The following is a 142,914-nucleotide window of genomic DNA, read 5'->3' as shown; positions in this document are numbered from 1 at the left end:
GTTTTAAACCTGCCTGGGCATGGATGGGCTGAGCCAGCACTTTATTTAGAAATATAAATAAAATTATAAAGAGAAATGATATAAATATAATTATAAAGAGAAAGAGAAAAATATAAATATAAATATCATGGCTAGGCTTTGCAAACGAAGATTTAGGAAGGCTCTATCCACATTTGTTACAAATATAAATATAAATATAAATACAAAGAGAAAGAGAAGAAACAGAAATAGAAAAAGAAATAGAAAAAGAAATAGAAATAATACAGATAAAATAGAGATAGAGATAGAGATATATGGAGATATATAGATATAAATATAAATATAAACAGAAATAGAAATAGAAATAATATGGATAAAATAGAGATATAGATATAGGCATATAGGGATTGATATATATGGAGAGATAGATATAGATATAAATATAGATATAGATATAAATATAGATATAGATATAAGTATAAACATAAATATATAAATATAAATAATATAAATATAAATGTAAATATAAATATAAATATAAATATAAATATAAATATAAATATAAATATAAATATAAATATAAATATAAATATAAATATAAATATAAATATAAATATAAATATGAGATGTACACACACCTCCTCATGTTTTCTTCCTTAGCTTGTCAATATTGAGGAGAGTCAATCAAAGCCAATAAACCAACCACTGGGAAAAATGCCTGAAATATTGTCAGGATAAGGATGGAGCCCTTGGATTCCTCCTGCCTTAACTTGCAACAGCCTCCTCTTGCCATCCAGCTCCCACACAGGGACTGGAGCCTGACTCAATCTTTTCAAGAGGTTGAGCTCCTCTTATGAAAAAAAGGCTTGTAAAAAGAATTATCTTTATTTTCCCAGGCCCAATCCTGCCCTCGGTGTCATTTCCCACCCAGGGAAGAAAATTCTCTTGGCTTCCAGGTGGCTTTGCCTCGTTAAAAGCTGAGCAAAAACGGAGTGAGGACTTCAGGGTGCGCCCAGAGGTGATTTATCCTTAGGACAGACACCTCATAATTATGAATTTCACCCCGAAATAACTCGGGTTCAGGTTATTTTTCTGCCACTTCACAGAATCCTGGAATGGTTTGGGTTGGAAGGGACCTCAAAGCCCATCCAGTGCCACCCCCTGCCATGGGCAGGGACACCTTCCACCAGCCCAGGTTGCTCCAAGTGTCCAGCCTGGCCTTGGACACTTCCAGGGATCCAGGGGCAGCCACAGCTTCTCTGGGAATTCTATCCCAGCCCCTCCCTACCCTCCCAGGGAAGAATTCCATCCCAGCATCCCATCCAAACCTCCTCTCTTTCAGTTTAAAACCGTTGCCCCCTGTCCTGTCCCTCCAGATCCTCAGAAAAAGTCTCTCTAGGCCTGACCTGCAGCTACTGCTGCTTCTCCTCTTAAAAATTTCCCTGGGCTATGGATGATCTCAGGATCATCCCAGGAACTCTTCCCAGCTGGCTCTTGACCGACTCTCCCCATTTTCCAGCAGGGCAAAGGACATTTTCCGTCTTCAGGTCCGAAATATCTCTGTCCTAAGAGAGAGTCATTCCATCCCTGGAACGAGCTCCAGCAGTGAACACCATCCCACTGCTTTGTCAGCAGCGGCTTTTCATGGAAAAGTGTCCATTCCCAGACCGATTGCTCCGCTCCTGGTGGTTGTGGTTCAGTGCTTGGCACGTGGAGTCCTAAATTCCAGTCGCCCAGATCGAAAGACAGCAAAGGTCTGGCAGGAAAACCATCAAAGCTGCTCTGGGCAAAGGGCAGGAACCCGAAGCCAAATTCCCCGTGTGCCAAGGCGGGATCAACCATCGGGATTTGGATCACAGGCAGGATCAACCACCGGGATTTGGATCACAGGCAGGATCAACCATCAGGATTTGGATCACAGGAGGATCAACCATCGGGATTTGGATCACAGGCAGGATCAACCATCGGGATTTGGATCACAGGAGGATCAACCATTGGGATTTGGATCACAGGAGGATCAACCATTGGGATTTGGATCACAGGAGGATCAACCATTTGGATTTGGATCACAGGCAGGATCAACCATTGGGATTTGGATCACAGGCAGGATCAACCTTTGGGATTTGGATCACAGGCAGGATCAACCTTTGGGATTTGGATCACAGGCAGGATCAGCCATCGGGATTTGGATCACAGGAGGATCAACCATTGGGATTTGGATCACAGGAGGATCAACCATTGGGATTTGGATCACAGGAGGATCAGCCATTGGGATTTGGATCACAGGCAGGATCAGCCATTGGGATTTGGATCACAGGAGGATCAACCATCGGGATTTGGATCACAGGCAGGATCAGCCATTGGGATTTGGATCACATGTAGGATCAGCCATTGGGATTTGGATCACAGGCAGGATCAGCCATTGGGATTTGGATCACAGGAGGATCAACCATTGGGATTTGGATCACAGGCAGGATCAACCATTGGGATTTGGATCACAGGCAGGATCAGCCATCGGGATTTGGATCACAGGAGGATCAACCATTGGGATTTGGATCACAGGCAGGATAAACCATCAGGATTTGGATCACAGGCAGGATAAACCATCAGGATTTGGATCACAGACAGGATCAGCCATTGGGATTTGGATCACAGGCAGGATCAACCATTGGGATTTGGATCACAGGCAGGATCAGCCATTGGGATTTGGATCACAAGAAGGATCAACCATCAGGATTTGGATCACAGGCGGGATCAACCATTGGGATTTGGATCACAGACAGGATCAACCATCGGGATTTGGATCACAGGCAGGATCAGCCATCGGGATTTGGATCACAGGCAGGATAAACCGTCGGGATTTGGATCACAGGCAGGATCAACCTTCGGGATCACGTGGATCCTCGGTGTGTGGCTTTTCTCCAGGAATCTTCCAGGCTGGATCTAAGCCAATGGACATTTAGTTTCCTGATCCCTGACTCTCCAAGCCTGGTTCTTCCAGGTTTTTTAAGAGCTGTCGCTTCATCACTTGGGGGCCTGGGTCACTCCCGTGCTTCCTCCTCTCCCATCCTGACTTCCGTGGGAGGTATCCAAGGGAATTCTTGCCTCACAACATGTTCCCTGCATGATTTCCATCGGATTAACCAGGTGGAACCAAGGCTTTTTTTTTTGGTTGTTATTAAAGCTGGGTGCCCAACTTGAATTCCAGTAACACAAGAACTGCTTCAATATATTGGAAATTTTACTTTTCACACCCGAAATAATCACTGGGCCGATTCCAGCAATACTGGAATAAACCCCAGCCCTTGGAACTGGCAAAAATTGCTTCTTGCAGACGCAGATCTCTGGTTTCCACGGGTGTGTTTTGTGGCAGAACTCAGTTCCTCCTGCAAAGGGGGAGCAGAGAAATCAGCCCTGGCTCTGGTGACTCCCGGGGGAAAAATGCTCCATCCACATCTCCTCGTGCTCCTGGCTCAAGGATTAGTCAGAGTGACTCACAAATCTGTCACCTCCACCTCCACTGCAACAGTGCAGGGCATCTATTCCTGGAATGGGAGCTCAGGGAAGTCACCCAGCTCTGACATTTCCAGGTACCAATCCTCCCAAAGCCCTTGGGAGAACAATTTAAGCCGCTTTTCCTGGATTTTTTTCCCTGTTTGTCACCTCATGCCTTTGTTTGCACACAAGGTCCTTGCAGGGATGGGCTTTAAAAGCACCAGAGACCCACATTTTCGTGCTGAGTCAGCAGAAATCGAGCCCATTGACACTGAAATCAAACATATTGACAGTGAAATCAAACATATAAACACAAATCAAACATATTAGCAGTGAAATCAGACATATTGACACTGAATTAAAATATATTAACATTGAAATCAAACGTGTTAACAGTGAAATCAAACATGTTAACACTGAAATCAAACATTAACACAAATCAAACATATTAACATCAAACATATTGACACTGAAATTGAATATATTAACACTGAAATGGAACATATTAACAATGAAATCAAACACTTTAACAGTGAAATCAAACATATTAGCAGTGAAATCAAACATATTAACACTGAAATCGAATCTATTAACAATGAAATCAAGCACATTAACAGTGAAATCAAACATGTTAACAGTGAAATCAAACATATTAACACTAAAATCAAATGTATTAACAGTGAAATCAAATATATTAATGCTGAAATCCAACATATTAACACAAATCAAACATATTGACACCGAAATCAAACATTAACACTGAAATAAAACATATTGACACTGAAATGGAACATATTAACAATGAAATCAAGCACATTAAAAGTGAAATCAAACATATTAACACTGAAATTGAACATATTAACATTGAAATCAAATATATTCACACTGAAATTGAACATATTAACACTGAAATCGAATATATTAACACAAATCAAATATACTGACACTGAAATCAAATATATTAACACTGAAATCAAACATGTTAACAGTGAGATCAAACATATTGACACTGAAATCAAACATATTGACACTGAAATCAAACATATTAACACTGAAATTGAACATATTAACGATGAAATCAAGCACATTAACAGTGAAATCAAACATATTAACACTAAAATCAAATGTATTAACAGTGAAATCAAATATGTTAACGTTGAAATCAAACATATTAACACAGATCAAACATGTTGACACTGAAATCAAACATTAACACTGAAATGGAACATATTAACAATGAAATCAAGCACATTAACAGTGAAATCAAACATCCTGACACTGAAATAAAACATATTAACACTGAAATTGAACATATTAACAATGAAATCAAATATATTAACAGTGAAATTATACATATTAACACTGAAATAAAATATATTAACATTGAAATCAAACGTTAGCTGTGAAATCAAATATATTAACACTGAAATCGAACATATTAACACTGAAATCCAACATATTGACACTGAAATCGAATATATTAACAATGAAATCAAGCACATTAACAGTGAAATCAAACATTGACACTGAAATCAAACATACTGACACTGAAATCGAATATATTAACAGTGAAATTATACATATTAACACTGAAATAAAATATATTAACATTGAAATCAAACATGTTAACACTGAAATCCAACATATTGACACTGAAATCAAATATATTAACACTGAAATCAAACATATTAACATTGAAATCAAATATATTAACATTGAAATCCAACATATTGCCACTGAAATCAAGCATATTTAACCCCCTGCCATTCTCAGTGTGGATCTCATTAAGAGAGGCCTAAACTCAGCCCAGGAATCCAAGCACAGGCATAAAAGCTGAGCTTATTGCAGGTAATATTAATTTTTATATTGATTTTCCACAGTAAATCCAGCTGATGAGACCAAACATTTATCTCCTGAGAGAGATTTTGATTTTTGAGGCAGAGGTGGACAAACCCTTTGGGCACAAGGTATTTCCTTCTTATCTGCCAGACCAGCTTTAGTATATAATTATTATACAATAATAATTTTATTAATTATTATATTCATTATATAAATATACATACCATGAAATAATTTAATATATAATTGTATAACTTACACAATACATAATTATTAATAAGCATAATAATATTTATTCATTATATAACTATCCTTAATAAATAATATAATTAATATACTATATATAATTAATATATTTTTAATTATTATACCTATCCTATAAAAATAAAAATAAATATTATGTAAATATAAATTATTATTTATTACCTATTATATAATACCTTTTATATAGGTATTATGATATTATTATATTATATTGATATCATTATACCTATTATATAGGTATTATTATAGAAATATCATACCTTTAAATACGTATTTAAATTATAGTCTTATTGTAAATATTTTATATTTACAGAGATTATACAGGAATATTATGTAATTATTAAAGAAATATTTTATATTTAAAATGACATGTTTTGATTATGGAAATATTTAAAATATTTTATATTTATATGGATTATGTAGAAATAGTCTATAATTATTGCATAAATATATTGTGCTTTAAGTTACATGTTTATTGTATAAATAGTATATAAATAAATTCATATAGTATAGTATAACTTAAAATAAATATAAAGTTATATATTATAGACAAATATATAAATTATTAATATTTGGTATTTAATAAGATTATATAGAAATATTCTATAATGTATATAAATATTTTGTATTTTAAATTATATATTTTAATTATATAAATATTATATAAATAGATTTTATATTATAAAAATAAAATAAATATATATAATATATAACTATATAAATTATTAATATTTTTCATTTATTTAGATTATATAGAACTATGTAATTATTATAGAACTATTATATATTTCAAATAATATAGAATTATTATAAATATTTTATATTTATCAAGATAGTGTAGAAATGTTATATAACTATTATATAAATATTTTGTATTTAAAAGTCTATATTTTAATTATAAAAATACCACATAAATAAATTTATATGCTATTATAAAATAAGTATAAATATGTAATTTATTTCAATATAGACATTATAAATATGTTGTATTTATCTAGATTATAATTTCTATTGCTTTGGGTGCTGAGGACTCATCACAAGGATGCAAAGGAGGTTTGAAGACACCTGGAAGAGCAAGAACATTCTCCTAATTATTTAAAAATAGAAGACAGACCTCTACTATTTGCCCCATAATTCCAACCCATCCTCAGCCAGCCCTTGGAATGGGAATCCTCAAAAACCAGGGCACTGCGAGGGCAACGTGGAAAACACGGACTTGAGGAGGAAAACTTTCCCCAAAGATCTGCTCCAAACCCCTGGAGGCAAAACGTGGTTTATATAAAAAAATTCGGGATAAAAAAGAACATCTGTCCTCCCTCTATCCGTTAATAATTCGATTTCTGGCAGTTTCTAAAAATAATGGAAGCACCTCAACATATGACTGACCCTTTGTGCCTCGTATGGAGGCTCAAAAACATCTCTTTATTTATCCTTTAGGATGTGAAATTCCTGGAATTGTTGACAAACTGATGTCGAGAATTCCCAGGCAGGAGAATTATTTGCTTTTTTTTACCAAACTGAGACGGGCAAAGATGAAAAACCCAACTAGAAGGTCACTTAATAGTTACGTTAAAAATCAAATATAAACTGTGTAAACCTCGGGAGATAAGAATTGGATGGCTGGGAATGTCAGGCTGGAATAAAGGGGATTTTTTTTTTTCCAGTTCCTTGGGACTCTGAAGTGCCTCATCCCCTGGGAAAACAGGCAGGAATGGCAGCTTAGCCCTGACACTTCACTTAATTAGCAGGTCGTAATTAAACCCTCCCATCGCTTCAGATCAACCAGAAATAGCAACTTTTCCCTTTATTTATTTCCAGGGAACCAAAATACCGAGGGTGGAAAACACTGGAGGCCAAGAGGGAGGGTTTCATTTCATCCAAAAGGGAAACAACTCAAACAACTCCATTTTATTTAAAATCAAATTCAGGCCCACTCAGAACCGAGTTTGTTGCTGGGAATTTCCAAAATGGGACAGTCAAAAATATTCCTTTTATTAAGTGAAACTCAGACAGTTTCACTTTGGGACAGTCAAAATATTCCTTTTTTTTTTTTTTTTCCTTCCACCTCTTTTTTATTATTATTTTTTTTTTTTTTTGTGTCCCTATTTGGGGCTCGTTTGTGTTTTTGGCCGAAGGAATTGGGTGTTTTTGATGTGACACTCCACGAAGGCTGTGGGAATGCTCAGGAAAAAAGGAAAACAAGGCCTGGGAATGAGCCAGGGGTCGGCAAAGAGCTCTTGGAATGCCAGGTTTGGGAGCTCAAATTGTCCAGCCCATGGACTGATTGACAGGCAATAGGAAACAATCCAGATTTCCCAGGTCTGGGAATAAGTTTAAGCATCTCCTGATTCCCAGTGCTGGGTTATTCCCATTATTTTTTGGTCCAAGAGGATCCTCCATCACATCCTGAATAAATTCACCTTCCCGGCATCGAGTGGTGGACTTGGATATTATAAAATCTGTGTCTTGCTGAGTGAAACTGGGGAGAAATAAAAAGCCAGCTGGGGAAAAAAATGTGAAAAAAAAATAGGTTAGAACAAAAATATGGTTATTAAATATAGGTTATAAAATATACGGTTATAAAATATATGGCTATAAATATAGGTTATAAAAAAAATATAACAAAACAGGCATTAAAAAATCAATACCCACAGAACAGGAAGGAAAAGAGGAGGGGACAAGAGGAAGGATTTGTCACCAAAAGACACCTCGATTTTGTCATCACCTGGTGTGTGCAGGGCACGAATTTGTGCCAGTGCAGCTTTAGGAAGAGTTTTCCCCCTCATCCTCGAGTCTTGCTTTAACCACGGGGTTTTTAGTCCACCAGTTCCTTACAGAAATAAGCAGGGAATGATCCCAGAATCCCAGAACATTCTGAATTCCGAGGGACCCACAAAGATCGTCGAGTCCAGCTCGTAAGTGAATGAGGATCAAACCCACAACTTTGGTGTTACCAGCACCCACTGAGGTGGTTTTGAGATGGTTTTCCCCCTCCCAAATCCCAGATTTTGTGATTTAAAGAGCTCAAGCTCCCCGAGGTTCATCTCTTACCGCCCAGGGACTCTCGCTTGGGAGGTCTGGGCATAATAAAATCTGAATTTAGCCCTTGTAGCCCTTAGTCGAAGCCAAACCATTTTGCCAAGTCACTCTTAATGCTTTTAAAGTGAAAACATGTTAAGAAAAAACCCCAAAGAGAAGCAGAGGAAGGGTCAGAACAGCGTCGGGGAGCAGAGCAAGGCCTGGGCATGGGAAGGGGGTTTTGGGACCTCACTGATGCTGAGAACTCAGACCCTGCACTAACCCTGGGTACAAACTTGTCACTTTGTCACCTGTCACACACTTTGGGGGAGTTCCCTGTCTGATCTCATCAGGAAGGGCTCCTAAATCCCCCAAAAAATATGTGTATACCCCCCAAAAATATGTGTATACCCCCAATTGCTCGGGAATCACCCCAAGACACCTTTTCCCCTCCACACTCCGGCCCTGCCCGTGTCTGAGGGGGCTGAACCCTCATTTCCCACGTGAGGGACATGGAAACCTTTCCCAGAAAATGCCAGTCCTTCCCTTTGGAAGCGCCCTGGCTCCTGCTGGAGCTCTGGGATGGAGCTCAGAGCTCCTCTGGATTTTCAGGGCACTGCAGCTGGACCACCTGGAATGCTGGGGGTGTTCTGTTGGTTTGTTTGCCAGAAGAATTCCAGGTGTTTCTTTTTATCTCCCTAAAAAATTCTCTGTTTTTCGGGGAATTCAGGTCCAGTTCAAAGCTTTCCCGGGTCTCTTTTTCTCTCACCGTTACGACACCGCGAAGAACAAATCAGGGACAGAAGGAGGCAGATTTCTCTCCACCCCAGAAATCCCTGGCACAGGGGATGGAATAACTCCATTCCAAGTGTCTCCATGGATAAAAGGTTTAATTGGCACGGATGGTTTGGGTTTCCCAGGAAGATTTCCCAGCCCAAACCGGGTCAAAATTCAAAGCACGACCACCAGAAATGGGTGTTCACGGGAACCAAACACTTCTTCTGAAGTCTGGCCTTCACCAAAGGCAGAAAACCATGGAATCATGGAATGGGTTGGGTTGGAAGGGAATTTAAGACCAGCTAGTCCCAACCCCTGTCAAAGGCAGGGAATCCTCTGTGTCACCCTCCCTTTCCCAGCAGAAGGACTGATCAGCAAGTAAGGAAAGGACTTGAAAATAAACTTTAGAGCTGGAAATCTCTTTTTTCCCTTTATTCATCACGGAATAGAGGCACCAAAAGTGATGCCTGGATGTCCCTGAAGCCAAGCCCCACTGGCAGAGAGTTTGCAGGAGCGTTTCTGTGCAAACACAAGAGCCCAATACTCGGCACCAAACGTCCAAATCTCACTTTTCCGTTTCTTTCATTTGCTGCAAAGGAGCCTGAGGTGATCAACCAGATGGGAAATCAGTCCAGGGCTGGCACTAAAACTGCTCTGGTCTCCTCACAGACCATTTGTCATGGTCACATGTTGTATCAGGTTCTAATTTATAATGAACTTATGCCCACGTGTGAGGCCAAAGCCTGTTCTGAGTTACACAAGAGTGACCCCATAAAGGCCCAGGAAGGAGCAGGATCTAACCCTGGTTCACCCACACCCCAAAAATCCTTTAGAAATACCTAGAAACTAAGCCTAGATGCACTTGCTTGGAGTTTAGATGCTCTGGATGAAACAGAGATGAAATATGGATGAAAAGTCTCGGTTGGAAAGATGGAAACTGTCTTAATTTGCACAGTAAAATTAAAAAAAAAAAAAAAATTAATTTCATTTCCCAAGAAGGAGTTTTGTCAGCAATGATGCTCATTAACTATATATGGGAAGTCCATCTTCCAACACAATAAAATCCAAAGGAAATCTGCAATTGTAGGATTTTGCCTTTTTTTCTGCATGAAAAAAAAAAACCCAAACCAGGGATAAACTGATCCCTGCCAGAGAGACCAAAGCAAGAGGAAGGGCAGAGCACCAGCACTGAGGGCACTTTGCTGTCCTGGTGGTTTAATTTCTGCACGTGAAGACATGGATAATGCCAGGTCACTGGAGATGAAAATGTTTTGGAAGCAACAAAAATTCCCTCCGGGAAGGTGATGTTTCCGCTCAGGGAAGCGCTGCAGGCTCCTCGTGCTCTCAAAGGAAAGCAAAGGAAGGCAAAATCTGTGCTCAGATTCCTCTTCCAGAACTTTCCTCGAGGGTGGTGGGCACTGACCAAGCTCCCCAGGGCAGTGGGCACGGCCCCAAGGCTGCCAGAGCTCCAGGAGGGTTTGGACAACGCTCTCAGGGATTGTTGGGGTGTCCTGGGCAGGGCCAGAGTTGGACTGGATGAGCCTTGGGGATCCCTCCCAGCTCAGGGTGTTCTGTGATGCCACAAGAATGAGGGAGAGGCCTCTTCCCATCAGCACAGCGTGGACAAGGAGCTGGCATGGAACAGGGAATAAGCCCCAGTGTGGGGGTTCAACAGAGGGTTGGCACAGGGAGCACAACATTCCCTGGAGCACAGTCTGGAAGGGAAGTTCCCGGGTGGGGTGAGGGGGAGAATAAGTCCAGAAAAAGGGACTTTGTGGGGTGGGAGAGCAGGAACTGGGCAAGAAGATTTTGGCCTCGTTTCCTAAGGAAAGGATCATGGAAGCCCAGAATGGTTTGGGTTGGGATGGATCTTAGGGATCATCCAGTGCCATCCCCTGCCATGGGCAGGGACACCTTCCATTATCCCAGGTTGCTCCAAGCCCCATCCAATGAAAAAAAGAGGGAAAAAAGCCAAACCAGATGAACATTTGTGTTGGGGTTTTTAGGGGGTTTGTTTGGTTTCATTTTCAGGTGGGAAAGGTGTGGGGATGCTGAGGAAGCACTCTGGCACTGACCAGGCTCCCCAGGGCAGTGGGCACGACCCCAAGGCTGCCAGAGCTCCAGGAGGGTTTGGACAATGCTCTCAGGGACAGGGGGGAGTGTTGGGGTGTCCTGGGCAGGGCCAGGGCTTGGACTGGGTGATCCTTGGGGGTCCCTCCCAGCTCAGGATTGTGTCAGTTTGGACAAACCACTACAAGGATGTTCTGTGATTCCACGATAATTCCTTTGAGGGCAGACTTACACCCTGGATTTTCCTCAATAAAGGGCATTTTTTGTTCCAGGCAAGTGGGTGTTCCCACACCAAGGCTTTGGTAGTTCCAACTCCACCTCCTGGAGCGCAGGGATTTCACCTCAGGGTCTGAGATAATCTGATTTATACAAAGGAATGATCCAAAAAACTGCTTTAGGCTTTGGAGGCGGCTGAGCCTTGATCCTTGTTGAGGTGTGGGAAGGAGCACTGACCACACAAGGCCCAGAAAGTTTCCAAACCTTCTCCTAGACTTATCATGGAATCACAGAAGATCCTGAGCTGGGAGGGACCCCCAAGGGTCATCCAAATCCATCTTGCCCAGGACATCTCAACAATCCCCCCTGGCCCTGACTGTGGCCTTCCAGGACCTGATGGACCCGACAGGAAAGATGGAGAGACTATTTCCAAAAGCCCCAAAGAGGCCCCTCCAGGCCCTTCCCCACCCTCACAGCCCCCCAGTAACTCCTTTAAGAATTAAAGGAATTAATTCTACAAAAGGGAACGCTGAGGGACAAAGGGCCCAAAATTCAGGTGATACCAACAATTACTTCATTCATTATTATCTTTTGAAATAACTCTGGAAAGCACTGGAAGAACTGAAAGCCAACACTGAAGGCCAACAGAGCACTGAAATTATTTTGCATCAGAGTTCTGGTTTGTTTGCTTTTATCTAATTTGCTTTTGTACCCGATTGTGCTATGGATCAGCTGCTCCTGAGCTCTGAAACAAACTATTTCTCAAGACCAATTTCGCATTTTTATTGCTATAATAACCAGCTCTCTGTTCCCAGCACTTGTACAATGGGTTCAACCTGTACTTCAGGTGCCAACGAAATTATTCTGTGTGCAGACAGGTCTATCTCAGGTGAAGTTAAGGGGAAGAAGTTCTGCAGACAAGTTGAGAAAAATTGGGAAAAAAACCTCTGTGGTGCAGACTGAGATCCTTAAATTGCCTGTAGACAATTCATAGGGAAAGAGAGACCACCCCAAAAGGCAGCTGGACAAAGCCAAGGAAGAATTATCTCCTTGCAGAGATAATCAAGTAGCTCAGGAAGCATTTCAATGATGATGTAGAGAGATGATAAATCCCACCTGAAGCCCTGAGCCATTTTTTTTTCCCTTTGAAACTACTCTGGAGTTTTGCAAAGCAAGCAAAATGCTGCCCTAAATTTATCAGGGTTCAGGCTGCCAATCCTACATGGAATAAGAAACAGGAGCAAACTGTTCCCTGCTCGATTTTCTTCCTCTGGAACACAGGGCAGAACCCAGCAAATCACATTTATCTGGGAGGTGGCTGAACACATCTCAGGGAAGGAGAATTTCCTTGATGTTTCTAAGGAATTTGAAAAGGTGACTTCTCAGGAAGAGTGAGCAAAGAATTCTGGAAGAGGAAGGACCTCCATGGAAACTTTTATCAGCTGAAAGTCTGCCTTCAGATGACACGAAATCATGGAGAGACCAAGCCTAGGAAAAAAAGAAAGAATAAAGATAGAGGTAGAAATGGAATAAAAATGAAGGAAAATCAGAAATTGAGAGGGAACATGGAGCAAAATATAAAAAGAGAAAGGAGTGTAAGAGGAAAAGGAAAGAACAGGGAACCATCAGGCAGATGAAGGACGAGCAGATGTGACGAATGAATTGCTGGACAACGACCAGAAACACGTCTGAGAATTGGGAAAAGAGGCAGAAAAAGGAAGGGAAAGAAGCCAAAAATCACAAGACCACTGTTTTTATCTTCTTAAGATTTGTTTGGGACGGTTCTGCACGAACCTGGTCAGGTTTTTTCGGGGTTGGTCCGAAGTCTTGCTGAGAAGCTGCAGCCGAGCGTGACCAAACCGTGTGTCTCCAGAGGTTCTACAGGGGTCCATCCCACCCCAGCACGTCCTGCCAGTGGTATCCCCCCTTTCTCACAGCTCTGCTGCCTATAGATTTTCTCTCTGCTGTGGCAGAGTCACCACGAGAGGCAGGAGAAATCCAATACAGCTCTAACAGAAAGAATCCAACGTGTGCAGCAGCTCCGAAACGATCCCTCCTCGTGTTCAGGTTGAAGGGGCTGAAGTCCTGTGTCCTCTTTAGCAGGACAAGGGACATCTCCTGTGACTCTGCAGCTGCAGAAACATCTTTACACACAAAGCAACCCATTATTTCTGTCAGTTTTAATTCTGTCCCTCTGTGTCCCCGTTGTTTGTACAATAACACCCCTCTCAGCATTGGTTCGTGTTCATTCCCTGCGAGGATTTTCCTCAGGCTGGGAGGTTGTTTGTCCTCTGGATTTAAAAAAACCTCCCACAAACACCCACACAGAGCAGGATTTGGGACTTAGCCATCATAAGAATCAGAATCACAGACTGGTGTGGGTTGGAAGGGACCTTAAAAATCATCTCGTGGGCAGGGACACCTCCCACCAGCCCATGTTGCTCCGAGCCCCGTCCAACCTGGCCTTGGACACTTCCAGGGATGGGGAATCCACAGTTTTTCTGGGAAACCTCTCCTTAAATCCACACTAAACAGATCCACCTTCCCTTTTTGACCAGTTTTTAGGCCTTTTGAGGCCTCAGCTCCTTCTTGGTGATGAAACACCGCTTCGAAAGCTGTAACTGGTCCTTCAGATCTCGCAGCTTCAGCTCCTGTGGCTTCATTTCTTTTTTCCCTTTTGTCACAAGTGTTTGTAGGAGAAAACTGATGAGAATAAAAACAAAGTAGAGCCTGCAAATCTGGGCAAGACGCACCAGGGAGCCCTGCCCTCAGAGCTGCAGCCCCAGGGCTGAAGATGTTCCTGTGACAGCGTGTTCCTCGTGTCCCTCACACAATGGTTGTCTCCAAGCGTCTGTCCCTGGACAGTTGTGCAATCCAAGGCAAGGAGGGGTCTGCAGGATCCATGTCTTTTCCAAGGAGAACTGGGATCCCTCAGCTTGAAGCCTCTCTGGGCTTCATCACGACCAGTTTTTGTTCAAGGTACAATTATCTCAGCAACAGGTTAAACTGAGCCCGTTATTCCATGGAAAAACAGGAGCCTGGCCTGCTTCCTCGTGGATTTTCCCTCTCAGCAGATACAAAAATCTTTCTTCTCTTCCAAGGATTTCTCTGACCCTCTGGAAGAGATTATATAAATCAATTTTTCATGGGATCATGGTTTGGGTTGGAAGGGATCTTGAAGATAATCCAGTGCCAGCCCCTGCCATGGGCAGGGACACCTTGCACCAGACCAGGTTGCTCCAAACCCCATCCAACCTGGCCTTGGACACTTCCAGGGATCCAGGGGCAGCCACAGCTTCTCTGGGAATTCCATCCCAGCCCCTCCCCACCCTCCCAGGGAAGAATTCCTTCCCAATATCCCATCCAAACCTCCTCTCTTTCAGTTTAAAACCGTTGTCCCCTGTCCTGCCCCTCCAGATCCTCAGAAAAAGTCTCTCTAGGCCTGACCTGCAGCTGCTGCTGCTTCTCCTCTTAAAAACTTTCCTGGGCTATGGATGATCTCAGGATCGTCCCAGGAACTCTTCCCAGCTGGCTCTTGACCAACTCTCCCCATTTTCCAGCAGGGCAAAGGACATTTTCCATCTTCGGGTCCGAAATATCCTTCCACCAGCCCAGGTTGCTCCAAGCCCCATCCAGCCTGGCCTTGGACACTTCCAGGGATCCAGGGCCAGCCACAGCTTCTCTGGGAATTCTATCCCAGCCCCTCACCACCCTCACAGCCAGGAATTCCTTCCCAATATTCCATCTCTCCCTGCCCTCTGGCACTGGGAACCCATTCCCTGTGTCCTGTCCCTCCATCCCTTGTCCCCAGTCCCTCTCCAGCTCTCCTGGAGCCCCTTTAGGCCCTGCAAGGGGCTCCAAGGTCTCCCAAAACCTTCTCTTCTCCAGGCTGAACATCCCTGTGGTTGAAACAATCCTACTTCAGATGACAGGTCCTATTTCTGTCCTAGAAAACACAGAAACCCATGAACTCCTGCACGGCCGTGATGAAATAAAGATGATTAAGATCATGTGGGCCCAAATTATACTTAATTATCGCTTAATTAGCCTGTTAATTGACTAACCCCTTTTATCCCATGACTGCCACGAAGAACATCACAGTTCTATCAATTTCATGTGGTTTAGTTTCGTGATTATGAAGATCCTGTTTCAAAATAAAGACAAATTGAGCTGATTTTTCAGCTGATTTTTCGTGACTTCACGAAAAACTGTTGTGTTCAGAGGCAGATGTGAGTTTGATCCTGCTGAGCTGGTGGTCAGAAGGGTTATTTGCTGTCTATAATGCAAAATAAAGCAGATATTTCTTATCTATGACAGGTATTAATTAAAAGAAATCCGCTGATTCAATTTAAAAAATCATATTTTTAAACCTGCTCTTTTTCCACCTCCAAAAAATGTTTTAAAAGACTCATCTGTAATTATTATCCATATTACTTATTACACACATAATTATTACCAATATAAAAAGTTCCCAAGCAGAGTATATAATCATTAATCCTCAAAATTGAGGCATTTTGCAAGGACTTTTACATTTTACCAACTCCGGGATTTTACAGATTTCTCGGGCTACACCTTTTTTTCCTCTCCGAGGGGAGGAAATTCAAGATATATCTCAAATTTAGGAAGCCTCCTGTAAATGTCACATTAGTTTATAAATCACTGAGTTTTCTTAAAATGATTCCAGATATCAATTTACAGCCTGGAAAATTCTGTTCATAACTGAGGACAGGGGAAACACCTTGGAAAGGTCCGTGGTTAGTACATCAACCTGTGAAAAAATATATAAAAACATATAAAATATATAAAAAATATAAACCACTGTGTTTATACAGGTTCTAAACTGGTAAAGCACCTTGGCTGCAATAGTAAATATATAATAAATTCACTTTTAATGGTGTTTTTAGCCTGGTTTTCTAAGGAAGCCAGTCAACTCTCACTGAAGCCTTTTGAAATAGAACTTGAGGGAGGATTCCAAGATATTAAATTCCCCCAGAATTCCGTGGCAATGCCAAGGAGACACTTAAATTAGTGCAAATTACTCCAAGGTGTTATCAGACACCAGAGAAACCACACACAAAATAAAAGATGACTCGGGGAGAACAATTCCTTCTGTGTTTAGTAGGTCAAATAACCACTTGTTTGTGCCTTTCCACAATTCCCTTTTCTTTTTAGGGAGAGCACAGACACTCCCAAATGTCCCTGGACGTGCCTGTCTTTGAAAAGCACATTAAATGTGCTCCACCAGCCACATATCAAAGTTTTTCATTGTTTCTCTGAGAGTGAGAGGGAAATTCAATTATTCCCATTAGGCTCTGGGAGTTGGGGAAATGATGGGATGGCACAAGATCTTCCCCCCTCCTGCTTTCCATCCTTTTCCTTGGGCTTCCCGAGGCCTCCCGGGCTCAGCAGTGGAATGGCCTGGCTTGGATTGGTGAAATCCTTGTTTAAAAAAATAAAGAGAAAATAAATACACTCGGGCGTAATTCCAGGGTCTTTTTTTGGTGGGATCACCATCAACCTGTCACAGCCAGCCTTTAGTATTCCCTCAGCGTATTCCACGGAAATTCCCTTCCCTGAGATCCTTACAGAGGTTATTCCAGTTGCCAACTGGAATTTTAAGGATTGCTTTGAGTTGTTGACTCTTTTCTTTGGGAGGTGTTTCTGGACTGGGATGTTGGTCCCTGACTGGGAGAGAGGGGGATCACCAGGTAATCGCTTGGGATTAGCAGATAATCACATGGAATCACCAGGTAATCACATGAGATCACCAAGTAATCCCTTGGGATCATCAGATGATAATCACTTGGGATCACCAGGTAGTCACTTGGAATCACCAGGTAATCACTTGGGATCACCAGATGATAATCCCATGGAATCACCAGGTAATCGCATGGAATCACGAGACAATCACATGGAATCACCAGAGGATAATCACATAGAATCACCAGATAATCACATGGAATCACCAGGTAATCTCTTGGGATCATGAGATGATAATCCCATGGAATCACCAGATAATCCTATGGAATCACGAGACAATCACATGGGAATCACCAGAGGATAATCCCATGGAATCACCAGATAATCACTTGGGATCACCAGATGATAATCACATGGGATCATCAGGTAATCCCATGGAATCACCAGATAATAATCACATGGGAATCACCAGATGATCACATGGGATTACCAGGTAATCACTTGGGATCATCAGGCAATCACATGGAATCACCAGATGATAATCACATGGAATTACCAGACGATCACATGGAATCACCAGGTAATCACTTGGGATCACCAGGTAATCACTTGGGATCACGAGATCATCACATGGAATCACCAGATGATAATCACATGGAATCACCAGTTAATGACATGAGATCACCAGATGATCACATGGAATCACCAGATAATCCCATGGGATCACCAGATGATAATCACATGGAATCACCAGATAATCCCGTGGGATCACCAGGTAATCACATGGAAACATCAAGGGGTATCCTGCAGAAAAAGACCCACTCTGGACTTTTCCCAGAATCCCAGGAAGCTGAGCCAGGAATGTTATTGAGGGAATGAAAACCTCTTCATCCAAAGGAGCTCTTCCCAAAAATGAAGGGCTGCACCTTTCTTTGCTCCAGGGATGCATTTAGGAAGTGCTCCTTTATCTTTAGATGGTCAACTTCCATCCCCATAAATACCATTCCCAATTCAGCTTCCAGGACTGTTCTCCTTGGATTGTCATGAGCTGGTGATGCTGAAAAGCAGTTTTATAAAATCAGATTTATTATTTTTTTAATTTATTTTTTTTTAAGTGATGTTGCAATTCCCCCCTTGGACAAATGGAACAAAGGAATCTTTCCCAGTGGGAAAGAACTGTGTCACAGGGGAAAAGTCCAGCCCAGAGTCTCCTTCAGCTGGACTCAAAAAGGAAAAAAATTTGAAGGAAAAATACATAATTTTGCCATTTTTAAGGAGCACAAGCAGTCGGAACTTAATGTATGCAAAGCATTTTGTAGGAATTCTGTCAAGGCACAAAATCAGGCTGGAAAAAAGATAAAAAGGAATAGGAAAGTCTGATATTTTCCAGATTTTTCGCATTTCAAAGGTTTACAATTAGCAAACTCACCAGGTTCCCATCCCTTTCACCTGAGTTTTTAGCTATTATGCTGTTCCTCTGGGCTATTAAATAATCAAAAAGTCATTAAAAAAACAGGAATAAAATAGTTTTCTTGATGTTTTTCTCTCTCTCTCTTAATCTGCAAAGCAGATGCAGGGAGTGCCTCAAACAACAACAAAAAAAAAAACAAACCACAAAACCATAACTTTGGCAGGTTAGTCCTGGTTAAGGGGCATCTGGTTTGTTATTCCCTGTGGAAAGAGCCATAAGTCAGCCCCGAAAAAATCCAGATTCTTCTAATTAACAACAGACAAACATTTGGCTAAAAATTCGTGAGGGTTTTTTTTTTTTTTTTTTGCTGTTTGTTTGTTTGTTTTGTTTTGTTTTTTGAGTGGCTTTCTAACCATTTATCTTTTTTTTTTTTTTTTGGAAGGGAAAAAAAAAAGAAACAAACCCACACGACCCTGTGATTGATGGAGCAAATTATGTTGCAATTACCATAACGAGGCCCTCCTTATTGTTGCAGGAAAATGTTTGTTTTCTACTACGACCCTCCCTCCGATTCAACATGGATTTAAAGATGAATTGAAATCAATTTACTTGGTTATAAATCATAATTTGGGGACCGGCTTTTTTTTTTTCTGAGGGAAGCCAAGTTGGTTTGGACTTTGCAAAGCAGAGAGGGAATGAAATCCTTGCCCAGATTGATCTGAGGTGCTGATTTTGGAGGACAGGCCATGGAGCTGGAAGAGCCTTTCCATGATCCTTCAGGGGAATCTTGTTGTTCCAACCTGGCCTGGAGAAATTCCAGGGATGGGGAGCCCACGATTTCTCTGGGAAACCTGTGCCAGTGTGGGCAGCAGGTTGAGGGAGGTGCTTCTTCCATCCACTCTGAGATCCCACCTAGATTTTGTGTCCAGCTCCGGGTTCCTCAGCACAGGAAGGTCATGGAGCTGTTGGAGCAATCCACAAAATGTGGGCTTCCCGTTTGGGAAGGCTGGAGCACCTTCCCTGTGGAAAAAAACCAGACCAAGAGAGCTGGGATTGTTCAGCCTGGAGAAGAAAAGGCTCCAAGGTGACCTGATTGTGACCTTCCAGGACCTCATGGACCTGACAGGAAAGATGGAGAGAGACTGGGGACAAGGGATGGAGGGACAGGACAAGGGGAATGGCTTCAAACTGAGAGAGGGCAGGGTGAGATGGGATATTGGGAAGGAATTCCTGTACAAAATCCTTGGCACAGGTTGCCCAGAGAAGCTGTGACTGCCTCTGGATCCTTGGAGTGTCCAAGACCAGGTGGGACAGGGATTGGAGCAACCTGGGCTGGTGGAAGGTGTCCCTGCCCATGGTAGGGGGTGGCACTGGGTGGGCTTTAAGGTCTCTTCCAGCCCAAACCATTCCATGAGTCTCTGTAGGAACAAGATCCCAAAAATCAGTGATTGCCACAGAAAGGGATCACAAAAGGCTGGGAATATGACCAGGACAAGCAGCTGGGAGGGATTTTAGTATCTCTGACCTGCTTTCCTTACCACTGGACATGGATAAATCACACATTCCCTCCTACCTGACCTCCTACACTTCCTTCAGTTCATCTCTTTCCCACAAGAGGGTGATGATCCTTCCTCTTCAGGCAGGACACAGGTGACTGCCAGGGAAAGGTAAGACCAGGAGGAGCACTTAGAAAGCTCCAGAATGTGCAGTGAGCTCTAAACCATGGCTGAGAAGATTCCTTCTCGCTCCAGTTACGTGGCAAACAAAAAACCTGCTCTATCCCAGCCTTCTGTCACTCCAAGGATGGAGCTGGATCCGTGTGAACATCTCTTCTCACCTGGAGACTTCGGACCTTGTTGTGCTTTCCCTCTTCTCCTGCCTGACCTCCTCTTCCTCCCACAGCAGCACAACCTCCCAGAGTGCCAGGACCAGCAGGAAAAAACCAAGGAATGACTCAGAAAATTGGACAGACAGCCCGGATTCCCAGTGTCTTGTTGGATGTGGAGAGGAAACGTTATTCACATTCTCAGTAGTTCATTAAAAAAAAAAAAAAAAAAAAAAAAAGAAGCCAAGTCAAGATGTTGCTGGGCTTTTTTGTTGCCCAGTTTTTCTGCTTCCAACTACTTAATAATAAAATATTACTTTCATTAGAGATGATTCAGGCTTTGAAGGGGAGAGACACACACAGTTAGTCTGGAGCAGCAAAGCCCAAGTGATTTGTTGGCTCTGGAAGGAGCAGTGGAGTCCTGAGCCCAGCCCAGGCCTCCAGGGTCTGCCTTAATACCCCTAATAAGTAATCTCAGCTCAAATTCAGGTCCCAGGAGCTCTCCCTCCACAGCAACCTGACAGTGCCCAGAATAACCTGGCAAGCTCAGCTCTCCCTGTATTTCTCCACAGTTCCCACTGCTCTGGAATCAAACCCTGGGCCTCACGCCCTAAATCCCTGTCCCTCTTCCCTCCTGCCACTTCTGCTCCTGTTCCTTTCTCCCTGAGGCCCTCCAGCCCATCCTCAGGGACCTGCTCATGTAGCACTGGGGGGACAGGGGAAGTGGGGCCTGTCTGGGGGACCTGACTGAGCACATCTGCTCCCAACCCCTTGGCTGGAGATCATGGAGCAATTCTCTTCCCAGGAAGCAGGAATTTGGGGGTTGCTCCATCCCTCTGTCCCAGCAAAGGCTGTGCCCTTCTCAGGAGGATCTGGGCACTTGTGCCATACCCAGCCCTGAGCAACCTGGGCTAGTGGAACGAGTCCCTGCCCAACAGGGGGTTGGAATGAGAGGATCTTTGGGATCCCTTCCAATCCAAATCATTCTGTGATTTTCAGATGCTTGGTAGGAATTCACAGAATCAAACTGTGATTCTTTGATTCTATGAAGTCCTACCAGGTATCTGAAAACTTCCTCCATTCCCTCCTTTTCCCTCTGCTGAGCAATCACAAAGACCCAAAGGTGTGGGAAGAGTTTCAGAGAGGAGAGAGGGAATTGCCAATGGATGCTGATTGGACCGTGAACTGAAAGTCTATGGTTGGGCTGAATGATGGGAGGTGGAGGGCAATGGACTGGTTAAACAATGATTTCACAGAATCCCAGGATCCCTGAGGTTGGAAAAGCCCTCCCAGCCCATGGATCCCCCCTGTGCCCCATCCCCACCTTGTCCCCCAGCCCAGAGCACTGAGTGCCACGGCCAGGCCTTCCTGGGACACCTCCAGGGCTGGGCACTCCAAACCTCCCTGGGCAGCCCCTGCCAAGGCCTCACCACCCTTTCCAGGGAGAAATTCCTCCTCCTGTCCCACCTGAGCCTCCCCTGGCACAGCTGGAGGTCGTTCCCTCTCCTCCTGTCCCTTGTTCCCTGGCAGCAGAGCCCGATCCCCCCCTGACTCCCCCCTCTTGTCAGGGAGTTGCAGAGGGAGAGCTGTTTAAAAATGTTGCTGCTGGAGGGGAAAAAAAAATAAATTTTAAGAAATTATTTTGTGGTCGCAACTTTTCTTTTTTGAAGCCATTTTTAAAGGCAGAAACCCCTGGAATTCTGCCACGGCTGGGCCCACACTGCATCAGCTTCACCCTGCAGAACAGGCTGCGCCTTCCAGCAGAGAATCTCAACCCTTCTGGCTGCTGGAGCCGTTTGCCAAAGTGGAGCATTTGCCAAAGGCAAAATGAGAACAAAAAGGCCTTTTCTGCCCGGCCACTCCCTGCCCCCCTCCCTCCCTCCCCAGCTGCACAAACCCAGGAATTCTGTGTGTGAATAAACCACGTTGGTTTGGGCACTTTTGGAGAACCCACCTCAGTCCATCCCCGGGCTGGGAGCAGCCAAGCACAAGTGCTCTCATTGCCCCCCCCCCGGGCATCACTTTTAACAAACTTCCCCCTCTGAGCCATCCAGTCACTGCCCTGGGGCTGCTCTGCTGCCTCAAACGTTCCAAATAAACAGGGAATAAAACCTGGGAAAACCCTGTGTCTGTCAAAGCCTGATAACTCCGACACCGTGGATTTCTGTCCCTGACCTGCCTTTGTCCATGATATCCTGACCCCGAGGAGCCTTCCCGGGGCTTTGCTGCCCTTCATTTGCTGCCCTTCATTTGCAATCCCAAATTTGAGATGCTGGGTTGCCACGGGGAATTCCCAGCATCCAAGATCCCGGGCCTCTGTTCCCACAGCAGGAGAGAACAGCATCCCTTAAAGCCAGAGCCACCAAACTCAGTTTGCTGAGCCAGCCAAGGGAAAGGCCAAAACCATGGAGATGGCTCAAGATTGTCCTTCTCCAGGACCCAAATGCAGTTTTCAGCAGGGTCCTGTCCATCCCAAAAGCAGCCAAAGGCTTCTCAGCATTGTAGGGAAAACCGAATTTGGTTGTTCCACAGCTAACGGGGAAGGAGGAGGAAAAAGGGACACAAAGGGTAGTTCCAGATGGGGAATCATGCCCAGAGAAGCTGTGGCTGCACCTGGATCCCTGCGAGTGTCCAAGGCCAGGCTGGACAGAGCTTGGAGCAACCTGGGCCAGTGGAAGGTGTCCCTGCCCATGGCACGGGGTGGGACTTAAACCCAAAGCATCCCATAAATCAGGGGATGGAGACTGGAAATCCAGGCTTTGCTGGCCCTGCACATTTCCAGGATTGTGCCAGGGATTCTTCACTATCCCAAAGGCCCAGACTTTTCCCTGAGTAGCAGCAGCTGCAGGATCCTACCAGGACTTTCCAAGGCTCCCAGAGGATCCAGGGGGGTGGTTTTGCCCTCCCATTGCTCCTCCTTCGGCTGCTGCTGGAGGTGCCTCAACAACCTGCCTGGGCCTGGTCTTCCTGCTCAGTTACAATATCTCAGCTTCCAGCCAGGCTCCTCTTTCCTAAATATTCCTAAATATTTCCTAAATATTGCCTTAACAGCTGGACCAGGCAGTGCCAGGGCACATCTGGACGTGAGCACATGTCAGTGCTGCCCAGGCCAAGGGGGAGCAAGTTGGTACCAGTTCCAGCCCTTTGCCACCACTCAGCACAGAACTGCACCTTTCTTGAACATCCAAGAGCAAAGCAGGTCCTTCCTCCAACAAAGCTTGGATCCAACACAGGGAACTGGCTCAGGAGTCGCCAGTGCAGGGCCAGCTCAGCAGAATCCCAGAATCATCAAGGCTGGGAGAGACTTCCAGGATGCTCCAGTCCCAGCACCACCAGAATAACCCCTAATCCATGTCCCCCCCATCCAGATGCCTCTGGAACACTTCCAGAGACAGGGACTCCACCACCTCCCTGGGACACTTATTCCAAGGCCTGATCACTCCTGCAGGGAAAAATTGTTTCTAATCTCCAACCTGAACCTGCCCTGGTGCAGTTTGAGGCCATTCCCTCTCCTCCTTTCCCTTGGACATGGCAGCAGAGTCCGAACCTCCTCCCTGCCCCCTCCTGTCAGGGAGTTGCAGAGAGCAATGATGTCCCCCTTGAGCCTCCTCTTCTCCAGATAAACCCCCCCAGCTCCCTCAGCCATTTTTAGAATCATAAAATGCCAGAATGGTTTGGGTTGGAAGGAACCTCAAAGCCCATCCAGTGCCACCCCCTGCCATGGGCAGGGACACCTTCCACCAGCCCAGGTTGCTACAAATCCCATCCAGCCTGGCCTGAATCTCAGCTGCTTTCTCACCAGAGAGGAAGATGAACATAGAGACAACAGAGCACTGGAGCTAATTTTGAGTCCAAACACTTCCAGTGCCATTGAGGTCACTGTGTCCCACCAGGGCTGACCAGCAGAGCTGGGCTGAGTCTGACACAAGTGGTGTCGGGTCTTTTTTATCATTTCAAGAAGGATGGGCCACATTTTCAGGAGGAATTTGTTGCTGGAAAGGGTGTTCAGGCCTTGGCAGGGGCTGCCCAGAGAGGTTTGGAGTGCCCAGCCCTGGAAGTGTCCCAGGAAGGCCTGGCCGTGGCACTCAGGTGCCCAGGGCTGGGGGACAAGGTGGGGATGGGGCACAGGGGGGATCCATGGCCTGCAAGGGCTTTTCCAACCCCAGGGATCCTGGGATTCAGCAGTCAGATACATTTCTATGCCTATACACACTCCAAGACAACGGTTGTGGTCCATGAGGAGCAAGGAAACCCATCATATCCCTGATTTCCAAGCTGAAGTTCCATAACAAAACCCCATTTCAGCCTGTCCAGAACCCGGGGGGGTGTGGGGAGATGGACGGGGGGGAACCAAAACCAACCAAGTTATTCTTGCAGATTTGATGAAAGGTTCAGGGGCCAAAGAGTTTTGCATGAAACCCAGGAATTTTTTCCTGCCCTGCTCAAGCTCCAAACCAGCCAAATGCTGTGTGGTTTGTGCTCCTGCTGTGAGCAGCTTCAATGGTTGTAGTAATTAGACTATCCCAGCTATACATTAGTTAATAAAGAACATAAATAACCATAAAAATGCCCCGCTTTGCTGCCAGGACTTGCCCAATCCAAACAAATTCATCAGTGTTTGGCACAATGGAGCATTCTAAGAATTTGTACATAATTTGCTTGCTTTTTTTTTTTGCCTTTTTTTTTTTTTTTTGCAAACCTTTCAAAAAGGAGCTATTTCCATGGTAAGCATGTTTTTCTTCAAGAGATTATACTCCTTCCAAGGCAATTAACTACATTCCAATGAAAACAGGCAGAATTTTAAATAAATGATACCAGGCTGTTGGTAACGAAAGAGAGAGGGAGAATGAGAGCACAATTGAAACTCTGAAATTGTGGTCACTTAAATAAAAACCCTTCTGTGCACAGCTGAAAACAGTTTCTCTCCTAAAATACTGACATTTTACCACGGGAGAAAGAACAAGAGCATTAATCTTCCAGGGGTTTTCACTTGGGTTTGGTTGCCACAGTGGCTTTGTTGCTGCCTCACGTTATGAATGTTCTAATAAAGACATTAACTACGCAATTCAGTGACAGAACAATCAGAGGGGGGGGGGGGGAAACAAAGCAAGAGAAGTTTTCTGTGCAATCAGAGCTGAGCAAAATGCAGAGAATTTGGGGGCAGCAGCGTTTCTGTGCTGAAGGGTTCACTGAGCTTCCCAACACCTCAGTGCCACACAAAAAATGACTTTCTACTCTAAAAATGGGGGGCTGGGACAAGGTGTTTGTTTGGCCATGACCAAGGAGCTGTGACACAAGGGGGGGTGACCAGAACAGGTCAAAAGCAATTGAGATATTGGGAAGGAATCCTTCCCTGCGAGGGTGGGGAGGGGCTGGGAGAGAATTCCCAGAGAAGCTGTGGCTGCTCCATCCCTGGAAGCGTCCAAGGCCAGCTTGGATGAGGTCCTGAGCAACCTGGGCTGGTGGAGGGTGTCCCTGCCCATGGCAGGGGGTGGAATGAGATGAGCTTTTAAGGTCCCTTCCAACCCAACCAATTCCATGATTCCATGAACTTGTAGCCCAGTGGGTCTGGTTTGCTTGGACAGCTGCTGGTGACCCCAGCAGAGCTACTCCTGGTGGCCCCTCCATGGGAAAAGCAGCTGCCTCAGGAGGGAAATTCCTCAGGGAGAAGCTTCCAGAGCAACTCGAGCCACCACCAGGAGGAAAACCCTGCAGTGCCCATCCTGCCCCTGGCACCACGGAGGGAGAGGCCTCTCCATCCAACAGGGCTGTTGGAACAAAAAGGAGGATCCTTCCAGCTGGATTCCCTCCCTCTGCACCTCAGACCCCTCAGTTTGGGGTCAGGCTGAGCTGGGAACACCGAGAGCTCAGCTCTTACTCCATCAGTGCCTTCACAGCTCAACAAACCCCCCCCCCAACCCTCCGGCACCTTCCGAAGGAGCAGCATCCGCACAAAGCCAGGGCTTCCAGAGCCTCTGGAAAAGGAGAGCTCTGTGTCTGTCACGTGGAGAAAACCACAAGGGATGAAAAAAACCAGGTTTGGGTGTCGACGACCAGCTGTGTGTGGGCACAACTTCCAGGAGGTGTTTTTGGCACTCCAAATCCCAAACCAGGCCTTCCCCTCCATGGAGGCCTCTCCGCCCGCCCGGGAAGGCAGAGCCAGCTCTCCCGTCCCTCCTCACTTGTCACACGGATAAATCCCAAGCCATATTCCTATGGCAAAGAGGGGCCACCCCCACAGAAGTTACAAAAAGCTTCCCAAGTCCTCCTCAGGCCAAAGCCCGGCCTGGTGTGTCCAACGTCCATCCCTTGAGGAGCCACGGCTGGAAAAGGGGGAAACTCCTGTTGTTGTTGTTATTTCTGTTCCCTCACACCACAGGCCGGGGCCCCTTAATTTTAGGCCCTGCCCAAACAAATGACTCCACAGTCCTTCCCCGGGGTGCTCCCCGAATAGGAGTGTCCGAAAATCCCTCATTTGTCTGCGCCTCCCACTTCCTCCGCCAACATCCACTTCCAGTAGGATTTATGAATGTGAGAAAACAGCTGAACTTAGGTTTCTGGGAGGTTCCAAAGCAGCTTTCCCTGGGTTCATACATCATCCAGTGGTGGGGTTGGTTGCTCCTCTGGAGCCCGTGTGGCTCCTGGTTCTAATCTCAGCTGTGGTGACGACCCAGCTCAGCTACTGCCTGGGAAAGTTTTGCTAATTGCCACAGTCTGGGCAAGTGTGTGACAGAGGGACAGATGGCAGGGCCAAGTCTCAATTATGTGCACAAATAAACTGCAAAACCCCGGGAGAAACCAGAGCTTTTGGGACTTCTTCACTCCCAGACCGTAGGTGTCACATCTGCCTGCCAGCAAAGAGGAGGCACAGCCAAGGTCATTCCCATCCCTGGAAGTGTCCAAGGCCAGGCTGGAGCAACCTGGGATGGTGGAGGGTGTCCCTGCCCGTGGCAGGGGGTGGCACTGGTCGATCCTTAAAATCCCTTCCAACCCAAACCATTCTATGATTTCATAAAAGACAAATAAAAAGCTCTTCCAGCCTAAAACTATTTTGGGGAATTTAAGACGCCCTTCCCTCTCTTGCTGCCCAAGATGCAGCCAGGAGCTCCAGGCCTCAAAGAACAGCTCTCTGGGACTGGGAACTGCTCAAAGAAGAGCTCCCAGATCCACCTTTGGACGTGCAAACTGCACTCGAGCAGCTTTTCATCCCAGGAACTTCCACCAGGCAACTGTGCTCCTCTCCCTTGGCCACACTGGAAGCTTAAAACGAGCCTCTCCCAGAGCCAATTTTAATTCATTACCACCCCAGCAATTAGCTGAACAGCCTCCCTGGGTTTCTGCATTATCCTCTTGTTTTCTGAGTCAAATTTAATAATGTTTCCAGGAGTTCCACAAAGCTACAGTTGCTTTTTGTCTTTGATGCCCACCAGGAGCAAGTCTGGGCTAACAGGGCTCCCAGCAGTTGAATTCCACCTTTTTTTTTTTGGTCTCCCTGCCTTCCTGGGGAGCTGCTACAAAGAAAGGGTGAGTTTTCCCTGGCAAATCCCACAGCTGGGTGAAGTGGTTTGAACCTCCTTTCACGTCTTGGGCTGTAAATTTAAAGTCCAGCTCAACATCCACTGTTAATTTATCTTGGAAAGTCTCATGTGGAGAGAGAACCTAAATTTTCTCAGCTCCTCAGCAATGACAGGCCCCTTTTTTTCCCCCCTCTCCTAAGTCTCATGTCAAGAATTTGAGCCAAATATGGAGATATCTTATCCTACATCTGCATCTAAATAAAAACTCTGTCACAAATCATATTTTCAAGATTTTTTTTCTTCAAGCAACTTTTTTTTTCCTGAGGAGCACATTCTATGGCACTATTTGAACCACAGAAGGAGGAAAAAATTAATGACAGCATCAGAGAGACCCTTTGCTGAGATCCTATTTACAAAGGATGCCCACAAAGTCCTGTTTCCCAGGAAAAAAAAAAACAAAAACAAAAAACAAGTAGAAACCAATGCTCACAGTTAATAACTCTCCCCCTTCTGTCAGTCCTACTTTTTCAATGACAGATTTAACTGCCTGTGTGGGGTTTGACTTTTCTTATGCACAGTGACTGTAGATTCTCCAATTTGCAACCACAGAGTACCTCAACCCTTATTTCTTGTCCAATCTCAATCCTTATTTCTGTTCCATCGCAAATCTTATTCTTTGTTCCATCTCAATCCTTATTTCTCTTCCGTCCCAAATCTTATTTCTTGTTCCATCCCAACCCTTATTTCTTGTCCCACCTCAACCTTTATTTCCTGTCCCATCTCAACCCTTAGTTCTTGTCCCATCCCAACCCTTACTTCTTGTCCCATCCCAACCCTTACTTCTTGTCCCATCCCAACCCTTACTTCTTGTCCCATCCCAACCCTTATTTCTTGTCCCATCCCAACCCTTCTTTCTTTTTCCATCCCAACTCTCATTTCTTCCCACTCTCAACCCATATTTCCTGTCCCACCTCAACCTCTATTTCTTGCTCCACCTCAACCCTAATTTCTTGTCCCATTTCAACCCTTATTTCTTGTTCCATCCCAACCTTTACTTCTTGTCCCATCCCAACCCTTATTTCTTGTCCCATCCCAACCCTTCTTTCTTTTTCCATCCCAACTCTCATTTCTTCCCACTCTCAACCCATATTTCCTGTCCCACCTCAACCTCTATTTCTTGCTCCACCTCAACCCTAATTTCTTGTCCCATTTCAACCCTTATTTCTTGTTCCATCCCAACCTTTATTTCTTGCCCCATCCCAACCCTTATTTCCTGTCCCACCTCAACCCTTCTTTCTTCCCCACCTCAACCCTTATTTCTCGTCCCACCTCAAACTTATTTTTTGTCCCATCTCAACCCTTATTTCATGTCCCATCGAAATCCATATTTCTTCCCCATCTCAACCCTTATTTCTTTTTCCATCCCAACTCTTATTTCTTGTCCCACCTCAACCCTTATTTCTTCCCCATCTCAACCCTTATTTCTTTTTCCATCCCAACTCTTATTTCTTGTCCCACCTCAACCCTTATTTCTTCTCCCATCTCAACCCTTATTTCTTGTCCCACCTCAGCCCTTATTTCTTGTTCCATCCCAACCTTTATTTCTTGTCCCATCTCAATCCTTATTTCTTGTTCCATCCCAAATCTTATTTCTTGTTCCATCTCAACACTTATTTCTTGTTCCATCTCAACACTTATTTCTTGTTCCATCTCAATACTTATTTCTTGTTCCATCTTAACACTTATTTCTTGTTCCATCCCAATTCTTATTTCATTTCTTGTTCCATCCCAACTCTTATTTCTTGTCCCACCTCAACCCTTATTTCCTGTCCCATCCAAACTCTTATTTCTTCCCCATCTCAACCCTTATTTCTTGTCCCACTTCAACCCTTATTTCTTGTCACATCTCAACCCCTATTTCTTGTCCCATCTCAATCCCTATTTCTTGTCCTATCTCAACCTTACTTCTTGTCCCTCCTCAACCCTTATTTCTTGTCCTATCTCAACCTTTATTTCTTTTTCCATTCCAACCATTATTTCTTGTCCCATCCTAACCCTTTTTTCTTGTCCCATCCCAATTTTTATTTCTTCCCCACCTCAACCCTTATTTCTCATTCCCATCCCAACCCTTATTTCTTCTCCATCTCAACCTTTATTTCTTTTCCCATCCCAACCCTTATTTCTTTTTCCATCCCAACTTTTATTTCTTCCCCATCTCAACCCTTGTTTCTTTTTCCATCCCAACCCTTATTTTTTGTCCCATTCCAACCCTTCTTTCCTGTCCCACCTCAACCCTTATTTCTTTGCATCTTCCTGGGCCTCACCTATTTTTTTCCTCCCATTTCACCGTGAAAGGAACTTCCTACAGAGCCAAGATTTTGCCTGGAGGTCACCAGTGAGCCCTTGCCATAAACAGCTGGGTATCACATGGTAAATCCTCCTCTGAATCTCCTGAGGCCTCTGGAAGCTCTGCCAGCTCATGTAGCAACAGGAGGCAGAGTGGGCAGAGTGGGGATGGTCACACTGGGATTTTGTGCCAGGAGTGGCCAAGGTTGCCTCCTGTTCATCTCTTCACTTTTTTCCCCCCCAAGAATCGTAGGATTTCAGCAGAGAGAGAATGTGAGACTGGGGGCTTGATGCTGCCTTTGTGCCTTCTGGTACCTTCTGGTTACCCTGGGATGCCACAGCTATCACAAATCATGACACCTTCTCCCAGGCTTTCTCAGCTGCTTCTACAGCCCTTCCATCCCTAAATACAGTTTGACTCCCCCATCCCTAAAGTATTCCCTCTCCTTTAGTTCCTTGGGCTAAGGATCCTTATTATTATCCAGTATCTTCCTGTGCATAAAGATCTGTATCATTATCCAGTATCTTCCTGCAGCTGAAGCTCCAAAAAGCTGGATTTGGACCTTTCTCAAACACAGCACTAAGGTTTTGTTGTCCTTTTTCACACAGTTTCTTCAGATCATACCTGCAGAGATGTTCTGGGTGCTCCAGGATGGCTTCGTGGCCAGGTGGACCAAGGACTGACCTCTGGGTGAAAGTCACTCTGTCCCTGCCCATGAAGACAAATCCTCTGCCAGGTTTGCTGATACTCCCAAATACAAACCTGGAAAATCAAAAAAAAAAACCAAAGGAAAAAATCAAGGAGCTGCATCAGAGACCAGAGGGGGTGTGGAGTCTCCTCCCTGGGGATATTCCAGACCCCTCTGGACACAATCCTGTGCCATGTGCTCTGGGATGGCCCTGCTGGAGCAGGGAGGTGGGACCAGATGAGCCACTGTGGGCCCTTCCAACCTCACCCATCTTTAAAGGTCCACGTACAGGAGAACAAGAGAACCTTTAAAGGTTCTTCTACAGTTTTGCTCCTGAAGGAGAGCTGGGAATTAGCTGGAATATGGCTGGAAGGACAGCAGAGAGAGACATCGTGGAAACCTCCAGGAGAGATTCTGACTGTGCCAAGGGAAGAACGAGGCCCTGAGACAAAAGGAAGAGAGTTTCAGGGAGGAATGGTGATGCCATGGGCAGGAACTGATGCCCAGGAAGTTCCAGTTGGACAGGAGGAAGAACTTCTTGACTGGGCAGTGACCCAGCATTGAACAGGCTGCCCAGGGAGGGTGTGGAGTCTCCTCCCTGGGGATATTCCAGAACATCTGGACACAATCCTGTGCCGTGTGCTCTGGGATGGCCCTGCTGGAGCAGGGAGATGGGACCAGATGGGACACTGTGGGCTCTTCCAACCCCACCCATTCTGTGATCTTTAAAGGTTCTTGTACAGAAGAACAAGAACCTTTAAAGGTCCTGAAGGAGAGCTGGGAATTAGCTGGAATATGGCTGGAAGGATAGCGGAGAAAGACATCATGGAAACCTCCAGGAGAGATTCTGATTGTGCCAAGGCCCTGAGACAAAAGGAAAAGAGTTTCAGGGAGGAATGATGATGCTGTGGGAGAAGGAGAGCAGATGTCCCACTGTGGGCGCCCTCCCAGCCTCATACATCCCGGGATTCTGCCAAACAGCTTTTTGCCTTCACAATATCCATCAGCTCCCATGTAAAATCCCCCAGGTCAGGATCAGTTTGCCCCAGATTCAGCCTTTGCCCAGTGCAGCCCCCAAGCCAGGATTCCTTTGTAGGGCTCTGCAGACCATGAGTCATCCCAGCCCCGAGGAGGTGCCTAAATTAGGGCAAGGGAGAGCTCGGGGGAGCAGCTCTGACATCCACCCCAGACTTTCAAGTCCAGTAACACAGCTCCCACCCCCAGACACTTCTCAGCTGACCCAGTTTATCAACAACTGGCATCTCCCTCAGCGAAAAGGAGGCTCTTTCATCTGTGCTTTTTATTTCGGGGCTTTTACTGCAAACCCCGGGCTTGGAGCACAGAGATTTGGGAAAAAACTCACCCTCCAGAAAGCACCAGGGGCTCCCCAAGGATGGAATGTCCTCCCAGCACAGCTGACTGCCAGTCCAAGAGCTCACCCAGAGCTTTGGCACCTGATGTCATGGAATCATGGAACATCCAGAGTTTGAAGGGACCCTCAAAAATCATCCAAGTCCAACTCCTGGCCCTGCCCAGGACATCCCAACAATCCCACCCTGGCCCTGAGAGCGCTGTCCAAATGCTCCCTGAGCTCTGGATCAGGATCTGGAATTTTTCTGGGATCCTGAGGAGGGAATTTGGGGCTGGTCCTGACCTGGAAGATGCTCCAGCCCTTTCAGCACCAGCCACATTCCTTCCCTCACACCAGGGGGTGAATCCCTTGCTGGAGAATCCCAGCAAATGCCTCACAAATCCTGTAGTTCCCAAGCTCCTGCAGGGTTTGTGCTGCACAACAGCAGGAGAATTCCAGCTGGAATAGCTGGAAAAAAACAGCAGTGAGAGGAGTGAGGGGGGAGCCAGTCGAATCCAACTCACATAGCATGGAATCAGGGAATGGTTTGGGTTGGGAGGGACCTTAAACCCCACCCAGTGCCACCCCTGCCATGGGCAGGGACACCTTCCACTAGCCCAGGTTGCTCCAAGCCCATCCAACCTGGACACCAAGACATCCAACCCCACCCAGGGATGGGGAATTCACTCCCAAATCAAATATATACTTAATCAAGTCCCTTATAGGACTCTGAAGTGTATATTTTGCAGCAATTTAGCCCAAATTACCCTCTATTTAGTTCCTATTATTGTTCAAACAACTCCCAAGACATACATGGAGCTTTATAAACACATCAAGCTGATAAAACCAAGCCCATAAAAGCTTGGAGCCTAAACAAACCAGAGCAGCAAATGAAGACAGACTATTGTGTGGGGGCTGAGGAAATGGTTACAACCAGGAAGGATAATTTGGTATGGACTTCATAGTTAACAAAAAAAAAAAATTAAAAAAAATAAAAAAGGCACATTTTTCAGTTGATATTTCTGGCCTTGGCATTTTCTGTTGAAAAGCTTCTTCCTGACCTGCCTGGTTTTATTTGCATTGAAACATTTGCCTCATCAGAGAGTCTCCCCAGGGACTACAGGGTTGTCATAAACTCCCTGCCAGTCTATTTTTAAGCAGAATATCCATGTGTTTGAGCATTCAGACTCTACCCTTGCCAGAAGTCAGGGAATGCTGCCCACAGGCCTCTCCCAGGTTGTCTCCCAAGGGACGTTGGGTGGTGGCCTTCCCTCAAGGACCCCGCTCTTGTTTTCCCATCAACCCGGTTGAGGAGGAAAGGGGATGGGAAGAGAGAGGTTCAGATGAGAGATCTGGGGAAATTTTTTACTCTCAAAGAGTGGTCAGGCCTTGGAATAAGTGTCCCAGGGAGGTGGTGGAGTCCCTGTGTCTGGGAGTGTCCCAGAGGTGTCTGGATGTGACCCTTGGGGACATGGATTAGGGGTGATCCTGGTGGTGTTGGATGAGGGCACTGGATGATCCTGAAGGTCTCTTCCAACCCTGGTAATTCTGGGATTCAGAGGACTGACAGTCCAAGTCCTGTTCCAGAAAGACACAGACCAGCAGAGAGAAAGAAGTGATCAGAAATACAAAGTTGCATCTAATTTAGTTTGTATGACCTGGTCAGCCTGGTTTGGGTTGGGAGGGACCTTAAAGCTCATCCAGTTCCACCCCCTGCTATGGGCAGGGACACCTCCCACTATCCCAGGTTGCTCCAACCTGGCCTTGGGTACTTCCAGGGATGGTGAGTCCTCAACCCCTCTGGGCAGATACTTCATGGAATCATCTTTTTGTCCATATTTTGGAAGTCCTAAAACTCCCCGAGCACCCCGGGTTGTCCAGGCCTGGGACACCTGTTCATTCTCAGGGCAGATCCCTGAGGTTTGAAGGTTTGTTTTAGGCCAAAAACACCCTTTTGAAATGAAAGCAACGTCCTCCAAAGTTCCTGGAGCTTTTCCTGCTGTTCTTTCCTCTCCCTCAGTGCCCCAGTAAAGCCCCTCACCGTGGGTTTGGCTTTAAGCCCAAGCTTAAAGTCCCGTGCTGGGTAAGCCCTTCCTTGCACAGGGAACCCTTTCCTGAGCCAGGCCCAGGGCACAGCTTGGAATTCCTGCTGCCTGGAACCAGCAGAGGCTCCTGGGGAGATCAACCTGGGCCCAAATTCCAGCCTTCCCCTCTGCTCCTGGACCTTGGGCTCCTTCCAAAGGCTGCTCTTCCCTGGGATGGGCCCGAGCAGGGGCAGGGATGGGAGTTTTCCTTGGCTGCTCCTGCCTTCAGTGCCTAAATCCTGTGGGAGAGATCCTGTTTCTTCAGCAACTTCCCTGGAAATGTCCCCCAGGTGTCTGGATGTGGCCCTAGGGGACATGGGTTAGGGGTGATCCTGGTGGTGCTGGGGAATGGTGAGACTGGAGGATCCTGGAGGGCTCTTCCAGCCTTGGGGATCCTGGGATTCTGTTGAGGGAGCCAGGATAGCCAGGGATCAGCAAAGCTGGAATGTCCCCAGCACTGGGGGTCAGCCCTGGCCTTCCCACATTTGACAAGATCAGTCTTTGCAGTAACAGATGGGAATGATTTTAATTAATTTTAATCACTACTATAAGATATCTCAGCCTACATCTGTAATTCTATCTGGTCATATGATCTTTTCCTACTAAATAAGGTTAAAAATATGTTTATTGGCACCTTACTAGCAGGGACTTTCTTCTGACAGTTGGACCCATCTCCTGATCTTCAAACCTCTGTTTAACACCCTCAATTCTCTGCTGACACACAGAGCTACTCATCCCTCCTTAATTACTGCTCTTATCACAATCCATCTGGAACAGTAATTACACATTATTCCCTGTATCACCTCGGGCTAAATCCTGACTATAGGTTTAGCAAGCCAGGATTAACTAATCCCACCCCACTTAGACATCTGGGTTGGGAGAGACCTCTGAGGTCACTGAGTGCCACCCTCACACACAGCACAGGAGGGTGACAACTCCTTCTGCTTTCCCTCTCCACCTCTCCCTGGAATTTGTGTCCAGCCCCCGGGCTTGCAGCAGCAGGAGCATCTGTTCTGGAGGGTTTAACACATCCAGTTGGAACTGGGAATCTCTGAGCATCAGCCAAACCTCAGCACAGCCTGCTCTGTCCCTCTGCTCCAGCTGTCCTGTGGGTTCTCCTCACAGCAGTCCTGGAATCCTGGAATTAGAGAATTAGAGAGCCAGGGACTGGTTTGGGTTGGGAGGGATCTTAAAGATCACCCACTTCCAACCCCCTGCCATGGGCAGGGACACCTCCCACCAGCCCAGGTTGCTCAGGGCCACATCCAACCTGGCCTGGGACACTTCCAAGGAAGAAGCATCCACAGCTTCTCCAGGCAGAAGACAATTAGTCAAAACCCAGAACTGTTTGCCCATTTGGAGAACACAGGGATGAAGCTCCCACTGTAATTCCCACCAACCTGCCTCTGGAGAGCCTTCAGGGGAAGCCTTTACCAGGGCAGGAGCTTTTCCTCTGGCTCCAGAAGGGTGGATTCCATCTCCAGGGCTCCCCAGTGGCACAAAGGAAGGCAGGGTGGAGCTGAGGGAATCAGCTGGAGAGGAGGGGATCAGCTGGAGAGGAGGGGATCAGCTGGAGAACAGCAAGTCAGGCCCGAATGCTGAGAAGGAAGCAGAACAATGAAGTGCTGCCCAGGCCATGGGCACCATCCCACTCCAGGGGCTCCCCTGGCCCAGCAAATGGGGCCACTGTGGGACTGGAACCCACATCCCACCCCACAGCCGGGGTGGGTGACACACAGCCCCTTTAATCCTCCTTCTTTGGAGCTTTGCAGCTCTTCCCATCCCAACCTTCCCCACTTTTTGTTCCCAGATTGAAGGGGGCGAGAGGTTGTGGGGCGCGGGCTCGTTAACCATTTTAATGTCTCATTAACCATTTTAATGTCTCATTAACCATTTTAATCACCTTCATCAAGCTCAGCTCTGAGAAGCAACCAGTGAACGCCCATCCTGAAGCAATGGAGGAGCCTTCCCAACAGGACACCTGGGAATGTTTCCATAGATCCAACCTCTGGGTAAGGAAGGCCAAGCAATGTTTTGCAAGACAGGCTGCACTCAGCACAGAGCTCCTTCAGCTCCAAACTCCTCCCTGGGCTGCCACAGGATCCAAAACATGGATGGATCTGCAGGAACTCATTCCACCTGCCTTGGAGGGACTCAGGGACACACGAAGAACTTGGAAGGGCTGCCAGTTGTGGAACATCAAGAATTCCAAACCTGTGTGTGACTCACCAGGCCCAACCCATCCCCCCAAGGTTACTTTTACTTAATATTCACAGAAGGTACATTGTTATTCCTTCTTCAGAAAAAGTCATGAATAACTTACCATTCATTACCATTTTTTTTTTTAGATTGGCTTCATGTAAAAGGATGAGAAAGCATTGAAATTGTTCATTTCCCAACCTCTTCAGATCTTTTTAGCTCATCATTGTTGAGCACAGAAGTGGTTTTCGACGCTTTTTAGTTAACAAAAGACAATATTTGGGGGGTTTTGTTTGACGAACTACATTTGTTTGGTAAGGAATATTCACCTCTGCTCCTAAAAAAGTGAAGAAAAGAAGGCAAAAGCCAAACTAGGTGAATATTTGGACAACTCTCTCAGGGCCATGGTGGGATTTTTGGGGTGTTCTGTACAGGGCCAGGAGTTGGAATGGATGATCTCTGGGGGCCCCTTCCAGCTCAAGATATTCCATGATTCTATGATTTCCATTTATCCATATCAGAAGTCACGCTTCAGGCTGCCAGAAAAACACGGGCTGCTGGGATCCGCCTGGCAGGAGCTGGCAAATCCTCCAGCATTCCAGATGGGATCGTTTCAAATGTCCCAAACCCCAGTGGTTTCCTCTACTCACCACGGGAAGAAGTGATCCTTCCATTCCAGGGATGAGGGGGAATCTTCCAGCTGCTGGTTTTCTGCTTGTGAATCCCATGGGAACCCGCTGGGAATGACACCTGCAGGATTGTCAGCAGTTACCATGGAAACAGGGATTTTCATGGAATTGGTCCACCTGAGGGAGGTAGAAGGTTTTACTTTGGTGTCAAGACAAGTGCTGGAGCTGGGATGGGATTAGGCCACGGTCTCACCATCCCTGTCAGCCAAAGGGGACCCCAAAAAGGGATCTTGCCCTCAGCCCAAGCTGCTCCTTGCTCCTGTTATCCTCCGTGTCCAAGATGCCGTGAGGAATGAAACTGGGATCTGAGCTGGGTTAAAACACAACTTTCCTTTCAGAGAACCTGGACCAGTTCCCAGTGCAGTTCCCTCACCTGGAAAACAACTGTCCTAATGCATCTCAGAGAGGGTGGTGTGGGAATTGACGGAAGCACTGGAGCAGGGAAAGATGTTTCACTCCCTGCTTTGTGCCAGGAGAAAATGGTCTGGAAAGTACAGCCCTGGGGTCACATTTATCCTCTTCCCAGCCTGAGTTTGCCTCTCTTCACAGGGTCCTCCCTGCCTCCACGTGTTTTTTGTTTCTGGAAATACCTAAAACTGTCAGATCTCCATCATCCCAGCTTCTTATTAACAAGGCAAATCAACTGGTGCTCATAATAACCCAGCACAGGCTTGATCCCCCCCGGGATGTTCTCCAGAGGTCCTGCACAGAAGGGAAGGGATGATCTTGGTTTGTCCTTGGCACCCCAGCACCTGTTTGGTGCAGCAGCTTCACGTGGTCCAACACAGGCCCATGTTCACAGCCCTGCCCAAAGAGGAGCCCAGAAAACGCCTCTGCACACCCACACCCCCGTGGTTGGCACTGCCAGCTCCTCAGAGGAGTCTCAGGATGGTTTGGGTTGACCTTTAAAGATTCTGTTCCAACTCCCCTGCAATGAACAGGGACAGCTTTGGCCTTAATCCAGTTGTCCAGGATCCTGGTGGACACTGGGCAGCCAAAGGGGCAGGAGAGACTCTGTGCCAAAGAAAGGGCCTGGCTGGAAATCTCCCTCTCCAAGGGCATCTCTCCTCTGGGAGAGGGATCCTAGTGCAGCCACCCCAACACCAGCAGTACCAGGAGGAGGTATCATGGAATGGTTTGGGCTGGAAGAGACCTCAAAGCTCATCCAGGGACACCTTCCACTAGCCCAGGTTGCTCCAGGTCCAGCCTGGCCTTGGACACCTCGAGGGATGGGGAGTCCACAACCTCCCTGGCACCCAACGTCTGGGTCTGGCTGAGCCGAGCAGCCCTGCAGCCCTTGGAAAGCCTGAGGAGGAGAGGGACTTTCAGCTCCTCCTTGAGGTGGAGGAAAGGCCTGGAAAGTTTGGAGTTGATCACCAAACACAAGCCCATGCACGGAGTGAGTGGCTGGCCTTGATCTCTCTGCTCCAAACCTTCTCCCTCAGCGTTGCCCGGAGGGAATTTTTCCCTCTTCAGCTCCTGCTGAGCTTTGTCAGCCCTGCACTGACACAACTCCTCCATTGGTGTCAGACTCCACCTGTGGTCCCTGAGCAAGTCAAATTTAGCAACACACCATCAACATGTGCCCCAAAATCATGGAATGGGTTGGGTTGGGAGGGACCTTAAAGCCCATCCAGTGCCACCCCCTGCCATGGGCAGGGACACCTTCCACTAGCCCAGGTTGCTCCAACCTGGCCTTGGACACTTCCAGGGATGGGGAATGCTTGGAAATTATTTTCTGGTGGTTTTAATTTGCCTCCTACCATCACTAAAACCTGGAAGCCACGTGCAATATTATCACTATAAATATGGGGTAAATCTACTTTACAACTGTAAGAGCCACGTCACTTTGAAGTTTATATATTAATATGTATTATATACACATTTATTCTCACATATAAAACCCTCTTTTTCCCTTCATTTTTACACCATGGGCCATATTTCTAAAAAATCCAAACCCAATCATCCCCCCAAGGTATAGTGAGCTCTCAGCAAAAATCAGAAGTTCAGGGTTATATCAGAGCCTACTCAGCTATGAATTTATATTTTATTATATATATTATTATATTTATTTATATTATTAATTAATTTATATTATTTTTTAAAAAATTAACTCCAGGGGGGGATGCCCAGCACCAGTTTGCTCCATGGAGATATTCCTGTTTAGCTCCCATGAAGGAAAAGTTAGACCATGACACTTGAACTATCAAATGAAGCCATTCATTACCAGCCCTTTCCCAACGACTGGAACAGCGTTTTCCAAAGAATGTGAGGAAGGAAGGAAGAGGAATAGCCAGGGATTTCCTTTCAGGTGGCAAAGGGCAGAGGTGAGGGACTCTGGGCACACATGTGGAGGTCTGTGCACACATGGCCAGTTTGGAAATCTCGTTATTCACTGGTTAAACCCCATTGTTCACTGGTCAAATCTTGTTATTCACTGGTTAAACCACATTGTTCACCAGTTAAACCTCACTGTTCACTGGTTAAACCTCCTTGTTCACTGGCTAAACCTCCTTGTTCACTGGCTAAACCTCCTTGTTCACTGGCTAAACCCTGTTAGTCACTGGTTAAACCTCATTATTCACTGGTTAAACAACATTATTCACTGGTTAAACCTCATTATTCACTGGTTAAACCTTGTTATTCACTGGTTAAACCTTGTTATTCACTGGTTAAACCTTGTTGTTCACTGGTTAAACCTCATTATTCACTGGTTAAACCTTGTTATTCACTGGTTAAACCTTGTTATTCACTGGTTAAACCTCGTTCACTGGCTAAACCCTGTTAGTCATTGGTTAAATCTTGTTGTTCACTGCTTAAATCTCATTGTTCACTGGTTAAACCTTGTTATTCACTGGTTAAAACTCATTAGTCACTGGTTAAACCCTGTTAGTCACTGTTTAAATCTCATTATTCACTGATTAAACCTTGTTATTCACTGGTTAAACCTCGTTGTTCACTGGTTAAACCCCTCGTTATTCACTGGTTAAATCTCATTTTTCACTGGTTAAATCTCATTTTTCACTGGTTACACCTCATTGTTCACTGGTTAAACCCCATTAGTCACTGGTTAAACCCTGTTAGTCACTGGTTAAATCTCATTGTTCACTGGTTAAACCTTGTTATTCACTGCTAAAAACTCGTTAGTCACTGGTTAAATCTCATTGTTCACTGGTTAAACCACATTGTTCACTGGTTACCCCTCGTTATTCACTGGTTAAACCCTGTTAGACACCGGTTAAACTCCAGTATTCACAGGTTAAATCTCATTATTTACTGGTTACACCTCATTATTCACTGGTTAAACCCCATTGTTCACTGGTTACCCCTCACTGTTCACTGATTTTCAAACCTCCTGAGCACTCTCTCCACAGCCTGGAACTCCCTGACATTCCCTGCCTGGAGTGTGAGGGCTCTGAAGGCCAAGCACAGGCAGTGCCAGGAGCAGTGGATTCACCATATTTTTTTGAAATAACACAAATAATAACACAATAACCCAAATAATAACCCAAATAATAACACAATAACCCAAATAATAACAACACAATAACACCTCCTCCTTTTGTTTGAAGGATGCCCAAGTGCTTCCTCCCTCTGCAGTGACGTGCCTGAGATGTTCTCCAGCCTGTGCTGAGCCAAGAGGGAGGGTCTGCACAGGCAATTCCCAGCAAAAAAGTACTGTTATTTCCCATTATTCCCAGTTTACCTCGAGAAATGAGACAAAACTCCTGCAAAAGCAGCTCTGGTTGTATTCCCTGGGCAAGGATTGTTTTAGGTGCAGCTCCTGTGAAGGCACAGCCCGTTGCTTTTCACATCTTTAATGCCCCCTAACCCAGTTAAATCATATTTCTGATGAGCAGAGGCTTCATCTGAGAGTTTATGTGCAACAAACCCAGAATTAGAAACCAAATTAGTTTTACAAATCATGTTATTGAGCAGTTCAGCACCTCCACACCCAGCCAGCTCTCTGCACCCGCACTTAGGGGGTGTTGAATAGGGCAAAGCTCTGAATTTTGGGGAGTCTGATGGGCTCAAACAGCTCTGGGACTGTGCAGCAGAGTGTGTCAGATTAAACAAGACTGGGCTGTAAATTTTCATTAGATGGAAGGGAAAAAAATCAGGATTTAGCCACATTAAGGAGACACCAGGCCTGTAAACAACGAGCCAAGCACAACAACCAGGCTCCTGGCAGGACGTGCCCTCAGGACACAGGGGTAGAGGCTCCTGAGATTGGAGGAAGGAACAGAAAAATCAAAATAGGGAAGGGAAATGCTCTCAGTCCCCAGGGGTGTAAAAACCAGGGAAGCAAACAAATTGGAATAACCTTGAGGTATCCAGACCTCCCTGATCCTTCTCAGCTGCCCACGTTCCACTCTCAGAGGCACAGATAAAGCAAAGGAGGCTCTGAAGCACTTCAACAACAGGACAGTTTCCAGGTATCCTGTCAGCAGGAGCAGCTTCCAGGGTTTATTGTGGAGATAGAAGGGGAAAAACAAGGTTCAGGCTTAACCTCATTGGCCAAAAAGATCAAAAACAAACCCAATCTGCTCAAATTCTCCAAGTGGACCGATTTGCTCTGCCTTGGAAGTTTTGAGCTCTCTTCTGAGGGAGAGCTGCATTACCTTCCCAGTCAGCCAAAACACTCTTATCTGGGATAACAGGACACGGATACAGAGGAGAAATAAATGGGATGATTGGTAAATTTTTGACCCAGTGATTTTTAATGGGAGTTTTGTCCTCTTCTAACTCAAAATGATGTCCATGGGGTTTATTTGCTCAGAACCACTAGGGAAAAAAAAGCTTTTGACTGGTTTGGGAATAAGTCCCTGAGGGATAAACAGTCCTCATGTACCCACAAAGACTCCCAATCCAGACCCATGTTCACCTTAGGAAGTGAACAGGAGTGGAGGGAAATCCATCCAAGAGGGAAACAGGAAGGAAACAAACACTTGGAAAGGACCTTGTGGGTCACCCGGTCCCACCTCCCTGCTCCCTATTCCTTTCCAGCCACTTCTCCTGCCCTCAGCAATCCAGAGGAATTCCTCCAGCTCGCTTTCTGGAGCACTGAGAGCCCCCAAAATTCTCTGCTCTCAGCCTCCCTGCCCAACACAGCATTACCAAGAGTCACCTCTGAACTCCTGCCCAGCTCCTCAACTCATGGTCAGGACTCGCCTCCGTGCCAAGATTTTTTTAAGTCTCTCTCCTTTCCAGGCATCTGTCAAATGCCAGGAGGTGCCAAGCAGGACAAAGAGAGGCAATTTATCTTGGAAAAACAGCCCCTGACACCAGGGCATCCCAGTGGGAAATCCCAGGCATGGAAACCCCAAACCTGTAAGTTTTGGGGTAAAACCTCCCAGACTGTTAATGGAGGGTGGACAAACCAACACCGACGACTTCATCCTTGGAAAGGACTGAACTTTTAGGCAAGTCTTCCCTAAAAACATCGGTCAAACCCCAAATCTTCCCTGAAAACATCGATCAAACCCCAAATCTTCCCTATAGCATTGATCAAACCCCAAATCTTCCCTAAAACCAGCACCCACATGGAGACTCTCATCCTGAAGGATCCCAGAAATGCTGGAGTTTCTGGGCCAGCCCTCAACTGTTGAAGTCACTGAGGATTTCAGGTTCCAGATTTGCCAAACCAAGTTAAAAAGGTGCAGGAGATGCAGGAGACCCACCTGTGCTGGCCCTGTTCCTGCACAAACTTGTGCGTGGCACGAGAGGATCATTCATTTTTCAGGCCCAGGAGTCGTCCTGCTCTGGCACCCTTTGGGTTCTTCCCTGGTTTGGCATCCAAACACTCTCCTGGGGTAGAAGGAGGGGTTGGAACACCCCCAGGTTTCACCCCCTTGGCTGCCAGGATGCTCACGGAGATGAGGATTCAGAGGTGCTGCCAAGGCCAGAGGTTTAGAAGGAGCTGAAGTGCCCCAAAAAACGAGGAGGAAAAACAGGCTGGCACACGGAGAGCTTTCTTCGGGAAGAAATTCCTCCCTGGGAGGGTGGGAAGGCCCTGGCACAGCCTGGAGAAGAGAAGGCTCCAGGGACACCTCAGAACCCCTTCCAGGGCCTGAAGGGGCTCCAGGAGAGCTGGAGAGGGACTGGGGACAAGGGATGGAGGGACAGGATACAAGGAATGGCTTCCACTGCCAGAGGGCAGGATTAGATGGGATATTGGCTGGGAGGGTGGGGAGGCCCTGGCCCAGGTTGCCCAGAGAAGCTGTGGCTGCCCCTGGATCTCTGGAAGTGCCCAAGGCCAGGTTGGAGCAACCTGGGCTAGTGGAAGGTGTCCCTGCCCATGGCAGGGGGTTGGATGATCCTTAAGGTCCCTTCCAACCCAAACCATTCCATGAACTGATGATTCTTCCACTCAGGTGAGACCTCACAGGGCCAAAGTGGGCAGACTGAGCCTTTCCAGCCCAGTGCTCCTGGTTTGACTGGAAGTCACCCTCAGGAGGCGAGGGATGGGCTGGCAGTAGATCCATCCACACCTGCACCAGAACCCTCCTGGATTTAGTTGCTACCTCAGCCCTCAGAAGTTCCAGGGTGGGAATTCCTCTCTTCAGCAGCCCTGTTGTAAGAGCACATCAGTGTTTGTGAGCTATTTGAGTATTTATGAGTATTTGAGACTCTTAGATGTCCCAGCAGGGAGCGGAAATAAGAAAGGAACCACCTCAGCAGAGGGAGAGGGAGATTCAACTGCAGCTCCACCCCTCCAACTCAACCCTCCGGTGAAGGGAGAACCCACACTCTTCCCAAAGCTTCCCCACATTCCCTCACCTCTCCTGCTGTGCCACCACTTGGATTTCTCCGCTTTTATTCAGCATCTCCTTCCCAAGGAGCAGCTTTGTGGTGCCTGACACAGCAGCTGCCAGCAAGTCCCTGGGACAGACAGCCTTGTTTTCCACAGGGGAGCATGTGGAGGCAGAAAAGAAATGAGGCAGCTAAAAATAATGCCCTTAACACTCTCCCTTGCAGCTGGTTTTCTCCAATTTTCCACTGCTGGATGTTGATGACAGTGTAAGAGGAGATCACAGAGCCAGCTCAGTACTTTTCCATGGAAGGCTGAAATCTCTAAGAATAACAATTTATCAGTGGAGCTGTGTCTGTTTGACCTGGCTCCTTTTCAGAGATTAGAAACCAAACAGCTCCCAATGTATTGTGTTGACTTTGGGGGCCTGTTGTTGTTGGTTTGTTGGTTTTGTTTTTTTTTTTTTCTATCTAAGAAGTGATTTTCACATTTCATCAGTTCCAGAGGCAGGAAGGAAGGGGGGGGAAAGAATGCACATCTGTCTTCCAAAGTGGATCAGGGAGAGGAGAAGAACAAATAATGATAACTTACCCACGTGGAGAGCCTTTCATCCTGAAGGATCCCAGAGATGCTGGAGTTTCTGGGCCAGCCCTGAACTGCTGAAGTCACTGAGGATTTCAGGGAGAGAAGAAGCAACAGGGCAGGGCAGTATCTCTGCAATCCTGCAATTTTCAGCCAGCCTGCAGAAATTCCCACAGGTATTGTTGGGAAAAATAGGTGTTTTGAGCAGAATCTTCACTCTCCTGGGGCAGAAGGATCTTGGGCAGAAGCAACTCCCAGACCTGGTGTTCCACACTGCTGGATGAGCAGGTCACTGGAGGGAGTGGGAGATGATATTCCTGTTGTGATGGAGGATGGAATGAGCTTGGAAAACCCTCAGTATGGTAATGATGGCACTCACTGTCATGGCCTCACCTATGGGAACAGCCCCTCAGGCTGTCCCCGAGTGTCCCATCTGTTGCTGGGTTGGGCTGCACCCAAAGGGTCATGGAATCATGGAATCATGGAATCCCAGACTGGTTTGGGTTGGAAAGGACCTTGAAGCCCATCCAGTGCCACCCCCTGCCATGGGCAGGGACACCTTCCACCAGCCCAGGTTGCTCCAAGCCCTGTCCAACCTGGCCTTGGACACTTCCAGGGATCCAGGGGCAGCCACAGCTTCTCTGGGCAACCTGGACCAGGGCCCCCCCACCTCACAGCCAGGAATTCCTTCCCAATATCTCACCTGAATCTCCCCTCTTTCAGTTTGAACCCATTCCCCCTCATCCTGCCCCTGCAGTTCCTGATTAAATCCCTCTCTGGTTTCCTTGCAGGCCCCTTCAGACCCTGGAAGGTGCTGTGAGGTCTCCACCCAACCTTCTCTTCTCCAGGTTGAACAGTCCCAGTTTTCCCAGCCTGTCCCACCTGGGAAGGTGCTCCAGTCCCCTTATCAACTTCATGGCCTGCTCTGGACTTGCTCCAACATTCCATGCCCTTCTTATGTTGGGGGGCCCCAGAGCTGGACACAGAACTCCAGGTGAGGTCTCAGAGCAGAGCAGGGGGGCAGAATCCCCTCCCTCAGCTGCTGCCCACCCTGCTTTGGGCACAGCCCAGGATACACTTGGTTTCTGGGCTGGATCAAGCTGGAAAAGGCTTCAACTCCTTGCAGGTTTTACCAGGCAAAGTGGGAAAGGACACTTCCATACCCCAATGAGAAGGAAAAGCGAAGCCCAAACCCCAGCCAGGAGTCAGAGCCCACCCTTGGCTCCCTCATTCACTTAAAGGCATTTCTGCTGCCTCATTCCCACCACCTGTGTTGTGCCAAGGAGATGCACATTCCAGCTCTTTCCCAGCTCTTTCCCTGCCCACCTGGGTGACTCAGATCCACCAGGTGCAGCTTCAAAGCAGCAACCCGGGGAGGCTGCTGGGATGGGATCTCCAGATGAGATCTCAGGGATCCACAGCTCCAAAATATAACAGCAGACCACGAAGATATGGATGCGTTGGCTGATCCCCTGGAGGAACTGCTGGAGAAACTCCTGGAGAAACTCCCTGGCTTCAGGGCTGGAGAAGGATGTCAGGGTTTCTGGGAAAAAGGTTCTTCAGAATTGTTCATGAGATGCTCCCTGCTCAAAGAAAGGAGCCTTCTGGGTGTCAGCAAATACGGATAAAAAGAGAATTTGAACATGCAGTGAAACTGCCGTTGGTTGGAGAAACATTCCCAGAGTTTTGGAGGTGGGAGCACACGGGGGGAGCCCAGGACACTGCAGGAAAGGTGTCCATGGCCAGGCAAGGACAGGATGGACATCACTCCAGGAACTGAGTCCCCAAGGGCCAAACAGGCTCCACTGAGCTGATCTTTGCTCTCTGGGACAGGGACAGGACCCAGGGAAGGGCTGGAGCTGGGACAGGGCAGGCTCAGGGTGGATCTCAGGACAAGGTTCTTCCCGCAGAGGGTGGTGGGCACTGACCAGGCTCCCCAGGGCACTGGGCACAGCCCCAAGGCTGCCAGAGCTCCAGGAGGGTTTGGATGATCCTCTGGGGCACAGGGTGTGACTCTTGGGGATGGGCCTTTGCAGGGCCAGGAGTCGGACTGGATGATCCTTGTGGGTCACTTCCAACTCTGGATATCCTGGGATTCTGTGAGTCCATGGAGGAGCTGAGATCCCCTAATGGGCAGGGGAAAGCTCTTTCCCATCCCAGTGGACATCTGTCAAGAAAACTGGGACACGTTTTCCGGGCCTCTGCCAAATTCCGCCGCTGTGCTCCTGCCCAGCTGCCACGGCCGCTCCGGGGGTCACCCGGGGAGGAACAGTTCTCACAGCACAAACCCAGGGATTGCAGGGATCCTCCTCCTTCCAGGATGACAGGAGCCTCTCCATGGCCTCCAGGAAAGCCCTGTCTACGTGCCGGGATGCCACATCCCATCCACGGGGCTAAATTTGGCCAGGGCACAACATCTGGGAGATGTTCACATGGAGAGCCCTGTCCTGTGACACGGCGGGAGGAGCCACTGGAACCACACTCTGGACTCCTGCCAGGCCAAACAGCACTGGGTGCTATATATAAAAGGTGCAATTTAGGCCCCAAACATGCTTCTCCTGAAGGCCGTGGCAAAATTCCACCATCTGCTGCGAGTGCTGATCCTTCAGGAGACCCTCAGGTTCTGTCACTGCACCATCCCCTGAACCCCACCAACATGGTGGCAGCACTGGCAGGAGGTGACCAACAGCCACAGCTGGCATGGCAAACCCCAGGGAGAATTCCAAGTAAATGGAGCCCTCTGGAAAATCCTCCTGGCTCACGGTGTGAAGTTCTGAGCTGGGCAGCAGCAAAACCCATTGTCACTGGGGATGGGGCTCTTTCCAGATGTTTCTCGGATATTTTTATGTGGATTTTCTTTCCAATAATCTCATTTAAGAATCAAAATAAACAAAAATATGCTGCTGGGGTGCTGCAGCATCCCCAAAAATCTCAACCAACCATCATGACATGCTTGGGCCCATCTGAGTTAAACATTGTCAAGACACACTCAGACACAAATCAAGGTTGCACCACCCTGACAGTAAAGAATTCCTTCCCAATATCCCATCTAACCCTACTCTCTGGCAGTTTGAAGCCATTCCCCCTTGTCCTGTCACTCCAGCCCTTGGAAATAGTCTCTCTCCATCTTTCCTGGAGCCCCTTCAGGCCCTGCAAGGCCACAGTCAGGTCACCCCAAAGCTTCTCTTCTCCAGGCTGAACAATCCCAGCTCTCCCAGCCTTTCCTCCCAGCAGAGCTGCTCCAGCCCTGGCATCATCTTGGTGCTTCCTCTGGACTCTCTCCATCAGGCTAAAGAATATCCCAACTCCCAGTCCAGTGGCACCAAAGGACAACACCTGAATTTGAAGCCTTGTCTCCAGAACGAGGTGATCTAACCTGAATTGAGAGTGAGCAACCTGGAGGGGTTTGTGCTTCTGAGAACATCTGGAGCCAAGTATTTTTTTGTCACATTTTTAAGTGGATCCAGGAAAATGAAATGTATTTTACAATCAAATAATATTTATTTTGTTCCAGCGTGTTGTAATGAGCACAAACTGCCCCACAGGCAACTCTGTTTCAAGGGAGTCCATTTCCCACATCGTGGTTTTCTGGGAGAGAAGGAGAAAAGAGATTGACTTTGATGTTTTGTAGCCCAAAGCAGAATTGTTCATGAGATGCTCCCTGCTCAAAGAAAGGAGCCTTCTGGGTGTCAGCAAATATGGATAAAAAGAGAATTTGAACATGCAGTGAAACTGCCGTTGGTTGGAGAAACATTCCCAGAGTTTTGGAGGTGGGAGAACACGGGGGGAGCCCAGGACACTGCAGGAAAGGTGTCCATGCCAGGCAAGGACAGGGTAGACATCACTCCAGGAACTGAGTCCCCAAGGGCCAAACAGGCTCCACTGAGCTGATCTTTGCTCTCTGGGACAGGGACAGGACCTGGGAAGGGCTGGAGCTGGGACAGGGCAGGCTCAGGGTGGATCTCAGCACAAGGTTCTTCCCCCAGAGGGTGCTGGGCACTGACCAGGCTCCCCAGGGCAGTGGGCACGGCCCCAAGGCTGCCAGAGCTCCAGGAGGGTTTGGACAACACTCTCAGGGATTGTTGGGGTGTCCTGGGCAGGGCCAGGGCTTGGACTGGATGATCCTTGGGGGTCCTTCCAGCTCAGGCTATTCCATGATTCAGTCCTGCCAAGGTCAAGCCCCAGCAGATTGAAAATTTAAGCCACGTTCACACATCCAAGACGTGCCTAATTTGGGATAAATCCATCTCTGAGTTTCTTCTCCTTTTTTGCTTTAATTTTTCTCCATTTCCATTCAGCTCCAAGGTGGAACTCGGAAGGAGGAGATGTGCCTGTCTGTGAATAAGCTGGAGATGTTTCCCACTGGCATCTGTTCCTCCCCAAAACCCAGGAATTCCAGGAAGGAGGGTGAGTGTTGTCACTGAAGTGAACGTGCCACCCTACCCTGTGTTTTTAAAATCGCTCCAGTCAGGACGTGGGAATGAATGGAAGAGGCACAAAGTCAGCTCTGTTTGACTTCCTCAGGGGGACAAGTGGCTGCAACATCCAATGGAGGTGGAAAAAGATGGTGGAACTTTTGTCCAGTTCCAAGGGATTGGCAAGTGCCAAAGTGAGGGAGAATTTGAGTGAAACGACAGAGCTGTAAGAAAAAAGGAAACGTGAGAGCAGCAGCAAAGAAATAACAGAGCTCAGGAGAACAGAATTCCCCAGCTAAGGAAGAATTTGGGAGAGTTTTCCAGGAAGATAATTGGGGAGAACTGTGAGGAAGGAAAGGAAAGTCTATTAAATGTGCAGTGGAAAAGCACAAGATTCAAAGGAAAGGTCTCAACACTGAGCTCAGTGACCAGAATATCAACAACTATATCAGCAAATCCTGAGGGCAAAAGCAGGTAACTGAGGAGGAGTGAAGGGGAACAGATGAAGCACAGAGGAGTAAAAATGAATGCCAAGTGATGGGATATAAAGGCAAGAAGAAATAAATTAGATGGATAAAATTGGTGTGGAGAGAAACCCATGGAGATGTCAAATCTATGATAACATTTCTTTCTGTGGTCAAGAGAAAAGAGTTGTCTGACTTGGTGTTAACAAGGGAAAGGCAAGGGGTGGAAAACACAGGTTCAACATATTTCTGACAAATAAAGGATGTTCAAACCATCAGGTGCTGAGAAAATTCTTCCTCACGTGATAAGGAGGCAGCAACAGAAATCTGAGAGCCCTGAGTGATCCCCTGGAATGGCTGGGAAACAGGGAACAGTTCCCTTTAAAAATAATAGGAATTACAGCCCCTGTCAGCAAAACAGGGATCCCTGAAACCCAGAGATTCTTATGAAATAAACCCACCATTTTTCAAGGACCTAAAGGATGATAATGAGCATTTCCACTGGACTTGCCGGGAATAAACTGTGCCAAATTAACACAGTTCCCTCCTTAGGAAAGACAACACACGTAGGGGAATTGGGGACATTGTGGGACAAAGTGTAGTTTGGATCATGGAATGGTTTGGGCTGGGAGGGACCTTAAAGATCATTTAGTTCCAACCCCCTGCCACGGACAGGGACACCTTCCACCAGCCCAGGTTGCTCCAACCTGGCCTTGGACACTTCCAGGGATCCAGGGGCAGCCACAGCTTCTCTGGGCAACCTGGGCCAGGGCCTCCCCACCCTCCCAGCCAGGAATTCCTTCCCAGTATCCGAGGAGAGGTTCTCCAAGAGGAGAACGAGGCCCTGAAACAAAAGGAGAAGAGTTTAAGGGAGGAATGGTGATGCTGTGGGAGAAGGAGGCCTTGAGAGGCACAAACATGCCAGGAATGATGGAGAATTCCAGAGGATGGACAGGGAAAGACATCAGGCAGGACACACAGCCCCGGGGGGGGATATTTTTGGAAGCCTCGTCGTGTTAGTCATAAAACCTTCCCTCCTCTTTCTGTAGCACCCAGAAAAAACACTCCCAGAACAATCTGACCCAACCTACCTGTGTTAACAAATTCCTGCAGCAAATCCCACCTGTCCCAGAAAATGTCTTCATAATTATTATGGTTCGATGTCTGAAGTCTTTATTATCTAATCCCATTTTTTTCCAGGGACTGAAAGCAATATTTCAGCCTCCCAAGCTGAAAGCTGCAGCCCCGGCCACACCAGATGGTTCAGGGGCACGGAGAGGTTCCTCCAAGAGGAAATGGAGAGCAAAAGCCTGATTTAGGTGTCCAAAATCCTGCTGTGCAGCAGGTTTTCTCTCTGGATTCCAGAGCCAGCCTAAGAGCCAGCCTAAAATTAGTTCCAGGATGAACTAATCTGTTGCAGCAGAACCAAGCCCAGTGATCACCTCCACTTGGAAGGGTTGGTTTTATGTTAAAAACCCCCTCGTGAAGCACAAGGATTTTTAATTTATTTACGGGCTGCTGCCGAATTTTTCAAACTCCCACCGCAAAATTAAAAACTGTTTTCCGGTTTCCTCCAACAAAAAAAAGTCTAACCCCAAAAAATTCAGCCACATGACGACTAATTTTACGACAAACTCTCTCAGTTTAGCTCGCCAGACACGAGGGAGATTTTTTTTAGCTCTCAGTTTTCCTGATGGAGGGCATGAAAATGTAATTAAAGCCTGTTATTTTTACCAAGGAAATTTCCTTCTTTTTTTTTTTTTTTTCATTTAAAAAGCCATTTCGACTTTAAAATTCCACCGAAAAGACATTTTAAGGAGGTTTCTACTCAAGCAGTGGCGTGATATAAATATTATAAATATCTAGGCTGGACAGGGGAGAAAGAAGTGCCTAAAAATGAGCAAACTCTGAGCATGGTGATGACACACTGTAGGGTGTTGTAGGTGTCACACAGACAATCAAAACCCAGGTACAAACTCACCTTTGCTGTGCTTGGAAATTGCCCATTCTGGGGGTTAAAATGCTCCTTTGGGGGCCAGTTCCTCGTGGAAGGTGCTGAATGTTCTCTGTGACCTGAGAAAAGGACAATTCAAGATTGATGGCAGCACTTCGTGGTCCAACTTTCTCGAAATAGATTAATCTGAATGGTTGAATCCCAAAATCCCTGGGGTTGGAAAAGCCCCCCCAGCCCATGGATCCCCCCTGTGCCCCATCCCCACCTTGTCCCCCAGCCCAGAGCACTGAGTGCCACGGCCAGGCCTTCCTGGGACACCTCCAGGGCTGGGCACTCCAAACCTCCCTGGGCAGCCCCTGCCAAGGCCTCACCACCCTTTCCAGCAGCAAATTCCTCCTCCTGTCCAACCTGAGCCTCCCCTGGCACAGCTGGAGGCCGTTCCCTCTCCTTGTTCCTTGTTCCCCCCCAGCTCCCCCCTCCTGTCAGGGGGTTGCAGAGCCAGAAGGTCCCCCCTGAGCCTCCTTTGCTCCAGGCTGAGCCCCCCCAGCTCCCTCAGCCCCTCCTGCTGCTCCAGAGCACGAGGAGCCTTCTGGAAAAAGCGCACTTTTATTTTGTTAGATTATTTTTATTCTGTTCACCTGGAGAAGAGAAGGATCCAGGGACACCTCAGAGCCCCTTGCAGGGCCTAAAGGGGCTCCAGGAGAGCTGGAGAGGGACTGGGGACAAGGGATGGAGGGACAGGACACAGGGAATGGCTTCCCAGTGCCAGAGGGCAGGGTTAGATGGGATATGGGGAAGGAATTCCTGGCTGGGAGGGTGGGGAGGTCCTGGCACAGGTTGCCCAGAGAAGCTGTGGCTGCCCCTGGATCCCTGGAAGTGTCCAAGGCCAGGTTGGAGCAACCTGGGCTAGTGGAAGGTGTCCCTGTCCATGGCAGGGGGTTGGAACTAAGTGATTTTCAAGGTCCCTCCCAGCCCAAACCATTCTGGGATTCCATGAAATTCCCTCTTTTGTGCTGAGGAGTTCACATGGAGACAGAAATTTAGGAGAAGTCTGAGTGAGTGTATCCATGGCTTTGGCCTGTGCTGACCTGCAGGGCCAGGGGCACCTTCGGGAACCTTGGGGTCCGAGAGGAACCTTTGGGTTTGCCCCTTTGGACCCTGGGCACTGCTTGTGCCAACCTGAGAGGTCTCCTGGATCCCTCCTGGGGGCTGTCTCTGCCTCCCTCCAGCCTTGCAGTCTGGAATCATGGAATGGTTTGGGCAGGAATGGGCCTTAAAGATCATCTCATTCCGTCTCATCACCTTCCACCAGAAGGTTCATCCTCCTCACTGTCCCTGGACACTACACCTACCTAAATCCCCACCTTCCAAGGGCTCCATCCGTGCTGTTCCTTCTTCCTTGCTGATCCTGTTGCTCTGATCCACCTGCAACAGAGTATTAAAATTAAAATTATCAATTAGAAAAGCCAGGCAGGTGAAAAAAGAACCAGCCTAAGCACAGGTCTAATCATTACCTGCCTTCTGGAAATGTGATTTCTGGGGTCAGAGCCCCGTGTGTCAGATTTTCTTCTCGGTTTCTGCCTTACAAGATAAATTTATAACAATATTCTGCATTCTGGAAGCCTTTTGGATTTTGTAATTTGCCCTAAAATGCCTTTCAAGAAGGTTTTTTTCCATTTGATTCCAGCCTTGGGATCCAGGGGCAGCCACAGCTTCCCTGCCCAACCTGTGCCAGGGCCTCCCCACCCTCACGGCCAGGAATTCCTTCCCAATATTTGGTGATTCCCTATTAGTCAGGTTTCTTTGCCGTTTAACAAAAATTCCCCAGGCTAACTGGAAGTAAAACATCCAGGGATGAAAAGTTCTTCCTGCCTTCCAAGGAGTTTCTAGAGCTGCTTTCAGGTCTGACTGCAAATGGAGCCGTTTCTGAATATTTTGAATATATTCTGAATATATTCTGAATATAAAGTATTAAAATATTAAAGTATTGAAAATGTCATTAAGCCAGAAACAGCAGATGAACAGAAAAGCTGGGATTTGGCACCTTGAATGAGTGACCTGCTGCCTTCAGCTCTTTCTTATCTCACATCTCATCTCTCCCTCAGCCCCGTGTTTCAGAGCTGAAAAATAAAAACATCTCACTGCAAAGAGAAAAAAAAAAACCCCAGCACTCCCTGGGTCTTTCCATGCTGGAGGACACATCACTCTGAAAAAGTAGGTTAACAACTGGCTGTGCTTTCAGCATCAAGCAAGGCTGTGCCAGAGGGGAAATAATCAATAGAATTGGGGTTTGTCTTTATAAATGGCTGCTCAGTCAGGATGAAAGCTTGATTCTCTCCCAAAATTCAGCAGCAAATCTTTATCTGTTTGCATGAGGTGAGAAGGAACCTTGAGATCCCAGTGAGGTTTGAGTGTTCCTGGTTCTGTGTTTGGTGTGAAAGGGACCCAGCAAAGCAGCAGAGGGAAGTAAAACCACATCAAGGTTGGCTTGGGTTGCTTTGCCCTCGTTTTTACTGAGAGAGGCACAAAGAATAATCCCAGAGGGATTATCCAGTTGGATGGTTTCAAGCTCCACTGCTCTGCCAAAGCTGGTTCTCCCGCTGCTCCTGTCCCTGCCCATCCAACCAGGGGAGATTTCCTCAAATCTGCTCCTGGAGACACAACCACAGTGGGAATCATTGGGATGCTGCTCCTCTAGGAAAGCCAAGAAGTGTCAAACAGCAGCAGAAAGCAAGGTGGCTGGTTCTGCTCCTTCCTCCCAGCAGGGACAGCACAGGCACAGAGGGTTAAACTGGGCTGGTTAACTGGGCTGGAGGATTAAACTGGGCTGGTTAACTGGGCTGGAGGATTAAACTGGGCTGGTTAACTGGGCTGGAGGATTAAACTGGGTTCATGTTGTTGAAAGTAACCGTTTCCCTCTCATTTAAAATAACTGAAATGACCCAAAATGAAATTAAAACAGCTCCAAAAGCACTTCATTAACATGAGCAGCTCAAACTTAAAAATCATCCCTAATTCCAGCAACCACCAGAAGAGAGGAGGAGCAGCTTTTGGGGAGCCAAAGCCCCTTCTGTCTCTGTTCCATCCCCTCTTCAGCCTCTCCAGGAGCTGCAGCAATCCCAAAGGGATGGGCTGAGGCTGAGCACAGGGAAAGGTTGTGTGGGACAGACGGAGGCTCATCCAGCTTCGAGTTACTCTCAAACACAAAGACCTTTCCCAGCATCACTGGGATTTTCAGCCTTTCTCACATTTCCACGTTTGTCTTTAGCAAAACCTGCTCCCTGCCCCATTCCAGCAGCACTGCCTTCCCAAGGGACAGCCTCTGGAAGTGCCAGGATTGGTGTTCTAGGAGCTGGAATTGCCCATGGAGCCACAGGCCAAACCTCTGGCTCAGATTCCTCCCGAATTTCCACACGAACCCAGCCCAGAAGTGACTGTTCAGTGATGCCCCATCAGACAGGGACTGATGGCGCCTTTTGCAATTTAAGAAAAACTCGCTTTTACAGATGCAACAGAAGACAAATGACCTGGGTTTCATTGGTGTAGTAGGGGGTTAAGTGCAGTTTACTCCAACTAGTTCCCACCCGGTGCCACAGAAGTGTCAACACCCAGGAGAGCAGCTCCCCCCGTGCTTTTATTTGCACAAGAAAATGATCTCTTTGACGTTTGCTGGCAGTAAATGCCAAGGGCTCTCATGTAAATAGGGAGAAGATGGAGCAAATTCAGTGTTTGCAGGGATTCTGCCCGGCTCAAAACCAGACCCGGCAATTAATCCGCTGGGATGGAATCCTGGGTTTTGTTACACCCTTCCCCAGATTTAATTATGTCCTAATCCACCTCCAGGAAAGCAGAGCGAGCTCAAGTAGAGGACCATTACCTACAAACATGACCAGGAGCCAAGCATTTGAAATCTACTTATTGCTACAAAACATAAGGCAGATTTCCAGCCCAAGCAGCCCCTCGGGTTTAATCTTAAGATCTATAATGAAAAATCTCTTCTCTTTACCACTCTGGTCTTTCATCTCTTCCCAGGAGGGAACAATCAGCTTCCCAAAGCCTCCCTTGTGGTCCTAATTGTCCAGAGGGAGTCTTTGTGTTGCTGCAGCCCTGGAAGATAATGAATTTACTGAAGCAAAGAGCAGATCTGACACAGGCCAACTGCTGAGCTGCAGCATTGAACTGATGCCCAACCACATGTGGAGGGCAAAACACCTCCAGGATCCCTGAAAAATAGCTGGATGGGCTTCAGGAAAGCACAGTTTGTCACCAGCTCAAGAGACACCACCAAGTTAAAGATGTTTCTGGTAGGGAAAATAGTTATTCCTCACCTGCAACTCAACCCAGACAATTGTCCAAGTGGCTCTTCAGAAAATGGGCACCACTTCAGAGGAGGAGAAGACCTTTCTCTGGCAGGTGGGAAGCAGCCACACCTTCTCTGGGCAACCTGGGCCAGGGCCTCCCCACCCTCACAGCCAGGAATTCCTTCCCAATATCCCATCTAACCCTGCCCTCGGACAGTTTGAAGCCATTCCCCCTTGTCCTGCCACTCCATCCCTTGGAAATAGTCTCTCTCCATCTTTCTTGGAGCTCCTTCAGGTCCTGCAATGCCACAATCAGGTCACCCCAAAGCTTCTCTTCTCCAGGATCTTTCTTTTCCAAGATGTTTTGGGCAAAGATCACACCTTTCCAAAGCCTCAGATTCAATCTCTAACTTGTTTTCTCAGGACCATTTTGGGTGGGAATGGCCAACCTGGGTGACTTTGGGCTGTAGGACCTCAAAAAAAAAGCTTTCAGGGCTGAGCCTTTACTGTGTCAGAGAGAACATTGAGCCCTGATCAAGCTTTTGTGACACCCAAAGGCCACTTCCTTCTGTTTTTTGCCCTCTGCTCGACGATTTTAAGTGACACAAATACTTCAAACCAAACCGGTTTGTGCGACACGGTCACTGGTGAGGAGACCAGGCTGTCCCAGTTCCACCATGGCCACTCACCTGAAGTCCAGCAAGGGGCAAATTCTCCCAAAGGAGCACGTTTTTCCGAGCACCTCGGTGTTCCTGAGCCATTTCCACCCAGGAATGGACAAAGTCTGGGTGTAAATGCCAAGTGCTGAGCTGCTAAATCAGGGCACAGAAGCTCTGGGGGTGGGGTGAGTCCACCTTCAGGACCTCGGGGTTCTGCTGCTTTAACACCCACAGAAATGAATCCCACCCAAACCAGCCAACTGGGGGGCTCCAAGGGTTAGAAAGTGCCTTAAAACCCCATCCATCCCCAGAAACCTGGTTCTTTCCAGAGGACAGTAACGAGGTGCCAGAACTCCCAGTCCTAAATCCTCTCCCCCTGTTCGGCACTTTTACTCCTCCATCTGCAGGCAAGAAAGCAAAATCTGCCAAGAAAGGAGGAAATGTCCTCTTTTCATCCACTTTATCGCCCTTCTCCAGGCCATGGAGTTGGTCCCCACCTAAAGCTGAGTTAGGGATCTCCACTTTAGGCTCAAGACACCTAAAGTTGCTCTTTTACCACTGTTTCCATCCCTTGGGACCCAAACAGCTCTAAAATCTGGGCACTACCAGCCCAAGTTCCTCAGATGTCCCCACCACTGTGATGCCCACCCCCTCTTTGAAGGTGATTGTTGAAGGCCCAAGGTCTTCTGAGGTGAAATTCTTGGAACTGAAGGGAAAACATTTAGTGCCTGATAAATATCTGGACTCCCCCTCTGATCCACGTGCACCTCCAGGGAGACTTTCAGGTGCTTCATCCCCTCCTCAACTATTTTGGAAGGAATGATTCACGGGTTTTTTTGGATTGCTTCCACTTTGTGGCAAGGTTAGGTAGCTCTGAAATGTTTGTGGAGCTGCTGGGAGGCTTAAAAAGAAATCCAGTTTCCACCAGAGGCACCACCAGCCCCCAAGGGCTGAGTTAGAGCTGATAAACTCACCCCGTGGAGTTTAAGTTTCCAGCGTCCAAGGAAAACCGATGGTGTTTCCTCGGAGCTTCTTGGATTTGCTGATAGCCCAGATGGAGGATGGAGAGGAGTCAGAGAGCAAGGAGGGCCAAAAATCCCCCCATCCCCAGCCACACACACATTTGGAATGTGGCTCAGCAGGGAGGCTCCCAAAATCATTGTTGGAGGAACAAAGGCGAGTTTGAGATGACAGACATTTCAAACAACAGCAAAGTTGGAGGGGCCCAATAAGAATAACAATTGGAATGGGAGAGGATTAAGTGGTCAACAGAAAACAACAAAAGGAAAATTAACATCTTTTGAAAAAATCACAAAGAGGCTTCAAAAGCAGGGGGAGGACAATGAAAACCCCAAATTATGCACAGTTTAACAGCAAAGCTCACAAAGAAATTAAGTGGCTCCTGCAGAGAAAGGGTGTGGGGAGATCTTATAAATTTACCAAATTCCAAACAGGACTAAAAGAGAGCTGCTCACACACACAGCCTGGGAGGCAGCCAGCACCACTCGGTGCCACGAGCTGGGAAGGCCAAATTCTCCAAAGCAGCTCAAATCCTCGGGGTTTTGCAAAGGGGAAAGTTATAAAATGAAACAACATTAAAACCGAGTCCAAGTGGGGCGAGTGGGAGCTGCCAAGGAGTGACACAGCACAACGTGGCTCTGGGGGACCTGTCAATGCAGAGCTGAATCTGGGGGGGAAGTTTTCATGACAAGCACCAAGCTCAGGTGGGATTTGGCTGCTGGTTTCTTTGAAAGGTTCACTGTGCTGTTCCCCAGTATGAGGCTGGGAGTTGATAAATTATCTCACCTCTGAAAGCCAAAGCTCCACTGAACTTTCCTCTGGAAAGTTTAACATCTCCCACACGTTAAAATTGAGGAGAAGCCTGAAACTTTGCCTGTCTGGGTTATGGTTTTACCTTCTGCTATGAGAGTCCAACTGAATTTAATATATCATAGAGAAACCACACATCCTCAGCAGAGACTTCTCCAATTCCACCAGTGAACAGGTCATGGAATCCCAGGATCCCTGAGGTTGGAAAAGCCCTCCCAGCCCATGGGTCCCCCCTGTGCCCCATCCCCACCTTGGCCCCCAGCCCAGAGCACTGAGTGCCACGGCCAGGCCTTCCTGGGACACCTCCAGGGCTGGGCACTCCAAACCTCCCTGGGCAGCCCCTGCCAAGGCCTGAACACCCTTTCCAGCAGGAAATTCCCCCTCTTGTCCAACCTGAGCCGCCCCTGGCACAGCTGGAGGCCGTTCCCTCTCCTCCTGTCCCTTGTTCCCTGGCAGCAGAAGCCAGTCCTCCCCTGGCTCCCCCCTCCTGGCTGGAGCTGCAGAGTGTGGAGCAGAGCTGAGCTGCTCCCAGCCCACCTTTGGACACAGGAACACTTCCCTCTTCTTTTTTCCCAAGCAACCAAGGAATTTCCACACCAAAGGACCTCACTCAAACCTGCACCTGTGGCTGCAGAACTCCCACTTCCCTCTCTCACATCCGTATCTTCAGATAAGACCTTCTCATGACACAACCCCGTGATGTTTTCCTCTCACTCCCGTGGCTCAATCCACACGTGGAAGGGGCCACAATCCCTTGACAAACACCTGTTCATAAATTTGTTTTCCCACAACCACCCAGCCTGGGCAAACATTATTTACTGCACACAATTCAAATTCCCTCCGAAGAAAGCCCTTATCTCTCCCAGTAAACTTCCCTCACCTTATATCCTTAAACACATCCTGATTCACTTCCTCACTGGTTTCTTTTTCTCTCTCATTCACGCTGTTGGCTTTCCCAAGACTCCAGAGTTCCTTCAGGAGCCCAGGAATGCAGACAGACGTTGAAATCGAGTTTTAAATAATTAGGACCAGCATTGCTGGGAGTGTTTGGTCTCTTGCCCTGCACAGCGGAATAAACACCTTTGAAAATCTGCTTCTCTGGGCTTGCACAACATCCAGTCGTTTCTTTTCCCAACGATTCCTGGAGGGCAGGGCAGACAATGATCCCCTCGTTAGGAAATTGGAGCAATGAAAGTGTCTGCTCCGAGGGGGGGAGTTGAGAGAGGCAGGGATTGCTTTGTGGAGCACATCGTGGGCAGCTCTCTGGGTGTCCCAAGTGTGACTGTTTGGTTTGGGAAAGACCAAGCGCCGGTGCTGCACCTGGATTGGGAAAACCCTGGGATCAATCCAGGCTGGGGATGAGCAGACGGAGCAGCTCTGGGAGAAGGACTTGGGGGAGAGGCTGGAAATGACCCAACCCCATGCCCTGGGCTGATCCCCCAGTGTGGGCAGCAGGGCAGGGGGGGATTTTGCCCCTCTGCCCCCTCAGGTGAGACCCCCCTGCAGAGCTGCTCCAGCCCTGGGGAACAGCCCAGCAAGGACATGGAGCTGCTGGAGAGAGTCCAGAGCAGGCACCAGGAGGATCCCAGGGCTGGAGCAGCTCTGCTGGGAGGAAAGGCTGGGAGAGCTGGGATTGTTCAGCCTGGAGAAGAGAAGCTTTGGGGTGACCTGATTGTGGCCTTGCAGGGCCTGAAGGGGCTCCAGGAAAGATGGAGAGGGACTATTTCTAAAGGATGAAGTGACAGGACAAAGGGGAATGGCTTCAAAGTGACAGAGGGCAGGGATAGATGGGATATTGGGAAGGAATTCCTGGCTGGGAGGGTGGGGAGGCCCTGGCACAGGTTGCCCAGAGAAGCTGTGGCTGCCCCTGGAGCCCTGGAAGTGTCCAAGGTCAGGATAGAGCAACCTGGGCTAGTGGAAGGTGTCCCTGCCCATGGCAGGGGGTGGCACTGGATGATCCTTAGAATCCCTTCCAACTCAAACCATTCCATGATTCTATTCTCTGATTCTACTCATCTGACATTTGCCCCGTCACTGAACCCCCCCAGGGTTTGCTCACAGTCAACAGAGAATCCTTGGGCACAACTGCTCTGGATGCCAGCACAGCTTTCCCTGGTGATTTTGTGCCATCTCAGCCAACAAATCTGGGGCACAGAGGGAGAAGAACGAGCTCTCTGAGGGAACAGAAAACCAGGACAACCCTTGGGGTTCAGAACCTGCTCAGTGTCTGACGATGGGGCCACTCAGCTGCCACTGGGATGATGCCTGAACTGCACTACAACTTTGGGGCCAATTCCAGCAAAAATTGGGATTTGCTCTCGAGCACCTTCTGGAAGTGCAAAGAGTCTTCTTGGCCCATAGAGCTTCCATGCTGTTATATTGTTCCAGACTGGCCAGAAGTGGATTTAAAGGCAAGTCTGAACATCAGGAGTGATTTAATAAAGGCCTCCCATCACAATATTTTGTTTGACCACTGCAGCATGACTTTGCATTGGTGTCTGGTATGAGACAGCCACAATTTAGGTTGCAAACTAATGGCATTTCCCTGACTTATTGCTCTCCCCGAGAAAAAACCCTGCCATTTTCTAGATTTCAATTTTCTAGACACAAATGATAAATACAAAAGTCATTCCGGCGGCGGAGATTTAAAAGCAGGATTACAGAAAGATTGAAAAACTCCACTCAGCTGGGGAAAATAATTCGCTCCTCAGCAGATTTGGGCTTTGCTGCTGATCAGAAGATAATAATACCCACATTAATACCCTGCTAGCAGACAAGGGCCACGAGCACACCCTTGATGGGATTACAGCTCCAAACATTTGCTGGTGAAAGGAAACGCTTCTCAGAGAGGTCCAAAACCAGCCTGGGGAATTCTCAGCAACAGAAAGTCGTCCTGACAAAGAGCACAACCATCTTTTTGTTAAAAAAACCAGGATGATTTTGTGGTCGTTCAGCAGCTGTGCTGGTGGAGCTCAGGACAGAGAGGAACAGCCCTGTTCTGGCCAAGCACAGCCTTGGTTTTCCTCAGCCTTCCATGGGAAGAGGCAGCTCCAGAAACCCAGCGCTGGGCTGGGGCTGGGGTTGTCTCTGAGTAACCTACTTTCAAATTCCCACTGCCTGAGCCTGGCAGAGCTCGAGCCCAGGGCAGGATTCAGACCTTGAGATGAGTTTTAGGTCAAGCGTGAAAATCCGAGGTAAAATGTTTGTGGAGCTCAGGGAACTGCAAATCCCATCAGCAGCGGGATGAGAGGTCAGGAAAATGCTAAATCTTATGGGATCATCGTTCTTGTAAACTTGGTGCCCTCCTGAGCTGTTGAGGGCACGGGAAAAGGGCTTTAAAATGAAATTTTTGAATCAGTGCAACCCAAAAGCCAGAGCCAAGGCTGGGGCTGGGAACTGTTATCCAGCTGACTGGGGACAGTAGCAATATCAAACCAATATCAAACCAATATCAAACCAATATCAAACCAATATCAAACCAATATCAAACCAATATCAAACCAATATCAAACCAATATCAAACTGTACTGGCTGAGGGCAGAGGGTGAATCAGAGCAGAGGGACAGGGCTGAGCTGGGCTCTGCTGCCAGACAAGGCCAGTTCATTCTCTAGCCACACAGAAGGAGGAGAGGCCAGGGGACACTGAAGTGCAAAATTTCACAGAATCCCAGAATCCCTGACGTTGGAAAAGCCCTCCCAGCCCATGGATCCCCCCTGTGCCCCATCCCCACCTTGGCCCCCAGCCCAGAGCACTGAGTGCCACGGCCAGGCCTTCCTGGGACACCTCCAGGGCTGGGCACTCCAAACCTCCCTGGGCAGCCCCTGCCAAGGCCTCACCACCCTTTCCAGCAGCAAATTCCTCCTCCTGTCCAACCTGAGCCTCCCCTGGCACAGCTGGAGGCCGTTCCCTCTCCTCCTGTCCCTTGTTCCCTGGCAGCAGAGCCCGACCCCCCCCAGCTCCCCCCTCCTGTCAGGGGGTTGCAGAGCCAGAAGGTCCCCCCTGAGCCTCCTTTGCTCCAGGCTGAGCCCCCCCAGCTCCCTCAGCCCCTCCTGCTGCTCCAGACCCTTCCCAGCTCCCTTCCCTTCCCTGCACATGCTCCAGCCCCTCCATGTCTCTCTTCCATGAGGTTCCAGACCTGGACACAGCCCTGGAGGTCCCTCAGCAGTGCCAGCACAGGGGACAGTCCCTGCCCTGGGCTGTGCCCACACTATCACTGATCCAGCCCAAGTGCCTTTGGTCTCTTGCCCCCCTGGGCACACCCGGGCTTGTGTTCATCCCCTGTCACCAGCACCCCCAGGGCCTTTTCCAGCTTTTCCAGCCCCTCTCCCTCCAGCCTGGAGCGTTCCATGGGATTGTTGGAGCAAATGCAGGACCCAACACTTGACCATTTGCACACACAGACCTCAAAACAACCCCAGCAACACCCTCTGTGTGCAGCCCCCCGGAGATTTGTCATCCCTGAGCTGAGACCCCACCCAGGTAGAGCAGGAACATGAACCTTGCTCCCTGAAGGCAGCTCCCCACACTCCTCCCTCCCCACTGCTCAGAATCCAGGCAAACACAAAGCTCGGGGGGGAGGTTCCCACCAAAGCTCCCCAAAAAGGTCACTCCCAACCCCTGCAAACCTCCAGCACCTGCTGAAGCCAAAGCTCTTCCTCTCCACACCTGCTTTTCATCACCTGGTTGGGTCCTTGTGATGCCAGGGAAGGCCACAGACACCAAGAACTGAACGAAGGACTCCATCCCCACCCCAGAGCCCGTTTCTGTCGCACCGCTGGGAGATTTACGGGTTTTTTTTGGTCGGAAAACACATCCATTTCTTAACAGCACGAGGCTAATTCCCTGCCTGGCTCCCCTGCAGCTCAGCTCTGCCACGTTTCCCTACGCTGGGCTCCCCGTTTCCATGCACTGACAGCTCCACTTTCCCTGCTCAGTGTGTGTTTTTGAACTGGCGTCCGCAGAGGGAGGAGGGAGGAGAGCAGGAATAAGGCAATGAGGGAAGGGGAAGAGAGCAGGAATAAGGCAATGAGGGAAGGTGGTTCAGCCCCTGCACTTCCCTGGAGGTCGAGCTTCTGTTTTCTTGACGAGTCCCAAGAAGGGAACTGAAACGTTCAGCGGAGCAAATCTCAAAATGAGATTCCGCGCCTCGGCCCCACCAAAAACTCTGTCCCAGCTGCCGTGGCATGAGCTCACCCCTGCTCTCTGTGGGGGCAGAGGGCACAGGAACTGGGGGTTTGTCTGCCTGCAGCCCCCATGGAGCTCAGCAACCCCATGGGAACACCTCTGCACCCCTCTGAGGCTCCCGGGGTGGCTCCTGTGCGGGGCTGAGGGTTGGACTCCACGATCCCTGTGGGTCCCTTCCAGCCCAGCATATCCTGGGATTATTCCCCTGCCACCAGAAGTGCAGCCAGCACTTTGTGTCACAGCTTCCCTTCCTCAGGGAACACCCCTGATGAGGCAGCAGAATTCCTGATTTCACCCCCAAAGTGCTGGTGCAGAGGAGGCCCCATTTGAGCGCCCTCAGCGCTTCACCTGCCTCGTATCCCTGGGGATTTTGGGTTCAGGCCACACGGACAAACAGCAGCCCCAGACCTAAAACCCTTCCAGCCCTTTCCATCAGCCCACACCTGATGTGGAGATGATCACCTGGATGGCTGGAGATCACCTGGATGGTTGGACATCCCAAGCACATGGTGAGGCAAGCCTGGAAAAAAAGATTTCCAAATAAAATTAAGGAAACCTCAGCATGTTTGTTGTCCTTCCTTCTCCATTCATTTCCACTCCCTGTCTGAGGCAGAGACAGTCAGTTCCCAGCTCATTTCCGACGTCCAGGGAGCTGAAAGCATTCCAAACTCCACTTGCCCGGTGTCGCCTCGCAGTTCCCACATTCACTCCGCTGCATCAAGGAAACATCCCCCAGTTTTCGTGCCAGGGAGTAGAATTTCTGGGAAAGATGCCACCACTTCTTCTAATCAATTGTTTTGAGATGCCACTACTTCGCCACGGCTGGAAGTGCCACTCTTGGGGGACATCTGAAAATAATTCCTTCATTTTTAGGTCAAACGTTGCCCTCCAGCACCGCCCAGCCCACACTGCAAGAGGAACTGGAGGGAGGAGAGGCCTGTTCTGGTGTTGAGATGCCCAGAACAGAGCACAGAGCTCCTGGTGTGGTCCCATCTGGAATGTCACTTAATAGCCAAGTCAATGAGGGTTTTTTGAGTCGAGCTTAATCCAAGTAGTCCCCCCTCCTTGGGGGTAAGGGAGGGGAGCAGTGGTTTGGGTTTCAACCTCAAGTGATACCTCATTAATTTAGGGGGAAAAAACCCAACTGTGAGAGGGGATGTGAGGCCTGAGATTCCTCACAAATGAGAAAAAAAAGGGAAAAAAATCCAGCCTGATCAAGGCCTAATCCAAGTGCTGGGATAGCTGCTTGTCAAGCCTTAAAGGAGCAAGGAACAGACTAATTCAATTTTGCCTTAGTTAAGGCTCAGCTCTAAGGGAAACCTGAGCTTGTCACAGTTTTCCTAATGAACAACATGGAAAATTCAGCCAAGATGGATGTTTCTGGATCCCTCAGGTCTGAGGAGGAGCTTCCAGCACCATTTCCCTTTGGAACACCCATTTGGTTAAGGAGTAAACAAGTCCCAGCTTATCTGTGCTCCACCTCTGCCTGCTGAGCCTTAATTGGAAGCTGAGCATATTTGAGAAAATTGGGATGGATTATCTCAGACAGCATTCCCAGGAATTGGATACCACGCTGGCACCTACAGAGGGCCAAGGAGGAAGAGCAGGAGCCAAAACACCCCCCTGTCCCTGCACACACAGAGAATCCCAAAGGATCCCACAGCAGCCGGAGGCACCTCTGCCACAGAGCTCCAAAAATCCTCCACCCTGGGATCAGGGAGGATACAAAGAGGTGGGAAAGCACTGAGAACATGAGAAAATGAGGCATCATCTAAGAACTACCCCTTCTGAAAGACACCTCAGGCCACCTCAGCAGGAGCAGGAATTGCTGGAGCACTTTTGATCCCAGCTGAGGGGGGTTTTCACGGCCCCACAAATTCCCTGAGCCAGGCCAGGCCCAGAACCTTCTGAGCGGTGGTTTTGGTGCCCTGCACCCATGAAAACCAGCCCACACGTGCTCACAACACTCCCATGCACACAAGCAAGGCTTGACTTAAGCCACTGTATAGGCAGGCCTAAAACTGTGGAATCATGGAATGGTTTGGGTTGGAAGATTGGGCTGGAGAGACCTTAAAAGATCATCCAACACCCTGTCATGGGCAGGGACACCTTCCACTAGCCCAGGTTGCTCCAAGCCCTGTCCAACCTGGCCTTGGACACTCCCAGGGATCCAGGGGCAGCCACAGCTTCTCTGGGAATTCTATCCCAGCCTCTCCCCACCCTCAGAGCCAGGAATTCCTTCCCAATATCCCATCTCTCCCTGCCCTCTGGCAGTGGAAGCCATTCCCCGTGTCCTGTCCCTCCATCCCTTGTCCCCAGTCCCTCTCCAGCTCTCCTGGAGCCCCTTTAGGCCCTGCAAGGGGCTCTGAGGTGCCCCTGGATCCTTCTCTTGTCCAGGTGAACCCCCCCAGGTCTCCCAGCCTGTCCCAGAGCAGAGGGGCTCCAGCCCTGGGAGCATCTCTGTGGCTTCCTCTGGACTCACTCCAAGAGCTCCACATCTTCCTTGTGTTTGGAAAAATCAGACAACACTGGTTTGATGTCAAAAATGGCTGAATTTGGGATTCATCAAATCATCTCCTGCCTTCAGACACCCAACACACCCCTGGGTTTGAGGCCACAAAGGGGAGCAGGACGATGGCAGAACCACAAGACTCTTCCAGCTCTTCTCCTGACACCTTCCTGCAGCTTCCCAGCAGAGAGGAGAACTCAGGGAACCGCTCAGCCATCTCACTGTGTGCAAGTGCCAGGCTGGAATGTGCAAATCCACCTCAAAATGAAGATGTGCCTCGGGAAAAGGGAGCTGGGAAGGGTCTGTGCTGACCGGCAGCAACGAGGCCTCATCCCAAAATGTCTTCTGTGACCCCATCCCGAAATAAAAGGCACTTGGTGAAGTTCTCCAGCCACTTCTGACCATTTGACTTCCAGGGTTAGATGGGACATTGAACACCCTGGTCCAGTGGAAGGTGTCCCTGCCCATGGAATTGGAACCTAAAGATGAGTTTTAAGGTCCTTCCCACCCCAAACCATTCCATAACTCTGGGATTCTACGACTCTGAGGTGATTTTTCCCAGCTACTAAAATGCATTTCCTACAATGTGAGACCACACATGAACCTGAGGGAGGTTCTCCCTCCAGGTAAAGTGCACCAGCTCCTGAAAGAGTCCAGAAAGCTGCTCCTTCCCCTCTCTCTGGCCACAAAGCAGCTGCCAGTAATTGCTTGTTCTGTCCTGCTTCCAAGCAAAGGAGAACAAGGACCTAAAGGAACAATAGAGGAGAAATAACCCTTGTGGAACAAGCATCTTGTTAAGTCCTAAATAATCAGCTCTGACAAAGGCATTCAGAAATGTCTAATTGTTTCACAGGGGCAGAGGGGGAGGCTGGAGAGTCATTGAATCAGTGAAATGAGGGACAGGAAACAAGACACCTGGGGCCACACAGAGTCATCACCAGTGGAAGTTCATTAATAAAAGGCCCTGAGGAAATAACATATGGCTCAATGGGAGACTTCAAGGGGTTGCTTAGGCTGGCCTGACATGTTTGGGAAACTGGGCATAATGAAATGATAGATGACTGTGAGCAAAAAAAAAAAACAAGAGGGAAATGAGAAGAGCCAAAATTGAGCTCGAAAAAAAAATAATAAATGGCTCCAAGTACTAAAACAAATCAACTGGAGGTCCTTTCAGGATTTGGCTCCATCAGGGCTTTGGGGCAGGTCAGGAGCGTGGTTTGGAAGGAAATCTCTTCAAATCATATTAAATCTGTGAGGCTGGGTGAAAGCAAGTCAGGTTCTCCCAGAAATAAGTCAATTCACGAAAATCATTCCCTGTTTCCACGGCTGGGAGGACAGCCCAGCTCTGAGCCTCGCTTTTCATAAAGCTCAGCCTGGTTAAACCCCACTAGGCCTCGTGGGCTAAAACAGTTTAAAAAGAGAACAGGACACCCCAGGAGATCACTCAAATGTGGCTTCTGTCCTACAAAAATCCTTCCCTGGGAGGGTGGGGAGGCCCTGGCACAGGTTGCCCAGAGAAGCTGTGGCTGCCCCTGGAGCCCTGGAAGTGTCCAAGGCCAGGTTGGAGCAACCTGGGCTGGTGGAAGGTGTCCTTGCCCATGGCAGGGGGTGGCCCTGGATGGGCTTTGAGGTCCCTTCCAACCCAAACCATTCCAGGATTCTAAAATCCTGTGTTAACTCTTTTCCAGGACATACTGGCAGAGGCACTGGAGAACTGCTGCAGACACTCCAAAGACTCCCAGCAAAGGCCTTGCAGAATTCCTTACATGTGTGGGGTGGATGTGATGGAGCCCCTGCAGTTTAACGAGACAAGATGACCCCAGTCCTTGACACCAGGAAATTCCCTGTGGCAAAAAGGATCTAAAAACCAGGAAGAAATGAAAATCAAAAGTTGATTTTCCTCCTGGCCGAAGGTGGCAATGAGACCCTTCCATCTGCTGCCTTCAAACACAGGCACTGATGGCCTGGGCAGGGAAGGAGGCAGGGAGGCAGCAGCACTTCCAAATGGGGCACAGTTATTGGGGTTACTCAGGTAGGAAGGTTTTCCAGAGGGATGGGCAGCAGCTCTGTGATGCCAAGTAGAATTTAACGCTCATAAACGATGCAGGGGAAAAATCACCTCTCATTGTTGCTCAGCTCAGCTAAAGGGCTCCCTGAACCCCTTCAGGGGCACCCTGACTCAGGGTTGGATTGCAAAAAAAATTGGGATATTTTGGCTGTGGAAGAACAAGGCTCAGGGATTGTCATTCCAGCTTCCCACGTGAGCAGAGGTGCAGGCACAGCTGGGAAAAGCCACCGGTCACCTCCTTCCAAAGCTGGCACCACAGGAGTCACTGCTGACCTCCTGTTGGCCTCTTCCATCTGCCAGCTCAGCCCAGATAAGCTGAGTTTAATTAAAACCCTTTATACAGAGGGGTTTTGTGCCCCAGTAAAGTCCCAGTGACCGGAACAGGTTGAGCAGGACCCACACAGGCAATTTTGGCACCAAATCAGTGACAAAACTGCTTCTTTATGCAGTGAGGGGTGAGAAGGAGCTGGGGGAAGCCTGGAGGGGTGTGAAAGGTAATTATAGGACAGAATTTAACTCTAGGGTGGACTGACTGAACCCAAAACTGGAGGGCAGCTCCGATGAGGATACTCAGTTATCTGATTCCATCAACTGGAAGTGCATTAAAACACATCAAATGGGACGGAAGAGCAAATGTTTTGAGTTCCCACCGTATGATTCAGCCTTTCCAGGCCTGCTGTGGTAAAAGTTAAGCCCAGAGGATCCAGGAGAGTAAACTGAGAGGATTTTTCCCATTGAAATCTCTCCTTGGACATTCTGTGGGGCTCATTTCCCATGGATACAGCAGGCTGGGATTTGCCCTCAGCCTCCATCCAGTCCCACTGCTGTCCAAAGCAGGGAGCAGTTGGAATTCCCCGGGAGAGGGATGGACAAACAGCTCGAAGCAGACAGACATCAGCCATCCCGTGGCAATCCCATTTTCCCCTTCTCCAGGCTCACATTTTTTGGCCCCAAAAGGACACAAACGTTGGAATTGTTTGTTTGGGGCCGGAGGAAATGGGGGTTGTGTTTCTCTGTGGCCATCCCTCTCACGTGGGGCTGTGTGTGTCTGTCCTGTGTTGGACCAGCAGGACAAACAGACTTAGGCACACGAGTAAACAGAGCTTAAAGTTCCTCAGGCTGGGCTTATATGGAGACTTTAATCCAACAGGATCTGTCCTGCAACTGGCCAAGGCTGTTTGGCTCCTGCCTTTACCCACAGCAGGATCCAGGTGCCTCCCAGGCCTTCCTGCACCGAGACATGGAGGAGCCAAACAGTGCTCAAAAATCAGGGAATCGATTCCTTCCAGGGCCTAAAGGGGCTCCAGGAGAGCTGGAGACAAGGCATGGAATGACAGGACACAGGGAATGGCTTCAGACTGACAGAGGGCAGGGTTAGATGGGATACTGGGAAGGAATTCCTGGCTGTGAGGGTGGGGAGGGGCTGGGATAGAATTCCCAGAGAAGCTGTGGCTGCCCCTGGATCCCTGGAAGTGTCCAAGGCCAGGTTGGATGGGGCTTGGAGCAACCTGGGCTGGTGGAAGGTGTCCCTGCCCATGGCAGGGGGGAGGCACTGGATGGGCTTTAAGGTCCCTCCCAACCCAAACCATCCTGGGATTCCACAATTCCATAATTCCTGTGCACACAGAGACTTTCCCAGCCAGGCTGGGGTTCAGAAGATCCCCTGGGCACAGCTGGAACTGCACTGGCATCGATCCCAGGAGATTCCAGTGGCAAGGAGAGGTCAGGGAATGCAGGGGCCTTTCCAGCAGAACCAGCTGCTCCTCCGTAGGCTCAGACTAAAGTTACAATCCTGGAAAATGGTTTGGGTTGGGAGGGACCTCAAAGCCCATCCAGTGCCACCCCCTGCCATGGGCAGGGACACCTTCCACCAGCCCAGGTTGCTCCAAATCCCATCCAACCTGGCCTTGGACACTTCCAGGGGCAGCCACAGCTTCTCTGGGCTGGTTCAAGAGCTGTTAAATTGCTTAAATTAAACCTGGTTTCAGAGGCAGTTTTAGGACTTTGAATCTTATTTTATGGAAGTTCTCTTCCTATTTTCCTGTTATTTCATGACTAATCAATACAATTATGCCCTGACTAACGATGACATGTCATAACATGACATGCCATAATTTAAATATCCTTCTATTCAACCCAAAAAAATGCTATTTTTAAAACAATTAAGGGCAGTTGCTGCCTAGTAGGGATCAAAACATCTTTTTTTGTTGTTTTCCTCTCAGGATACTTTGCTGCTTTGACACAGAAAAAGAAAAAGAATGAAATCTTTAAGTCAGCACCGAGCAGAGGCTGCTCTACATTAAATTTAGAATAAAATAAAAAAATAAAATTCAAGTGACAGAATGTTTGGACTGCTTGTCATCCTGTACCTACAGCAACGCTCACAGCACAGGCAGCACCCAGAAACAGCTTAAAACAATGAAAAATACAAAAGAAAACAGAATAAAAATTATTTTAAATCTAAAGAGAACATTGGAATTATGGAAAATCGGGTGATTTTCCAACACAAAATGGGCAGGAGGAGGAAAAGGGCAGAAATCCATTTCATTTGATCCCAAATCTGGCTCCATCTGACTGATCAAAACACTTTCCTTTGCAACTCATGTGGCCACTTCTGTGAGAAAAGCAATAAAAAAAAAAAAAACTGTCTGGGAAATTGTCTTCCTCCGAGAGAAGGAAGTGATAAAAATGATATTATACCCAATTCTCCATGTTTTTTAAACACTTCTCTGTCCCTGCTAATTACCAGTCACATCTTATCTCTGAGCTTTCCCCAGGAACCTCCAGGTGACCTGGAACACACTGGGATAAAACACCCAAGTGATTTAAAAGGAACCAAACTCACCCAAAATTTAAAAGAGAACCGAATTGTGGCTCTTTATTTGCAGGGAAATGCACTTGATGCAACAACTTCTCTCTTGAATTTCCCTCTTCCTCATTAGGCCACTTGTGGTTTTTTTTTTCAGTCAAGTGTTTCCTCAAAGTATTTCATTATTTTCCTTTCCTTCAAGTCTCTCCCTTTTTTTTTTTAGCGAAAAAATATCAAGTTTGGCCATCCCTCTTTCCTTACTCCAGGTTTGGTGTCTTATTTCCCCAGATTCTCTCCCTGTTTCCCTTCTTAAATGAGATTTTTTTTTGCCTCCTACTGATCCTCCAGGGAAGGGCTCTCGGAAGGAAGAGATTTATTTGCTGGTAATATATAAATACAAATAAAAGCTGCAACCAGAAAGCTAAATAACAGCTACAAATACACGTGACACATATAAATATAGATGAGTTTTCCTGCATGTGAAAAGCACTGTTTGAACAATATTGGATATTATAAAAAATAAATTGGTTCTATCATATCACTGGGAGGGTGGAGATGCAGAGATTCCATCTTCCCTTTTTTTTTTTTAAGACAATGGAAATTTCAGAAAACAAATCCATGGATTTCTCGAAGCTAAAAGTGGGAATCGAGGCAGGACCAACACTCACAAGGACAGAAACACTCCATCAGGAGAACTCCAAAGAGAAGGAATCGGTTCAGGAATGCACTGAGGAAGAGAGGAGGGAAGTGTAGGAGAATATGTGAAAATTAATCTAATTATAGAAAGACACCTGATACAGCTTGAAAGCAAATTGAGCACGAGTACCTCCAAAACTGCAGTTTCCTGTAATAAAAAGAGCCTTGACATATCCTGGCTGAAAAGGTTTGTTTCCTGACAGAGAGGCTCAAATTAAAAAAAAAAACAACTGAACTTCTTTATGTCAAAAAAAAAAAAAAAAAGTACTGCAGGAAACCTAAAATGAACTGGACAAGGGACAAAATTCTGGCATTTCCACTGAAATTCTCTCCCAGCTCCAAAAAAAAGGGACAGAACTTTGAAAGATGGCACGAAGAAATGTGTTTATCTGAAGTCAGACAAAGTCTTAATCTTTCCCTCAGCTTGCCCAGGACAGCCCAGCCTTGCCCTAAACTCGGGTAGGAGCCCAACCAAAGCCCACAAGGTATTTTCAAATAACTGACACACACAGCAAAGAGGAGAAAACTCATTAAAGTTAATTGGCCCACCTGGAGAGTTTGGTCTCTGCCAAGAGCTGCTTCTTTATTATTTTCCAGGGAATGTTTGTTGGAAGTCTTTTAGGAGAGCTCTGATTTTCGCTGGGCCAGGGTGGCATCAGCAGGTTGTTGAGCTGGGCTGAAATCAACAGGGCTGGCAAATAATGATATCATAAATAAGGAAAAATATAAAACATTTAGATTAGATATTAGTAGAATAAATATAAATATAATTTATATATCATTGGGCTTCACAAACAAAGATTTGGGAAGATCCTAAATATAAATATAAAATAAATGTAAAATATAGTAAATACAAAATATAATAAGTAATAAAAAAATAAGCACATGTTCTAGCCCAGATCCAAGGAGAAATCAATGGGAATAAAACCTCAAATCCCTGACAGGGAGTTGACGGGAGGGGGTCGGGCTCTGCTGCCAGGGAACAAGGGACAGGAGGAGAGGGAACGGCCTCCAGCTGTGCCAGGGGAGGCTCAGGTTGGACAGGAGGAGGAATTTCTTCATCTTCACCCCTGAAAGGATTTGCCTGTGAAAAGGGATATTAGAGCTCTCCTGGAGCACCTGGAGAGGGAACAACACACAGGAAAAGAACAGGATTTTATCAAAGGATGATGTTGATATTGGGAGAAACGGAATTATATTGGCCACAGGCAGATTTAGGTGGGAAACTATGGAAGATTCCCAGCCCTCTGAGACCTGAGGCTGTGGCACATAATTCCAGGAGGAGCAGGAGGGTGACCAGGTGTGGAAAGGTTTAATTTAAAGAGGCTGAGGGGGGATCATCTTGCTCTTTCCAACCCCCTGACAGGAGGGGGGAGCCGGGGGGGGTCGGGCTCTGCTGCCAGGGAACAAGGGACAGGAGGAGAGGGAACGGCCTCCAGCTGTGCCAGGGGAGGCTCAGGTTGGACAGGAGGAGGAATTTGCTGCTGGAAAGGGTGGTGAGGCCTTGGCAGGGGCTGCCCAGGGAGGTTTGGAGTGCCCAGCCCTGGAGGTGTCCCAGGAAGGCCTGGCCGTGGCACTCAGTGCTCTGGGCTGGGGGACAAGGTGGGGACAAGGTTGGACTGGACAATCCCTGAGGGGCTTTCCCAACCTTGATAATCCTGTGATTCCATGAAAACAAACCACGTGCATCCATTTGCAAGAACGAGGCACCTTGAGGAACCTCTGGGGCTTCTGGGTTTCGACCTCACAAAAATCCCTCCGCAAATACTTTTGGCCAAACCCTCCCCCCGTGGGACCCCGAGCGGCTTCGGTGGCTTGGCCACATTTCCCATGCAGAGCAGCCATAACATTTCTGTGGGTTCTCACATGAGGGACACCACTATTGTCCTTTCTCAAGAGCCAGCACTCAGGGAATGGAATTGGAATCATAACAACCCTGGGAGGGGGCTCGGGCTCTTCCCAATTAACGGGGGGTTCAGCCCACAGCCGTTTTTAGAGCTCCCAGGGCTCCAGAGGAATGTCACGTGCAGGAGGGACCGTGACTCTGGGATTCACGAGCGTCCCCACAGCCCTCAGCCCTGCTCATCTCCCAGGGATTATTCACAGTCAGCAGAAGCTGAGGAGAAGTTCTCCGTGGAGGAACGCTGACCCTCTGGGCAGTGATCCACCCAGAGCACAGAGAGCCTTCAGAGAAACCAGTGCCCAAAGGGGAGGTGGGAGACAGACTTTTCCCAAGGCTCTGGAGTGACAGGACAAAGGGTGGTGGTGTTAGGCTGGAGGAGGGCAGTGTTAGATGGGATACTGGGAAGGAATTCTTCCCTAGGAGGGTGGGGAGGGGCTGGGATGGAATTCCCAGAGAAGCTGTGGCTGCCCCTGGATCCCTGGAAGTGTCCAAAGCCAGGTTGGAGCAACCTGGGCTAGTGGAAGGTGTCCCTGCCCATGGCAGGGGTGGGATGAGATGATCTTTGAGGTCCCTCCCAACCCAAACCACTCCATGATTCCGTGTTCCAGGTGACGGTTTCCAACCCATGGAGATGATGGTGATGCTGAGCACAAACACCAGAGCAGCAATTTGATCATCTCACAGACCAGGGTGAGGTGATGCCCCTGACCCAGCCCTCAGAGGTGACAAACAGCACAGTGGGGGACAACCACAGCCAGGGAGGAGCTTTATAAACCAACTCTGAGAGCTTCATAAACCAACACTGAGAGCTTCAAACCCTTCACAGCTCTGCAGAGTGATAAAACCATCCCAGCATGGTTTAGGTTGGAGGGGACCTCAAAGACCACCCAGTTCCACCCCTCTGCCAGGGGCAGGGCCACCTTCCACGACACAGGTTGCTCCAAATAAATCACCATTGCGACCAACTACGAAACTTTTCTACCAAATGCTTCCACCAGCCCTGTTTTAACACCCTGCACTCGGACTGGTGGGATCTTTTCAGTGGTGCCCAGTGACAGGACAAGAAACTAAAGGCACAAGAAGTTCCTCTTCAACACGAGGAAGAACTTCCTTCCACGGAGATGGCAGAGCCTGGAACAGCTGGAACAGCTGCCCAGGGAGGGTTTGGAGTCTCCCTGTCTGGAGATATTCCAGCCCCACCTGGATGTGTTCCTGTGTCACCTGCTCCTTGGGGGCTGGACTGGGTGATCTCCAGAGGTGCCTTCCCACCCTAATGATTCCGGGATTCTGGGATCTCAGCTCTTCGAGCCCCACACTGGGCACCAAAAATGACCTTTGTGGTTTAACGTGGAGCTAAAGACGACACAGACACACATTCACTCCCTCCCTCCCTCCCAGGGGGATCAGGAGAAGCAGGAAAGAGGGAAAACTTGTGGGCTGAGATGAAGGCAGTTTAAGAGGAGAGAAAATGAAGGGAAAAGAACAGAATCATGGAAGGGACCTTAAAGATCATCCAGTTCCAACCCCGGACACCTTCCACCAGCCCAGGTTGCTCCAAGCCCCGTCCAACCTGGCCTGGGACACTTCCAGGGATCCAGGGGCAGCCACAGCTTCTCTGGGCATCCACAGCTTCTTTGCTCCTCCAAAACTCAGCCAGGGGCCTTTCACTGACCCAGTGGAATCTCCCCATCCCACAAAACCCCACTCAGGATTTTCACAAGCCACATTTCCCTACGTGCCAGTCAGCACTCTGCAAACCAGACTGACCTGGCAGCCTCAGCATGACACAAACCCAAGAGGGATTAAAACCCTCCCAGGTTTCACAGAGTGTGTTACCTCCCAGTAAAAACTGCTTTTGGAAGGAACCTGGAATACTTCAGGGCTGGAACCTTTCAGTGCCTCACTCCCCCTCTTCACCAGTGTGAAGTTGTGCCTCTCCCACCCCTCCACCAAGAGGAGCCTGAGGTGGTCCCTGAGCTGCAGCCAGAGGGCTTTTAAAGCTTTTAAAAGGTCTGTTGAGGCAGCACCAAGAAAACAACACGTTCCACAGGTCATGGAGAGTAACAGCTTTTTAATCTTCCTCCATGAATGAAGCAGTTGGGAAAATATAAGTTTTGGCTCCACATCAATTCTCACTTCTATTCTGCCCAAACCTCCAAATTCTAGGAAAGGACACAATGATGCCTCTCTTTTCAATCCCTTGTTCTCTTTCAGGCTGCTCCCGATGAATTTATCAAGCATCTTGTTTGCTGGAGCTTGTGTTTTTCCAAGAGCTCTTCAGTGGGATGTTACACGAAAATCCTGCCAGCAACCAAGTCTGAGAAAAGTGAATCCTAAACTCTAAAAGGCCAATAAAAAGACCCTCATGTTTTAAGCAATGCTGATGATTTTTAAGCCTGTTCTTACATTCCAGGAGTTGGAAACATCCGGGGGGGGGTTGTCTTATAATTGCAGCCTGAAGGGATCCCAAAAGAAAGGTGTAGAGGGACCCTTTTACAAGAGCCTGGAGTAACAGGACAAGTGGGAATGGCTTCAAACTGCCAGAGGAGAGTTAGATTAAGATATTAGGAAGAAATTCTTCCCTGGGAGGGTGGTGACCCAGAGAGGTTGTGGCTGCCCCTGGGTCCCTGGAAGTGCCCAAGGCCAGGTTGGACAGGGCTTGGAGCAACCTGGGCTGGTGGAAGGTGCCCCTGCCCATGGCAGGGGGTGGCACTGGATAATCCTTAAAATCTCTTCCAACCCACAGCATCCTGGGATTCTCTGCTTAACATTTCTGCTGGCAGTGCTGGACAGATCCTTGGAGCCTCTCCGAGCACAAATAACTGTGCTCAAAAGAAATTCCTGACTCCAACAGGACTGGTTTGAATTTCAAAGTCTTCCTTCCTGACAGACTGAAGCAACTTCCTGAAGAGCAGCTGATGTCCCTGAGTGACAGGGGATGTGTTTCAGGATCAAAGCCCAGGTTTAGCAGGAGGAGCCCATGAGTCACGTTGACTTTTGCCATTGGAATCACTCCCTGGATGATTCCCAAAGCAGCACATCTCAGAGTGCTGCTGGTGCCCAGCTCAACCAGGAGGATTTGAGGTGATTTTCAGAGTGCCTGCAAAATATTTAGTGCCAGAAGATCCTGAAATTCTTTCAGCTCACGCTACAACAAAGGGGATTTGGAGGCACTGTCGGTCCACGGGAGCGAATCCCTGAACACACCAACTTCCCAGGATCAGGGCAGTGGCCATGGAGTTCTTTGATGGTGCAGTGCCCTCAGCCTGCTGGAGAACCCTCCAGAGGGCAAAGTCCAGCCATGGAAGGAGGAGGAGATGAGGAAAAAGGAGTAACTGAGGACATACCCAAGATCTCCACCGTGAAACCATCGTGTTCAGTTGTTTGCTGAGAAAACATTCTCGAGCCAGGAGAGCTGCCAGTTGTTATTTTAATACTTACCCAACTCTGTGTGTCCCCACAATCCACAAACAAGGAAACCAGAGGATCTGGGAGCAGAAAACTGCTTATTTCATACACATAATGCAAGGGAGGGCTGAAGAGCTTCACTATCGGATTCTTTGGCAAACAAAACTTAAAGTACTGGTGTTCAAATGTTTTGGGCCTTTGGGAATGCCGTGGAGTGTGACATTTTAGGCCATGGTTTGGCTGCACAGACTCCTCTGGCCCTCCAGCAACACCACAGTGTCCTGGATTTTTACTCCTGGAGATCAAGAGTCTCTCAGAGCCCAGTGGGATAAACCGGGTATCGGTGGTCAAAGAGGGAAAGATGTTTAAGGTTTCCCTTCCTCTGCAGGGAGGGTTTATGATCGTTCAGGGCACAAATACTCATTTTCTTCCACAGCACAACTGTTTGCTCAGGCCCAGAACTGCTCCAATCTGATCCACTTGCTCCCATTCCTGCATTTACCCCTTTAGGCATCAACTTCCCAAAATATCCAACTCTGGGCTAAACAAATTATAACCCGAGACTCCCCCGCCCCACCCACGATTAAACCGACACAAAATAAAAACTGTTCCTATTAGAAACTATCAATTAGGAAGGAAAGAGCAGCTTTTCACGGGCCTTTTATAAATAAACCCTCCTGCTGAGAAAGCCCCCCCAGTGCCGGGGCAACCGCGGCCCTGCTTGTGGCCACGGGTGGCACCGGTGGGTGTCTGTGCCCCAGAGGCACAGAGGACTCAGTCACTCCCTTCTGCACACTCAGCACTCCAGGAACCAGGATCTGCTGTGGCTCCAGGGGATGTGCTCCAGCTGATCCGCTCCTGGGATGAGCTGGAATCAGGAGGCCAAACCTTCTGCTCCTGCCATCCAGCAGTGCCAGCGATCCATCACGGAGATAAGGAACGGGGCCCTCAGGGAAGAGGGGCCTGAGAGTCTGACTGAGCAAAGGTCCTGACTCACAGCTGACATCCATGGATTTACTGAGCAGCTCCTGGGCTTGGCTCTGAGGAGAATCCAGGGGTTTCCTGCTGACTGCAGGGATGGGGACTGAAAAAAGGACACGGAGGGGCTGGAGCGTGTGCAGGGAAGGGAGCGGAGCTGGGAAGGGGCTGGAGCAGCAGGAGCAGCTGAGGGAGCTGGGGGGGCTCAGCCTGGAGCAAAGGAGGCTCAGGGGGGACCTTCTGGCTCTGCAACCCCCTGACAGGAGGGGGGAGCCGGGGGGGGTCGGGCTCTGCTGCCAGGGAACAAGGGACAGGAGGAGAGGGAACGGCCTCCAGCTGTGCCAGGGGAGGCTCAGGTTGGACAGGAGGAGGAATTTGCTGCTGGAAAGGGTGGTGAGGCCTTGGCAGGGGCTGCCCAGGGAGGTTTGGAGTGCCCAGCCCTGGAGGTGTCCCAGGAAGGCCTGGCCGTGGCAGGGCATGGGGCACAGGGGATGGCATGGGGATGGGGCACAGGGTGGGCTTCTTGACCTTGGAGCTCTTTTCCAACCTCTGGGATTCTGGGATCATTGAAACTGGGACAAACTAAATGCAAAATTTAGTACTATGCTAAAGAAAACTCAATAAAGACAAACATCCAACATTTACCCACGTCCAGCTCCTGCTGCCCTTCAGTTGGGGGAGCTGAAAGTTTCAATATTCTCCCTTCTACCCAGAATAAATCCAGGAAAATCCAAATTCCTCCCAGAGGCAAAGTGACTTTAAAACCACAGACTTTCAGTTCATGTCCCATTTAAGCCAAGCTTTGGGGAAACCTTTAAGACACTTTTTAAAACATTCTCTATTTCCCCACGTGCAGTTTGCACTTTCTCCACCACAAATCCCAATTTTCAGCAGAAAGGGGCAGCTCAGGGAGCCAAACCTGCAGCACAGACTCCCAAACCTCTGGCTCCTCCTTCCCATATCCAAAAATCATTGATAAGAAAAGCTCTGCACAGGGTGGAAACAGGTTGTAACTATAAAAAAAAAAAGGACAATACTACAGATTCAGCTTCATTAAATGTGCAGTGCATTCCCTCATTCCCTCTCTTCTTCCCACAGTTTTTCCAAGAAAGAAGAGACAAAACAGGACAGTCTGCACTTAAAAAAAACGAAGATCTAAACACAGAAGAAAAAAATTCCCAAACAACCAAACTCAACAAAACCACACGTGTCTCCTAAAGAAAGATGTAGGGGAAAAAAAGGTCTTTTTTTTTTTTTCCTGAAGATATTCAGAAAAAACACTGATTTCTTTTCCCCCTCGAAGTTCTGCATCCAAAGGAAAAAAGGAGAACACACAACACCCCCTCCAGAAATGATCCAACTGCTGGAATTTAGTCAGGAACAGGAGGTTGAACTCCCATGAATGACATTTTTCACCAGGGCTGATTTGCCTCCTGTTTTCACAAGAGGGAAAAAAAAAAAAGACAAAAATATATATATTAAGTATTTTTCTCCTGTTCTTACAAGAGGAAAAAAAAGGGGGGCAAAAATTATACCTTAAGACTTTATTCCTGATTTTTTTCTCAGTCTGAAATGTCCAGTTGAGGGTAAAATAAAGCATTTTTCATTCTCCTGGTCATCTAAGTCAGGATTAGTCTCCAAGTTGCCCCCTGGAAGTTTCTAGAGAGAAGAATTTTTCTTACCTGTACTACGAACAAAGTTATTGCCTTAAAGGACTCTGACGTGTCTTTTGGCACTGGAAGTTATTTTTTTATCTTGTACCTTTTCTGCTTTTTAAAAAAAAATGAGTCAAGTTTTATTTTTAATCACGCTTTTATTCCCCTCCCAAAAAACAAGCCAAAAGAAAAAAAAAAGCCCCCAACAAATCACATCCTCCCCTGCTATATTTACACCGTAGACTTCTTAATCTCTTGTGTAAATACACATATATTCTGAATAATCTCTGGAAAAGAATGCTATTTTTAGCATCCTGCTGATGGATAAACCTTCATTATCAACTTAACGCTGGAAGAGGAAAGCAAATCAATTTTCAGAGCTGTCAAAGATCCAGATAAGCAGGGAGATTAAGGGCTATTTAAATTATTTGCAACAAAAAGAACCCCTCAATTGTTACAATAACTCCAGAGAGTGACTCTACCACACACATCACACGGGCAGAAGGGATTATTTGGGACCTGAGTTACCGAAATCGTTTTCCAAAGCGGGAATAACCCACTTTTTTTAAAAAAGGTTCCAAACATCTGGGAGAGTCACTTCTTCCTGCCACTTAGTTTGTCTTCGTAGTTGACTGGGACCATTCCAGGGCATTCCTCTGGCTTTGCCAGGGGGTGCTTGACAAAGCCCTGCCTGATGACATCGATGTCCCGCCCCAGATGCTCCGTCATGGCCGAGACAATCGAAGGGGGGGCCTCCAAGTCTATCAAAAAATACCTGCAGTGAGAGAAACACAAAATAATGACACCAATAAAAACACACCTGGCACCGCAACGGCTTGAATTCAAGAAGCTGTTCCATGGGATTTCCTAAATTAGGTTTTCTAACTTATTCTTTTTTTATATTGTGGTACCGGCGTTGTCGGAAATGAACTTGGTGATCTCAGAGGTCCCTTCCAACCCAGCTGATGTTGTGATGCTGTGAAACCTCGGTGTTGTCCCAATTTCAAAGATGAAAAGTCCAATCGAACTCTTCTTTATTCATCATGGATTCATGGAACAGCCTGAGCTGAAAGGATTCTCAAGGATCACCCAGCCCAAGCCCTGGCCCTGCCCAGGACACCCCAACACTCCCCCCTGTCCCTGAGAGCATTATCCAAACCCTCCTGGAGCTCTGGCAGCCTTGGGGCCGTGCCCACTGCCCTGGGGAGCCTGGGCAGTGCCCACCACCCTCTGGGGAAAGAACCTTGTGCTGAGATCCACCCTGAGCTTGCCCTGTCCCAGCTCCAGCTCTTCCCTGGGTCCTGTCCCTGCTCCCAGAGGTGGGAGCTGCCCCTCGGGAGGAGCTGCAGCCCCCGCTGAGCTCTGCCCTGGGGCTCCTCTGCTCCAGCTGCACCAGCCAAGTGCCCTCAGTCCCTCCTGGTGTGGTTCCTTCATCATACTTCCACAACAAATTCCTTTGCTGAAGAACTGCAGCTCCTTCAGGAGCAACATCACATCTACTGCTCCTGCCAGTGATGAGTGACCCAGGGCAGGAATCGTCCTGCAGAGAGCAAAACATCACAGAATCCCACAATGGTTCAGTTGGAGGGACCTTAAAGATCATCCAGTGCCACCCCTGCCATGGGCAGGGACACCTTCCACCAGCCCAGGTTGCTCCAACCTGGCCTTGGACACTTCCAGGGCTCCAGGGGCAGCCACAGCTTCTCTGGGCAACCTGGGCCAGGGCCTCCCCACCCTCACAGGGAAGGATTAATTCTTAATATCCAATCTAAACTTACTCTCTGTCAGTGTGAAGCCATTCCCCCAGCTCTGCTGGTTCGTTCACAACATTTCAAGGGAGGAGGGATGGCCAGGGCCACCAAGAGGATCCCAGGGCTGGAGCAGCTCTGCTGGGAGGAAAGGCTGGGAGAGCTGGGATTGTTCAGCCTGCAGAAGAGAAGCTTTGGGGTGACCTGACTGTGGCCTTGCAGGGCCTGAAGGAGCTCCAGGAAAGATGGAGAGAGACTATTTCCAAGGGATGGAGGGACAGGACAAGAGGGAATGGCTTCAAACTGCCAGAGGGTAGGGTGGGATGGAATACTGGGAAGGAATTCCTGGCTGGGAGGGTGGGGAGGCCCTGGCACAGGTTGCCCAGAGAAGCTGTGGTTGCCCCTGCATCCCTGGAAGTGTCCAAGGCCAGGTTGGACGGGGCTTGGAGCAACCTGGGCTGGTGGAAGGTGTCCAGGGTTGGAACTGGATGATCTTTATGGTCACTTCCAGCCCAAACCTTTCGAGGACTCCAGGATTCTCCAAGGACACCTCTCCAGGAAGCCTCCCCTGGCCTGAAAGTGCTGTCCTTGAAATTAAGTTTTATTCCTCAAGCAGGATCAAACATCCCAGCTTGATTTCAAAGGTGGACCTGACAGAGAGGAGTTTGTTCTGCCAGAGTTACAGATTTGAACCAAGTCACCTGTAACAGGATCATCACAGTCCACCTTCACAAAGGTCATCTGGGAGGGCAAGCCCCCAAGACCAGAAGCTGAACTGGGAGCCTGAGCAGGAAATCCAGGAGGTGGGGTCGTGAACTCAACACCCTCGTGTCCTTCCCACTGAACTGAGTTAATTTTCATCCCTCTTAACGTGTTCCATCCAAAATATCCCACCCAGAGGGTCAGAAGTGACTCAGGCACCATGTCCTGGGTTACTGCACCGGGGTGGATCCACCTCAGAAAACACGGTGGAGATCCTTTTCCTCAGCCAGGCCCCCTGATCCCGAGGCTCTTACATGTGAGCAGCCACAATTAAGCTTTCCAGAAGGTCCGGAATTCTTGGATGTGAGGGGTAAGATGGCAGAAAAACCCTCCCTGCAGCCCACACTGAGGTAACGACTCCTCCAGAAGAGTTGCCCATCTGGCTGTGACCAGAGCCAAGGGGCCAGTGCCAGGTCCTGCCAGCCCTGCATTCCAGGGCCACTGAGCTCCAGGGATAACTGGCCTTAAGGAATTCTGGTGGGCTTGGTCCTCCTTGCAGATCTGCAGATCCTCCTGTGCTTCCACAGGGAACAAAATCCAGCCTTGTATATTTGGAGACCTGAACTACCCACTGCCTCCTGGTCTCCAGGATTGTGCATTTGGAGACCTGAACTACCTGCTGCCTCCTGGTCTCCAGGATTGTACATTTGGAGACCTGAACTACCTGCTGCCTCCTGGTCTCCAGGATGGAGGGATGCCACCTGGTTAAGAGTTTTGGGAGAACCAGCCTGGACAATCCGTCGGGAATCCCAGCACGGCAACGTCGGAAGGACGCCCAGCCCTCACAAAGGGCAGCTCGGGTTTTCTGGGAAAGCCATTAAAAGCTCCAAATGGTAAATTTAGCAGATGACACCTTGGGAAGCAGCCTCCAGATCCCTCTCCCAAGAAAGGAGGATGGGGGGAGAACCTCCTGCCCCGTCCACTTCCCAGAGCACTGACGGCGTTCCCGCTCCCGTTCTTCGCCGCATCCTTTCAGCCCCAAAACCGAACCCGATTTCTCACCCCCCTCGGCTGCTGCTTTTCATTGTGTGCTCCTAAAACAGCCAGAGTTGTGTGTTTTTTATCCCACACCCCCCCACCACCAAAGGCTGCTTTGCAACTTTGTGCTTTCTCTGCCATTAGCGAGGGGTGGAAATTTCCACTGACGCACTGTTGATAACCCAAGGAGGGGGGGGGGGGGGGAAGGGAGGAGGATGAGCTGTTCCAGCAGATCTTTCTGACTCCTCGGCAGAAAAAAAAAAAGGTATTTTATCTGAGGAGACAAAACTGCAGCTTGAAAAAAACAGCAGCCGTTAGAGAGCAACGATCGCCTTCCTCGGCCAAAAAAATAAAACCCAACAAAACAACCCCAAAAACAGAGGGAAGGAAAAGAGAACCGGCGTAAAAAAATTAGTGTTTCTGCATTAAAGGAGGAGAAGAAACGAAGGGCTGCAAAAATAATAAGGAAACACAATGGACAATGCAATCCCCGGGGAGATCTGAAACCCTCTCCCCCCCCCCAGATATCCACATTTAAATCGACCCTCCCGAGGCTGGGGTTTTTTTTTTACCCCACCCTCAAACCTTAATTTCAGGCTGATGATGACCCAATACACAACTGCTTGTGTAGTAAACAAAACCAAATCCCAGGGAGACCTAAAGACAGGGAAAAATACAGGAATGCAGGAGGGAAACCACCTCATTCTTGCAGAGAGAAATGCAAAAGCATTTACACTCTCTAGGAGTCACCAGGGGAGAAATGCAGGAAAATTCCACTGATTCACTATGAGACCACAGTTATTTTTGTCCTCCTGCTTGGCTGCAAACAGAAGGATGATTTAAATGCAGGAGAGCAGGGTGGAATGTATTAAAACAATGCATTAAGTGAAAAAAAAATCATCAAATATAATATGGCCTCAAAGAAAGGAGGACGTGCCTCTGCATAGAATCGAAATTTAAAAAAAAAAGGGGGAAAAAAAGGCAGGTTTCATTTATCATTTTTATATATTCAAGCCAGAAACTGCTTGAATGAACCTTGAGTCCTAAGGACACTGAAATGTGTTGCTTTCAAATGGACAGTGTAGAACTTCAAAGAACCCGCATCAAAATTCGCTTTGGAATCCTTCTGGAATCCAACTCCGTCAGCCCAGGGAGCTGAGGGGGGAATGGCAGATGTGGTGGGCTTGGGAGAGGCCTTGTGGTCCCAAAAATGTCTTCTTCCCTCTAGGAGGTGGAAGATGTGAAGTAAAGAACATGTTCTGAGGAACACATGGAGGTGAAACGCGGAGCAGGGAAACGGGAAATCACCTGGAGCAAACCACCCCCCCCCCGGTGCTGGAACAGCTCAATATTTGTTCTCATTAAGTTCATCCTATATAAATGAAGTTGTTTTAGCGTCCCAAAGGCTCATTTTATCTTAGCACCACTCAAAGGAGGTTCTTTGCCTTTCTGCTCAACTCTTGTGGCAGCTCCTCCTCCTCAGCAGGGCACAAAGGCAAGTCCATGCTCAGGATTATCATTTGGTAGTTGGAAGGACTAGGAAACGTCTTACTTTTAGCTTTTTAGAAAAATATGTGGATGGAAATCCTTCAAAATCACCAGGACAGCACTTGGGAAGCTCCAGATCAAGCTCAAAAGCTGGGCCTTAGTGACCAGACTGTGCCACAGCAATGATGCCAATAAATCCACAGCGAGCAAGTACTTGGGGGGAAAAAACACATTTTACCATCCCCAGCCTGCAGAAATCTCATTTGCCAAATTTGAGACAGAGAATTATTAAGCTAATTAAATAATGGCAAGATATTCTCACAGAATTACTGAGGTGGAAAAGAGCTCCAAGGTCATCCAGTGCCCCCTGTGCCCGATGCTCACCTTGTCCCCCAGCCCAGAGCACTGAGTGCCAAGGCCAGGCCTTCCTGGGACACCTCCAGGGCTGGGCACTCCAAACCTCCCTGGGCAGCCCCTGCCAAGGCCTCACCACCCTTTCCAGCAGCAAATTCCTCCTCCTGTCCAACCTGAGCCTCCCCTGGCACAGCTGGAGGCCGTTCCCTCTCCTCCTGTCCCTTGTTCCCTGGCAGCAGAGCCCGACCCCCCCCGGCTCCCCCCTCCTGTCAGGGGGTTGCAGAGCCAGAAGGTCCCCCCTGAGCCTCCTTTGCTCCAGGCTGAGCCCCCCCAGCTCCCTCAGCCCCTCCTGCTGCTCCAGCCCCTTCCCCAGCTCCGTTCCCTTCCCTGCACATGCTCCAGCCCCTCCATGTCTCTCTTCCATGAGGTTCCAGACCTGGGCACAGCCCTGGAGGTCCCTCAGCAGTGCCAGCACAGGGGACAGTCCCTGCCCTGGGCTGTGCCCACATTATCCCTGATCCAGCCCAGGTTCCATTGGCCTCTTGCCCCCCTGGGCACACCCGGGCTCGTGTCCAGCCACTCTCACCAGCACCCCCAGGGCCTTTCCCACTGGGCCACTTTCCAGCCCCTCTGCCCTCAGCCTGCGGCACAGAGCTAAAAAAAAAACTAAATGAAGAAGAATTAAGAAAAAGAAAGTTAAAATTAAAAAAAAAAATAAAAATACTGTTAGACTGCAAAAGAGAGAAAAACTTCCCTGACCTATTTGGAGCCTTTGAAAACAAAGTGATGCTCAAGGGCAGCATTTGGAGTTTGGAAGATGGTGCTGAACGGGGTGAATGAAGTTCCACAGCCAGTTTTCACTGTGCTTCTGCCACTTCTCTGCTTCCTGTAAAACAGTTTCACACCCCCAAAATGGTGACTCATTCCCACCCCACCACTGTTGGAGTGGCCATCAGACTTGGTCAAGGTGCTGGCACAAGGATTTAGTGATCACAGAACGACACAGGAGCCTCCACACCACAGACTTTGCTCAGTGCCTCTGAAGAGCACCAGAATTCCAAACTGCACTTCCACAGGTAAGGTGGAGGGGAAAAAAAAAATAAAAAAAGCAACAAAACAAATATTTTACAGTTCTGCTACTTGAGGCACATCCACTCTTAAAAGTACGAGCATGTGGAGGAAAGAATTTGAAGGAAAAGTAATGGTTCAACTCATCAATGGTGAAAGCCCCATCTAGTGGAAGGAGACAATCAATTGAGCAGAAAATACTCCCAGTGTGCATAATCCACAAAGATTCCAGCTGGTTTTGTTCTCATCCGAGTGCAACACAGACCCAGAACCCCTCTTGCTGAAACAACTCAAGATGTTCTGAAATCTGAGCAGAAACAGGCTGTGCATTAACTATCAATTCCATTTGGTGCTATTAAGAAAGGAAAAGTTGCACCCCTTTAATCTGTTTTTCTTTGCTCCTCTTTGGTCTTCAATAACCATGAAAATCATCAAGAGGTTTTACCTGAGCAAAGCTAAACATGTTGGTATCTGTAGGATAAAGTCCTTTAAACTCTGCAATAGTTTGTTTTCACCGAGGGGGTGGGGAGGAGGGTTTTGTTAAAACTTGTCAACGCTCCAGAGAACAATCCTGACAGGGAACTATTATTTCAGGCTCAGGAATAAAGTCAATAAAATTGTATCCAGGTGGATGATTATCAGAGGACACTCCAGCATCTCCTGTCCACGTGGAACGTTTCATTCTGCCCCGAGCTGCTTGTTTAAAGGTAAATTGTGCAAGGGCAGTTCCTGAGCTCAGAGACTTTATGGAAAGAGGAGAAGTTTGAACATGTAACATAATTTACATGGATATGTCTCCAAAACAGTCAAATGCCTTCGTGGTGCCCAGAGATTTGTGGACTCCCCATCCCTGGAAGTGCTGAAGGCCAGGTTGGAGCAACCTGGGATAGTGGAAGGTGACCCTGCCCATGGCAGGGGGTTGGAGCTAAATGATCCTCAAGATCCCTCCCAACCCAAGCCATTCCATGATTCCATGCCTAATTACTGCAATATTCCCCTGAATAACAATCTATTGCTTCTGGATGAGGCCACTGAGGCCTCAAAAAATGAGATACTCGAGCAGGAACTTTGGCAAAGCAATGAAGTCCCACAGCACGGAATAAAGGCAAAACACAAGGTGTTCCCATGGGATGGTGAAATCATTTCAGAGCCTCAACCACCCTGGGGAGCTGGGAGGCATTTTTGGGAAGGCCAGGACAGCCACTGTGGCAGAGGGGAGGCTGGTGCTGATGGTGCTGCGGGGCCTGGAAGCCAGGCTGAGTTAATCATCCTTGGGAAAGGACCTCCTTGCCCTGCCATTCCCATGGAATCACAGGATCAAGGTTGGAAGAGACCTTCAGGATCATCCATGATCCCAGCAGCACCAGAATCACCCCTAATCCATATCCCCAAGGGCCACATCCAGACACCTCTGGAATACTCCCAGACCCAGGGACTCCACCACTTCCCTGGGACACTTATTCCAAGGCCTGACCACTCTGCAGGGAAAAATTGTTTCTGATCTCCACCCTGAACCTGCCCTGGTTCCATCACACAAGTTCAGAGCACACCTGAAACAGCAACCTGGATTTTCTGCCTCCTGGGCTCTTGTTCCTCAGCAGCCCCTGGAATTCTCCCCTGACCTCCTGCAGAAAATCTCCCCCTGGCACATGTAAAGATAAAGCTCCCAAAAATACAAATTCAGCAAGGACAAAAGTAAGACCCGAGTTTGGTTGTTGGGGAGAACAAGTGGGCTGATGAGATAACTGGGAGTGAACAGCAAAACACAAAGATTAACAGACAAAGCAAGCAAACAACAAAAGCAAACTGCCACCTTTTCAAACTCGGGTTTGAAAGGGGGGAAAAAAAAAGGAACAGCAAGGCAGTGAAAAACTGGCAAATAGAACATGGAAATTGTTGTGAACAATCAGGATTATGCAGAGTTTAGCTGGATAAATTGTAAATCAAGGAATCATGGAATGGTTTGGGTTGGAAGGGACCTGGAAGATCATCCAGTGCCACCCCCTGCCATGGGCAGGGACAGCTTCCACCAGCCCAGGTTGCTCCAAGACCAGTCCAACCTGGCCTGGGACACTTCCTATAAGTAAATAGGTAAATAACTTAATAAAATGAAGTAAATGAAATGATAAAAATGTGGGGAGAAAGGTTTAAAACCATTCCTGTTCTCCAGGGAGATTTCTAGGGGGAATCACAGACCCCCAGAACAGAGGAGAAGGGAAAGGCCAGGATGCTCCATCAATCCACAGACTCCACCAGGCTGGTGGAAATCACCCTTTCCCAACAAGGATAACAAAAACAGGAATGAAAACCACATCACAGGGGGGATAAAAAAATCACTATCAAAAAAAAAATAAATCAACAACTCTCAGATTCAAAACCCCCCAATATTCCAACCCAGCTCCACCTGGCCCCTTCCTTCTCCTCAAAACCCCCATCACAGATTCCTGCTCTGCCAAAGCTTTGAGCCCCGACCTTCCCAAAGGAAGGGGGGGGGGGGAATCCTATTTAACATTCCTTGAACGAATCCACACCTTATTTAAATGGGCCCACCTTTGTTTGTGCCAGAAAGAAGCGCCTCCCGGTACAATAATGCAATGTTTGCAATCCAAAGCCGCGGTGTTAAAAGCAGTTTAACTGCAAGTCGTTAATAACAAGTAGTGGCGAGTAAAACAAATACTTGGCACAAATCTGCTGCCCATTAGGAGAGAGGGATTTGTAATCCTTGCTCACGTGCCTGCAAAGGTGTTTCAGGGACAGGGAGATGGGCAAATAAATTAAATTTCCATACCCAACCCACGCTGGAACCCGGGTGTCCCTGTCACATTTGATTCATCTACGAGGTGAAGAGTATTTGTTATAATTTTCCTACTCCAATCCCACCTTAAAAACAAAATATTAATGTTCTGCTGTGGCAATGAACACCCTAAATACGAATTAGCAGCTAATTCAGCTTCAGTTTAAATATCAGTAAACCAGTGATTTCAAAGTTTGATACTTGAGCCACATTCACACAATTCCTGCAAGATTATTTCCATCATTACCTAAATGCAAAAGCTGCCAATATTAGGTCTCCAAAATAAAAAAAAAAAAAAAAAAAAAAAAAAGAGAGGGTGTTCTCTGTCCAAAGAGATGCATTTAAAAGACCTACATTTATTTTAACATCCGTGCTTAAATTTATTAGTAAAAAAATCAACTTCTTTTAACATGTTGCACATGCAGCACCTGCTCAGGGAGGGGAATTTCCTGAGGAGAAAAAAAAAAGTCAATTGTTTGTATGATCTGAGGTGTTTTCAAGAGAGTAAAAGTGCTCCTTCCAGTGACAGCTTTGGGCCACAATCCCCCAGGGCAGCCTTGGAAAAATCTCAGCTTTACACAGCAATTGGCAGGAAAATTCTCCTTCTCTGTCAAGTCTCTCTTGGATATCCTTAAATTTGGGACGTGCCTGTAATGCCCTGGATCTGAGAGAGATGATGCTGAGGCACCACAGGACTCAGAGGAGGGAAAAAAGCACTTTATTTAGGAGACAACTCCCCTCCCTTGGACTTCAGAATATGTATTTTCCAGTTTAATTCTTTACTGATCACCAAAATCAACCCCCAAACCTGGCTAAGTCCAGCAGGAAGCTTTGCCTCACTTAAAATCCTGGAATGGTTTGGGTTGGAAGGACCTTAAAAAGCTCATCCAGATTCAACCTCCCCTGCCACGGGCAGAGAACCTTCCACTAGAGCAGGTTGCTCAATTTAATTCCATTAATTTTCATGTAATTGCATTGATTTTCATATAATTCACCAGCCAGGAGATCCAGGGAAATAACAGGTTCAATGTACATCCCAAGTCTCCAACTATCTCTATCCTGGTGGAAAATAAACTAGTTAAAGGTCTGCTAAGAGTTACAAAACTAAATACTAAAAACAAAACTAAAATACTTTGAAGTTTATTATTATTAATATAATAATAATAATAAACTTCAAAGTATTTTAAAAACCAAGTGCACAAAAAATGAAAAAGCTTGGGAAGATTTAACACATCCCCCCCCCCCCAAGACACATGGTGTAATTTGAATTCTCAAAGAAACCCTTGAAGTTAATTCAGAAAAAGCCCAGTCTGAGGAAAAGGTGACACACTCAGTGCTGATGGACCCCTTGGACCCCTCGACAGCAATTCCCAAAAAATGGAACATCAGCAGGAGTAGAAATGGGCTGTGAAGGAGAAAAGGCTTCAGGAATTCTTAGTAAGTACAGGTGGATATTCAGCTATTTTTATCTTGAAAAGTTGTTTATTTCCTTTATAACTTTGCCCTGTTAAAAGAAAAATATAATTTTTTACAGGTCTGTGAAGTAGAACTGACTGATTTTACAAAAGTGGATCAAGGAAGTGATTTTTCACCCCCTATTGATGGCTAATGTTGAATATCCTGAGTATCTTCTTCCCCAGACCACGTAAAACCCTGGAGGGTGTTCCAGGAATCCACCTCACCTGCACACTGAGCTGGACTCTCCCCACTCCAGTGTGCATTCCTGGGTCCTGACACTGCTCCTGCTTCCCCTTGGAGGATTTTGTGTGTCTGGAATTTGAGTTCTCCAAATAAAAGTTATTTGGAGTTCTCCAAATAACTATTCCCTGCAGCCCCCTCTCTCAATCACTTCTCCCTTTCGAGAGCCCAGGAAATTTGGGGGATATCTGGGGAATATTTGGGGAATATTCAAATAAAGAGGATGCCAAGGGGTGATAAATATTTAGGGACACTGGAGCTGGGAGGTGTGAGGAGGAGCAGAGGTTGGAGGGGGCTCGGAGCAACCTGGGCTGGTGGAACTGGATGAGCTTTAAGGTCCCTCCCAACCCAGGACATTCCAAGATTCCATGATCCCCTCACACAGTGTTTATTAAGTAGTTCATCTGCTGCAGGGAATGAGCTGAGCTACTTTCCACATCCCAAAGATCCCCTGGGGAAATGGCTCCTGTTCATCCCTGCCCCATATCCTCGCAAGGCTCCTTATTTTCTTCTCCTGGCCTGGTTTCCCTGTGGAAGAACCCAAAACCTGATGCCACCCAAGCCAGAAACTGTCATCCAAAGTCTCAGCTTCAGCCCCCAAAATTAGTGGAACTTCATCCCTCTGGCTCAGCTCCCTGTTTGTACAAGGAGAGCCACACCAGCTCCTCGCTCCGAGGAAGCCCTTTGGAAAAGCTTGGAAAAGACTTGAATGTTTATAAATTGCTTCGACTCCAACAGAAGGATGAGGAAATTAGTAATTCTGTCTTGGAACAAGAATTTTTATCAGCTCCCATGTGTACACAACAAGATTTCACATCCTAAAATGCAGAGCTGGCAGGATCAAGCCCTGTTTTGAAGGACACCAGGAGCTGGAGTGCAGGACAGTCCTGGCCCAACACCAGGGCCTGGAGTAGAGGCACAGGATGTTTTGGGTTGGAAGGGATTTTAAGGATCAACCAGTGCCACCCCCTGCCATGGGCAGGGACACCTTCCACTAGCCCAGGTTGCTCCAACCTGGCCTTGGACACTTCCAGGGATCCAGGGGTAGCCACAGCTTCTCTGGGAATTCCATCCCAGCCAAGAATTCCTTCCCAGTATCCCATCTAACCCTGCTCTCTGGCAGTTGAAATCCATTCCCCCTTGTCCTGTTGCTCCAAGCCCTGGTAAAAAAAGTCCCTCTCCCTCCTTTTTAGGGGCTCCTGGAAAGGGCTCCGAGGGCTCCCTGGAGCCTTTTCTCCTCCAGGCTGAAGGAACAGGCCCGTGGTGGAGATCCCCTGCCCTCTCTCAGTGTGCTCCACCTGGCAGCTCCCAAGGAGAACCAGCAGGTCCTCTGGGGAGGCAGTGACACCCCGAGTGCCCTGGGGGAAGATGCTCCAAGAAGGGTTTAGGGTTTCCCCCCTGGAGTCACCTCAGCAGGTTTGCAGAGGTCAATAAAGCCCTCACGACCCCAGGGAGGTCAATAAAGCCATCACGACCCCAGGGAGAAGAGAAACTGGAACAGTTTATTTGGACTCACAAGTTCATTTTTAAAGGGTTCAGGGTTTACATATTTAACAGGGGTTTATGTATTCATGGTATTAAAATCGGGGGGGGGGGCAGGTCACAAGGATGAGGTTAAGGGGAAAACCCAGGTTAATGCATTTTTGGGGTCTTAGGAATTACCTCATGGGAAAAACCCTATTTTATCTTGGGGGATTTACAGGGGGGATTAGGTATTGGATGTCCATGTGCAAAGGGTTACAAGTGTGCACATGCAAGGGGGGAACAGAGTGGGTTTTAGGCAGAGGTCTGAGGAGACAGGACGTGGATTCTCTGGGCAGGGCCTGTGATAACATCGTGTAAGGAGTTTCTTTACATCCTGCTGAAGAAGGCAGGGAGACTCCCCAGAGATGAGGTCAGGGAAGAGGGGTTTTCCCAGCTTCTGTTCCCCACGGCCTTCTGCAGAGACCACTCCAATTTCTGTCTGCAGAGATGATATTTTGGAACCCAACACAGGTTGGCCGAGCTGCTCCTCACACACAGCCCGACGACAGGGACGAGGAGGAGCCTGTTGCTAATTGTTCTTTTGATTACCACAGGCACAGCAGTTGCTTAGCAACACTCCTCAGTCCTTGGGAGAGGCAGCACCGCTTCCCTCCAGGAGCAAAAGCAGAGGGTGAGACCCACGGCACCTTCCTCACAATAATTCACATTTGTTGGGCTTCCCATAAACCACACCTGGAACGTCCTGAGGTGGGGCTGGGAGAGCTGGGGGGGTTCACCTGGAGAAGAGAAGGATCCAGGGAGAGCTGAGAGCCCTTTTCAGGGCCTAAAGGGGCTCCAGGAGAGCTGGAGAGGGACTGGGGACAAGGGATGGAGGGACAGGACACAGGGAATGGCTTCAAACTGACAGAGGACAGGATTAGATGGGATATTGGGGAGAAATCCTTCCCTGTGAGGGTGGTGAGGGGCTGGAATGGAATTCCCAGAGAAGCTGTGGCTGCCCCTGGATCCCTGGAAGTGTCCAAGGCCAGGCTGGACAGGCCTTGGAGCAACCTGGGATAGTGGGAGGTGTCCCTGCCCGTGGTAGGGGGTGGCACTGGATGATCCTTAAAATCCCTCCCAAACCAAAACCATTTTGTGATTCCAGCTTTAGTCTGAGCCTACAGATAAAGCAGATGATTGTGCTGGATGAGCTTTAAAATCCCTTCCAACACAAACCATTCCAGAATTCCATGATTCCAAGGGCATCAGAAATCAAACCCAGATCGGAAGCACACCCGGGTCTCCCAGGGCACACGTGGTTATTAATAAACAGGAGAGAAAAAGAACCCTTCCTGCCAATCAGCAACAGCAGATTAACTTCAAATTTTATCAGTAAACAGCCTGAGTAGTTTGGAAAATAGTTGTGTGAAAAATGACACAGCAAAGTAATATTGTTTGTGTTGGAGAAAGGAATTCTGCAGCCCTGGGATCGGGGCTACGACAACACAGGGACTGAAAACTAACAAAAAACTGACACCACACGGAATAAATGACACAAAATACCCCAAGCAGAACACACAGAGCCACCAACAGCCACACAGCACCTCGCTGGGATCACACAGGTTCCAGGTGTACTCCCAAAAAGCACAAAAAAGACCAAATCCGAGTCATTTGTGTGGATTTTAAAGGAGCAGCAGCTGAAGGGTTTGAAGGAGACACCTCCCACTCACCATCCTCTCCTGTGGCGCTCCGAGTGCTTGGAGATCTTGTAGGGAAGAGCCCTTTCCCCCAGGTTTTCCAGCTTCCTCACCACAGCTCCTCTCTCCATGAGAGCCTCCACGGTGCGTTTCAGCACAGCTGCTGTTTCAGGCTTGAAGAGAAAGGGGAAAAAAATGGGAAATGTCCATAAATCTGGTTATTCTTGTGATGTGAGAGGAGGGACAGGAGCACTTGCTCAGCTCAGCACCAGGAGAGATGGGTCTGCAACCCGAGAGGGCAAAGTGGGAGCAGAAGCACCTCCTCCTAAGGAAGAGAATTTTTAGGGATAATTCCTTTGTGAATTATGGCAACAGGAAAGTTTCCAGAAATTTCAGCATCAGGCCCCAGCAGAGTAGGAAGCAGAAAATAGTTCATGGATGGAACTAATCTGGTGTCACTCTGGGTGAGCTTTGCACAGGTGGAAGGAAATAATAGGTGGCCAAGAACAGTTTTGGGGTCCCTGGATCATTGCTGCTCATTAGGATGGTTCACCAGGATATTTAAAGGGAACAGAGTGGGGAAAACATGGATCTGTGGTGTGATCCCAAGAGAAAAAACAGCACCATGGTCATTTGATACTGTCACTTCAGCTGCACACTTAGAGAATCATGGAATAGCCCAAGCTGGAAGGACCCACAAGGATAGCCAGTCCAAGTCCTGGCCCTGCCCAGGACACCCCAACACTCCTCCCTGTCCCTCAGAGCGTTGTCCAAACCCTCCTGGAGCTCTGGCAGCCTTGGGGCCGTGCCCACTGCCCTGGGGAGCCTGGTCAGTGCCCACCACCCCCATGGGGGAAGCACCTTGTGCTGAGATCCACCCTGAGCCTGCCCTGTCCCAGCTCCAGCCCTTCCCTGGCTCCTGTCCCTGCTCCCAGAAGTCGGAGCTGCCCCTCGGGAGGAGCTGCAGCCCCCGCTGAGCTCTGCCCTGGGGCTCCTCTGCTCCAGCTGCATCAGCCAAGTGCCCTCAGCTGCTCCTCAGTGGCCCCTCCAGGCCCTTCCCCATCCCCCTGTCCCTCCTCTGGGTGCTCTCCAACAGCTTTAGATCCTTTTTATATTCTGGTACCCAAAATACCCTCAGAACTCGAGGTGAGGCCACCCCAGTGCAGGGCAGAGCAGGACAATCCCCTCCCTCAGTGCTGTGCCTGATGCCCCCCAGGACACACTTGGCCAACATGGCACAGCTGATTCATGTTCCATTTGGCCCCTTGGCTAAATCCCTGCATCCCCCTCCTTTCTCCCAGCCAACATCCACACCTTTGGAAGATCTCAGAAGCCAGCACGCAGCAATTAGTCCAGCATGCAGAGATTTCACTCCTTAGAAAAACAAGTTTGAGGGACAGGCAGCCAAAAAACACGGAGGAGAAAACAGCTGCAGCGTTCTGTGGCTCGCTGGGTGGCAGAGCTTTGCTGAGCACTGAATCACTGGGGTACTGACACCCAACAACATCCAGGAGAACGTGCACAAAGCACAAGGGAAATGTTTGGAAAACAACTGCAAGGCTGACACACTCTCAGCAACAAGAAGTATTTTAAGAATCACAGAATCACAGAATCAGCTGGGTTGGAAGGGACCTCCAAGATCATCAAGTCCAACCCTTGATCCAACCCCACCGTGGTTCCCAGCCCATGGCACTGATGCCACATCCAGTCTGTCCTTAAAAACCTCCAGGGAGGGAAAATCCACCACTTCCCTGGGCAGCCCATTCCAATGGCTGAGCACCCTCTCTGTATAGAAATTCTTTCTAATCTCCAACCTAAACCTCCCCTGGCACAGCTCCAGACCCAGCCCTCTTGTCTTGCTGATGGTTGCCTGGGAAAAGAGACCAACCCCCCCCTGGCTCCCCCCTCCTGTCAGGGAGTTGCAGAGAGTGAGGAGGTCTCCCCTGAGCCTCCTCTTCTCCAGGTTGAACAGCCCCAGCTCCCTCAGCCTCTCCTCACAGCACTTGTGCTCCAGTCCCTTCCCCAGCCTCGTTGCTCTTCTCTGGACCTGCTCCAGGACCTCAAAAACGGGTCTCCTTCAGAGAACGGAAGATAAACGGGTGTCCAAGCGAAGCCAACCAGAAGGTACAGCCTGGTCCTGCTCTCCTGGCAGCATTTCACAGCAGGACACAACCCCAAGTCTACCTGCCTGCAAGGTGGCACCAGCTGGGAATGGAAAAAGAATGAAGGAGCTGATTTGCAGCTGTATTCAGATTTTATTAGATCAGACCAACATCACCATCTCTTCTCAGTCAGGAGAAAACTCGTGTGAGTCTTCAGTCACCCCGTGCATAAGATGACTCAAAATTGGGTTCCTAAGTCTGAGTGTAAACCACAGAATCATGAAGGCTGGGAGAGACCTTCAGGATCATCCAGTGCCACCCTCACCCAGCACCACCACCATCACCCCTAATCCATGTCCCCAAGGGCCACATCCAGACACCTCTGGGACACTCCCAGACACAGGGACTCCACCACCTCCCTGGGACACTTATTCCAAGGCCTCATCACTCTTCCACCGAAAGTATTTTTTCTAATATCTAATTTGGACCTGCCCTGGTGCAATTTAAGGTTATTTCCTCTCATCCTTTCCCTTGGGATGTGGCAGAAGAGCCAAACTCCCCCTCACAACCTCCTGTCAGGGAGTTGGAGAGATCCACGAGGTCCCCCCTGACAAATCCTCCTTAACCACCCTGCAGATTTAAATTAAATATTACTGGGTAACCTCACTCCTCTACATCCCTCAAAGCCCAAATGACACACAAGCTTTTTGTCTCCTTTTTCCATCCCCTTGGATCAGCACATTCCCTGAGTGGCTCCAAGTCCAACGTGCTGTGCAGTTTCCAGGCACAACGAAGCCTAAGATTCAAACCCCGTGTATTTAAAAAAAACACAAAAGCAAACAAAAAGAACAAGAAAAAGAAAGCCACAGATTTTTCCATTCGGGATTGTAAAATATTACACATTTTTGCAACCTTCCCCACTTCGAAAACACAAACTAATTGTTGGGTTTGAAAGCTTGTCACCGTAATCCCTCCCATTCTGCCTCTCCAAAAAATGCCCTGGTTTATCAGAGCTTGCCTAAAGCCATCAACCCAACTATAAATAGGCCTCTCCTAACCCAAATACCCACAGACACAGGTTCCTTGGTTTGCCTCAGAGCCAGACCAGCTGAGGACGTAGGAAATGGCCTTGCCTGGCTCCCAACCCACGAGCCACAACATTTTTTCCTGAAGAGCCAGCACTAATTCCAGCACCACAGATGTGGGGAGGCAAAGATGGGGGAGAGAGAAGGGGAGAAACTGGAAGCTGGTGCCAGGATGTTCGTGCTGGAGAGCAGGAAGAGCTCACAAGAGCATGAAAGCCCTGGTTGGTAATTCCAGCTCTGCCTCCAGAGTCAAACCAGAGCCCTCTCAACTGGTTTCACCCTTGGTGAACTTGGTGAACTCTGTCAGGGAACTGGGTTCACTTCAGTCAGCCAGGAGTTCTCAGAAAGGTCCAGAATCCCAGGATGGGTCAGGTTGGAAGGGCCCCCAGAGGGTCATCTGCTCCAGCAGGGCCATCCCAGAGCACACGGCACAGGATGGGTCTGGAATATCCCCAGGGAGGAGACTCCACACCCTCTGGACAATCTGTTCAGGGCTGGGTCACTGCCCAGCAAAAAAGTTCTTCCTCCTGTCCAGGTGGAACTTCCTGGGCATCAGTTCCTGCCCGTTCCTCCTGTGCCATTGCTGGGCCCCTCCAGCAGAGCCTGCTCCATCCTCTGCCCCCTCCCTGCAGCCCCTACAGACCCAGGGGGGGTCTCCTGGAAGAACTGACCCAAGGACTGTTTCTACAGATCAAAATTCCCCCCCTTTGCTCCCACATATCTAAACTTCCAGCTGCCCAGAAGAAACACGGTCACTCCACCATTCCCACCAAGTCACACCTGCCCAGGTGTCACCCCAACCACAGGGGACTGCCAGGCCCTGACACTCCTTCAAACCCCTGGCTGGGCCCACCTCCAATCCTGGGGGCAGTTCTGGAACCTCATGGAGGAGAGACATGGAGGGGCTGGAGCGTGTGCAGGGAAGGGAACGGAGCTGGGAAGGGGCTGGAGCAGCAGGAGGGGCTGAGGGAGCTGGGGGGGCTCAGCCTGGAGCAAAGGAGGCTCAGGGGGGACCTTCTGGCTCTGCAACCCCCTGACAGGAGGGGGGAGCCGGGGGGGGTCGGGCTCTGCTGCCACATCCAAGGGAAAGGAGGAGAGGAAATAACCTCAAATTGCCCCAGGGCAGGTTCAGATCAGGGATTAGAAACAGTTTTTCCCTGCAGGAGTGGTCAGGCCTTGCAATAAGTGTCCCAGGGAGGTGGTGGAGTCCCTGTGTCTGGGAATGTCTCAGAGGTGTCTGGATGTGGCCCTTGGGGATGCAGATTAGGGGTGAGTGATCCTGGTGGTGCTGGGGTGGGACTGGATGATCCTGGAGGTCACACAGAACTCATGTGGCAACCAGGAAATCAGTTAAAGACAGGGAACAGGGAAAAAAAAACACCAGGAGAGCTCTGATGGCAAAGTGTCTTCAGGCATGAACTCATCAACCATGAAGGTGCAAAGAACAGCTCAGGGACAAACCAGGAACAGGGCAAGGGCTGGAAATGAAGCTGTTGGGATGCTGATGCCTCCTAAAAACCAAGGAGCCACCCCCCCAGTGCTGAGGGGAAAGAACCAGAGCCACGGGAAAGGACTCAACTTCCATCTCAGGGGGAGAGCACAGCAAGTGCAAGGGATGGAAAAAACAGATCTGGCCAAGAAAGCAGCTTTCTCAAGGCACCAGAGCTCCCCCAAGAAGTCTTAAGAGAAAGAAAGGGAAGTGGACACCAAATACTTAATTTTAGGGCTCAAGTTCTGGCCACTCGCTCAGTTCAACAGGAAGCATTTAAAGTCAGCAGGTACATCTCAAATTAGGAACAGAAATAAGCCCATCCTAATTAGCTCAATCATCCCTTCAAGGCAGTAACAGTAAGAGAAAATTATGTCTTCTTTTTTTTTTTTGGTTGTTCAACAGTTACAAAGCTTGTCCTGAGATTATTTACTGAGGGGGAAATCAAAGAATGCAAAATCTACGTTGAGAAGAAAGTGCAATTCAAAAGCAGCAAAACTAAGGGGGAAAAAACCCAACTCCTTGCTGTCATTTCCTACTTAATAAAACATTAGAAACTGATCAGTGAAAATGATTAAAAATCCAAACATGGATTGGTGAACGAGCCAAGAAAATCACTGGCACCAGAAAAGGCTTTGCCATGAGAAACAAGGGGAAGGTGGAACGAGCCACTTAATTGTCACACCCTGTTTTGGTACCCAAGGAGACATGGAACAATAAGATTATATGATAAAGAATGGTCAGCAAAGAAGAAATTAGTGCTAATATTAAAGAGCATAGCCAGGTACGTAACTCAGCCGATGGTAGGGTTGGGGTTTTATCTGCCTGGGGAAGGAGCCTGAGCTGAGTAATCCAAAATTGCAAAGCTGCAATTACTGTGAAAGCATAAACAAGCCAGAAGAGCAGCTCTAGGGAGGGTCCAACCACTGCAGGAGAGAGAGGAGAGATCCACACACAGATAAAGGTGGGTATGGAGCAAACGAGATGTGGGAGCTGAGCTGCACCCCGGAAAAACGGGCTGGGATCCACCAGGAAACCCAGCCCCAAAAACAGGAGGGCTCCCAACTCCTGCCTGGAATGGCAGAGCTGGGAGGGATCACAGGAGGTTTGGGTTGGAAGGGATTTTAAGGATCATCCAGTGCCACCCCTACCATGGGCAGGGACACCTTCCACCAGCCCAGGTTGCTCCAAGCCCCTGGGAGTCCAGCCTGGCCTGGGACACTTCCAGGGATCCAGGGGCAGCCACAGCTTCTCTGGGAATTCCATCCCAGCCCCTCACCACCCTCACAGGGAAGGATTTCTCCCCAGTATCCCATCCCACCCTTCCCTCTGGCAGTGGGAAGCCATTCCCTGTGTCCTGTCCCTCCATCCCTTGTCCCCAGTCCCTCTCCAGCTCTCCTGGAGCCCCTTTAGGCCCTGGAAAGGGCTCTGAGGTGTCCCTGGATCCTTTTCTTCTGCAGACTGGACATTTCCCAGCTTGTCTCCAGCCCTTGAATCATCTCCATGGCCTCCTCTGGACCCACTCCTAATGGATCCACCTCTTTCTTGCGTTGGGGTTTCCAGGGCTGGATCAATTCAGGGAAAGCTGGACATGGGGCAGGGACAGAGAGGGTTCTTTAACTCCAACAGCACCATTTTGCCCAAGGTAGGATAAGGAACAACTGGGAAACCCCCACATCTCCTGCCCATGCCCCCATTTTGTGTCTCCATCCAACACTGACTGGACACAAAGGCAGGAGACTGTTCCAGAAACTCATTTGGGAATAGTGAGAAAAATCACAGCAGGCAAAGCCACCAAAAATAGGTTTGGGGGGAAGTGATCAAAACTGACTCAGTCTGAATTAAAAATAACAGCCCATGCCCAAAACAGACCTTTAATGAGCATTTTGATGGGGTGTAAGCCCAGGAACCAGCAACTTCACCTGAGGGGAACAGGACACCTGGGCACCTGGATGCAGAGGAAGCAGCAACTTTTCAAGTCAAAGCCATGCCAGTGTCTCTCCTGTCCCCAAATCCACCTTCTTTCCCCTCAAAGAATCTGAATTCTACGATGTATCTTTTTTATTTTTAACTCAACATTTAAGATCAAAGGAAAAATACAGAAGAAACTGAGCCAAAAATCCAAGTCCCCTCGAAATACCAAGTCACAGTTAAATTAACACATCAGCCTCAGCACTGAACTTTGCTGGATTTAACTCATTTTAGAGAGCTGAGAGTCTTGATAGTTTCTAAGAAGGGGTCTTTTAAGTGTGAGATTAACAGCAACCCAATCCATCGAGATTCAGGACAGTTTCAAGGGTTTATCACTAGAAATAATTCAAGTATGACTGGCCACAAATTCATGGAATCACAAAATGGTTTGGGTTGGGAGGGACCTTAAAGATCATCTCATTCCACCCCCTGCCATGGAAAGGGACACCTTCCACCAGCCCAGGCTGCTCCAAGGCCCATCCCAGCCTGGCCTTGGACACTTCCAGGGATCCAGGGGCAGCCACAGCTTCTCTGGGCAGAATCAACTCAGAATCCATTAAACCCCTTCCTTAAAGCTCCAGTTGGAAACTTAAAACTCTTCTTCCAACCAGAATAAATTATACTGTGGACTTCAATGGTCTCCAAATATCTATTACATACATGTAAAATATAATATAAAATATAATATGGACTCCTGATCTCCAAATCCTGCTTATCAGAAACTTGCTAAGACCAAGTTTATCAGAAACCAGAAGTTGTGTTCCTCTCGCGACTTCAGATGTGAACAGACTTCATCGAGTTTAATTTATATATTTGTTAAGCTTAAGTAATTAAGAGTGGAAAAGACCCCCCAGTCCCAAACAAAAAGATGTGGAGGGAGTTATTTTCCACCACTCTTTTCTCCCTGGCCTTTGAAATGCACACACGGACACCCCTCCCTGGAAAACCTCTCCCTGAGGACACTGGGAGGGGACACACAGTTGCAATTTGCCAATTCAGGGCATCAATTCCTCTCCCCAAAGCGACAACCTGCCAGTTTTTAGACACCCTGAACTTTTGATGACTTCTTTTTCCCCCACAGGGAATAGAATCATGGAATGTCCTGAGTTGGAAGGAATCCCAAGGATCATCCAGTCCGAGCCCTGGCCCTGCCCAGGACACCCCAACATCCCTGAGAGCGTTGTCCAAACGCTCCTGGAGCTCTGGGGGAAGAACCTTCTCCCAAAATCCAACCCAGAACATGTGTGCAGGCAGCTCCCAATGGGCAGAGGTTCTCCCAGTACAGTTGCTTTGGGAATGTCATGGTTTAACCCTGAGCAGCAGGGAAGCCCCACACGGCCACTCCCTCCCTCCCCCAGTGGGACTGGGGGAGAAAATCCCATGAGGAGAACGAGAGAAGGAATGGGTTGAAATACTGACACTTTAATGGGTGAAGCAAAAGCCCCACAAAGCAAACCAAGGAATTCCTTCCCCACTTCCCAGGGGCATCCCGGCAGAGCAGGGCCCCAGCACGGGGAACAGCGACTCGGGAAGGCAAACACCATCACTGTAAACGTCCCCCCTTCCCTCCTCCTCCCCCAGCACACGGTCTGGGATGTCCCTTGGGATCCCCTGTGCCACCTGTGCCCCTCCCAGCTCCGTGTGCTCCCCTGGGGTGGGAGGTGTGAGGGGCACACGAGGCCTCGGTGCCACGCGAGAGCTGCTCGGCAATAAAGACACCCCGGAGTCATCGACCTGGTGCTCAGCACAAACCCAGTCATCGACCTGGTGCTCAGCACAAACCCAGGACACATTCCCAGAGGAACTACTCGGACAGGAATCAACTCCAGCCCGGCCAAAGCCAGCCCAGGGCACAGGCAGCATTTTCCAGCCCCGCTTTCCCAGCTCCCTGGTTGTGGGGAAACTGCAGGGAAACACGGTGGGGTTGGGGCACAGCTCCAGGGGACAAACACAGCTGAAGTTCTGCATTCTCTGGGCTGGAGGTTCCAGCCTTGGAGGGCCAGAAATGGTCCAGCCTTGGGAGAAACACCTGCAACTGCCTAAGAGCCCTCCCAGCCCATGGATCCCCCTGTGCCCCATCCCCACCTTGTCCCCCAGCCCAGAGCACTGAGTGCCACGGCCAGGCCTTCCTGGGACACCTCCAGGGCTGGGCACTCCAAACCTCCCTGGGCAGCCCCTGCCAAGGCCTCACCACCCTTTCCAGCAACAAATTCCTCCTCCTGTCCAACCTGAGCCTCCCCTGGCACAGCTGGAGGCCGTTCCCTCTCCTCCTGTCCCTTCTTCCCTGGCAGCAGAGCCTGACTCCCCCCGGCTCCCCCCTCCTGTCAGGGGGTTGCAGAGCCAGAAGGTCCCCCCTGAGCCTCCTTTGCTCCAGGCTGAGCCCCCCCAGCTCCCTCAGCCCCTCCTGCTGCTCCAGCCCCTTCCCAGCTCCAGTTACACCCATCCTGGACAGCCTTAATGCTACAGAAGAACAGTCAGGACTAAGAAAAAGCTGAACATGGCTAATAAAACCTTTCCAAAGCCTGTCCCGAGGACCATTAACCATCATTTTAAAATCCTCTCAGTTTTGCAGGTCATGAACTCTCCTTGTCTCTGAACCAGAAGAGCATTTAGGGTGCAAGTCACACTGTTTGCACCAACTGATGTGAAAAACGAAGAGGGAACCTTGGCAATTTCTTGCCCAAATTCTGCCACATGCTGCAATAAACACACTGGGATACACAAAACTAACTTATAAAGTAGTTTCAGGGTTCAGGTAAATATTAAAAATAGTTGCTGACAAATGCAAGGGTTATAAACATCACGACCAAGAAGTCAAATTATTGCCTTCCCCTGTCACAAACACCTCAAAACCCCAGAAACACCTCAAAAATAAAGCCCCCAAACATCAAAAAAAAGCAAATCAAGTCCAACCTGATGACATGTGAAGAAAGCAAGTCCAGAGATGAAACCTGGTTTGTTCCCTGTCCCAGTACCAGAAAACACCCACAGGGCAAACTGGGAAAGCCACGGCCCAGGAGGGGGAATTCACCTCAGGGAGGGATCATTCCCACCATCCCCAGGGTGTTTTTCCCAGTGAACCCCCCAAAGAAGTTTTGCTGCAGCAGTAACTGGACCTGCCCACAACTCACCTGGGCCAGAACTCCCACCCAAAGGAACATCAAAGCCTCAAACATTGAGAAATTGGGGACTGACGGGGTCTCTGCCAACACAAACAGAACCAGCTGGTGACAAAGAGGCTTCTTGAACCTCTTTTCAAATCACTGAAATGGGAATCTGCTGAGCAAACACCTAATAAACTAATTAAACAACCCATTAATTAACAGCTAACTAATGAAAACACTGGAGTCCCACTCCCTCCTGGAAATCCAAGCCAAGTTTGCAGGTAGGAAAATGCCTTATTTTTCATCCCAAATCCAAAGCTTCCTCTCCAAAAAATGTTTTTTATCCACTCCTTGAAACCAACAACAGCAAAGCTTCCCTTTTTCTTTTACAGCACATCAGCAAAAGAAGAGAACCCAAGAATAATTTGATTAATGCACTTTCTCAGCAGGTGAAAATCTTGAGTGCAGATCCTTCTCACGGTCTTGGCCAACATCCCATCTCCAAAAGAGCATCTTAATTCCCAATCCACAGGTGATTTAGCACCACCTCTCCTTGCTGGACCATCAGTGGACAAAGGAAGAAGTCACAATTCCCACATTTTCCAAGTTTAAATGTGTCCTTCTGGGGGACAGGGATGAGAGGGATCAGGAAGTGGAAGGTTCCTGTTTGCACTCCCCTTACAGAGCCAGGCTGATGTTTAACTTTTGGCAAACAAAACCTGGCTGAAGGTTTTCCCTCCCCCAAGGCAACGATCCAAGCACTGCCCACCACAAGCTCCAGCTGCTTCCTACCAGGGAGAAAAAGGGATCAGTCTCAGATCCCTTCCTTGGAAAACTTGGGCACAGGGACTGATTGGTAGATCCCAGCAAGGCAGACACAGAAGGGCAATCCCAGGAGGATAAACTGGAAATACTTAAGGACACTCCACAATCACAGAAAGGGCCTGTCCCACTCAAGAACTGGTTAAAGAGCAGCTGAACTGGGCAGTTAAAGGAAGAAAACGCCCCAAACAATCATAATTTTGCACAATATCCAACCAAGGGCCTCTCCTGGAGGTGGGTTCTCCCACATTTTGTGCCCTGCCAGCACCCCGAGCTCCAGGCCACGGAATTTCATCCCAGCCCATCCCGATCCCACCTTCCCACAGGAGTTGGCCCAAAGATTTTTGTCTTTCAGATCCTTAAGTTCTCCTTGCAGTTCTCAAGAATCCCCTTTGGTTTTGCCCTCCCTTTGCTTCCAGAGGCCTTGGAATCTCAGGGGAAAGCCAGGAAGCCTCTTTACCCCCAGGGATGGAAGAACACTCCAAACCAGCTCCACAAATCTCTGTTCTGTCGGTTTGTTGGTCGTTTGTTTGTGGTTTTTTTTTTTCTTTTTGTCTCTATTTTTATTGAAACTTTGTACAGAAGTTTGAAACATTTCCATACAATACTTTTGGACAGGACAAAAAATGCCATGGTAAAGGAATGTAAACTGCAAGAAACACAGTCTGAAGTATCCAAATACTCTCTAATAAGAGTTTTTAGTTTGAAGACTAATGCAGGAGGCAAAATAATATGCATACAGGATACAAAGAACAGTATACACAGGGCCAGCAATGCTAACTAGGAGAATTTTGCATCAGATTTACTTCAAAGATTGATAGCAATATGAGAATTCTATACACTAGACCAAAATTAATTTATCATACATCGTTTCTATGACAAAAAGCTTGTCATTAAGGACAGTAGCAACTTACAATATAATTAAGCTGTATTAATCTCATTAACACTTCTAAATCTATATTCCTACTACAGTAATTTTTTTGTTTTTCAGTATATTTGTCTTATAAGATCTTAACAGACCTTTAAATAACACTTTACCAAAAGAGACCTGGCTCCATTATAGTGATCTTATCTACATGCCCATTTGGCTTATTTCAAATAAAACAAGGGCCAAGGAAAAAAGGCAGGTTTCAAATGCTATATGATATCATTTGGTTTTGGTCTGAAATGTATTTTTAGTCGAAGAGTTTAAAAAAAAAAAAACAAAACAAAACCCAAAAAACAAAAAACCCAGAGAGAGAGAAAAAAAAAAAAGGCAGTTCATTAACTGGTATTTTATATAAAAATCCAACAGCAACAAAACTACTTCACAGATCCCTAGAAAAAAAAAAAAACATTCTATCAGAGATACAAGGTAAAGCAGCATCACTTTGACACTGTGCTTGGAAGAGAAGATGAATGAAGAGACTGCTCGAGTGAGATTAGAAAATTTTGCTTTCTTCTTGAAGAAGACTACTAACATTTTTGCACAGCAACTATTTTTATAACCACCTCATTTTAAAAACGTGGACTCAGAGACACAGAGAATTTGTCGCATCGCCACCGGTTTTGCCCCGAGTGTGTCTGACTTTTACACAGTGAAAAAACTGAGAATGCCAAGTGTGTCACCAGATGTCACCAGACCGTGAGTTCGAGATCAGAACAGAAGTGAAGCCTTTAAACCAACACCAGGAACAGAAATCAAAGTGTTTCGGAACCAAAACAAACCACTTTGCCAAAAAACAAAACAAAAACAAAAACAACCCCCCCCAAAAAAACCCCCCCAACCCGAAAAACAACCAAGAGTTCAGAGATCTCACAGTGAAATCAGAAATCCTAATTATACATGTTTACATTCTAGGACTACTCTTTACCTCAGGCCAATTAAAGCACATTAAACCATTGAATTATATACAAACATTTTCTCTTTTTTTTTTTTTTTTTTTTAAAAAAAAGAAAATTAAAACATTGCACAGAAATCTGCTTCTTTTAACATCACATGACAAGGTTAGTTTTCTTTTCAAAACAATTACATTTAAGGGCACAGAACATACAGAATATACCAAATGAACAGATGAGTAATTTTGCTTTGCTGTACATGCTAAATCCAAAGATTTCCTCAAAAAAAAAAGCTGGAGCTTCCCGACTCCAGCTTCTTCCATGTATCCTGTTCTCTGAAAGGGAGCATCTCCCAACACCTCCTCTATCTTAGGATTTAAAAAAATAGATATATAAAAAAAATAAAGCTGTTTTAAAGTCGAAAGCATCTTCTAAGACCCTCGGATGGCTCTGCCCTCTCCACTGTAACCCCAGGAAATGGATTCATTTCCCTCCTCGGTTACAGGGCTCGTGACTCGCATCAGAAGTCTCATGTTGGCCCTTCTGGGATCAGGGAAAACACAGAAGAGAAGTAAAAATACACAATACAATATATACTGAAGGCCATTTTTTTATTTCTTACAATCTCCCACCGTTTTCCTTCGAGGAAAAGCTACCAGGAAAAATCACAAAAAAACAACGACAAAAAAAAAAACAAAACTACCCCACCCCTAAACTTTGGCAGAGAAAAGCATCAAATCAGCCATTTAAAAAAAACTTAAATAAGAACAGTCTCCCAAAATTTGCTATTAAGCTCTCAAGAAGCCCTTTCTTCTTTTTTTTTTTTTTTTTTTTTAGTTTTTATTTATTTATTATTTTAAATAAAAGGCTTCGACCATTTCTGGGAGAAAATTCAAATATCTTAACAGAAAAAAAAAAATAAGTTAAGGGAAATACCAAGAGAAAAAAAAAAAAAAAAGCTGTCATTCCAAAAATCAGTTTTTCCAGCCTGTCATTCTCAGCTCAAGGCAATAAATAAACCACGATAAAAGCAAGTGTCCTCCTGGATCTCCTCCTGCACCACCGACCAGTCCCACCGAGGAGGAGGAGGAGGAGGCCACAAAATTTATGGAACTGATTGTCCATTCTGGGAAACGCTTTGGAATTTTTACCAGCCTCCAAAATATTGGTGTTTCAACCAAAATTCCTCAACACCTTCCATGACTAGCAAAGGCATGTTTACGCTATAAAAAAATCCTCAAGCAACTTCTCCCAAGGTCCATAACACAGGGTACCAAAAGGCAGCTTGCTTGAAGCCTTATAAATATATCTATTTTTTTATAACAAAGGCCTTTTAGTAAGTGGTTATCTGCAGCAAAGAACACCAGCAAGTTCTATGACCTCTATGCCGTGAAAATAGAAATAAAACCACATTTTTAAATGTGAAAAAAAAAAAGAAACCTGGAGAAATAATTTGCTTAAAAGCTTCTTCACAATAACAGGTCCGAAGATGGGGGGGGGATGCAGATTATTAATTTATTAAGTAATAAATAGGCTGCCTGCCAATTATCACTGTGATTAATGTGGCAACTCGTCAGTTTAGGAAGCGGGAATATTGGAATTGGGAGATGGAGCATCTCAGGCTCCACATTTGGGAGGGACTTGACTCCCTTCCACCCTCCAAGGGTGATTCCTCCATGGATTGTAGTTACAGTGACCAGGACACCTGGGAATTAACAACCCCTTGGGGTGTCCTCTTTAAATTATTTGAGGAAGGCAAAGAGGAGTTCAAAGGAGCAGGGAAAAGCCACTGGAAGCAAAGCCCTCCTCGGGTGGCCGGAAAAGCCGCGCCTTCAACTTCCCAACCTTTTTAAGGCACCCTGGGAAAAAAAAAAAAGCAAGCACAGGTGAGGCGATGGCAGCCAAGCCAAAGGGTCCCTGAGCAAACCTGGCTTAACAGGTTGTGGCAAAGCATTTGTTAACACTGAGAGCAAAGAGGAGCGGCCTGGAAAAGCCAAGCACCGGCCGCTCCTAAAAGCACGCGCCAAGTTCCTAAGGGACAGTGCCTGGCACATGAGGCTGTTTCCCTGTGCCAAAGGAGGCATTTTTTTAGCCAGATCCCAGCCTTTTCAAGAAGAGGTTGTTGGACTGAGATGATCTTTGCCCTCCACGAGTTGCTGTTTTTCCATCCCTGCTACGAGATCGAATGTTGCCCGACAAAAAAAAAAAATCCAGGTGCTTTGTACATCTCCTCATCCTTCCCAGCTCAGCCCACCACTGAAGTGATTTGAGATGCCATTAAGTCACGCACCCTTTTTAATTTTGGCCATTAAAAAGGATTTGAAACCATTTTCTGAACGAAACCAGCCACATAAAACGGTAAGAAGATGTGTCCTGTCACATTGGTACCGACACCACGACCGGGTGTGATGACTCTTTCTACACATGTTGCAACAACATTCCAACTCCTCCACCTCAGAGCAGTTGACCTCCCAGCAGCAACAACTAAAGCAAGTGGAGGAAAGTGGGGCATCTCAGCCTCTGTTTGGAGTTTCGGAATGGATAAGATTCGATCGATATAAAAACACCACTAAAACTAACATTTCCACACAAAAATGGAAGTGGAACCATTTCACCTGCAAACAGATCCACGAGCTGCTAAATGTGGACGGGTTACGGCACCACCAGGCTGGAAAGAAAACCTTCTCCAGCACTCAAAGGCAGGATTGACCCCAATTTCATCTGGATTTCTCAGGAATTGGTTCTCGTTTCCGTGCCAAGGAAATGTCGCTGGACCCTGGAACTGATTTTGTTGAACACTCAGATGGTCCCTCGGACCACTTCTGGCCCAGCCAGTTTGTTCTCTCCCAAGCCCTGAATGAGCTCGGGAGCAAAGACAACTGGAGGAATTATTTCCATGGAAAGCCTGGATATGACCACTCTGTCCTGGAGTTGGGAGGGGGTTTAATATTGGAAGGGCAGCCACACACTGTCAGCTCTGCACCCAAAACCAGGGATGTGGACTAAGCTCTGCTGCCTTTAGGTCTGCTGAGCTCCACGTGCTGCACACCTGGGAATTGCTCATCCCTGCCTCAGGATTCATCCCTCAGCAGGAAAGATCCTCAGCAGCTGGAGACCTACTAATTGTCTGGGAGAAATGAACTTTTCTGGAAGAATCACGAGGGCAGACCTGGATTCTCAACACAGGTTATGGTGGTACACGTTCCTTATCTCCTGCCATGGAATCCCTGGGGAGCTGTTTGGAGGAGGGAGCTTTAGGCTGGAAGAATTAGGAGGAATTTCTTCCCAGAAAAGGCCACTAGATATTGGACTGGGCTGCCCAGGGAGGTGGAATCACCATCCCTGGAGATGTTGAAGGAAAGGCTGGATGTGGCACTCAGTGCTCTGGTCGGGCTGGGTCACGGGTTGGACTCAAGCTCTGAGGTATTTTCCAACCTCAATCATTCTGGGATTCCTCACAAAAAAAAATAAAAAAAGGAGGCTTGACAGGGTGAAAGGGGAAATGGGAGAAGACATGAGGCAAGAGGACTCTGGAAAATAAGGAGCACTTTCACCTCTCCCCCCCACTCCCCCTTCCTTTTTTCTCCCCTCACAGACTCCACCTGCAGCAGCATCAGGGCTGGGGACAGACTCCTTCCAGACATCCACAGCCCAGGAAAACGGGCCTTTCCCAGTGTGGAAAACAAACTGACCACACACAAAGCCTCACACTTCTCTTCTTCCCAAGTGGTAGAACGTACAAACAGATTTTTTTCCCTATAAAGAGCCTAATGCTGTGTCCTGAAGGTGCAGAGACTGAAGAGGCTGAAATTATCTTCTTGGCCTTATGGCCATAAACTAAAACACCAGTTTCACCTCAACATGAGGAAAAACATCTTTCCCTGGAGGGTGGCAGAGCACAGGAACAGCTGCCCAGGGAGGGAGCAGAGTTTCTCCCTCTGGAGACATTCCAAACCCACCTGGACACGTTCCCGTGCCACCTGCCTTGGCAGGGGGATGGACTGGATGATCTCCAGAGATCCCTTCCCACCCTGCTGAATACAAAACCCAAATAAAGATTATTTCTTTTTCCTTCTCTTCCAGTGACAGTTTGTCATGTCCAGGCTTTTTTTTTTAATTTTGGTTTGTTGTTTCTTTTTTTCCCCTCTTTTTTTTTTTTCCCCCTTCAAATACAGCGATTTTTCACTACTGGAATTTACAGTGGATTAAAAAAAAAATAAATCAAAAGACAAAACTTCTCTTACAAAGAAAAAAATAAAAACAGAAAGCTACTAACAACTATCATGTTTTAAGTGCTATAAAATGAGACAAAATAACTCCCTGTTGTTGCTATAAGAGAAATTGAATTAAAAAAAAATAAAATAAAAACAAGTGAAAGCAGTGAGCAAAATTAAGAAGTGCTAAGTTGGCCAAGGGAATACAGTTATTTTACAGGATGTGCATCGCAGCTCTACATTTAAAAACCTTTTGACACAGCTTTGATCATTTAGATTTTCCACACTGGTAAATGATTACTCGTTATCTTAATGCTGACTGAGCTGGAACTGCCTGACTTCAAACACAGCCACCTGCCTGCCTTTGGTATATTTATACACGTAAAAACAAAAGGTTAGTACTGCAAATGGAACAAGAAAAAAAAACCAAAACAAAACAAAACAAAAAAAAACCACACAAGGGAAAAAAGGAAAAAAGCCACCACAGGACAGGTTCTGCTTTGAGCAGAGAGAGGACAACACGTCTCAAATGGTCTGGAAATAGGCTAAAGCTGAGTTGATCTTACAATTATAGCGTAAACAATGCCTGGGTTGTGGTTATGTTGTTTGAAATTCAAAAAAACAAAAAAGGAAAAAAAACAAAACCAATCTCCAGAGACCTGTATCAACTTCTGTATGTTCAGCCATACCCTTAAAAGTTCACTATTCACTCACAAAGAGAAGTAGACAAACATGAATATTCCAAGCGAACACACACAGACCAGTCCAGTATTTAGTAATAGTTTAACTTTTGGAGTCTCTTCCAGCATTTGTAAACAAACAGTCTCTTCCTCGACCTCCCGAACAGCTCTCTTGGTCATGGTTTTACTTTTAAAGCCACAGAACCAATCTATGAATTTCAAATGTCTCTCTGGGTCCTCAGTCTCCTCCTCGTGCTTCTTCTCGCCCATCAGAGCCGCCTGGCCGTTGGAGTAACAATCCACCGGCGTCTCGACTTCGGAGTGGCTCACCGAGATCACCGGGTTGCTGTCGTCTCTGCAGGTCACCAGGAGGTTGATGTCCTCCGGCTTGAGGTTTTTCAGGTTCTCCTCGGATTTGCCGTTGGGAATGATGTGGTTGGCGTTCTCGTTGCACTTGAGGATGCTCTTCTCCTGCGCCTTGTAGAGCTCCCCCTTGGCCGCCGTCTCCTTGACGCTCCTGTTCTTCAAGGCCCAGAAGGTGGTGGTCCGGACCTGCTCCTTCGTGGGCGGAGGGGTCAGGAGACTGACCACGAAGGTCACGATCCCGGTGATCCAGAACAGAGCCGTGGCCACGTACATGTAATGGATGTTTTTGATGAAGCCCGGCCTCGTGTCCGGCTGGTCGCACTCCGGAGCGCGGTAAATAAACGCCAGTATCAACCGGACGGCGCCGAGCACGAACCCGGCCATGCCGCCGTAGAAGGCCCCCTGCTCGTTGCAGCGCTTCCAAAAGATCCCCATGAGGAACAGGGCGGCCACCGGCGGGGTCAGGTAGTCCGCGACCTCCTGGATGTACAGGTACATCTGCCCGCCTTGCATCTCCACGATGATGGGCACCCAGGCGATGCTGATCACCACCATGAACGCCACGAAGACCCTCCCGACGATCATGAGCTCCCGGGACGTCGCGCTCTTCCGGATGAGCTTGTAGACGTCGAGCGTGAAGATGGTGCTGGCGCTGTTGAAGATGGAGTCCAGGTCGCTCATGAGCGCGGCGATCATCACGGCCATCATGAGGCCCCGCAGCCCCACCGGCACCAGCTTCATCACCAGCCGCGGGTAGGCGATGTTGGAGCAGCCGGCCCTGCTCCCGCAGACCTGGAAGCAGTGCTCGGGATTGATGCAGGCGATGTCATCCGCGAACAGGATCCGGGAGATCATGCCCGGGACGACGATGATGAACATGGGCAGCAGCTTCAGGAAACCCGCCATCAGGGTGGAGCCTTTGGCATGAGCGATGTTTTTCGCGGCTAAGACTCTCTGGACTATGACTTGGTCGGCACACCAGTACCAGACGGAAGCCGGGGTCTGTCCCAGCAGGAATCCGGGCCAGGGGATGTCTTCGTCCGTCGGCTCGCGCAACATTTTAAGAGCGTCGGGCTTGGGGTCAACGTTGCAGGAGTTGGTGTTGGAAATGTTGTAGGTTAACAGGATGGACGTGATGTTCGGCGCCGCCAACATGTACCTCCTCTTAACTTCTTCAAACCCACCGACCTCCGTGATGCTTATGATCATGAGCGTGAGGGCACCGATAATCATAAGCAGGGCCTGAAGGGTGTCTGTGTAGATGACGGCCACCAGCCCTCCGGTCACAGTCAAGAGCGCCGTCATTCCGATAAGCAGGATAACCGACAGATAGAGGTTCCAACCTAGCGACTCTTGGATAAAAAGCGCCCCCGAATACAAGTCAACCGAGAGTTTGGTGAAGATATAAAGAATTAGAGACAACGCTGCAAAATAGATTTGAATCCTATGCCCTCCGAAACGCTTGGACAAGTATTCGGGCATGGTGTACACTCCCGACCGGATGTAGACGGGGACGAAGACCCATCCCAAAAGCTGCAAAAGCATTAAGGCGTTGAACTCCCACGCGCCCACGGCAAATCCGCTCGCCGCTCCGGATCCTGCGAGCCCAATGAAATGTTCACTTCCAATATTGCTCACAAACAAAGAGGCACCGATCGCTACCCAGGTCATAGAACGCCCTGCCAAAAAGTAGCCGCTCACGGTGCTCCGATTGTACTTCCACATGGCAAAGAAACCTATGCACATGACCAGCACGAAGTACAGGGCCACAATGGCAATGTCTGCCGTCTCCAGGGCGGCCCTCATGTTTGTAACCGGCTGGCGTCCACTTCTCGCCCCCCAGCCAACGTCTCTTAAGCACCACGTGAGCCAGTTAACAAAGAGCAACACCGCGGCTCAAATTCTTTGTCCCTTGGTTTGCTGTCCTGATGCTGGTGGCAGTGGTACATTTACTTTCTCCGCTTCTCAACTGGGAATTTGGAACTTAGCACGCACTTTTAATCCACATTCCACAAGAGCATCAGCCTTAACTCAGTTGATGTAGGAGAAATTCTTAGTTGCAGCTAAGTTTAGTGAGGCCTACTGTACCAACCCTGCAAGGCAGCAAAGACAAAAGACAAAGATTGAATTAGAGAGGAATTTCATGAAGTAATGAGAAAAAATTTGAAGTGTAGTAAAACAATGACCGAACACCACAGATTTTTCCCCCTTTATAATTCCTGCCGTATTTATGCAATTCCATAACAGACATCATTCAATATTGGCAGAACCAAGCAGCAAAGCCTTTCGCAGGGCAGCTTCGGGGGTCACGAGTACCTTCGGAGACGCAGCAATTCGGGGGGATTGAAGGGCCCAAATTCCCCAGAGCGAGGCAAGGAACACAAATACATCTTATTTCGTGTTACTTCAGTGTCTCACAAGTCTAATTCTCAAGCCACTAAACAGGTCTTCCTCTTTCAAGCAATCTTAGGAAAATGAAATGGAAATAAACCCAACAAATAACAACCTCTACGGAGCCAGTCATTCCCTGCATGGCTCTAGCACTGCATCCCACAAATCCTGACAAGATCCTGGCACCACATGCATGCAGTGGCTGCTAGAGCTAAAGAAAAAACAAAACCACCAAATAAAAAAATCAAAGTGAAGTCACAAAACGGTCAAAAAACAACAGAAATTTAAAATCATCTGGAGAATCGAGGTTATTCCACAGGTTTCACGTGAGTTTTGGGGTACACATAATCACAGAGTTACATTTCACTTGGAAACTTCTTCCTACATATCCCATGGGATCCAAGGGAAGAGAAAGTCCTGTTCAAGCAAGTGGCAGAAGCAAAACTCTGCCTGACGTCCCACTTCAGGTAGTTCTGTTGGAATTGTGACTTTGGATTTTTTGGGAGCACCCCAGACACAGGAGGGAACACTGGATGGATTTTGGTAGCAGCTGGATGCTCCCAGCATCCATTTGCATCCAGCCACGGAGAGGTTCACCGCCATCCCAGGGAGAAGGTATGGAGACAAGGCATCCCCTTGTCTCCCGAATCCCACCTGACATTATCCCACCTGACATTATCCCAAAGAATGTCAGGGAACAAAATTCCTTGTTTTAGAACTGATAATAAAGACTTGCTGGCAGAGCTGGAAGAGTTGGGACAGGAAAGGGCACCGAAGGACAGTGAAGGCTCTGACCTCTGTCCTGGAGATGGGATGCTCTGCTCTCCTGTTTATACCTTGGGAGGTATCATGGAATAATGGAATGGGTTGGGTTGGAAGGGATCTTAAAGCCCATCCAGTTCCAACCCAACACCTTCCACCAACCCAGGTTGCTCCAACCTGGCCTTGGACACTTCCAGGGGTCAAGGGGCAGCCACAGCTTCTCTGGGCAACCTGGGCCAGGGCATCATTTCCCAACCCAAATCCTTTGGATGGGTTTGGGGAGTGTTGGCCATGGGATCCTTCCATTTCCTACACCAGGCAGAGGAATGGAAAGGGAGACCAAAGCAAAGATCAGGCTTAGCCTAAAGATCAGAACAACAAACCTCGAGGAGTGAAGATTATTCCAGAGAACAAGGAACAGGGTCTGAGTCCAGTCCTCTTTCCCACCCATTGGTAATTATAATGTACACACAAAAAAAACCCCAAATCCCTGGATATCATTCCTGACCACAAGATCTACCAGTGTCACAAGTCTCCAGGTGTTCCCCCTTCCACTTCATTGGCAGGATTGCTCTGGCACTGGGCTGAATGTCCCTATTAATTAATGATTAATACAAACAGCCAGATAACAGATTCTAATATTTGGCTGGTTTCTTGTTTAGCATCCCCGTAACATATTCCTTGTGTTTGAAGAGTAAATAAAACCACTGCAAATTCCAAGAGAGTTAAGGTTGAAAACACACCCTTTGCCCCTTTGTGTTGAAGGCATAGATGGTGCTGATGGAAAACTGGCCATTTCTCATGTATTTTAAAAGTAGATTCCAAAAAACCCACAATTTCAACCTCAAGGAGAGATTCACAATCGTGTTATTTGTATGATCTGGCTGGTTTTCAAGAGGAGTCCAGAATCAAAAAAATATATATAATAATAAAATATATGCTTTCAAAATATATACTTCAAAAATATTTAATAAAATATTTAATGAAAATATATAATATATAATAAAATATATAACAATATATTAAATATATATAACAAAATATATACTAAAATAGATAAAATGTTTGATATATTGTAATATAATAATTTTGATATATTGTAATAATATTTTAATATAATAAAATATATACTAAACCAGATAACATATTTAATAAAAATACATAATAGGAATATATAATGAAAATATAGATAATAAAAATATAATAAGGGTCTCCACCACAAACCCCTAGGAATAGGGATATTCTTGGAGTCACAGCCAATAATGAGAGAACATGGAGATGTGGCACAAAAAGGACTGGTCACAGCAGTGAGTTAAATTTATCATTTCTCATAAGCCTCAAGCCACAGATGTATTTTGAATTGTTCCATAGAAGAATTCCCAGTTATCCCCATCTGCAAATCCAGTAGTAGTTAAATGCTCTATTAGCTTAATGCAACCCAAAATTATAAACACTCCACGTCAGATGACGCAACCAGACACGAGCCTGATGGCCTATTCTTGGCTTTAAGCACTTGAACAGTGTTGTGTCTTCTACTATATTCAGCTAAATTCTCAATTACCTTATGTTTAGACCAAAACTATAAATATTTAAGGGAAGGGGAAGAAGAGATTTTACCCAGACAGGATAAAAACTACAACAGAGAAAACGGGAAGAACAGCAAGATAAAGAAATAGTAATAATTGGTGTTTTCCCTCTTCTGTTGTCCTGCCCCATTACTGAGAAACGTTCGACTTGAAGTTGAGTTCACCTCCCACCACCTTCCCTGCGGGTTCAGCAGTGACATCCCAAAAGCACCTCGCACAGGAATATTGAAGAAATCACAAATATAATTGCTAAAATTCATTTTACTTGATACAAGATGTGCTGCCCCATCCCTGGAGTGTCCAAGGCCAGGTTGGACGGGGCTTGGAGCAACCTGGGCTGGTGGAAGGTGTCCCTGCCCGTGGCAGGAGGTGGAATGAGATGATCTTCAAGGCCCTTCCCAACCCAAACCATCCTGGAATTCTGAGACTCCAAGTGTGTTGGTATGAGATGCTGCTGCCCTCCAATAAATTGTGACATCCCTCAATTAAAGACACTTCAAAAGGCTCAGGCCTAACCAAAAGAAACAACCTGTGAACTTCTGGAGCCTTTTCCACGGGCAGGAACAGCCAGGCCACCGATGGAGACCACAGAGACCTCCCCCATCACCCTGGTGACCTGAATTTCGCAGGGTTCAGCCCAGAAAGGTGGAAAGTTTTTCAGCAGCCACTACAAATTGGCTGCACTGCCACGAAATTACAGCCCTGAAGTAGCTTCTTGTACCAGTTTCTTAGACCTAATTCCAAAATAACCCTGGAACTTTTTTTCTTTTTTTTTTTGGTGTTCATTAGGAAAATGAGACTCGTCCCTCTGAACTTTCAGCAAGTTTTGACCTCGAGTCTTACAAAGGACTTTGGAGATGCCCCATGTGAGTTTAATCTGGAGTTATTAGAACACTGAACATTGTGGCACTGACAGGGAAAATAAAAAAAAAAAAAAAAAGAGAGAGAGACAGAAAGACAGCTCTGCTGCCAAGGACTGGGAAGTTTTTTTTTTTTCCCCCCTAAGGCTGTTTTCTGGCTGGATCATATCAAAGGCACAAAACAATGTGCTTCCCTCTCGTCTGGAGATAGAGGCTGCAGCTCTGGGGAAACAATTCACATGTTTCTCCTCTTCTTTAAGGCAAAAAAAAACCCAAAAAACAACTCCCAAGCAATTCCCTGGAGAGGCATCAGATAATGTGAAGCAGACCCAGGGTGGGATTTTGAAGAGAATTTGTAGGATTGTTTCAAAAGAAAACTTTCTCCACAGTGCTTTTCTAATAAAACAGGGGTTTAAAACATGCCAGGATCAAACTGCTCCAGCCCTAAAGCAACTATTTGTTCTCAGCTCAGCTGTCTTCTCGTTAGATGGGAAGTTCCTCAGTTCTTCCTTTTTTTCTTCATCAATCCCAGTGTTTTCAGGGTTAACTGGAGGATGCAAAAGCCCAGGTATCACACAGCAGCACCCAGAGCTATCACTGAGCAAATTCAATATTTAATTGTGTTCACAGACTTCAAAATAGTTCTCCTGGAAACAACATTTTCCCTCTCCACCTTCTTCAATGACGAGTATTTCAACTCCTACCTGGAGCATTTCAACTCCTACCTGGAGCATTTTTCCTACTGAACAACTCTCTTGCTTGGAAGAAACATGTCCAGATTATCAGGCTCAATACCTGCAGGGAAAATATTAATTCTCTCTCCCAGAAAAATGAATAAATAATAGAAGTCTCATGCCTTGAGTGGGGTCTGTACAACATCCAACCCCCTGGAGTGTGTTGTCTGGACTCCTCACACTGCCGTGGACACAGGAGGGAATTCCTACCTGTCCACGGGGCTGTCTGAAAAAAAATAAATCTGAGGAAAAATAAAAAAAAAAAAAAAAAGAGGAAAAAGCTCTAGAACAGAAAAAAAAAAAAAAGGAGCACAAAAGCTCTTGCTGGAGTAAGTGATCCATAACAACTTATGTAGTCCATGCCCTTGAGAGAGAAGGGACCATCCTTGGCAGCTGCAAAACAACCCCCTCAACATCCAGGGCAGCAGTTTGAGGACTTTCCCTTGGAAAGCAGGAGCTGGGGCAGGAATCCCACCTGGGACACACAGGGGACGTCCTGGGAAGTAGGAGAGCTCAGAGGCAGAGGTTGAGCTCTCACGTCTAATTAATAACCCAGGGGAAGGTCTGGAGGGGCATTTCCAGCAGCTCAACAGGGTGAGGGAGGAGAGGAGCACATTCACAAGTCACCTGGAGCTGATGAACCTGCCCGTGACACTGCTCTGCATCCTCACCCCCCCCAACACTGCTGTGGCCTTGGAGGACACAGAGACAACTGCAGAAACCCCCAGTGCCATCCCAGTCCTAAACCCCCAGTGCCATCCCAGTCCTAAACCCCCACTGCCATCCCAGTCCAACCTGAGGGGCAAGGTTCAAGCCAGAGGAGTTGTTACAAACACCTCAGGAACTTGGTGTTGCCTGGGGGGGTTCAGCGATCGCTCCAGTTCTGGGCTCCATCTCAGTGCAGCCCCCCCAAAAAAAGCAGCTTTTCCCACCATCAATTCTTCTCCATTCTTTTCTAGAGAACTGCTGAGGGAGACAGGAGAGAAGTAAGGAACCCCAGAGCAAAGGAAGCAGAGAACTGCCCTGCATCTGCCAGTCAGGAATGTCATGGACAGGGGACAATGGCAGAAGGAGCAGCCGGAGCGATGTGAGGCCAACGGAGGCTGAAGGGCCCTGGCACTGAGAGAGCAGGGCATCAATTTAGTTGTCATTTTGGGGTTGTTTTTAACCATTTTGCCACCTAGTCCAAGCTCAGACACCTATTTAGTGTCCCAAATCAAGGAGGGGAGAGAAGGCAGGAGAAAGATGCTTCAACACTCCACAAACACAAGAGAAGCCACAGTTCTGCTGAGCTGCAAAACAGGAGAGAGAGGGATTGTTCTCCAAACCCTACAACACCAGCAGTGCTCCCAAACCACTCCAGCCCACTGCATGGGGCATTCCCACTGGGATGGTTTCCTTGGCCTTGAGTCAGCCCCCAGCACTCTGACAGGACTGACAGACTCCTTTGCTTCTACTGCTCCTCCCAAAACTCCAAACACCAGAAGGGGAAGGGGGGTAAGTTGGGGACAGAAGAAAGGAGGTAGGAAGTGCCTTTTTATTTGTTAAAATGTAGAGGTACCAGAAAGAAGAACTGTCTTCTCCATGCCTACCTAGACACAAGGTAGGATCTTACTCAGGTCTTAAAACTTCTCAGCAGCTTAAGCTGGTCCTTCCACCCAGGGACTGAGAGGAAAAGAGGGCAGAGGGAACCCAGCAGGCATGTGGCCAACAGGAATTAAGGGCACAAAAGGGCAAGCAAGTCATTTTAAAGGATGTGGGAAGGGGTTTCTCTTCCAGGGGATGGCAAAAAACCAGAAGATTCTGGGCTCAAGGCAGCGTCATGCAGGGTTTTCCCTGCCAGGTCAGCAGGTCAGGGCACACTCAGCTGGGAGGTGCAGAGGGACACTGAGCCCAAAGACTCCAGTTCCTCCTCCTGGAGCTCATGGACACAAACACTGTCCCTGCCACAAACAGGAATTCATCTGCTGAATTACCTGGGCACAAGAGGAAACAGCAAGAGAGTGAGGAAAACAAGCCCAACATACAAGTGTTCGATTTTTGTAGTGGATTTGGGACCACTTTGGTTCTCTGGATGGAGAGGACAAACCTCTAATAGTCACCTGATTAAAAGCACATATCAGGAAGTGCTGGAAAATCTCTGCCACTACTGAAGGTGCCCCTTCACTTCAGCTCAGAGCTGTGATTTCAGTCAGACTGCAGCTCAAAGCTGGGACTCAGCTGGTGGTTATCACAATTCAGCAGTAACTGCCACAACCCTAGCAAAAAAAAAAATGGGATTTTACCCCATTTGAAGAGAATTTCGGCTTCAGAATTGACCTGGGGAATGAGAAGAAGTGGTGACACTGCCATTGGGTAAATCCTAGGAAGGAATTCTTCCTAGAGGAATGAAAAAATACAACCAGGCTGATCAAGCTGATTTAGGACTTCCCCAAGTTCCCCTCACATTTATGAGTTCCCCCACATTTATGGCTGCCCACAACCTTTCCAAGACTATCAAGCATCACAAGTTTTATTGGAAGGCGAGACAGAAGTTCAGGGGGAACTCATACTCCCAGAACTGAAGTTTGAGGGCCCTCCAAGCTTCCTCTTGCAACACTTCTGATCCTTCTGGGGATCTTAAGGCAGCAAAACAAGGGTTAAATGAAGTTATGTTGGCTATAAAACCATTAGTGCTATTCTACATCAGGCTTTGTCATTATCTGTATTAAAAGCCACCAAACACTGATTTATTTCTCTAAAGGTCTCAAACACATCAACTCCACTGCACACATTCCCCTCCATGTGTACCTTGATTTTTAACTATCATTCCTTAGATATTTGCATCACTGGACACAAGGACTGGCTTGGAAATGGACAAACTACGATTAAAAAAAATAGCAGAAAAAAAGTTCCTATGCAGTTCCTGCCCCTTCCTTTACACCATCTACTCCTTTGCTGCCCTTCTCCTCCCCAGGGTGATTAGTTTTTCTTCAGGATTTCATTTCTGGCACCAATATTTGCACTGGAGCTCCCCCAGTACAAGTCCTTCACCTGCACCTTGCACACATTTACTTCCCATCTTTCCTGGTCTGTATCTGCAGAATTAATTACACTTTGCATCTCTCCCCTTGCTTTTATTTCCCCTCCCTTTCACCTTCTTATCAGCTCATCCACAGGATGGACACTGGAGAATATTTTGGGATGGAAGGGACCTTAAAGCTCATCCCATTCCAGCCCCTGCCATGGGCAGGGACACCTTCCACCAGCCCAGGTTGCTCCAACCTGGTCTTGGACACTTCCAGGGATTCAGGGGCAGCCACAGCTCCTCTGGGCAGAGATTAAAAAAGCAAGATAATCAATAATCAACAACTGCCACCAAAGCAATTTTGGGGTGGAAATTGCCAGTGTTACAGCTCTGGAACAAGGGAACTGGGGAAATCAGGATGGGTAAAGAGAGCAAGAACTTCCATCACTACACAATAGGTTTGAAAGATTAGAAAAAACACACACACACATAAGCTGAATTAACAGCTTACTCTCAGTGATGTAGTAGGCATTTTTTTTTTAAAGGAGTCAGTCACTTCTGAGAGGTTTTACAACAGGGGAGAGCAGTAATGGTATTTTAGCACAACTCTGCTTTTTCAAGAGTTAAAGGACAGACAGTCTGAAGTTTCTGAGCATCTCCCTGTTCACACACACAGCAAATGCACAGGAACACACAGACACAGTGACCACAGCAGGGAGGAAACACAACCAAGAGGAAAAGCTCATTGCTGAGGGAACAGGGGTAAAGAGAGGTTGTATCCTAAATCCCACCATTCCTGCCCCCTGGAAAGGGACTATATATTCCCATGGAATCCTGCCAGATCCACCACGGGCCTGCCCAAAATCCTGCCTCAGCACTCAGGGTGGGGAACAAGAAATGCTGTTTGACACCCTCACACTGCAGTCTGCAAACCAGGAGGCTTCTGAGTCCCTTATCCTGGCCATAAACTCACCCAGGCCAACTTTCCAAACTCACATCCATAGCAAGTCTCTGCCACAAACTTAAACCAGGTTTAAACTTAAACCAGGCTTAGAATAATCCCCCAGCTCCTGCCGTGCCCAAAGCAGGCACATCTCCCACACCTGGCAAAAACCCCAGGCTTGAACATGGTCCTTTTTTGAGACTGAAAATGGCAAACATGGGGCAGGAGGGGATCGTTCCCAAACACTGTCTGCATCACACCACCCCAAATCCAGTTATTCCTATGGAATGCTGAAGGCAGACACCAAAAAGCTGCCTCCTCCAGGAGCGTCAGCACCACATCATCTTGTTTTCCAAGCTTGTCTTTTAGTCTCAAGTCTTTGGTCTTCCTTCCAGCACCACTGGATCCTTCCCTGTCAGTGAAGAGCCTTCTAAAAATGTCAGTGGAATTAGAGGGAAACTTTAGTGTAATTTTAACCTGCTCAGTGGGGAAGGGGGGGGTGGTAAAATTCTACTCTAACAACAGGTGGGTTCACCAGAAAGGAAAGAAAATAAAACCAGTATCTTCCTGCTTCCTTCTCCCCCCTCCCTCCTGGCAACTAAGACATCAAAAGCCCAACTGCTGCTGCTGCCCACACAGCAATTAAGTTTAATAGTCAAGATGTCAAGCAACACCACTGCCCAGTTCCTTTGGTTTTCCTGAAATAGCTGCCAATCTCCAGGTAGGGAATTTCTGAGACATGGCAACCCACTCCAAAGGCAACAAACACGCTGAAGGCGAGTTCTGTTGTGTGGACAGGCCTGTGAAAATGAGAGCCCACATTCAGGGCAGGATTGTTATTAATTTAGGTTATTTGGAGGCATCCAAGGCCAAGCTGGACTGGGTTTGGAGCAACCTGGGCTAGTGGTTCCATGGCAGGGGGTGGAATGAGATGGGCTTTAAGATCCCTTCCAACCCAAACCATCCTGGGATTGCAGAGGTGGGTGGATGTGTCTCCTAGTCCAGGTATTTGCTGAAACGAGGTAATTTAATTCGGTTTTAGACTATATACTATATTGTGCTTTTATCCTTTGCTACAGGTGAAGTGATATAATACATAGATACAACAGTGCTAATAAAATATTGATAAGCTTCCTCCTTTTTAGTGAAATGCTCTGAAATAGGAATTATTTGCAAAACTGTCCATTCAGCTCAGTTCCAGTTCCAAAGCTGATTTGAAGATGAGTGACCCTGTGCTCTGGTCTGGTTGACAAGGTGGTCATCAAAGGTTGGACTTCATCATCTTGGAGAGCTTTTCCAACCTAAACTGGGATTCTGGGATTCCCAGCTTGGCAGAGATGGGAACACCCCCCGTGCTGTGCCTGTCCTGAGGTCCCAGGGTGCCCAATTCCCGGGCAGGGTCTGGCGTTGCCACCCTGAGGTCACTCGGCAAAACGGCACCAGAGCACCAGGGGAGCCATTTCCAGCTCCTCCTTCCTTCCCTTTTCCCCCCTCACTTCCTTCCCTGGACTCTCCAGGGAGTTCCAGCAGGGAGGGGAAGCCTCCCTGAAGAGCTCTGCTCTCTCCAGCAAGCCACAGCTCCTGCTCATTCACCAGCAGGTCACTGCCCTGCCCTGCTCCAGGTCCTGCTCTGCCAAAGACAACTGCTGGGAGAAAATTAGGAATAACTGGAAACTAATCTTTAGGGATGAACAGGAAAGTTCAGGCGATGAACAGCTGTCTTCCCCACCACTGCTCTGCCTCAGGCTCCTGGGGGCAGGTAAAGTGCTGTTTGCAGACACAACACACAAGGACTTGATGATCCCTGGAAGGACTCGATGATCCCTGGGGGTCCCTTCCAGCTCGGCATATTCTGGGATTCCGTGACTGGGAACAGTAGGAAACAGGAGAAAAACCTGCCCTCAAGCTCCCCAAGCTCACCTTATTGTTTGTTGTTTGCACATTCAAGTGGAGAAAACAACACACGTGGCTAAAATTCACCATTTCCACCCCAAGTTCCTGTCACTTCATTGACCTCAAACCCTCCTTTTCCCAAAACATCTCCTCCAGATCCTCACACACACACACAAACCGAGTCCCTTCCTCTTCAAATCCGGCAATACCACAGAGTACCAGGTTTATTTATTTATTTTGGGGGTGCTTTTAGGGTTTTTTTTAATTATTGTTTTCCTAAGAGTCACTGGCTGAGGATGAAAGGTTCTAATATTTACAAACATGTTGCTTCTACTGCGAGTCTGTTACCTCTCAAACGAGGACAGAGAAGGGCTGCTCAGCTCTGAGTTCAGCATAAAGTTCAGCAGTGTTTGTGGAAAGTACATGCAGACAACCAGTGACAGAGCTGCAAACTGAAATTTTCCCCCCTTGTCCCCCACCAGCCCCAAAGGGTTGTGTTTTCAAGGCACGAAAGGAAAGTAAAAGAGGCTTTGAGGAGTCAAGACATAAGGAGACACAGGAACATCAGGGGTTGTGCTGGCCAGCACCAGGGCTTAAAGCAACAAAAAAGGAACTGGAGGGGTTAATTCTGCCCAGATCTATGAGAATACCAAGGTAACTATTAAAAAAAAACCAGCTGTGGGTGGGGAAAACCCCAGAGAAGCACCAAATTTGCCACGGGAAAGAGGCAGGAAGGACCAGAAGGCTGAGGTTTGCACTCAGGGAGCTCAGAGAAGTTAAGGGCAAGCCCAGAAAACCAAGTGGCAAAGGTGTGCTGGTTTTTTGGGGAGGCAGCGGAGCTGTCACAGGTGAGGAAGGACATCACAGACACCAGGAGGAGAGTCAGCACTCGCTCAGACTAAAGTGGCACCAGGACACGCAGCCCCTGCCAGGGCAGGACAGGGAACACCTGCCCAGGGGCTCCACCAGGGAGGGGTGAAAAAGCAATGTATTATTCAGGATTGTGTGTGACCCCTCCAACTTCTACAGGAAGGAACTCTGTAGTCAATCCACTATTTCAGACTGCTTTGTTAGCCCCACATTTTGACTAATTTAAGTCAGTATTGCAGTCAGGATCACAGGGGTCCTTAGAGCAACCCCCCCGTCAGGATTCAGCAGCACCATGTGGCACAAAACCACCAGAGAAACATTTTTCCAAGTGTTCTCAGGCCACAAGAAAGGCAGGAGCAGCGAAGTACTAGAACACAAAAAAAAAAAAAATCACCCAGATCTGGTGTGCTGTCAACAGCACAAAAATAGCAGCACCTAGAGACAGACTCCACTAGTTATACCAAGGGTAGGTTAAAAACAGCACACCTGAACCCAAACTTCAGGGTTTTAACATATCACAGAGCTAAAAAAAAAACCAAAAAAACAACCACCTGAAGGTGCATCTATCCGGAAAGAACATGCTGGAGAGTGAAACTTCAAAGAGGCAAAGGTTGCAGATGTTAAATCCCGAGTGCATCGATGCCCATTAGAAGCATCTTACGGCTAAAAGCTCATCCTGCATCCCCGTGCCCAGATCCTGGAAACCCAAGGTCCTTTCCAGCAGAGAGCACTCCGTGGCATCCTTTCAGAGAAGTCAGTTTATTCCTGCCTCGGTATTATGTCAGATTTGCTACGCTTTTCTGCCCTGCGTTTTCGAGTGCCTGCACAGCTTAAAGCATCTCCCACACGAACGGCACGGCTCTAAAAGCATCTCTGGCTCATCCAGCGATGGGGAGGGGGGGAAAAAAAAAAAGAAAAATACGGAAAAGAAAATTACACGTTGACAACCGAGCCAAAAAGCAGCGGTTTTTTCCCCCCCCCCCCGGAGCGAAGGCTGCTCTGAGGTGGTGCAGCAATGTCACCCGCGTTTTAAATTGCTGCTGGGTTTCTCCACTAGAGGACTCAGGTGAGATGTTTCTACTACGGCTTCTGCAGTTAAACCACGGGGTAAAAAAAAAAAAAAAAAAAAGAAAGGAAAAAAAAAAAAAAAGCCAAGCCAACGCTGACATGTGGCTGGTCCATGTAAAATGAATGGAAATGTACTAGTGCATGCGGCACATCCAGACGTGCTCCCAGAACTCCCAGAGAAACACAGGGATGATGTTTAGCTCCCGCTGCTCCACGGCAAATCTACGTGTGTGTTACAAGTGAAGGTTAAATCCAAGACTGTGTCTCCACGCTGGGCTGGATCAGAGGGTTCCAGCCTAACACAAGCGCTACATTCCAACACCAGCACTGCACATTAAGCTGGAAAGTAGCAGATAAACAAAGGCTATAGAAGGTACTAGAGAAGGGCCAGCATCACCTCTGATTTCCCAAATACCCCCCCCCCCCCATCTACGCGGAGCTGTCCCTATTTTATTATTATTATTATTATTTTTACACACATGCACACGAGTTCCCCCACCACCACCACCACCACACATTGACTCAGCTCTTGTAGAACAGCGAGGGCATCTGAACCGAGCTCCCACCGCGGTTTTATCACCGCTCGGCCAAAAACCAGCGCCAACGGTCGGTGGCGACACCGAGGAGCCCCTGCCACGGGCGATACGGCGCCGTATCGGCCCCGCTCAACTGGTGCCGGCAACGGCAGGAGGAAAAACCCATCCCTGTGGCTGCTGCTTGCCCGGCGTGGAACCCGCCACCGGGAGCTGCAGGGATCAACCCACGGCCTCCCGAAGGAGAGGGGACCCGGGGCCGGGGGTGCTGCGAGGTGCCCGCGGCAGGTGATGGAGAAGCGCAGGGAGAGGGAGGGCGATGGATGTGGAGGGGCACGGGAAGGGCCAAGTTCACCTGCACCGGGCGGGGGGGGGGGGTGAGGAAGGAGAAATGCATCCATGCCTCCGAGCCAGGGATCTCCTTACCTGCGGAGCAGAGGGAAAGGGGGGGGAAGGGGACTGCGGCTCTCGGGCAGCAACTCGGCGAACTCTGCAAGGGCGCGGGGAGGGAAGGGGAAAAGAGGAAGGGGGGAAGAGGGCACGGAGGGACACATGGGGAGCCCGCCGAGCGCTGCGGCAGCGCCGGGGGAGGGCGGGCAGGGCCGGCCGGGCCACGCGGGGACAGCGCGGGGACACCGGGGGACATCGGCGGGTCTGCCAGGTCCCACCTGCCTCCCTCCCTGCCTCCCGTCTCCTCTCCCCCACTCACCCTCTGCATGGCTTTCAGGATCAAAGCCAGTTCATAGCGGGGCATCTCAGAGCCGCTGGCGGCGGGAGGCGCGGGGGGCACAGGGCGGGGAGGAGGGGGCTGCGGCGCTGCCGGACAGCAGGAGGAGGAGGAGAGGGAGGAGGGAAGAGGAGGAGGAGGAAGGCGCGTCCCCGGGCTCCTTCCCGCGCGGTCGGTCCCTGCACAGACACCCGGGCGGGCAGGCGCGGCTTAAAGGGCGCCGGCGCTGCGCAGGCTCGGCCCAACCCGCGCCAAGCGCCGCCTCCGCCCGACCGGCCCCCGGGGGGGGGCCCGGGGGCTGCCCCGCGTCCCGGGGAGGGGGCGGCGGCGGCGGCTGCGGGCACCGGACCCCCCGGGCTGGACCCCGCCGCCCTCCCCCCGCGGGGCCCGGGGCCAGCGCCCGCCCCCCGCGCCCGCCGCCGCCGCTGCAGGGAGTGGAAATTTCCACGGCGCCCGCCCGCCCCCCGCGCTCCCCCCTCACGCAGCCCCGAGCCCGCCGTGGCGCGGGGGGGGGGCGGCCGGGCCGGCCCGTGAGGGGCTGTGAGGGGCCGAGGCGGCACCCTCGGACCGGCCGCGGAGTCACCGAGGCTGGCGGAGCGGGCCGGGGTCGGGGGGCCGTGACGGTCACCCCGCACCATCCCCCGGGCACGGACACCTCCCGCCGCGCAGGGATGCGCCCAGCCCGCTCTAACCTGGGGTCTTCCAGAACCTTCCCCCGTCCCCGGGGCGCCTCAGCGCGCACCCGGTCGCGTCCGTTGGGTGGAGGTGCCTGAACCCGTGGAATCACAGAGTATCCCGAGTTGGGAACGACCCGCGGGGATCGTCAGGTCCGACTCCTGGTCCCGCACGGGACACCCCAAAATCTTACCCTGTCCCTCAGAGTGTTGTCCAAACCCTCCTGGAGCTCTGGCAGCCTCGGGGCCGTGCCCACTGCCCTGGGGAGCCTGGTCAGTGCCCACCACCGCCCAGTGCTCCGGTGGGTGCCGGACCCGAGGTTGGCCTTGGTGTGGGGTCCTCCCAGCCAGGGAGGTTCTGGACAAACCCTTCCCAGCTGGGCACACACCCTTGGCATTGTCCTCAGACCCCAAGGTCAGTGACAGATCCCCTCTGTCAGCAGCACATCCGACACCAGCATCCAGCCGGGCTGTGCTGGAAGCTACAACCACCTGCCTCCACCAAAGGAGGGGTTTGGGGGCTCTGAGGGTGGGTCAGGCTTGTTTCGACACTTTTTCTCTCACCTGCAGCAGAGACTTGTCCCTCCCGAGGTATTCCCTGCCCTCACAGAGCTACGGTGTGCCTAGGAGAGACAAGTTTCTGCCCAAGGTGTCGAAGCCCTCATTGCTTGGAAGTCCTCAGAAAAGAGGGATGAGAGAGCAGAGCCACCACGCTGTGGCCAGGGGGAAGCAGAGAAAGCAGCAGAACTCAACATTTAAAAACTTTAATGAACTCTCTGTGAAATCCCAGCCCATCCAGAGAGGCCTCACACCTCACCTGGGCACCCCACCCGTGCCCTTCCCGTACCCAGGGTCGCTTGTTTTCGCTCTGCCTGCCCGGGGGTGGTACCACAGCCCCCAAAACAAATCCCCAGGGCAGGTTTTGCAAGCGGAAAACTTTTCCCGGCCCTTTCCACGGTGACTGGCAGCACAGCCAGCCCTGGCACCGCTGTGGGCTGTCCTCCCCTCGAGCAGCTGTGAGTTTGCAGTAGTTCCCAACACATCCTGTGCCTTACAGGCACGACAAGGCCTGTGGGAGTCCTGGGAGCTGCTTTGGGTTCTGCTACAAGATAAATTACCTGTGCGGAAGCGTTTCCACGTATTCCCAAACTGCCACCCCCCCCAGTGTTCAGGCACTAATTGCCAGGCAGCTGACAGGGATAATTTACTGCCTCTTGGTGCTCACCACGGCACGAACCCTCCCTGGGTTATTTTGCTTCCTTTTTTTAAATCCAGCGTCTGGCCTGAGCTTCTTCCTCGTTCTGGACAGGGGCCTGGCGAGCTCCTGGTGAGGAAATGCAGGTGGTGGTCCCCTGTGGAGGTGGGAATGCCCAGGTATCCCAGCCATTCCCACCTTCCAGGTGCACCTTGCCACACCTGAGCCACGCTGCTCTCTGTGTCACATTTGGAGCTGTCTCCTGGGCCAGGGGCAGAAAGGAGAGAGCTCCAACTTCCACTTCTACCAGTGTTCTACCTCCTTAAAACACTCCTCTGCCACAAGAAAAGGAAACACATCCAATCCCTGTTCCTGAAGTCCTCTCTCACACAGAACTTTATGCAAATCCCTCAGTCTATTTATTGAAATCTCCAGTGCTGCTTTCAAACGCCAGTATTTGATTCTCAGTTGGATGTACATTTATATTCCCTGTTCAGACTCACTTCTGACCCCATTCCATATGCAAGCCTCATAAATATGGATCTGCAGGGGGGCAACAACCCCCCCACTTTTTGGGAATCCCACCCACAGCTTTACTTCAACACCGTGCCTCAAGACCCCAAAAACATAAGACTGAGCCTGAGTCTCACTTCTGTCTATGATGGGATTTGCTCACTCAGGTACAAACACTTGTTCCTGGTTTAGTAGGTTTATTTATACATTAATACATATATTAGTGGACACAGCCCTCGAGGGCCCTCAGCAGGTATAAGCTCCCTGGAATCTCACAAGTTTCTTTTCCCTCAAAAAAAAAAAACCCTAACCACAAGCATCCAAAGACTGTAGGAAACCCTCATTTAATGTTTAAATGTCAGGGGTTAGAGAGGAGGGTCTGAACAACATGTAGTGGCCATGCCCTGAATGCTCAGTAAGGAAATGTAAACTCCCCTAATATAGATTTAATTCCTTTATTAAGTAACAAGTGTAATCTTTTGACTTGCAAGGCTCATGCCATGACTTTTTCACGCTGGAATTTGGGCAAACAGTCCACTCTGCATCTTGGTGTCTTTCCCATCCATCCCTGTGCCAGAGAGCAGCACAGAGAGTGTGAATGAATAATGTCACCCTTTCTAATAAAGCACAAGATTAAAATATGTCCTCATGCATCCAATTTGCATATGGAAATACAGAATCTATTCTTTGATAAAGCTGCTGGAAATGTTTTAGGGTTGGAGCCGGGGGGAGTCGGGCTCTGTTCCCAGGGAACAAGGGACAGGAGGAGAGGGAACGGCCTCCAGCTGTGCCAGGGAAGGCTCAGGTTGGACAGGAGGAGGAATTTCCTGCTGGAAAGGGTGGTCAGGCCTTGGCAGGGGCTGCCCAGGGAGGTTTGGAGTGCCCATCCCTGGAGGTGTCCCAGGAAGGCCTGGCCGTGGCACTCAGTGCTCTGGGCTGGGGGCCAAGGTGGGGATGGGGCACAGAGGGGATCCATGGGCTGGGAGGGCTTTTCCAACCCCAGTGATCCTGGGATTCTATAAAAACATGTGATGCAATATCTCAGAGACTCCTGACAAAGAAGCTGGCCCAGCACAGCAGGGTAAAGGGGGAAAACGAAGGAAGAAAAAGACACTTTTAAACCCTCAAAGTGCCCAATAACAGCCTCTGTAACCACAACTCCTTCGGGCTCCTTTTGCAGCAGGTCCTGTGTGTGCCACAGAAAAGCCAATTCTCTCCTCTTACTAAAAACTTTACTTTCTGCCTACACTATGTTGCTCAACATCAAAATAAAATCAAAATTTATCAGAGTTTTAGGATCGGGATGTTTCTTATCTTGAACTTCGGGAGGGATTTTTAGAGACATCAGAAAACAGGGATTGATTGTGGAAAAGGGAAATTACCCTGCCAGGTGAGGTTGGTTTGTGGCCTCTAGACAGGAGGATAGACACAGGTACAGGCCTGTTCTCCCTGGAGACCAGAGCAGAGACAAGAGAGGGGGAATGTGGAGGAGGTTGTGATGTGGTGCTTCAAACTAGGGCTGGGATCTCATGAGAGGATGTAAAAGAGAGGGTGAGGGGAAAGGGAGAGGTAAGAATGGATGGACAAAGGCTGGGATAGAGGAAGGGTAGACTTGAAGATTAGGACAGGGGAAGATGGGTCGTGGGAAGGTGAATGGGTTGTGCTAAAAAAGAACAGGAAAAATCATGTGTTTATGTATCACTGGAGGCCACCAAGATGGTCAGAGGGTGGAGCAGCTCTGCTGGGAGGAAAGGCTGGGAGAGCTGGGATTGTTCAACTGGAGAAGAGAAGCTTTGGGGTGACCTGATTGTGGCCTTGCAGGGCCTGAAGAGGCTCCAGGAAAGATGGAGAGAGACTATTTCCAAGGGCTGGAGGGACAGGACAAGGGGGAATGGCTTCCCACTGGAAAAAAAATGTGGGTTTGGGTTAGATCTGAGGAAGGAATTCCTGGCTGTGAGGGTGGTGAGGCCCTGGCCCAGATTGCCCAGAGAAGCTGTGGCTGCCCCTGGATCCCTGGAAGTGTCCAAGGCCAGGTTGGACGGGGCTTGGAGCAACCTGGGCTGGTGGAAGGTGTCCCTGCCCATGGCAGGGGGTGGCACTGGATGGGCTTTAAGGTCCCTTCCACCCAAACCATTCCATGATTCCATGATCTGGTTTGTAGGCTCTCTTCAGGAACTGCCTTTAGGTCACCCCAAAGCTTCTCCAGGCTGAACAATCCCAGCTCTCCCAGTCTTTCCTCCCAGCAGAGCTGCTCCAGCCCTGGGATCCTCCTGGTGCCTGCTCTGGACTCTCTCCAGCAGCTCCATGTCCATCTGCAACAATAGGATGCTGCGGAAGGAGTTTTGGATTCTTTTTACAGTTCACTTTTTCAAAAGCTGGAGAGTTGCACATGTAAAATGTAAAATCTGCTTCAAATGAGGAGTAGGTTGCAAAATCAATGCTCCATAATGAGGAGTGTTATTTCTCCTTCCTCTCATTTGCATAGGCACATGCAAAGTAGATAATTGCCTACTTCTCTTTCCATGGGATTTCTGCCACATTTATTTTGCAGGGTGGAGCAGCTCTGGAGCTGTGTCAGGATGACATAGTGGAGGAGGCTTCTGTCTACAGAAGTTTTTTTCCACATTTGTTTCATGAGACAGAAGATGAGCAGTGGATTTTCCCGGGATCATGTGAGAAAGGATGAGCTCTTGGTTAAACCAGCTGGGATTTGCCCCAGGAATGGATTCAGTCCCTCCTTGCCCACATAGCTCTTGTGTCATGCTGCACAAGGCAGTTAAACCACATTTCTTGCAGGTGGCCACGAATTTCATGCTCCTGTTTCTGAGGATCAGAATTGACATTTTGTGATCTCATTTGCAGAAGTGTTGAATGACCCCAGATGGAACTGAATTCAACTGGTGCTAAACAAGTGAAATGCTCTGAATAAAGAACATAAGAACTTCTCAGAATATTCACTTGAACTTTGAATTGTCTCAAACCAAGCGACTGCAATCTACACATCCTTAAACCACAGGTAATTCCAAGCCAAGCCCATCCCAAAAACATCACACCCAAGAGGCAACAAAATGTGTTTATGGCTGGTGATTCTTTTCTGTGGAAAGGGGAGGAAGAGGCGTCTTTCTGCTGCTCATCCTGATCCTCCACAAAGTGTCTTGTCCACCAAAAACCTAAATCTGGGTCTGCCAGGTAGGACCAGGAGCCTCTGCAACTCTCTGACTCTCTGAGAGTGGAGCCGGGGGGGGATCGGGCTCTGCTGCCAGGGAACAAGGGACAGGAGGAGAGGGAACGGCCTCCAGCTGTGCCAGGGGAGGCTCAGGTTGGACAGGAGGAGGAATTTCCTGCTGGAAAGGGTGGTGAGGCCTTGGCAGGGGCTGCCCAGGGAGGTTTGGAGTGCCCAGCCCTGGAGGTGTCCCAGGAAGGCCTGGCCGTGGCACTCAGTGCTCTGGGCTGGGGGACAAGGTGGGGATGGGGCACAGAGGGGATCCATGGGCTGGGAGGGCTTTTCCAGCCTCAGGAATCCTGGGATTCTGTGAACTGTGGCTGGATGGGAGTGGGAATGACAGTGGAACAGTCAGAGGTTCTGACAGGGTTCAGTTCTTAGCTTGTGAGGGAGACAAGATGAGATTACATAGATACAAAGCGAGATTAGATCAGATATCAGGAAGGAATTTTCCCCTGTGAGGGTGGGGAGGCCCTGGCCCAGGTTGGCCAGAGAAGCTGTGGCTGCCCCTGGATCCCTGGAAGTGTCCCAGGCCAGGTTGGATGGGGCTTGGAGCAACCTGGGCTGGTGGAAGGTGTCCCTGCCCATGGCATGGCGTGGAATGGTCTTTAACGCCCCTTCCAACCCAAACCATTCCATGATTCCCTGATGAGGAAACAGCTCCAAGTGCAGGAGCAGGTAGAGAAAGACCCTGGAAAGAAGCTGCAGAGCCACCATGGGCGCAGCTTTGGCTTCTGTGCCTCAGTTTACAGGAACAAGTTGTTTAAATTTCAGCAAGTGACTCATTAACCCTCCAACGTGACCTCACACTGCAGCAAACGAGGGCAGGAGGAAAACAGAAGCCTGTAAGAATGAAATCAGAAAGTACAAGGGAGAGAAATGATATAATATAATTAGAAAAGGAAAGAGAAAGTACCAGGAAAGCACTTTTGTCTGTTAGAGCAAAACCATGGCAAAAAAACCATCTCCTCTTCAGCAAAGATGGCAAGGGGTGAGAGGTGGCACAGGAAAGGCCCAATGATTGATGTCTCTTCCCCCTCACTCCTCAGCAAGAACAATTAACAATGGTTCTTTGACTAACAGTGAATGTCTGAAGAACAGAAGGCCCAGAGTCAAGTGGGTTATTTTCCAATCAGAAAACGTGGGATTTCCAATCGGAAAATAATGCCAGACCTGCCAGAAACCAGCCAAGAGCACGTGGGGAACTGGCTGAAGCCATCCTAGAACCACAAGGGATCCCTTCCCACAGCACCTGAGCAGTGGAAGGCCCGGGACAGGCGATTGCAGCATCTTTGAAACGGAGAAAAAAAAGCAGCTCGGGCAACACAAACAGGGAAAAACAGAGCCCAACTCGAATTCCTGGGAATGTATCGGGACAAATAATGAAACAAAGTTTTCTTTTGTGTATGGGAAATAATGAAATGATAAGTAGAGGCCGAGAAAGATTTGCCAGGAACAGATCATGCTGACCCAAAGCTCATTTCCTTCTCTGACGAGTAGCAGATCTTACGGACAATGGATACTGCGTATCTTGACTTGGAGGAGGCTTTCAGCAGAGTCTCTCGTGATTTCTTGTAGAGTGAACTGAAATGAAACTATTATGAGGTGGACTCAGCTGTCTGAAAAAAATATTCCAGAAGAGGAATTAGTGTTGGTTTGTTGCTGATGTGGAAGAATTAAGGCAAAACTTCTGCAGGTGCCCTCCCTGGGGCTGGTACCTGCACTGTCTTGGTTGTGTTTTGGAGGGTGGCTGCTATATTGGTAGGGAGAGTTCTACCAGCCCCTTGGCAGGATTAGCATCTTGATCAGTTGAAGAAATGGTCTGAAAAAAATAGGATTTTTCTGAAAAAAACAAACAAACAAACAAACAAACAAACAGGACTGCAGTAAAAACTTAGATGAGAATAAACCCCCGAGGGGAAGGAGCCAGCGAGGCAAAAGAGCTGCACAGAAGCGCCTTGGGGATTTTGGAAGAGCTTAAATTAAGAATCAGCAATGCCATCCTGGTGTGGAAAAGCAAAATATTGTCCTGAAGTGGATGAGACGTGGTATAATTTCTCCAGTGCTGCTCAGCCCTGGTGGGTCTGAAACTAAAAAAAGGGGCCGGTTCACTTTGGCCACTGAACTTGAGAAACCTGGTGGTGGTTCTGCAGCTGCCTCACGAGGGCAGCTGGGGAAAAGTCCTGAGAGCAGCAAAAAGGGCTAAAAGGCTTTAAAAAAAAAAAATTTACCCCAGAGGGAAATCTCGAAGAATTGGTTTTTTGGTGTATTTTTTTAATCTAGAGAAAAGAGCACTGAGAAGAAACAAGAGAAGAGCCTTGAAATGTGGAACAGGGGGAAGGCAGCAGGAAACTCTGATGCTTAGGAGGGAGATTAAATAGTATCTAAAATTACAATTTCTGCTATATTTAAGGAAAAAATTCCTACCTAGGAGGCCAGGGAAGCCTTGGTGCCACTGGAGGTCATTGGGTCTTTAGCACTGAGGGTGTTAAATGCAGCTAAAAAAGGCATAGATTTATTAGGGAGTGTGTTTGGGAAGGGGATACCAGAGTCAGGGCCAGCAGCTCATGAGGAAAATACACCTTATAAATTGCAAACCCATATTTGAAAGGCTTAAGAAGCATCTGGAGCTGGGAATTGTGGCATCCTGAGGGTGTCATTGTTGGGTGAGGCATCTCTCAGCTCCCAGGGAAGTTCTTCCAGTGTGTAACCTCAAATCAGGAAAAAATAATCAGGTCTAATGTGTGAACTCTGCAAGGTTTCTGACCCCTGGATCATTTCTTGGGGTCTCTCTGTTAATTCTGCAGTTGTAAATAAATACAGGCTGTGCCAGAACGGCTGAATTTCTGCTTCAGTGATTTCCTGACACAGGTAAAAAAACCCAGATATTAAGCCTTTGTTGGTCACTTATGCAAAATAAATGAAATGAAATAAAATGAAATGAAATAAAATAAAATAAAATAAAATAAAATAAAATAAAATAAAATAAAATAAAATAAAATGAAAATAAAGTCTGGCTACATCATGTGCATTTCTGGCAAAAGGAGCCTGAAATCCCGTCACCTGGGAGACGACCAAGGACCTGCATTGCTCCTTTCTGAGAGGGCTGAAAGGTTTTGTCGTGAACCTGAAAGGCTGTTTTTGTTGCATTGCTCTGCAAACATTTGGGAGGCAGCAGTTCTGGTCCTTGTCCTGGAGGCTGTTTGGAGGGGGGGGAAGAAAGAAAAGGGGATGGGAAGCAGCAGAGGTACAAAGAGGGGGGATGACGTGCATGGAGCTGCACGGAATGTGTGACAGGAGCGGGAGTGAAACCCGGGGGGGGGACACCAGTGCTCTCCAGCTCCTGCCCTGGTGTCACACTGGGACTGGTGTCAGCACTTGGGTTCTCTCACAGGGAGCTGCTGGGGCACCTCCATGTGTTGCTGGTGATGCCTGCAGAGTGTGGGTGTTCCTTTGGTCGGGGATAGTGTGGGCACAGTCCAGGGCAGGGACTGTCCCCTGTGCTGGCACTGCTGAGGGACCTCCAGGGCTGTGCCCAGGTCTGGAACCTCATGGAAGAGAGACATGGAGGGGCTGGAGCGTGTGCAGGGAAGGGAAGGGAGCTGGGAAGGGGCTGGAGCAGCAGGAGGGGCTGAGGGAGCTGGGGGGGCTCATCCTGGAGAAAAGGAGGCTCAGGGGGGACCTTCTGGCTCTGCAACCCCCTGACAGGAGGGGGGAGCTGGGGGGGTCGGGCTCTACTGCCAGGGAACAAGGGACAGGAGGAGAGGGAACGGCCTCCAGCTGTGCCAGGGGAGGCTCAGGTTGGACAGGAGGAGGAATTTCCTGCTGGAAAGGGTGGTCAGACCTTGGCAGGGGCTGCCCAGAGAGGTTTGGAGTGCCCAGCCCTGGAGGTGTCCCAGGAAGGCCTGGCCGTGGCACTCAGTGCTCTGGGCTGGGGGACAAGGTGGGGATGGGGCACAGGGGGGATCCGTGGGCTGGGAGGGCTTTTCCAACCTCAGGAATCCTGGGATTCTGTGAAATTGTCTGATTTGCCACTTCAGCTCTTTGCAGCGGGTTCAGTGATTGTGCTGAGCCATCTTCCCGGGGCTGGCACAGTGAGGATGTAAATCTGGGCCATTAAAATGGCACCTCCCCCATGCACGGAGCCTCTCCCGACTTTCCCAGCTGTTTGTCCTGCTCTCCATGTGGGAATTCGCTGCTAATAAATTGTGTTGTGGAAACAACCTCATGAACAAGGAAATCTAACCTGATCCAATTGTTCAATCTAGTTTAAACCTACATTTTCTCACAGGAATCCCCAACTCAGGTTAATTTAGGGGAGTGATGAGGTTTAATCCCACCACCCTAATAAATCATGTGTGAAAAGCCATTTGTTATTTACAGTGCTGATGTGTAGGTGTGCTCATCATCTTGTAAATACATGAGAAAAGCAAAAAAATAAACAAGCAGATACATTTTTCCCTTGTTCCAGTGGATCCCACCAGTCTCCTGCTTCCCTGATCATGGCTTCAGGTGGCTCTTCCCAGACTCATGTTGATGAAAGTGAAGAATGTCTAGCCAAGCTCTTGCCTTTCCTTTCCTATGGAAACAACAATTCCTGCACCAGGTTTCCCTGGACATCCTTTTTTTTATTTTTTTTTTCCCATTCAAAAAGTGTGTCTGGGCATTCAGACATTCCTTCAGAATTTTCAGGTATCTGAGTCTGACTGGAACTGTGCCTTTGATCCATGGAACTGGAGTCACTGCTCACCTGCAGCTCCCCTGTTCCTCAGGCACAGAGAGGCTGATGCTGCCAAGGGTGGATGATCAGGGCTTCTGATGGATCAGGAATGGTTTGGATTTAGTTTACATTTCTGGTGGGTCAGGAATGGTTTGGATTTACTTTACATTTCTGGTGGATCAGGATTGGTTTGGATTGACATCTGCAGACCAGATCTACTGCCTTGCAGAGCACGTCTGGTGGTTCCATGGGCCTCAGCTGAGCTGCACTTGTGTCATCCAGGACATGCACAGGGCTTTTTGTCCAATAAATCCCCAGGAAAAAAAAGAACCAGCCTCTGTAGGTGTTTGTGGAGATATCAGAAATACTCCATAAATAAGAGATCCCAGAATCATCAAGGTCTGAAGAGACCTCCAGGATCATCCAGTGCCACCATCCCCCAGCACCACCAGGATCACCCCGAATCCACGTCCCCAAGGGCCACATCCAGACACCTCTGGAACACTCCCAGACACAGGGACTCCACCACCTCCCTGGGACACTTATTCCAAGGCCTGAACACTCCTGCAGGGAAAAATTGTTTCTAATCTCTAATCTGAATCTTTAATGTCCAATTTTAGGCCATTCCCTCTCCTCCTTTCCCTTGGACATGGCAGCAGAGCCCGACTCCCCTCCCTGCCCCCTCCTGTCAGGGAGTTGGGGAGAGCAATGAGGTCCCCCCTGAGCCTCCTCTTCTCCAGATAAACCCCCCCAGCTCCCTCAGCTGCTCCTCACAGGACACGTTCCTCAGACCCTTCCACAGTTAAGACTCAATCTTAACTCACACATTGCCTTTTGGAGGCTTGGGGAAAAGAGGATTTGTTGAGGGGAGAGAGGAATATTTGGGAGAAACAGTTTGTTCCAAGGATGTTCAGCAGCTGAGGAGGCAAATCTCCCCCTCCCCAAGTGCCAGCCTGGCACTTAAGCCAGCTCTGACATGCTGAACTCCCACTTTGGGAAGTGTTGCATATCCTCCATCATTCATTCCACGGGATTAAAGAATTCTCTCTTGGCATGACATAAAGAGTGTTTGTCAAGCACCTTCTTTGTTTCCCTCTCGTGCTGCCAGACACAGAAATATCATCATGGGGGAGGAAAAAACACCCTGCTCTTAGTCTTGGTTTCTTCATTGCAGAGCAACAGTTTAAAATTGTCCATGACAAAGAGGAGCCCATGTTTTTCCCAATATTAACTTCAGTTCAAAGAGCCCACTGGAGTCAAACTACAAAGGAGTATATACAGAAATATTAGATTAAGAAATACAAAGGAATTTAGTCCCAGAAAAATTATACTAGGAAGTCTGTTCAGTGCAATGTGAATAATTTCAAATTGATCCTTTTGGGTCCCTTCCAACTGAGAATATTGTGTGATTCTGTGAAATCTTTCAGATAATACAGTTCTTCCTGCATGTCCAACCTGCAGGAGATGTTATAAGACATAATCCTGCTACAGCCAGAAGCTTCAAGTTCAATTGGTGCAGATGATTATTGCAGTTGCTAATTTCTGTAATTAACATTTGTGCAAAGTTGTTCTCCTTTACAAAGATCAGGAGCTCCCAGGTGTGGGATGTTACTGAAATCATCCACCTGGGCAATCAGATCACCTGGGGATTACGGAGGTTTTTAAGAATTTATTAGCAACAGTTTTTCTGAAACTCTTCTGAAATTTCTAATTATTTGTGGGATTGTTGGGGTGTCCTGTGCAGGGCCAGGGGTTGGACTGGATGGTCCTTGTGGGTCCCTCCCAACTCAGGATATTCTGTGATTCCATGATAACCTTGATGAGAACACTCGGCTGAAGGTCATCTCTACCATGAGGGGATTTCTGGGCCCAAAAATGGAGTTGCCCAGAGAATCTCTGGCTGCCCCTGGAGCCCTGGAAGTGTCCCAGGCCAGGTTGGATGGGGCTTGGAGCAACCTGGGCTGGTGGAAGGTGTCCCTGCCCATGGCAGGGGGTGGGACTGGATGGGTTTTAAAGTCCCTTCCAACCCAAACTTTCCATGATTCTCCGACTCCAGCAGATGAAAGCAGTTTGCAGCATCGTTTCTTAACTCTTACCAAATCTCTCTCTGTATCCAAAATCTCTCTCTTCTCTTTCAAGAACATCAGTGGGATTTCCTTCCCACTTCCAGCCCTGCTGGGTCTGTTCTGTAATTTAACACACAATTTAACAGCCCAGCGAGCCCTGGAGGAGCAGGAGGATGTTGAGCCTGAGTTACTGAGCACGACAAGTTAGGACAGGCTCAGACCTGGCAGCAAAGCCCGGCTCTGCCAGGCGTGTCCGTGTGTGTGTCTGTGTGTCCACACACGTGTCATAACCCAGCAAGTGGGATTGAAAGGGGACCCTCCCTCAATGCTCTCAGGGACAGGGGAGGGATTGTTGGGGTGTCCTGGGCTTGGACTGGATGGTCCTTTTGGGTCCCCTCCAACTTAGGATGTTCTGTGATTCCCTGGCTGTCTTCGTGAGGTGCCACAATGATCCTCAGCAGTGAATCCTAACAAAACAAAGATTTTTCAGACTTGCTTCAGCAGCTACAAGTGTCTGGGAAACACTTCAAACCTCTTCTTTCAGTGGGGGATAATCTACCTGCCACGTTTACCAGGATTTGCAATTATAGCCACAGAATCACGGAATGTTCTCAAGCTGGAAGGGACCCACAAGGATCATCGAGTCCAACTCTTTAAGTGAACAACGATCCCAAAAACGAGGGGGAATCAGAACAGACCTTTGCTTTCAGAACTGAATATTGTCTCAGAAAAAAACATGAGAATTTATCTCCAGGAGCTGGGATTAGGTTAAGTCACAGAACAACCCCTCCAGAAAACGTGTGTGGAAAACAATCTGCAGCAAACACGGGACGGTCACGGGGAAGGGGGAAGTCAAAGAGCCCCTTGCAGAGAAATTATGAATGCTGATACACCAAAAAAAAAATTACAATATTCTAGCAATTCCCGTTTCCCCCGGTGAAATTAGATACAAAAAGTGAAACAGTGAACTGTGTCATTGCTCCATGGGATGTGGAACTGTCTGTGTTGGGTAATAAGATGTTACAAGTCTGCGAGGCAGAACAACCTGTGCTATTCTCAGCAGCAGAACTCGGGGCACAACAGCAGCAGCAGCAGCTTCCCTGCCTGGGTTTGGAGCAGTGGGAGCTGCCGAGTTCCCTCCCTGCTCCGAGCCGTGCGGGGGCTCCGAGACAATCAGTGATTCTCAGCATTCCCTCCTCACAGCTGACGCTTCCCAACGTGCCACGTTCCCGAGTTCTCACGGAGAGATGATGAGATAGAAGGTGCCCCAACACCTCCCTCACGTTCCTAGGGCAGCAGTGCACATCATTACACTTTCCACAGCCGCTTCCCCTCCGGTGCTGGCAGCTGACAACGTTGGCACGTTGCCACTGGCACCACCAGCCGCCCGTGCTCGGTGGCCAACATCCTCCTCCGGTGCAAAATTAGCCCGGTGAGAGCACATCCTGCCTGCTCTCACCTCTGTGGGCAGCAGTGGCAGCTGCCACAACTCCTGGCAGCCCGGGCAGCGTTCCTGGGGCACGTGGGACTGGCACAGATGGAGGAGCGGTGTCCCCTCGGTGTCACCGCGTTGTCACCGCTCACACCGGGCACGTTTCACACCCAGGGGTGGCTTTGCTGGCCCTGCACCCACACCCCCCACACCCCCATCATCCCTCTGCTCCCAGTTGTCTCTTACCTGGGTTCCAGCACAAGGATCCGTCAGCGGCTCCTTCGGCGAATTCCAGCGATCTCTGCACCGGCTGGGAGCATTTCCATGGCAATGCTGTTGTTTGTCTGGTGCTTTGTGTGTGCCAGGCGCCGTGGGAAGAGGGAACAAGACAAAGCCCACACGATTTACAGATCGATGACCTGTGGCTGCAGCCTGTGGTGGGACCTCTGCAGTCATTCCAAAGGTGTGTGGGAGTTCACATGTGTACATGGGAAACGTGGAAAGCTGCTGGAGAGTGTCCAGAGGAGGGACACAGGGATGGGGAAGGGTCTGGAGGAGCAGCTGAGGGCACTTGGCTGGTGCAGCTGGAGCAGAGGAGCCCCAGGGCAGAGCTCAGCGGGGGCTGCAGCTCCTCCCGAGGGGCAGCTCCCACCTCTGGGAGCAGGGACAGGACCCAGGGAAGGGCTGGAGCTGGGACAGGGCAGGCTCAGGGTGGATCTCAGCACAAGGTTCTTCCCCCAGAGGGTGGTGGGCACTGCCCAGGCTCCCCAGGGCAGTGGGCACGGCCCCAAGGCTGCCAGAGCTCCAGGAGGGTTTGGACAACGCTCTGAGGGACAGGGGGGAGTGTTGGGGTGTGCTGGGCAGGGCCAGGGCTTGGACTGGGTGATCCTGGTGGGTCTCTCCCAGCTCAGGGTATTCCATAATCCTATGTTCATGAAGGAGTTCTGGGTTTATTTAATTTTCAGCTGGATCAAATAAATGCTGGCCTTGGCAAGCGGAGATGGAGGAACGAGCCCGTGGTGAAGGAGCAGCACAGCCAAGGTGCCACCACGTTTTTGGTGGCAGCATTAGCACAAAATATGGGACTGCAACAGCAGCATCACTGCAGTCCTGGGGTTTGGTGGCTCCAGCTGGGGTGTAGCCATGTGAAACCTGCTGCAAGGTGTGAGCAGGACACTGCGGGTGAGTTGGGGCTGCGGGACCAGGGGATGAAAACACAACACCACAACAAAGGAAGGAACGGGGGAAAAACCCAACAGCAGAATTTCATTTCCTGTCCTGTGAAGAATCGAGGATGGGTTTTGACAGTCACACTGGAAATAACAGTAAAAATTGCACTTAGAAATACATGGGAAGCAGCAAATGTCCTTTAGCAGAGGGGGGTAAGGCAGAATTTGCCTCTTTTCACTTCCTCTTCCCATTAAATCTTAAACACTGAACAAGCCCATTATCAGTGTGAAAATGCCAAGGAAAATGGAATGCTTTAAGTTTGCTTTCTTTCCTGTCTTTCTAAAAAAAAAATAAATAAATAAGGCTTTTACCTCTTTGTAGTTGGACCAAAATAAATAATTACCAGGAATTAAATTGTTCCATATCACATAAACAATGGCCCCGTGCCTCACTTTTTTTTGGTAGATGATTTATATCTATCGTTTCCTTTGGCAAGGAGAGAAACAGGTTTAGCTCTATCTAGAGATAAAATTACAAACACAAATATCACACAGCAAACAGCAAAGTTTTGAACTGATCATGTTGGAGTTCTGACAGGTTCAATCCCAGGGGGTTTTTTCCATGTCACCAACAACCACTGGTTATTATCCAGAGGAGGGTGTTAAACAGATTCTCTTTGGTTTCTCAGATTGGACAGGTAACACACGATGTCTGAGCCCTGAAAGAATCCAAACTGCACTTTTTCGTGTTGTGTCACGTCCAAATACCCCTCCTCTGACAGATGATCCTGGAGCAACACACCTGTCCAGAAAATCTTATGTCTTCTCCTACGAAGTGTTTGTCCCCAGCCCAGCTCAGCTGTTCTTCTCTGTGGGATGCACAGGGAAGAATTATCCACGTGTTTCTTCCTCTTCAGCTGCCCTTAAAGACCCCGAATCTGCTCCTGTGCAGGACCCAGGCACAGGAGAGGGAGGGCTAATATACATATATTATGTAACTTGGCACCACATGCTTCGAGAGTGGTGTTTGGAAACAAGGAGAGAGTGAAAAGCACAAATGTTCAGTGGAATTTTCCTTCCTGTATATGTTTTATCTGCGGCTGTGACGGGCAGAGGCCGAGTTAGGAGAGGTGAACTGGAAAAGAAGCAGGAAAATCTCACAGCCCAGAGGGTCAACGGCGTCCTGGGCTGCACCAAAAGAGGAGCAGGA

At 48.4% G+C, this 142,914-nt stretch overlaps 2 protein-coding genes and 2 long non-coding RNA genes across 6 annotated transcripts; all 4 read right to left on the bottom strand.

The window, feature by feature from the left end:
* Window positions 1-28,930: 28,930 nt before the first annotated feature.
* LOC116782996 lies at window positions 28,931-36,137 on the bottom strand. The gene is made up of 3 exons (XR_004355422.1): window positions 35,982-36,137; window positions 30,405-31,220; window positions 28,931-29,351 (listed from the first exon to the last, which is right to left on the bottom strand). It is a non-coding gene; the product is annotated as an uncharacterized LOC116782996 (long non-coding RNA).
* A 785-nt stretch (window positions 36,138-36,922) lies between these two features.
* Window positions 36,923-45,115, bottom strand: LOC116782997. The gene is made up of 3 exons (XR_004355423.1): window positions 44,812-45,115; window positions 37,431-37,530; window positions 36,923-37,117 (listed from the first exon to the last, which is right to left on the bottom strand). It is a non-coding gene; the product is annotated as an uncharacterized LOC116782997 (long non-coding RNA).
* Window positions 45,116-79,774: 34,659 nt separating this feature from the next.
* MRPS6 (mitochondrial ribosomal protein S6) lies at window positions 79,775-141,011 on the bottom strand. Of its 2 annotated transcripts, none has more exons than XM_032680177.1 (3): window positions 140,782-141,011; window positions 93,721-93,860; window positions 79,775-80,411 (listed from the first exon to the last, which is right to left on the bottom strand). In XM_032680177.1, exons 1-3 carry the CDS (start codon window positions 140,989-140,991, stop codon window positions 80,231-80,233), a joined length of 531 nt encoding a protein of 176 aa, XP_032536068.1. In that variant the 5' UTR covers window positions 140,992-141,011; the 3' UTR covers window positions 79,775-80,230. The 2 variants fall into 2 exon arrangements, with proteins under 2 accessions (XP_032536068.1, XP_032536069.1); XM_032680178.1 differs by lacking the exon at window positions 140,782-141,011 and adding an exon at window positions 126,695-126,955.
* SLC5A3 (solute carrier family 5 member 3) lies at window positions 110,239-127,646 on the bottom strand. 2 transcript variants are annotated; one of them, XM_032680109.1, is made up of 2 exons: window positions 126,695-126,808; window positions 110,239-113,431 (listed from the first exon to the last, which is right to left on the bottom strand). In XM_032680109.1, the coding sequence occupies exon 2, from the start codon at window positions 113,142-113,144 to the stop codon at window positions 111,003-111,005; it is 2,142 nt and encodes a 713-aa protein (XP_032536000.1). In that variant the 5' UTR covers window positions 113,145-113,431; window positions 126,695-126,808; the 3' UTR covers window positions 110,239-111,002. The 2 variants fall into 2 exon arrangements, with proteins under 2 accessions (XP_032536000.1, XP_032536001.1); XM_032680110.1 differs by lacking the exon at window positions 126,695-126,808 and adding an exon at window positions 127,405-127,646 and having other exon boundaries at window positions 110,245-113,431.
* Window positions 141,012-142,914: the final 1,903 nt, after the last annotated feature.

This window comes from Chiroxiphia lanceolata, chromosome 2 (assembly GCF_009829145.1).
Source record: "Chiroxiphia lanceolata isolate bChiLan1 chromosome 2, bChiLan1.pri, whole genome shotgun sequence".
NCBI lineage: Eukaryota > Metazoa > Chordata > Aves > Passeriformes > Pipridae > Chiroxiphia > Chiroxiphia lanceolata.
This window is presented reverse-complemented; position numbering and strand designations above follow the sequence as displayed.

What these genes read in the sequence shown, in the direction of transcription:
- SLC5A3 (XM_032680110.1), bottom strand. Translation starts at nt 113,144, where the DNA reads ATGAGGGCCGCCCTGGAGACGGCAGACATTGCCATTGTGGCCCTGTAC.
- MRPS6 (XM_032680177.1), bottom strand. Translation starts at nt 140,991, where the DNA reads ATGACTGCAGAGGTCCCACCACAGGCTGCAGCCACAGGTCATCGATCT. An exon ending in ATCCTTGTGCTGGAACCCAG is followed by an intron (nt 93,861 to 140,781) that starts GTAAGAGACAAC and finishes TTTCTCTTCAAG; the next exon opens with CCTGAAACAGCAGCTGTGCT. An exon ending in GAGCGCCACAGGAGAGGATG is followed by an intron (nt 80,412 to 93,720) that starts GTGAGTGGGAGG and finishes CTCTCACTGCAG; the next exon opens with GTATTTTTTGATAGACTTGG.